Here is a 121441-nt window from a genome sequence, read left to right as displayed (position 1 = left end):
GGGCCCTTGTGCCCACAGCAAATTTCCCCGTCCCTCCCTCCTCCACTCCAGCGCCACTCCCCTCCCCATCCGCTCCGCCACCACAGTGCCTCCATCGTCGGGCTGCAACGCCGCGTCTCCTCCCCTCCTCCCGCGACGCCTTCTTTCACGAACCGCCACCGCAGCACCCTCCCCATGGCCTCTCCTCCCCGCGCCGGTTAGCTCCCATCACAGCGCGTCCCCTTCCGCCGACCGCCCCACGTCGGGCGCCTCCCAGCCCCTTCCACGAGCTGTTGTCACAGTGCCCTCCCTGCGGCCTCTCCTTCCCCTGCCGGACACCTCCCGTCGCGGCGCGTCCCATTCCGCCAGCCGCCGCCGCGGCGCCTCCCGTCGTGGCGCCTCCACCGCCGGGGCTGGGCCCTTCTCTCCGTGCCGCCACTGTGGCGCCCTAGCTCCCCGTGACGCCTCCCCTCCCCATGCCGCTCCACTGCCGGTTGGGCCCTCCTCTCCAGGCTGCCGACTGGGCCCTCCTCTCCGCGCGTGCTGCCTCCATCTAGTACACCATCACTTTTCTTTAATTTTCTGTTCTTTTCATTTTGTACTTTGTAGACCTGCGAATTGTGAAATTGGTAAATTTTGAAATTGTGCTTAGTGAATTGTGAAATTGTACTTAGTGAATTGTGAAATTGTGCTTAGTGCATTGTGAAATTGTACTTAGTGAAATTGATAAATTGTTAAATAGTGAATTTTTCCTTTTCTTTAATTTTTCTCATTGTGAATTGTGAAATTGTGAATGTCAATTCAATTTTAAATTTTGAAATGTGAATTCTCAATAGGGATGCATGCATGTGTACTGTGTGGAAAATTGTGAAATGGTACATTGTATATTGCATGAGAAATAGTAAATACAAACTCCATATGGAATTCTTTATATATTTATCACCTTTTAATTTATATGTAGAACTCGTAAATGGATTCCTTACCATTTATGGGGAGGGACGGCTGGAGAGGGGGGCGGAGCTTGAGCGTGAATTTTGGCAGCATAATGAGGTTACCTACGGTGCTACTGTGGGTAGCGCAACGGCCGGAGCAAGGCGACGGCATGCGGCAGCTGCGGGGTTGAGCGGCAGTGGCAGGCCCACGCAGAGCGGTAGGCAAAGCGGCGCTGTGGTGCGGGAAAGAAGGCTAAGGACGTCACGTCAACCTCGCCTTCAACCCGTCCCAGCTCTGGAGGATAGAGCGTAGTGGCGGGTGGAGGCGGCGAGCCCGGGTTCCTACTCCGGCAAGGGAAGGGAAGCGAGGTGGTGGTGCCATGTGGGAAGGCGCTAGGAGGAGGCTATTTATAGCCCTGGGAGGAGCTCGTGGTGTGGCTCGGGTCGGCGGATAAGGCCGGAGGTGAGCAGATAAGCTCGCCAATCATTAATGGTAGGCGGGTGAGCAATGCGCCGGCAGGGGCTCTGGCGCGGGTGTGCAGGGGGGGCAAGGGAGGTGTTTCGGGCGTGGTTGAGGAGCTGGGGTGACTTGTCATGATGAGGCAGCTCCAGGCGCTGCTCGAAGCAGTGAATAGAGGACGGGGTGAGGAGATCAGGGCGATGACCGTCGCGACCATGCCATGGCGTTGCGCGTGCAGGCACGAGCGGCTAGGGTTGGGAGGAAGGGGAGGGGGATTTTGACAGAGGGAGTGGGCGAGGTGTGGCCATGGCAATACAACACGCTCATCCTGGAACAGGGAAGTGGCCGGGGGAGGCGGATCCGGCGAGATCAGGTTCACTGGCGAGGGGGGATGGATGGCTGAGTGCGTGAGGGGGAGGGAGGATGACGACACTGGCATCACGGGCTGGCTAGGCCCACTAGGCTGTGCGGGAGGGTGGAGGTGGTGGTGGACAAGGCTGGTGGGAGGAGCGGGCCTAGTTTGGTCGGGCCAGGAGAAAGAAAGGGAGTTGGTGGCCCATTTATAAATAGGAGGGTTTAGTTATTTGTTTTGAAAGGTTTTGGATTTAGTTTGAATTCAAATTTGAGGATTGTTGTATGAGCTTTGAATCACAACTAAGACTCTAGAGCACACAATGCATAATGTGGGTGACGGGTCCATAGACTCGGGGTCCCCAACGAGACTACTTTCCCACGACACTTGGCCCAATAAAGGGCATAACAACAAACGTACACCTGGGCCGGCCTAGCTACGCGCATCCAAGCTGGGACCACAATCCGGCCGCCGACCGACCCCTTCAACCAGGAGGCCTGGTCGACGCCCCGACTAGAGGGAGCCAGCCGGGGGTGGGGTCACAGTCCGACCCCGACTGAGTACTCCCGACGGAGTGTTCCCGACTGAGGACTCCCAACAGAGTGCTCCCGACTGAGTGCTCCCGACCTAATCCCCCGATTGAGGACTCACTGTACCACTTGTGTTGATCTTCCCGACCGGGGACGCCCACCCGAAGTGGGCCCAGGGAGCAGGTGGGGCGGATAACAAGGCGGTGCTCGAGTCAGTCGGCCGTACGCGGAGCCGTACCACGCCACGCCTGCGCACGTCTGCACAGTGGCGCCATAAACCTACCCGCTATGGCGTAGTGGCCTGACAAGGAGAACAGGGGCCGAGGACGGAAGCCATACCGTATCCACCGACGTGGGATTCGACATGACTAGGCAGCACTCGTATACTCACTTTATTATCCTTCCCCGACCTGTAAGGACGGTCCCCTTTTGGGACGGACCCCCACTGCTTCTAGATAGGCACAAGAGACGTGCTCTTAGACACTCACACACACACTTAGCGCTAGCCTGAGCTCCTGCCACTCTCCTTCACTAAGACGAGAACAAGGCCAGGACTCAGGCGCCCTCCTCTTCTACTCCTCTTGTTTGTACCCCCACTGCAAACTTTGAGCACCTGGGCTCAGGAATAAAGTTGACCGACTGACCCCCGACTGGATGTAGGGCGTGTTGTCCGAACCAGTATACATCCCGTGTCATTGCGTGCTAGGCCATATCCGATCTAACGTATGGAAAAACTACAAATAGTTACTTGTCGGTCAGATTTCGCATCGACAGTGGGCATATGTTGAAATAAATTCTAATTATTAGGGGGGAAAGAAGAAAATTTTAACAAATTCTCATTTTTTAATGTTTTAAATTTTTGGAATGTTAAACCCGGGCAGGTGCCCAGGGTTGCCGGGCCCTGGGTCCGCCACTGCCTTAGCATGCACCGAGAAGAGCTCTTGTAATCCTGCACCGAGCGAGAACGGATAAAGTTTCTAGGAAGCACTTAGCATGACCGCTAAGGATTGTCACCATGGCTTATTTTCGCCAACACTCAGCGCTACCAGTTATCGTGACAACTTTGGGTTACGGTACATACATGTCATCAACAATGCATCATATGCTTCTTCTATGACTTCATTTCTTTTGGTTGATCAAGCTTCTACTGAATAACAGGCGGGTCATCGCCACCTATTTCCTCTTCATTAACCATGAATAAGACAAGTTATCATTAACCATGAATAAGAGAAGTTACATTGGAGTAACAAGAAAACAGTACTAGGGAAGGTGCCATTTCCAAACTAGAAATTCAAGCAAACGTGATCCAAATCCAATGAAATTTTTATTATAATTGTGCACTACACGGCAACTCTTCCCACAAAAAGTTTCTGCAAAAAGGTCAAGACTCCACCTTCAATTTCGCGGATTTAAACAAGAACAAGAAAAGAGAAATAAAAAAACTCAATTACAATGTGCTTTTGTAGGGGATTGGTTTGAAGTCACTCTTGATGTTCTCACTTGTGTCTAGGCACTTTGTTCCTTAACAAATTCAGTCATAATTCTAGATAAATTAAAAGAGATATCAAAATAAGTAGCGGCTTCGCCAACAGAGTACGCAAAAATACAAGACTTGAGCCGGCAATGTAAGCCTCAATGATATCGGATAAGTGTGTGGATGAAATTTGTTACGATTCAAATTTCGGAACTCATTTTCCTCTCATGCAATGTATTCTTTTCAAATTTGTTTGTAGCATGATGTTATTTAGGATAAATGCAACTGAATGAGATCCAATATGAATATATTTTTATTTCTTGAAAAATTCAAAACATCGAATATACTATTTTAACAATCTAGCTGAACCTGCTGAACATTCAACATATATTATCTCAACATTGTATTCAAAATATTGTAGATTATACTTTAAATATTGTATTAGGTTCTAAAACAATGTTTATTAAAGTTTTTGAAAATGCTGACCTATTTCAACAATTTTATGAATTTGTTGAGACAAAATTTTAAAATGGTTGAAATTGTTGAGTTGATTTTGATAGATTTAGGTTTTTTCCTAACCCTTTAAATGAACAAAACGAAAAAGGGAGTAAATTATCACAAGGATTACAATAAAAGTGAAAGAAAAATGAAGAACCGGCTAATATATGTGACATATGCACAGGATTTTTAACATAGACAATAAGAAAGTGCATGCAAAACTACCTGTTGTTTTCGGTCTGAAAAATTTTGCTACGGAAAAAAAAGGGAAAAACTGACTAAAAAGGACGTCAAATCAGTCATTGTTTCAGGTCCTGGACTTTTGGTAGCGGCAGGGAAAAAATTTCAGAAACAAACACAAAAGATCAGTGGATAGAATCAGACAACCGCTAGACAAAGAAGAAAGCACTGGTGAAAAAAAATTGAAAATATTGGGTCAAAGGGCCAAGGCCCGTATATCTAGCGGCGGAGACGAGCAGACCCCCAGAGCAGGGCTATTTTGAAGTCTTGCGCCCGCTGGAAGGAAATTTGTTGGAACTTGGAAGTGGCGTTCTCCTCTGTAAAGAACACATGAAAATTTAACACACGAAACATGCACACAATTTAACTAATTATTGCTAAAAGAACGGTAAAGTTTGACTTATTTCAAAACAACTGTGCGCCCTAGTACATTGTTAGACATATAATGGAAAAACAAAAAAAAAGTTAAAAATCTGAAAGTGAAGACAAAAATCCTAAAATCCTATATTGTTTAAGTCTTCACTTTCAGATTTTTACCTTTTTTTTGTTTTTCCGTTACTATTTCCGTTTTTGTTTTTTTGCTCTAAAATTCAGAGAAAACTAACGGGGAGCTTCCGTTTTCCCTTTCATCCCTAACGGTGAGATTATTTTTGACGCAAAGTGGAAGGATCACGGTGAGATTGTGGCGACGACGTCGTGCACTCCGTGCTGCGGCTGTCCACACACGCCAGAAGAGATACAAGTCCCTTGAAAGCTACACACCGTATAGCCACATCGTGGAACTCATAGCATCCAGAAGGAGCTAGCGTATAGTAGCGCAACTGTGGGTTCACACGTACGCCAATTGCTGATGCTTTGCCTCGCCCAAGCCCCAACCGGCCGAATGGCCGATATTGCACGTACGTTCCCTGCAGCTTCCGAGACGCAGCGTTCATAGCTGTTGCTGGGGTCGCCGTAGGTGCTCGTGTTTGATAAAATCGGCCTGATGGCGTATATGTATATACACCCGATGACTTTGAGCTATATATAGCGCCTGCCTCGGCGAGTCCCGTGCAGCCATTTATTCCTGCATCGTTTTCTAGCTCTAGTTCTCTAAAATTTCAACTTTGACACTATGTAAAAAGAAGATTCCCCATCACATCAAACTTGCGGTACATGTATGGAGTACTGAATGTAGACGAAATCAAAAGCTAATTGCACGTGTACTTTGCGAGACGAATCTTTTGAACCTAATTAGTCAATATTTGGACAATAATTCACAAATACAAACGAAATGCTACAGTATGCTACAGTACTAGCACAATGATTTTGAACAACCAAATCAGGCAACTAAATAAGATCTTAACCTCTATACTTGTGTGTTGAGCGCTCACAATGTCAGTAGTCGCGGGGGTCGCCGTGGTCGGGCTCGTGCTTGTCGGTCTGGTCGTCTCGATCGTCTGTGCGTGCCTGGACTTGACGTGCCTCAACTCTCAAGTGGTGGGCCAGCCTGACACTGTTTAAACAGTCCCAGGTGGGAGTATGGAACCAACAAAGCAAAAGTCCAGAAAGGCGCGTATACCACGACTCTCTGTTTAACATTCAACACGGCGAAGAACGTTTCGTGATGAAGCAAACGTAGAACTTTGTACGCGTACTCGGCGCACGTATACAACTTATTAAACGATCACAATAGTTGATTGGTCGCCAATTTTTACTTCGCATTTGATCGTTTCAGAGTGAGAATCGGCCTGATGGCGACTGGCGTTGGGTATGTATACGGGTATATATATGGTATACCTGATAGCTTTGAGCTATATGTGTATATAGCCCGGCACGGCGCGTCCCGTCCAGCCATCCTGCTGCATTCTCTATCTAGCCTCGACATTACTTGTGTTGAGAGTTCATAATAATGTCAGACAACACACCAGTGATCATCGTGGTTGTGGTCGTGGTTGTCGGTGCGTTCATCTCGATTATCCTTCGGATCCTATGTGGTGATTGCGGAGGCGGAGGTGGTGGAGGCCATCGCCATGGAGGCGGCGGCGGCCATGGCCTCAACGGTGGTGTTGGTGGTGGCGGCATGGATGATGGAATGATGGGAAGCGGCGACGGTGGCTTTGGAGGTGGTGGTGGATATGACGGCGGCGCCGGCGGTGGAGGCGGCTGTGACGGTGGTGGCGGCGGCGGCGGCGGCGCCACAAACTGCTAGAAAGAGGTCTCATGGACTACATATATGCTTGCAGCTCTGGTGTAGGAAATAGACGAATCAAGAGCACTTTTTCATAGCTTTGTAATATTAGCGTTGTTTAATCCTCTTTACATCAAGAGACCCTCTCTGTATGCATTTGGTGGTTGTTGTCAGGCTACCTTGTGTTATTAGATGATTGATGTAATTAGATTGGTGTAATGGAAAATATATAGTATAGTACTAGCCCTTATATAATATGGATTGATAACTGTTACATGGTTTAAGTGTTGTCGTATTAGTATTTAGGAGCAAGAATGCCATGCGACTAATTTTGTTCCATCAAGTGAACACCCGAGACCCTTATATTTATTTTCTTTCTTCCGGACGTTTCCTTGCGGTTTTTGCAAGGTATGGTAAGCTTTGTTCTTTTCGTCATCTTCTCTCCCGCGTCTCTTCCTCCGTGCTTCAGACGGTGTTTGATACCCCGTGCTAAACTTTAGTACCTATTGAATACTAATTAAGAGTATTAAATATAGTCTAATTACAAAACTAATTGCACAGATACAGTCTAATATTGCATCGGATGTTTGATACTAATTAAGAGTATTAAACATGGTCTAATTACAAAACTAATTGCACAGATACAGTCTAATTCGTGAGACAAATCTATTAAGCCTAATTAATCCATGATTTGACAATGTGGTGCTACAGTAACTATTTGCTAACGATGGATTAATTAGTCTTAATAGATTCGTATCGCGAATTAGACTCCATTTATACAATTAGTTTTGTAATTAGCTCATGTTTAGTTTTTCTAATTAGCATCCGAACATCCGACGTGACCTGCTAGAGTTTAGCACCTCGTATCCAAACACCCAGCAAAAGTGAACACAGGAGTAACCATGGTTGACCTTGGCCGCTAGTATAAGGTAACAGAGAGAGAGAGATGCACGTCCCTTCGGCAACACACCGTAGCCATCTTTGACCAATGACCATGTCAGAACTCGGTGGTGTCTGACAAGGTAAGCGGCCCGGAGAGGGCGCCTGTAGGCTTTAAAATTCAACACGGCGAAGCAAACCTGTACGGATAAGCTTAGGTTGCGTGGCAGCCGCTCGTAGTTCTGGTGTCCGGCCGAAGACGCCGACGGCGAGCCAATGCCTCGGGGGAAGGAAGACCTCTTGACTGAACTGGGCCGAAGCCCAGTTTGGCTCAACACACCCTGTCCTGGCCGCATGCTAGCATCGGTGCCTTCCTTCTTCCTCCTACTCTAGCCCACGATTTTTTGCCTCAATATGATGATTTTTTGTTAGTCTAGCATGATGCTACAGTCTGAACTCTGAATCTAGGAAAGCTACCTTTCAACTGCAGTAACCACTTTGCAGGAAGATCTGACTACTGTGCGCATTTTATACTTGTTCTTACTCATTTTATACTTGCTAACTGTAAGTCCAACTACCAGTTGAGTCAATTCAGCAAGGCTTTGACTTAAAATACAAATGATGCTATTACCACATCGGTGGCTGTACCAAGCAAGGGCGACAGATGAACAATAAGTTCCGCCATTTTTTATTGTCACATTTCAAATCATTACCAGATATAAAAAAAAATAAAAACATCGATCTCTGTTGTAAGATGAGGATAACAGAAGATGAGTACTCGTGTCAGCTACACTACAAGTCAATGATAACATGGTCAGGCAAAAAATTGCATAATGTGCTGCTGAAACTTATCTGTTTACTAAACCAACGGTAGCATGGGTAAGACTGTTACTGATAGATGCTTTGGTTGAATCAGCATTTCAGAGCAGCTCTTGCCATTTCCAACGCTCCCTCGTAGGTCTTGTTGCCCCCGATGAAACCACTCATATGGACAAACACACAGCCGGGAATGCCAGTTTCTGCAGACAGTTCATCGTCTCTCATGCCCCTCCACTTCTCTGGCAGAGCCTTTCGGCTCTCGAACCTGTCGGGAGCAACACCGACAGCTTGCACTCGCCAGCTCTGGCTCCTCTCATCCTGCAATTATGTGGCAAAAATCAAATGGCAATGGTATCAGAGTTCAAAGTCGCCATGCTACGAAGAAAAAGTAAATAACAAAACTGGAAACATTATTGCAAGTAGTTCAATTCTGTTCATGGGACAGGACCAAGGAATTACCTTGCTTGTAAGATTGACTATAAAGATATTATAAGATCAGAGAATACGAAATGTTGGGGGGAACAAGTGATGCCAATTATTACACTTAACAATCAGCAACCAGTAAAAATAAGTTACCAGAAACTTGCTTTTTCTCAGTGGCTGAGAAACAATCAGGTCATGGATAAATGTATCTGCTACTAATGGCATCGTAGGTGAACTAAGATGTGTCAAATTCATACTGAATTGTACTCTCAAAAGGGTAGGACTCCTCACCTGATACAGCACATACTTGGTCAGAGGATCAATCTTCAGCTCCTCTTCAAGCTCAAACAGATGAAGCTTCCACTGCCATTGTAGGATAAATGTTCACTCATTCAGGTTACATGTTCCATATGGCAGTCAATCAACTAAAGCAAATTCGGAGACATAATATGAGTATATGACTATATTTAATGGTTAATTACAATTGAGGAACGTAAGCCAGCCAATGTTTGAAGGTAGTACTTAAACCCATATATTTTTTCCTTATCTTGGGTGCAACAATTTTCCAGGTCCCTTTTAGATGCAACAAATAATATTGTAAACGTGAAAGATTGTAAAATAAAACAAGCAGACTGGTATAACATTTATGGCTTCCTTTAGTATCCAAAACGGAGGCCAAAAATTCAGTTGTGGATGTTGGTAAGATCCAGATTGATGTGACACAAAAAATGTCAAAATCTTACCGGGCAGAATCTATCCAAAACCATGATTTCTCCACTCGGGTCGACCTTTCCTCTTGATAACAAACACTCCAGGACAATAGATCTTGCAGGTAACCATGATTTAACATGAAAGCGAACACTCTGGCATTGAAGATGGATAATATTGTCATATGAAAAGAGGAGTGCCAGCAAAACACATAATCTGGCAAGAGAACCTTATGAAATGAATGAACATAACACAACATTACAGCATAAGGCATGAGTTGAAAGGTCAAATACCTCCATAAATTCACTTCCAGCTAGCATCATTGCCTGTTGAAATGCCGCATTCTCCTTCTCAGGTGACTGGTCTGGATCAGTCCAGTCCGGATTTAGACGCCCAACACGTGAAGACAAGTGTGTATTGTTCACATACTTTGGTGGTTGGTCTGTGTCATATTGATTGATTCCATTGTCAATTGCATCAAGTGCCTGTAACATGATCAACGTATTGGGCATCACTTCTTTAGCCATCGAAAATAAATGGTAAGAACTCACACATGGATGAGTAAAAAAGCATAACTATATGTGTCTCAAAAACTTGATGTCAGATGATACTTTAGGGATTGAAGCTTGTCAATTATAAACAAACAGCAACCAGCGAATAGTGACGTGTGGTTGTCGGGTCATCAACACTTCCTTTCAGATTAAAGAAGTGGATAAATCTTTCCTCTGAATAAGTCAAAAGAGTTTATTCTACAATGATGGGCTGATCAAAGTGGGACTTTCAACAACCCTATGTGCAGAAACAGACTCATATGCCATAAGTTTACATTGACGACCTGGCAAATTACAAAGTCCATAGTTTCCCAGCCAATGAGAAAACATCTATTAAATGCTGGTATTTCCTCAGTTCACAAGATCCAATCAAAATAATCAATGTAGAGGGGGGAACACTAACCTATAATTACTAGTGGCTGCTGTGATGTTTCTCAGTGGCCTATGACAAACATACGTTTTCAAATTGCAAGACAAAAAGTAGGAGTTGATTACAAGTACCATTTCCTTAAATAAACAAATTAAAAAGACAATCTAAGGGTTAACTTTGACATTTACTCACGATATACCAAAAAAAAGTATACTGAACTATGTTGGTCATGTAATCAGATTCACACCTCAACAAAGCTTTTATATATTGCAAGATACAAGCGGTGAACATCTTCATGGTCCTCATTAACCCCAAGCTCCTTAGCAATTATTTCCTTACCAAAATGCTGCAAAATCAGGGCAAAGTTTAAATAATAAGCATTCTACTTATACCAAAAATGGAGATAAAAATAAATACAAGAGTGCTAATAACAATCTTCAATGTGCAACTTGTAAGCCTCGATAACTTAGCACATTAGGGAAATGTTGTGCATACAAAATGATAGTCGTGCATCCCACCAAGGATCCACCTGATGCCTTATCATGCAGTTGAAAACCCTTTAACAGATAACTTCATAACAAAGATTTCACTTTGGAGGGTTATATTGTTACTGATTGCTCTGGAGCTGTTAGGAATGGAATTGTGAATTAGCGTTATCCATGGGAGTACCTTGTACACAAGTCCAGCACTGCTAAGTTTTGTGTTGAATCCATGTCCAAAAACCTCACTGAAGCCCTTCTGGTGATGATCATAGCAATGCCGGCTGGGATCATAGACACCACCGACATCAAGCACAGCATCCAGTGTATCAAGGATCTATTGCGAAGTTCAATAAGAAATGGAGGCGACAAGTAAGTGCAACTGCAAGGTACAACACAAAGTATTGCAGTTGTATACAAAAAACAACAGAACTTAAAGGTAATGAACAAATGCATCATGCACCATGTACACGAAGGCGATTCAACAGCATGTTAACCAAAGCAACACATTAAGCATTGATAGGTATGTTGAATTCATGTCTCAGATGCCCAGATGACTGGAGGTAGAAAGCGCGTTCACCAAATTTCTAAGGTTTCAATTCAGAACTTGCATAATGCAGCAGTGTGAAATCTAAGCAATTGCAAGGGTATCCCTGATGTATTGGGGAGAGAAGAACATCCCTGTCCATTATTCTCGGTATTAGACTATTATTAGTGCACGTGAACACACGAAATTTGGAAGTATCAACACTATTTAGCAACATAAATTCGTATCTTAGGGTACATAGAGTCGCTGAAGTCTACGAATCTCCACATACTAACCTATAAGCCCAGCACTCAGAGGCCCAGACAAAAGCAATCTTCACTTCTTCAGTCCCCACCAACCCAAAATCATTCAGGAATGCGCTAATCGAGTCGGTAGGAAAGCGAACAAAGGGACCTGGGCGTCGCGGGTGCGGACGACGTCGGCGCCGGCGAACTGGGAGGTGAGGCGGATGAGGAAGCAGCCGAGCGCCTCGTCGCAGTGGAAGCTGCCGTTGTGGGTCCCCACCCGCTTGCCGCTCCCCGCGCCGTCGCCGTCGGCGGCGGCGGCGGACGAGTAGACCCTCAGCCTCTTCGGTGAGGCGGCGGCCGGCGAGAGAGACGCCATGGTGGGGAACGGGCTCTGGATTTGGGATCGGCCGGTGGCAAGGAGAGGAGACGCGACGGCTCGCTGCGACAGCCTCCAGGCGGCGGCAAGCATAGGGTTTTGACTTTTGAGGGCGCAACGGGCAAGGCTTCGGTGCGCGGACGTGCGGGGAGCCCACCTGATTTTATAAATTTTATTTAGGTCCCGTTTGGTTCCTTCATTTTGAAGGAATTGGAATCTATTTAATGGAGTAAGCTAATTTATGTTGGAATGTGACATTCCACAACTTTCCAAAGTTTAGATATAAGCCTATCTTAAATTCATGGGGTGGGAGATGAAAATTGATTCTATAGATTATAGTTATTAGAATGGAATTCAATTCTTATAGCACGCTCTTGGACTCGCTTCTCTAGAGTAGAAGTGCAGCATATAAGTATCTCTCCCATATCAACAACTATAATATACAACTATATTTCACATACAATTATATTAGCTTAATTAATTTGTGTCTAAATTATGATTATTAGGATGGAATTCAATTCCAATGATTCAAACGGGGCCTTAGAGAAATAGTAGAGATGTAGAGCCGTAGAGGAGGCTGCCGCCTACCAGACGGCAATGGTTGTGGTCACGTAAAAGGCGTCGCGGGAGCGGCAGGGTGGAGCTGCCGTGGGAGCAGGCGGCGGGGAGCGGCTGGGGAAGGCGGCGCCGGGGCGGAGATGGTGGGTGGATGGGAGCGAGACGGCGGCGTGGATTCTGGCTTACTGAAGAGAAGTAAGGAGCTGACTTCCCCCTTTCAGATGCCGTTCATTCTCCATCTTATGGCTCCCCTCAGCTATTGTATTGCACAACAGTTGGCCCAGATGAAAGTTTTAGTAGCCCAAATAAGGACCCACATCGGCCGTCAGTGGAGCAGATTTTCGCGAGCCCACCACCCAAGCGGCCGCCCAGCCGCGCCGGCACCACTTAGGCTGCACACTGCCACTGACAGATAGGGCTGGCGCGGAGACTGCAGTGGAGAGGAGGCCTGCGGGCGGCTGGACTGGGCCGCTTCCTCGCTGCCGCCTCGCCCCACACTCCCTGGATCTCCGGCTAACTGAGAGGTGTTTGATACTATATATACTAGGGTTACATCGGATATTCGGACGCTAATTAGGAGGATTAAACATGAGCTAATTATAAAACTAACTGCAGAACCCCTATAGTAATTCATGAGATGAATATATTAAGCCTAATTAATCCATCATTAGTAAATAGTTACTGTAGCACCACATTGTCAAATCATGAACTAATTAGGCTTAATAGATTCGTCTCGCGAATTAAACTCTATCTATGTAATTAGTTTTTATAATTAGACTATATTTAATACTCCTAATTAGTATCAAACATTCGATGTGATAGGTACTAAAGTTTAGGAGTGGGTTGAAACAGGGTACGAGAGAAAAAGCCACCGCATGTCTTTGAACTTCCAGCAAAGTTCTTGAGGAAGAAAGCATTTGCCACAACTTTGTCGCACATGCGGACTTGCCAGCTCCAGGGACCCTAACCTACATGGCTACATCTCCCAGCTGTTCGCTCGAAATTGCCTTACGTTTGCCTTGCCGTTGCCGGCGTTTCATTTCACCTCCTCAAAAGCAACAAATACAGACGCCCGTTCCCATCTTCCACGTGACAGGATCAACGATCAGAGTTGTTATGGCGGCTGAGATGAGCTGTTACCTGTTATGTCATCACAATAGATCTCGACACTTTTAGATTCCATCCCGGATTATAGGTTTTGTCATTGATCAAGATTTTTATCTTCAAAAGGTAGTTTATGCTTCCACGGTAGGTACTTGAGTTGAAAAGGACGTGTTTTGCTTGATATGTTTCTGATGCATAGCTAGAGTGGACCGGACGATTAGATATTTCTGTACGGCGGAAGCGAGTGGACTGAGATATTTCTCATGCTACGTGTGGGTATGGCAGCTGCTCGTAGTTTAAATTTGTTATCCAACCGATCGGGCGATGACTTATTGATGCTATATGGCCCGTCCGGCCGTTCTCTACCTAGCTAGTCTAACTTGCGTGTTGATCGAGTGTTCACAATGGCAAGAGCTGTCGCCTCCGGTGTTGCGGCAGCCGCAGCTGGGGGCTTCGGGCCGCCGTGGCTCCTGATGCTCGGCGCGGCCCTGCTCTCCGTGTGGGCCATCACGCTGGCCGTCCTCCTCTGCGGTGACAGCTCGGATGGCAGACGCAGGCCGAGATACAACGCCGCCGCTGCTGGCGCTGCAGCAGGTGCAGCTAGCGGCGGCGCCGTCTGTGGCGCCAGCGGTGGCGGAGGTGGCTGCGGTGGTGGCGGTGGCGGTGGCGGTGGAGGAGGGGGCTGTGGTGGCGGCGGGGGCGGAGGCGGCGGTTGCTAGATTTGGTCGTTCATCGCCTCATCGGATGCTTCAGCCGCTTGCAGTTGCAGTTCAGGGAGCCTGCAAGTGCAGAGGGCTGCGCGGCTGGGCAGCTGCGTCATATATGGTAGGAATGCCCGTGTGTACCCTCTAAAATAATTATATGGTTATTCCCTATTCATGTTTCGTGATGCTATATCATTTTTCTTCTTCTCCTTTCCAAAATTCTGCATAAAGAAAATTAAAGAAGTAGATAAGCTATCACAAGGAGAAAAGTTCATAGATTTCATACTAGGTGCTATCACAAGAATATGGAGGTTCTGGATGTAATTGGATGTTGTGATCGTCAACTTTTTAATTCTTGAGTTATCTGCCATATTTCCTTAAAATCTTCGCACTAAAAAAAGTTTAACTTTGGTGTGCATAATTGAAATCGCAATTAATTTATTATCACAATGTATGTTGATCCAATCATCGAGCAATTTTAGTATTAGAGTGCTCCATAAAATTTGTATTTGGTCCTGTGCAAATCCTCAGCTCATTCTCCAGTTGTATAACCACTAAGTTAAAATATAAATTAGCAATTCTGATTAAATTAAGGAGCTTCAGCTAATAAGATTGTAGGAGGCTGTCTAGGTTGTTTTGCCATTATTTAATTTGTAATGTACGTAACATCAGGTTTAAACATAAAAAATTTTGGTATATAGATTCAGTAGGCACGCAACTTCAATTTTAACTTTCATGCATTAGCATGTTATTACAGACGTATTGAAACTTTTCAACTTATAAAAAAAGAAACTGTAAGGCTAAATAAACGCTTACCCTTGATTAGAATTTGCTGGACCACTTCTAAATTTAAAACTTTCACTGCGTGCAAATTCATCTAGCAATTACCGAATCAGCTTGAGCATACTCCGAGCCGCATAGTACCAACGAGCACTCCAGCCAGCACCACTGCATCAGTAATGTCAGGCGGATGCCAAGCACCGGTGATCGCCTGCGGTCAGCGTCGGCAACAGGTAGCAGGGTGGAGATGCCGCACTTTGCATCTGTGCTAGGTAGAATGCTACGACAACAGCTTATGCTTTGTTGCTGCATGGATAATATGTAAGATCGCAATGGACCGTTTTCGAGAAGGCCGGCGCTAGATCAGGGTGGCGCGCACAGGTGCAGCGGTGGGTAAGCACCCGTGCACGGCGAGATCGGAGTTTCATGTCACGCCACCGGTGCGGCATGGTGGGGAGCTTGAGAAACGAAGGAGATGGATCGAAACTGCTAGCCTGTTTGACTGGGCCGCAGCAAGAAGTTCATGCTCCTATCAAGATGGCGAGTTGAATACGAAAAATGCAGGATGGCGGTTTGATTATGAAAAATGCGAGATATTTTTGTTTGCAAATCGTCAAGAACTGACTGATTAACTCCTAGGACTATGGGTTGATTACGAAAAGTTGAGGGAACCCTGACGGTTGGAAGAAACAACCGCACTTTAATATTAGATATAGATATATAGATATATAGCTCGTATATACAACACGATGGTCCGCGCTAGCTATTTTTTTGTTAATGCTAATATTTGGATGTTTTATTTTAAAATAAATTGATATATACAGTTATGTTAGTCGTGTCATTGTAGCAGGCCAATATATTATCATTTTTTCTATTGTCATATTTTGTGGCATGTCTTTTTCAACACGAATTAAACAGGACGGAGATACGCTAATAGGAATATAGTTTTTTGTATCTACTGAAGCAACAAAGATTTCTACATTTTTCATAGGAATATAATTTATTTTTATATTTTAGATTGGCGACGTACATTTTTTATTGTGAAATTTTTTTGTTATGATGATAAATTACCTTTTATTATTTTTTTTGTCGATTAGTTTAAATAGTTTTGATTATTTGAACTTTTACATTATTTTTATATTATTTTTATTTAGAAATTCATTTGTTAACTAATTATATTCTAAATGGGTTGTTTATTTAAGGATTTTTATTACCAATATCGAGGGCTTTTGGAAAAGCATTTTCTCATTAGTTTTTAACATAGATTTAGTTATTTATTAGTTGTATTTTTTGTGGACTCTTCATTTCGCTTTAGTACGTCCCAAATCAAATAAAAATTAGCTTCTAATTTTCTTGTTTTAAATATTCCAAATTTATAAATATATCGATTAGTTGTATTCTATATGAACTCTTTAGATTAGTCTAGACTATTATATCATTATAAAATCCGATGGTCTATATTCTTTTTTTAATTAATGTGGGAATATTTCTAGACCCTCTTAAACGCGGTGGCTTCTTTTAACAAAAATGTAATAGGACAATGATGAATCCCTATCCAACTTGTTTGAGTGATCTAGGCGAGAGAATATGGACTCCAGGAGCCATTTTACTACAGGGACCTTGCGCCGAGAGCGGGGGTCCCATGGGACCACCTCTTTTGAGATTCGGCCATAGCAAGGATGGCACATCCGAGTTAAGTGAAAGGGTTTTTGACACAGTAGTTTAGACTGGTTCTTGTCGCAAAAGAGCGTAATACCCTATGTCCAGTGAGTTGTTACTTTACCCTGGTGTTTCTTTTTGGGGTCCAAAGAGAGTTATGCTCCCCTCCTTTTGTACCCGGGGAGGCTGTGTGCGGTTATAACCATCTTAGTGTGAACACAGCAAGCCGGTTGCCGCCACCCTGGAGTCCCTAGGCTGCCTTGGGACTCATGGTGCGTGAATCCTTGATCCTGCAATGTGTCGCCATGTAACACCCCATGCACATTGACATCTCTCTCGAGAGGACCCTCTCCAACTGTCAGCCATGTGGACATGCCTCACTGTACTACGTTGTCCCTAGGAGCTTGATAGGACAAGTAGTGAGGGGGACTTGCCATCATGGCCATACCGCTCCTCGCCTATCGTGCTGTCAGGTCGAGGGCCTAGCGATCCTTCCCTCAAACTGGTTGATTCTTATATTCCCCATAATCTTGATGTCTTGCATGGAAGGTGCATGTGATACACTTAGACCTGTCCATCCTGAGTCTAGTTGTCAATCATGTCACCCACGTCTCCAAAGAGCACATTTTCTTCGAGCCGAAGGCAACACCCGCACCCCACCCCCTACAATGTCGATCCCAGGCGACCGGGCTCCTGAGGTCGTTCCAAGAATGACATTTGAAGCCATCTGTGGGCCCTCTTACCTTCAGGAGCTATGCGGCGCGACACTCCATGGGGCCTCTAGGTGCGAGGACCCGTGACCTAACTGCTAGGTGGCTCCTTGTCGTGTCCCACGCTTCCACACGACATGGCGGTCTAAGTTTCTCCTTGAAATGTCTGTGTGCGGGGACCCTGGTTCCCTTGACCCTGACAACGGCCCCCGGCCCCTACTCCTGGCCGAGGATTCCGAAGTTCAAGTGTGGTGCCAACTACTTATTGAGGCGGACGCCACTTCGAACGCCACTCCGTTGTGCGTGCGGCCATCTCCCCCACGTCCCGTGGCACTACCAAAGAGGCACATCGCCAGCTTATAATTCCAAATTGACATAGAATGTTGTATTTTTATTTAGTCAAATTCATCATTCGGGGAATATTTTTTTATTACATTGTTTGTATCAATTAGTTTAAATGAATTTGATTATTTATCTTTTTATACCAAAATATTTTTTATTTTTGAAATTCAGATATTAATTAATTATATGCAAAACGGATTTTACTTAAGGATTCTGATTATCAAGGGCAATTGGAAAACCATTTGCTCATTGTTTTTTTAACATAGTTTTAGTTATTTATTATTCGTATTTTGGCATGGACGCTTTCTTTAGCTTTAATGGTTCCCGGACCATATAGAAATAAGCCTCTAATGTTTCTTATTTTTAGATATTTCAAATTTATATATAACGGTTAGTTGTACTCGACATGAACTCTTTGGATTATGTGGACTATTATATACTTATATCATCTCAAAATCCAACGGTATATATGTTTTTTGTTTTTGAATTAACGTGAAAACATGATGGCTTCTTTTAACACTACGATAATGATGAATCCCTGGGCAAATATTTTTCTGCTGAAAAATTTGTGCAACCATGTATCGATTGCCCTAATGTTCTATTTATATCAGAGTCAGTCACGACACATGACCGGCCTAACATTATTTTGTTCACAAACGACATGTGTTGATGACGTGAACTCCCCCCTTTTTTGCATGACTAGATACGGACGTGTTTTATGATGGCATCTTTTCTTTCTTTAGATCACTTTTTGCACTTAACCGAAATCATGTTTATGGAAAGATGGAGTCCGACTCCGGTAGGAATTAGTAGTAGGACTTTTTACGTTAAGGAAACAATGGAAACGATAATTATTTATGATATGAAAAAATTGACTTGTTATGATAAGAAATACCAACTTTTAATTTTATATGGATTCTTTACAATAATATAAACCGTTAGATTTACAAAAAATCCAACGGTGTATATTCTTCTCTTTTTTTTATTAACTTGGAAATTTCTAGATCTTTTCGACGAATATGGTGGCTTCTTTTAACACTATTGTATTAAGATAATAAATTATTAAAGAGCAGTCTGTGTGTGTTACGGGTGTGCTTATTGTTGTTGCTTGTTGCTGAGCTATCTGGTGCTATTAGCTTCACGTAATAATATGAACTGTATGTGAGTTCGATCATACTCCTATTATATCCATTCAATTGTCTTGTCCCGACAACTTTGATCTCATCGCTGTTCGTTGAACAGGTGTAAGCACTTAGGAGGTGTTTGGTTCGCGTTACATCGTAAACAGATTACGGGTCGTTAAGTGATATCCATACACCTGTTTGTTTTAACCTCCTCCGCAATCCGATTACCTGCAATCGGATATCGGGTAGCTTCCATCCGATTACACCCCTTCCTACCCGGTATTCCATCGATACCGCTCGTCCCCGAGACCACCGCGACCCTCTCTCTTTCTCCGTCGTCCGCATCTCGCGCAGCATGAAGGGCGCCGCCGCTGGCTCATCCTCCATCTCCTGAACGCGACGCCAGTGGCTGCTGCATCCCCTTGTCCCTTCCATCTCCCATCCTTGTCTCAAACCCTCTTCTCTTCTAACCCTAGATCAGTTCTTTTGCAAGGCAGTGGAGGAGAATGAGGAAAACTGAAGGATTTGAGCGCGCGCGGGGGTGGGGGGGGATCCGCAAGGGGAAGAGAAGGATCTACAGGGGAAGAGGAAGAGAAGGCCGGCAAAACGACCAGGAGGTCGGAGATACTCGCGCGCCTCATCTTGACACAGGTTGGTCGTGGCCTCCTTGATCTATCCTCTGCTTATTGTTTGATCCAATTCTTTTTGCCAATTGTGCCATTACTTGCTTGATATGAGATTTGGGTGAAGTGATTGAGATGGATCTGTGTATTGTACGGTAAGCATGTTGAATTTTGGGTCCATATCATGCATGTTGATCTCCACCTCGTTATTGTTTTGTTAGCATCTGATGCAACTCAAATTTGTAATGTCTGCCAGTGGGTAATATAGATTGAGAGGAGCAGGCATCGAGTGCCATCTTGTATTGTATTCTTACTGCTTACAACGCTTACTTTAATTTAGTCACTTTGTTATGTTTTACTATCCTGAGTCATTATTATGTTCAGCTTACGTATTACCTTTTACCAGTTTTCTCTCTTTTGTTTTTGAGTTGGTTTTGCCGGCCACTATAGTAATCTGGGCACTGCACTTGTAAGAGTAGCAGCTGAACTCGGACAAGTACATTAGAGAAAAACAATGTTTGTGAAGTAGAAAACATAGGAGGGCCAATAGGTTCTAGAATTAGGTTTAAATCTGTACTTATAACAAAGCCACAAATCAATTCTGTTCTTGAATTGGATATAAGTAGTAGATGTGTGTTGCTAGAATTTGTTATGCTTGTTGGCTGCATAAAAGAGAATTTTATTTTGGATGCCCTATTTGTTTACTTGCATTTTTTATCGTGTACAGCAATATGGCTCGCCTTCCTTTATCCACAAGAACTCGAAGAAGGAACATGACCCTTAGAAATATGATGATTTCCATTATTGTCATTTACTACTATATGTGGTCACTCCTTGCAATGGCATATAAAAGGAGATGTTTAAAAATTGAACAAAGGATAAAAAAAACATAGAGCAAAGGAATGTGCGGTTGAGCAACCTTATTGCAATCCAGCTTCGAATGGACAGGAGAACATCCTACACTTTGTGTGAAATGCTTAGTGATGTTGGCGGGATGAAAGCAACACGGAATATATCTCTAGAGGAGATAGTGGCTCAATTCCTATACACACTATCCCATCATTTGAAGAATTCAATAATAAAAGAATTTTTCTTTCGAAGTGGTGAGACAGTTAGTAGACAGCTCAACTTCTGTCTTGTAGCTGTTCTAAAGTTGCACCACTTGCTACTTAAGGCCCCTAAACCTATACCAGAGAATAGCACGGATGGTAAATGGAAATATTTTAAGGTAAATGACTTATCAAACAATTTTTATTTTCAAGAAAAAAAATCCTAATTAAAGAAGTAGTTTTGTGATATTCTTTTATTTGTTGTGTCTTCTGTTTCTAGAATTGTTTGGGAGCTTTAGATGGAACTCATATAAAGGTAACAGCTCCAACTAGGCTGAAAGGAAGATATAGGTCAAGAAAAGGAGATATTGTAACGAATGTTCTCGGTGTTTGTGCTCCTGACATGCAATTCATATATATATTACCAGGATGGGAGGGCTCAGCACGTGATGGTTGTGTGCTTCGAGATGCTATGTCAAGGCCAAATGGGTTGTGTGTTCTTCAAGGTTGTTACTACCTTGTTGATGCTGGTTATGCAAATGAAAATGGATTTCTAGCTCCATATCGAGGTCAAAGGTATCACTTGGGTGGTTGGACTGCACAAAATCCACCCCACAGTGCGGAGAAATATTTTAATATGAGGCATGCTAGAGCAAGAAATATCATTGAGAGGTGTTTTCGAAGGCTTAAGGGTCGGTGCGGAATTTTGAGGTTGCCATCATATTTTCCTATAAAGACTCAATGTCGAATAATAATGGCTTGTGCCCTTTTGCACAATTTAATTTTGCAAAGAATGTTTGTTGATCCAATGGAAATGGAGGAGGATGACTCATCAGGGGAATCATCAGGGGAAATTACAGAGGGGGAAATGAGTGAACCAGAATTTATTATGTGTGTGTTGACATCTAACGAGTGGACTAATTTTTGAGATGTTCTCGCTCAAGGGCTGTATAATAATTATAGGGCTTCTGTTTCTCATTGAGGTTTTCTTTTTAGTTTCTGTTTACTAAGTTTAAAGTTCATGTATAGTACTTGTAGATTTGTTTTACAATTCCTTCTAACATGTTATCATTTTGTGCAGCTATGGATTTATCTGAGAGCTCATCAACAACAATCTGTGGCAAGGGAAAGAATAAAAGGAAGTGGACTGTTGCCGAGGACGATGAATTGGTTAAAGCCATGTATGAGATATCTTTGGACCCAAGGTGGAAGGGTGAGGGAGGCTTTAAGAATGGATATTGTTCAGTGCTTGAGACTCATCTGGCTGAAAAGTTACCTAACTGTGGAATATCTGTTGTTCCCCACATTGAGTCAAGAGTAAGGCACTTTAGAACAAAGTTCGGGGCACTAGAGGTAATGCTTAACAAAAGTGGCTTCAACTAGGATGAGAATAGAAAGATGCTTCAGTGTGAAAAAATACAGTATGAAGCACATTGCATGGTATGTCTAAACTTTACTTCAGTGTAGGTATTTCATTTCAACTTGCAATGCAACATTCTATGTCGATTGCCAAGTGTGGGTTTCCATGATTTCTGATGATAATCACTGTAATTTATTAGTGCATTCCTTTGTAGTATCATTCTTTCCTTACACATATGGGTGTTTACTAGTGCATTCCTTTGCAGTATCATCATGAAGCGAAGGGCCTATATGGTGTTACTTTCTCTTATTATGATTCATTGGCTGCCATATATGGGAGTGACATAGCTATTGGTGAAGGCGCAGAAGGGCTTAGCGAAGCAGTTGGAAACATAGAGAAAGAACTTGTAGTTGAAGGTGGTAAACCATCAAGAGGAGGAGGAGGATAGGATGTCTAGAGAAACCCCAAGACGCTCTACTGACTCAGCTTCATCAAGCTTGAAGAGGCGGAAGACAGACAGGAAGGGAAAGGATCATGTATCTGCAACATCAAGTGATCCTGTTTTGGACATGTTACACGAAGTCCAAGGTGATCTAAAGGGTGTGGCTACGAATATGGGAAAAATGGCAGCAATGATGGAACGTGAGGTTGTTGTTCAAGAGAAAAATTCCAAAGAGGATCATTAGGAGAAGTTAAGAGAGAAGGCAACAGTAGAGCTGCGCAAGCTTGGGTTCACAGGGAGTGACAGGAGAAGTTAAGAGAGAAGGCAATAACAGAAATGCGCAAGCTTGGGTTCACAGGGAGCGAACAAGTCAAAGCTGCTAATGTGTTTGTGAGAATTCCAGACCAAATGAGCATGCTGTTAACGTTGGACGAGACACTGAGGAGAGAATTTATCCTAAACATGCTTGGTGGTATGTGACACTTTGCTATATTGTTTCAGCTGTTTATTTACTGCCATAATTCAAATGCTTGTTTTTTCACAAGAATTCAGCCAAGTTTACAGTTATATCATGCCAACATATTCTAGTATATGTAGCTATATGTACAAAAATATTCAATCAACATACTTTAACTTGTTGAACATTGTTGCCGAATCGATATACCATTATTTTCAGAAATATAACACCTCGTACCTTAACTTGTCATCTTTTTGTAAAGGAGGAGAGAAGAAGATAGAAGGGGGAACTACATCGGCAGTCAAGCGACAACGAATCTAAAGATCAAAAGGGTGCTGATCATGCTTGCTGTCTTCAGTTTGAACTGTCTCATTTTACTTATGTCTCCTTGACAAGTTTCCGTCTATCTTGAATGCTTTTTTTGGGATAAACTTGTGTTTGAGTTACCCTTATCTTGTATCCAAAGTTAAATATTTCAAAATAGTTAACCTTCTTATTTAGTAAAGCTAAAAAAGTACTGCTATGTGCGTACTGCAGCTACTACTATGTCGTTCTTGTAATTTTTCAGTATAGTATTGGTTGTTGACAATGCATCACTTACCATGAGGAGTATTTAAATTTGAAAACTACCCTGCGATACCTGAGCGGTGAACCAAACAGTTGTAACGTTATCCATTACCATTACCGCATCAAACCAAACAAAGGACGTAATCAGTGATTCCACCACAAAATCAGCTGTGATCTGATTACGTTTCCCTTTGCGTTACGAGCCCCAACCAAACACCTCCTTAGCTATAAGAAAACTCATCATGCCTTATCGGAAGCGACTTTTGATTGCTGCTCCGATGATCCTATCTACATTATCCCACCGCCCTTATCTTGACGTTAGTTTGCTAGCGGTGCCATGTCAATTCGGTGAGTTAAGCAGCATGCTCAAGGTACCAATGCCATTGACTACAACTGGGTTGGCAAAAATTATTTTCGGCATGGTCAAACTTTAGCCACCAACACATAGAGACCTACTAATTTTCAGAGCCGAAGTTCTGAACTAAATTAACAGGCCCCTGCTGCCGCTCACTCCACGAGCGTCAGAGGCGATCCATGGGAGGTACGGCCAGTGATAGAGCATCTCCAACAAACTATCCATTTCTTATTCTCCATTTGACTCTCCAGCCAGCTTATAAAAAGATTCATCTTCATAGTGAGTTGCTCATTCTAACAGACTATCCATTTTCAACTTTCCAAATCCCAATATCTGGTTTCCTCTCTAAAAATCTACCCTCTCCATCCACTCCAACAGCCTTCCCATTTCACACTACAACAGACTCCCCATTTTGCACTCTCCATTTTTGCAACGGGACTCACATTTGGCAAGCCAACCTCGCTTGCCAAGTTTGGAGAGTGTGGGGGAACATTTGGCAAGCAAGATAGGATAGACATTCAGATAGTAACTCTATTTAATCGTGATTTTCGATCAGACTTGCTAAATTTTAGCTTGGAGAAAGAGATGGCAAGCTGTTACAACTCTGCCCGCGCGTCGTAGCTCATCCCATCCCGCGACGAGCGAGATCTTGGCGACTCGCGAGCCCACCCCGACGGCTGCCCCCACACTGTGACACGAAACACCCGCTCAGGCTCAGCCACGTTGCACTGCATGACGCGTGGCGTGGCACGACGCCGACACGCCGACGCCGTGGATGCTGGCACACAGCTTCCAATTCAACGCTTCCATGTCCCCATGCCACTGCCAGGGTCGATGCGGAGACTGGACTCTGGAGAGGAGGCAACAGCACCCACCACCAATGTGCTGGTTGGTAGACCCGCATGCATGCCCGGGCCGCACCATGTGTGCTGCCGCACCACCATGTGTGGCTGAATCTGCAGCAAACTGAGAAAAACCCACCACATATCTCTCAACCTCCAGCAAACTGAAGAATAAAAGCATTTGCCACAACCACAATATGTTATTGTGCATGCCGGCTCCCTCCTCCAGGGGGACACTAGCTCCCAGCTGTTCACTTGGAGGCCTTTGGATTGCCTTGCCAGCGTTTCATTTTCACCTCCTGATAAGCAACAAATACAGATGCCCCTTTCCATCTTCCAATTTACAGAAGGAACATGTAAAGTCACAACCGGTCACGCAGTCCACCAATCGTGTGACCTTAGTTATTACATACTGCTACATGCATGTGGCTTAATTGTTACGTACTGTCAGATTTATAAGCTCGTCAGTCCACCAAGGGTTACCCAAGTGGTTGATTTGTAGGTGAGGGCGATTGCGAAAAACCAAGAACTCGAAGGTGATCACGAGAACACAAGAGATTCGAGGGTTTTAGACAGGTTCAGGCCTCCAGAGAGTAATACCCTATATTCTGTATATGTTGATTGTACTGCTAGTATGAGATGAGATTGGATTGCCCTCGGGAGGCTCCCTCAGGCGTCTTATATAGGCTGATGACCTAGGGTTACAAGTCGATTTGAATCTAATCTACTTGGTTCTTACATGGAAGGTAATCTGAGTCGGATTACAATACGTATCCCACAATATCCGAGCTGATTTGAATCGCCCGACCTCCTTGGCATGTACTCCAAGTATCTCTATGTCCTTGGCCTGCACGCCATAGTTGGGTGGGCCCACTTGTTAGGTCCGGCCAGTATCCTAGTCGGTAGGGACTCATAGGGTACCTATATCCCTCAAGCCCCGAGCGATGTGTAGGCGAACAGGAATTTGAGGTCATCACAACAAAGCCTGAAAATGAAGTCGGTTGAAGCTGCGATGGCGTCATGGTAATGGAGAGGTTGCGCAGTGCTCAAAAAAGAAGAAAATCCAAGCGAACGTAGAGCCAACGCGCACAGCGAAGTCGAGTGCCGAGTTGATGGATGTCGGGTATCTAACAAGTCGAAGCGAAGGATACATAGGGCGTCGCAAGATGCACTCCATAGGAGTAGCCCCCGAGCATTGAAGCGATTAGGATAATCGGTCCAATGGTCAAAGAGGAAAAAAGTTGAACCCTGAAGCAGATCCTAGTGCCCAAGCACAAGAATAGGCGCAGCTATGGAGGCCCGCCGACCAAAAGTACGTGCCCAGCTCCGTGAGGATAAGGGTTGGTGCAACAATGGAGACACGACAAAGATGCTTGTCCACAATTACTATGCCACCTGAGCAGCTGCAAGATTCCTGGTGGCCTTTATGGAGGTCAGGCCAAGCATCACGTGAAAAATTGAGCAACCTTATCTCATTGAGAGAATCTTGTCATGAACCCTCACGGACTCACTGTAGCACCTTGGTTGTAAACGAGCGACCAGGCTATAAATAGGCCAGCATTCAGCGCGAAGAGCCATGGCCCGAACAATAGAACTCGTAGGCTGGAAACTTATAGTCTTTGATAGGAATAGCACCCTCCTGGAAGCCCGATGCTAGAAGAATTCTCATCAGGAAAACTGGGATGCTCCTTCCTTTTACAGTCTCTTTGATGAAGCCAGGAGGTAACGATGCTAGAAGAATCCTCGTGATAAGGTTGTATCGTGAACCCCGACGAGCTTCTCGAAGAAACTGTGAATAGGGAGGTGCTCCTGTTATCTTTTTGTATTGTAGCGTCGTAGCCGGTATCCTGGGATATCAGCTATCTTAGAGGTGCCACATGCATTTGTAACATATATCGCCAGTAATCTTTCCAGAGAATATAGTTGTATCTGAATATATATGTATGCCCCTACATCTGAATATGAGGACTAACATAGCCGCGGAGGCACGCTAATAGAAATAGGACGTCCAACTCCCGAGTACGAGGTCTGGCGGAGCCGCAGAGGCACGCCGATTAGAAATAGGGCGTCCAGCCCCCAAGGACGAGGACTGATGGAGCCATGGAGGCACGCCGACCTGAAATAGGCGCTCTGCCCCTGAGATGAGAACTGGCGGAACCGTGAAGACACGCTGACCTGAAATAAGCGCCCAGCCTCCAAGAACGAGGATTGGCAGAGGCGCGGAGGTGCGCTGATCTGAAACTAGCACCCCGCCCCTGAGGATAAGGACTGGCAGAGTCGTGGAGGCACGCCAACCTGAAATAGGCATCCAGCCCCCAAGGACGAGGACTGGCGGAGCCGTAGAGGCGCGCTGACCTGAAATAGTCACCCAGCCCCTAAGGATGAGGACTGGCCAAGACGCAGAGGCGCACCGACCTGAAACTGGCGCCCAGCCCCCGAGGATGAGGACTGGCAGAGCCATGAAGGCACGCCGTTGAAAGCGTAACGAAAAACCCATGGATTCCATCCCGCGCATGCCGTGCTAATGGAAAACCCGCAGATTCCGCCCGGCGCATTACGCCGCAATAACGGAGGCTCGCAATTTCCATCCGTAAGTTACGCCGTCACGCCCATCAAAAGCGCAAGGGGTCACAGTGCCATTTCAGTCTTATCCGTAACACTCACAGCACCACCGCCACAGTCCGCTGAGCTCTTCGTCGTCGCGCTCGCGAATCCTAGGCTGCGCCACCACAAGTCCCATTCTGCTCGTACACATTCTGCCGCCACCGCATGTGCATCAAAACCCTAGCCACCATTAGATCTAAATCCGCCCGCTTGGAGATTGAAAAAATGGCGCAGGCGAACATCCTGGAGCCATCCACTGTCTGGATGAAGTTCGTGATGACTCAGGAGCGCATCCAGGCCCTCGTTGACCAGGGCCTTCTCAGGCCGCAAGCGCTGCTGGATTGGAAGCCCACCGCCGACCAAGATTTCCCGTCGGATGACAAGACGGAGACGGTGGTCTTCGCACCATTCTTCGATCGCGGGTTCGGGATCTCGTCTGGAGATTTCTTCCGGGGTCTTCTGTACTACTACCAGATCGAGTTGGTGCATCTGAATCCCAACTCCATTCTTGATATTGCTGTCTTTATCCATCTGTGCGAGGTGTATCTTGGAATCTCCATGCATTTCGATCTATGGCATTATCTATATCAACTAAAGATTGTGGCCACCAAGGGGAAACAACAACGAGTCATCGGGGGTTGTGGATTTTCACTGCAACCGAAGAAGGTACAAGAATATTTTGATCTGCAGCTGAAGGATTCCAACAAGGGTTGGCATAAAGAATGGTTCACCACTGCCAATCAGCAGCTCGAGCTACCATCCCATACAGGATACAGGCCAGTGGTCATGCCCGAGTGGTCGAATCAGCCGACCTCGGAGGAACAAGTCCAGGTGAATGAGCTGCTGGCGAAGATCGCCAACCTAAAATCATAGGGACTGACAGTCGGCACTATCAGCATTAACTTCAGCAAGAGACTGATGTAGCCAATCAAGCACCGAGTGCACCCGACATATGAATACTCTGGCTGGAGGACTCGACCTAGGAAGTCCGGCGCAAGGTGCCCAAGGAGGAAATCATCAATTGGGTATCCGAGTTCTTCGGGGGCGTTATCAGGAATAGGAACTACCCCAAAGCTTATTCGTTGAAGAGGCCGCCATCCAACCCGGTAAGATTGTCAACCGCATTGATTTGGCATAATGCATATCCTTGTGTGATGTTCCTGAATGCATCTGTGAATTGACCAGGATGATGTATTTATATTCTTTTCCCTGACGTCGATGCCTGGAGGAGTCGAGTAGCGGCGACCGTAGATCCGCCCGACTGACGAGCCCAACGTGCTGCCCGCCGACCTTCAGTGGGAGTCTGACTCCTCCATTGGGTCGAATGAGGGTACGATAGAAGAGGTCAGCCAGGCCGAAGGCTCTGAACTGATGGGGGCGTCAAACACAGCAAGCTATGCGCAAGTAGCGCGCCTCCAAAATGCAGAAGCCGAGCCACACCAAGACCGCCTGTGAAGAAGAAGAAGTCGGAGCTACAGAAGACCACCACAGCCGACGCAGCGCGTGTCAAGGAGGCATTGAAGGCACAGATCCGCGGTGGGTCCAGCCAAGATACGTCAGCGTCGCCACCACCATTGCGCCCCAAGTACCGAGTGATGAAGAAGAGCACCATGGAAGTGCATTGCATTTGTACTATCTATCTTGTGGATGTTGTTGCCGCCTGTCTCGACGGTTTTACCATTTGTACTCATGATGTAGGACTGTCATGCTGAGTGATGAGGCTGGTGCACAACTGACCAGTTGCTCGGCCCAGACCGAAGTGACGTGCAATTGCACCGTGGAACAACCGCCGCCTCCGAAGCTCGGAGTCGATAAAGAAGGCCATATCGGAGAAGCTGCATCAACTCCGGTGCCACAACAAGGTGAAGCGAGCTCCGGGGCTGTGGACATTACCATGGTTGACCCCGAGGTCGAGCAGGTGGCTGATGAGGGGGCTAGAGCCGAGCCTCAGCAGGGGGAACTGCCCAGGGATGATCTGCCGCTAGAGAGGTCCACTGAGGATGCTGACCTTGGTGTACTCCATGAAGAAGATTCTGACGCCGAGGATTTCTCCAATGCGGATTTAGCAGGGGACGCGGCGCAGGACAAGGAAGATCTTACTCGGTTGTGGCAAGCACCCTTGGACGTCGGCGAGCTAGTTTTTGCAAGTACACCACCCGACTTGTGTTTGAATTCTAGTTTATTTACAGAGCTCTGAATGTTGAAGTGTGAATAAGGTCTGGCCTCACGTGCTCAGAAGAGGACCAAAGCAACCCGGCGAGCCGAGCAGTATCACCAAGAGGTGGAGCGCCTCAAGGCCGAGCTCAAGAAGGCCAGGGAGGAGGCCGCCAACCAGCTCCTGTGAAAGGACTTGGACCATGCCATGGAGAAAGATGTGCTGACCGCGCACTTGGGAGGTATGTTGTGCCAACCTGTTCACTCAGTGTTGTGTTGGGATACGAGGTAGGCTACGCTAGCGCAAAACAAAAAAAATTCTACCGCGTAAACCAGGAATAACTGTTGTTATAGATCACGGGATTACCACTCAACGCACAAGTGCGGAAGTTATAGATACGCATCGGGGCAGTGTAGTCGAACACGTCGACGCAGTGTAGTCGAACATCTCGACATCGAGCAGCTCCTCAGCAGCTTGTCCACGTGCAGCGACTCCCTCCTCGTGCCGCGGCTCGTCGTCGGCTCGTCAGGTTCCTCGTCGGAGCTCTCGTGCAGTGGCTCGTCCAAGTGCTGCAGATGCAACACCTCCAAGGTATCCACATGTGCGGGGAGGAAGCGTCACAAGCCAGACTGCTAGGTCCACGAGTTGCAACAAGCCGAGGGCGTGGGAGGCGCGACTGCTGCTGGTGTGAAAGGGATCAAACCCTAGGGCGCCCTCACCCCTCAATATATAGGGGTTCCTAACGTTCCTCTGGATCCGAGGCCTATTAGTACTCCTAAACCTGGTCCAATTCATATCTCATATGAATTGGGCTTCCAGCTCTTTAAGTGTGTGACCCTATAGGTTCATATACGTATAGACATCTACTCGGCTAATAGTTAGTAGCAGCCTCTAGCAAGACATACTAACTCCTATACGCACACGAAGATTATATCAGACAAACCATCACAACATCACGTACATGCTATTCCCTTTGCCTCACGATATTCGGTCTAGCTCCAAGCCGACCACTCTTTCTCGATGCTGTGATTCGGAATCCCTTTCTAGGTTAACTCTTAACCTCACGTAGCATGGCCATGCATTTCCGGATCCGATCACTCAAGGGGCCTAGAGATATCTCTCTCAAATAGAGAGGGGCAAATTCCATCTTGATTGACCATGCCTCACAGCATGCTTCTTGATAAACCCGAAAACTACCTTTATAACTACCTAGTTACGGTGTAGTGTTTGATAGCCCCTACGTAAGACGATCCACATCTTGAGTACATGCGACAGTCTCAGGTCTAAGGAAAAAGCATACATGTTGTGTAAAGACAGAACTATGTAACTCGTGTTGGGTCAGTCCTAGCACATATCTCTACACGTGTCCACATTATTAGTTTGGCATCTCCATGTCCATGACTTGTGAAACATAGTCATCAACTAACACATATGCTAGTCTAATATTCATGTGTGACCTCACATGAACTCTGACTAGGGACAACTTTTAGAATAACCATACAAGTAAAGAGTTTCTCACACAATTCACATAATTGCAAATCAATTCAAGTAGCCTTTAATGGATATTCAAGGAACACAATATAAAACATGGATACAATTGAATATCATCATCTCTATGATTGCCTCTAGGGCATACCTCCAACATGTTGTCCTTGTAATCTTGATGCTGATGCAGATTTGTTTGGGCAAGCAGATGCCATGAGGAGGGAGTAGAGACTCCAGTGCTACCTCAAGGAGTGCGAGGACTCCAATGTACGCCTTCAGCGGGAGCACGATGGGGCGGTTAATCGTGAGTAAGCCGTGTCGTAGAAGCTGGCATATGAAGCCAACGCGCGCAAGGAAACCGAGCGCTGCTATGAGTAATCTTCAACATGACCAACATGTGATTGTAGGGCTGGAAGTAGAGCTGAGGGATCTGCGTAAGGCGGTTGGCTATGTGATGGACATGATCCAACCCAAGGTCCACCTAACCGCACCAACACCGCTGCTCGACCATCTAAAGGCACCAGGTCGGCTGAAGGCGCTGCTGAAGGACACTATGGCGGAAAGCACTACTGAAGGACACCGCACCAGGCTCTACTGGTGACACACTTCCCGCGGTTGACCTTAGAGCACGCTGCGACAGGAGTCACGGCCGACTTCAATGAGGACTTGCTTCCCGAGATGGTGGACCAGTACCAAGATGTGGCGGAGAACACTGTAAATGATTTGGACCTGTAGAGGGAAACCTTCAAGGTGTATCAATCTGTGTGATGAAACTTGTGATGTATTGAACTGAATCATATGCGGAGAAAAGTAGCTCCATCCTACCCTTGGTATATACGGCAGGACAGCGTGTAGCTAAGTCCTGCAGCCGCTAAGTGCCTAGCCTTGCCTGACCAACGTCCTGCTGAGACCGAATATCGAGCTTGTAGGAGGGGTGAACGCAAGGTTGTCTAGGTTTCGCTAGTTGGGATGCCAACCACACGAGTTAGTTGTATTGCCTTGAGAGGGGAGAACCCGGATACACAACCCCCGAGCTTGAGAGCAAGCAGTTGGTCAAACAGGTCGAACAGCCCCCGAGCGTTAGGAACAGCTCAGGAAAAAGGAACAGTAAGGCAGTAGGTACGCAAAGAACCATAGAGGTTTTATTTATTCAATATAAGGGGAAAATACAGTACATAGCTTTTTAGATCTAAGGGTAGAAACACTGTATATGCTCGATGTTCCACGGATTGGGGATGCCGGAGGTGTCCGCCCATTGTAATCGATAGGTGCCTAGCTGGATGACATCTTTGATGATGAAGGGGCCCTCCCAGGGGGTGGCTAGCTTGTGTATGTCCTTGGTAGATTGGACCAGCGAAGCACCAGGTCTCCAACGTTGAAGGATCGTTCCATGATGTTCCGATCGTGGTAGTGTCGTATCTACTGCTCGTGGCGCACATGCTAGATGAGGGCCGCCACGCGATGCTCTTCAAGGCTGTCGATGTCGACACACCCACTTTTTTCTACCTTGCCTTCCTTGTCATACTGGATGCGTGGGGCGCCAAAAGCCACGTCGGATGGTAGGATGGCCTTTGAGCCGTACACCATGAAGAAAGGGGTGTAGCTGGTAGCCCGGCTCTTTTATGTTCATAGACCCCAGATGACATGAGGTAGCTCGCGTAGCCACTTGGTGGCGTAATTGGATGCGTCGTAAAAGATGAGTGACTTGAGGGACTGGAGGACCATCCCATTCGCATGCTCGACTTGACCGTTGCAGCGCGGGTGCGCTACTGAGGAGTAGTACACATCGATGAGGTTGTCTTGGCAGAAATCCTAGAACTTAGAGCTTGTGAACTGCTTGCTAAGGTTGGTGATGATCCTGTTTGGCACTCCAAAGCGGTGTGTAATTTCCTCCACGAACTGAGCGGCTTTAGCTGACTCAATGTTGGTGACAGCCTTGACCTCAATCCACTTGGTGAATTTGTTAACTGCCATGAAGATGTGGGTGTAGCCGTCCGGAGCGGTCTTGAAGGGTCCAACCATATCTAGCCCCCAGCAAGCGAAGGGCCTGGATGGTAGGATAGTGCGTAGGGTTTAAGCTGGTAGATGTTGCTGTATGGAGAAGAATTGACACCCTTTGCACCTTTGAACGAGCTCCTTTGCATCGGCTACCGCCGTTGGCCAGTAGAAACTAGAGCGGAAGGTCTTGCTGACCAAAGTGCTCGAGGCAGTGTGGTTGCCGCATGTGCCCAAGTGGATCTCGTGCAGGAGGTTGAGGCTCTCGCTGCGTAGAATGCACTTCATCATGATGCCTGTGGATGCAGATTTCCTGTAGAGCTCCTTGCCGATGACGATGTAGTTTGCACTCCGCCGAGCTAGTTTTTCATGCTCTATCTTGTCCTCTGGCACCATCTGGTCGGTCATCAAGGCTATGAACGGGGCACGCTAGTCTTCTTCTGCCTCGATCATCATGATGTCAGTGGTGGCTGGGTCATCCGGAGCCTGTGCGCCAGTGTCGTTGACCTGGTCGGGGTCCAAAACCTTGATAGATGGTTTTCGAAGGTCTTGTATGAAAATGCCAGCTGGAACCTGCGCACGCTTTGAGCCGAGCTTGGACAGGACATCAGCGGCGACGTTGTGGTCCCTGGGGACATGGTGGAACTCAAGACCGTTGAAGTGGGCTTCAAGTTTGCGGATTTCCGTGCAGTAAGCGTCCATGGATTCCTTGGTGCAGTCCCAGTTCTTGTTGACTTGCTCGATGACAACCTTGGAGTCGCCATAAGCAAGGATGCGCTTGATTCTGAGGAAGACGGTGATGCGAAGGCCGTGGATGAGAGCTTCATACTCGGCACCATTGTTGGTGGCCTTGTAGTGGATCTGGAGCACGTACTTGAGCTGCTCGCCTTTGGGGGATATGAATAGGACCCAAGCGCCGGATCCTTCGAGGTTGAGGGCACCATCAAAGTACATAGTCCAGTGTTCAGGTCTCTCCAGGGAGGGCGGCTTCTAGATCTCCATCCACTCGGCCACGAAGTCAGCCGGGATCTGCGACTTGATCGCATGATGCAGGCAGAAATCGAGGTCGAACTCGCTGAGCTCCACAGACCACTTGACAACTCAACCTCCTTCCTAAGAAGAAGTTTCGCTATCCCGAGGTGGCTTGTCGGCAAAGACCATGAAAGTTTTGCGATCTGGCGTGGAAGAGTTGCTCTCATTGTCACTTCCATAGGGTTTTGGCGTCAGGACGATGCGGGGCACCTGGAATTCACCGCAGTCCAGAAACTGAGTGGGTTCGGGCTGGTCTCCAGATTAGATCTGTAAGCCTGGTCAAGTTTGGCGGAGTACACGGCAGCTGACTTCCGCAGACCAAAGGGAGCGCGGGACAGACCCTGCGCCGACCTTTTTGAGCGTAGCATCACCTCAGACAGATCTATGCACTCAGCAATAGTGTTGCTGATGCGATCTAGCCTCGCAATCAGGTTGGAGGGCATGGATGGGCGGGCAACAGCAAGTAGATCTAGAACCCTCTCGGAGAGATAGAGATAGAGAGAGAGAGAGAGAGAGAGAGAGAGAGAGAGAGATTGCCAACCTACTAGGCAAGCGGCATGATGATCCTCGGGTGGAGGTTTTGCTCTGCTGGAGTAGATCCAACAGATGTTGAGCTGGTGATGGGCGCCAAGTCGACGAAAGCCGCCGAGTCGATGGAAGCTGCCAAGTCGACGGAAGAAGCGGTCGGATTGGAATTCGCCGGCATGGTCCCGAAACGAATCTGGATCGGGTTGGCGAGGTAGTCCTTCATGCTCTAGAGAAAAACAATGCCGGGACAGGATGCCATTGAGGTCGCTAGGAGGATCTCACAATCACCCCTACCTGGCGCGCCAACTCTCGAATTTATAAGCCCGGTAGTCCAAAGGGGGTTACCCAAGTGGTTGATTTGTAGGTGAGGGCGATTGCGAAACTAAGAACTCGAAGGTGATCGCGAGAATACAAGGGACACGAGGGTTTTAGACAGGTTCGGGCCTTCAGAGAGTAATTCCCTATGTCCTGTATCCGTGGATTGTATTCCTGGTATGAGATGAGATTGGATTGCCCTCGGGAGGCTCCCTCGGTCACCCTATATAGGTTGACGACCTAGGGTTACAAATCGGTTTGAATCTAATCTACTTGGTAGTTACATGGAAGGTAATCTGAGTCGGAGTACAATACGTATCCTGCAATATCCGGGCTGATTTGAATCGCCCGGCCTCCTTGGCATGTACTCCAAGTATATTCATGTCCTTGGCCCGCACGTCCTAGTCGGGCGGGGCCACTTGTTAGGTCCGACAAGGGTACTGGTATCCTGGTTAGTAGGGACCCATGGTGTACCCATATCCCTCACATACTGTTACATGCATGCGGTTGGAAACCGAAATAAGAAGACCATATGAGTGGAGCCATTTTAAAATAAAACGAGCAAATCATGAGTTGGCAGAGTTGTCTTTTTCGCATGAGGTCATCACTGACATCAGCGTGGGAAATTGGTTGTATTTTCTTTAAATGAGCATAATTCTTCCATCAAGTGTCCGTTTTCAAATCCATTTATAGCATTATGTTCGTTACGACGAGATCTACAAAACTAGACCCATATTAAATATGTTTTGAGGTCGTTTTATGCAAGTGTCAACTTATGTTATATACATAGCAGCAACTTATATACAAACTATTTAGCAATGTAGCAACTTATGTTATACATAGTAGTAACTTGTATTGTATGTCTGGTAGAACTGAATTATTGTCCACATGTTAATATTGATTTATATAGCGAACATGATAACTTACATGTGATAACTTATATATTATATTAATTATAACTCACACATAGTCAACGTAACAGTTTCTTTGGAGTTCATTTATTCATCTATACAGACAAATGAGACAACTTAAATAGATACCTCAAAAAATGTAGCAATTTATATATATGTAATATGTTGATAGATTTATACATAAGCTGCTACACACTTCATGCATAACTAGCTATTATGCATTCAACTTAAGTTACTAGAATATAAAAATATATTATAACATACCTATCGTGGATCTAGTTTTATAGACATCATCAAAACGAACGCAATGGTGCAAACGGAATTGAAAACGGACACTTGATAAAAAAAGTTAAAAGAGGAAAGGAAAATAAAAGTTACGTGAGAGTCGCAGCAGTACAGCAGCCCGCGCGCGGCGCGCGCTAGCTTTTTCCTAACAGAATCAACGATCACATAACTGTTATGGAAACCGAGACAAGTTGCATTGCGATTCCAGGTTCAGATATCATATCAGCATTTTGTAGAGCAAGACATGTTCTAGGAGGAAGCATCAATTACAGAGTACAGCAACAATTACATCGACAGCTCGATACCATAGGTGGTTTCGAAAATTTGCAACATACAAGATGAATGGAGTACATCCTAGAGTCAAGCAGTTCAACAAGTAAAACAACTTGGGGGGCTCCTGGAGCGAGCATACAGTCTATAAGCGGAAACATTCCAGCCAAGCATTCTCATGCCTAGAGTAGCTCCTCGTCTTTCGCTTTCTTTTGCAACATCGGCCCAGATGCACTCTTTCAGTTCAGGTATCAAAAAAAAAGAAAAGGAAAAAATCTAGAAGAATTCAAACTCTAGGTAATTATCTGGCCCCTTTGGATTGGCGACAGGTGCGACCTTTCCATTTGTCGACGGCACTTGCTTCGGGCGGCAGTCAAGCTCCACAGGCTTCGGAATGTCCGGAGGGCTCGCACATCTTATGAGCGCCCAGTTCACGCCCTCGAAGAAAGGGTGCTGCTTTATCTCAGTAGCACCTCGCTTATATCCAAGTCGGTGCTGCGGGTCCTTGACCAGCAATCCCCTTATCATGTCCCTTGCAGAGAAGCTCACTATTGGGGACTCTGGGAACCTCAAGGGCTGGCCAACGACGTTGAAGAGCGTAGCCCGATTGCCTGAACCCTTGAAAGGGGTCTTGCCAAACAGCAGCTCGTACAAGAATATACCAAACGTCCACCAATCCACCGCGCTTCCATGGCCCTCCCCTTTTATTATTTCTGGGGCCAAGTACTCATGGGTGCCAACAAAGGACATGGAACGGGCATCAGTTGGCTCAGCGATGAGCTCTGGGAATAGGTTCTCTTGGTTTGGAGCATCAGGCTTTGACTTATCCTTCTTGGACTTAGATTTGGACTTGGATTTCCTGAAGAACCGAGGGCCAAAGCAAGTAGTTGGAGCAACACACGAGGGCTGAATGCAGGATGGTTCGATGCAAGCAGGCTGGGCACAGTATGCTGCATTGTTCCTCTGAAGTGCATCTAGGCCTGGATTTGCAGACTTGATCACTGTTAGGCTTACTGAACAGCGAAGAGAGAGGTCAAAGTCCGACAGCATGATGTGGCCATCTTCCCGAACAAGGACATTTTCTGGTTTAAGATCACGGTATATAATCCCAAGCATATGCAGGTATTCCAACGCAAGGAGCACCTCTGCTACATAGAACCTGAAACATCAAGATATCCAATCAGTGCCAAGAAAGTTGAACAACTCATTTTAATGAAGACTGATAAATAGCACAGTTTCATATATAGGTCAGAATTTCAACATTAGCACCTAAGCAATTCAAGATTCATGCTATCCAATAAAAGATTTTGAGTGTCTAAATTAATGTAGAATTGTACCTACATGGGAATGCAACATGAAACGTTCGAAGGGGCATACAAAAGTATGCACTGTCTTGATCGACAACAATAAACAGGTTACGCGTTAGCATATGAAAATGCATAAACATGTCATATGCACCTGATTATGCAAGTACAAACAAATTATTCCACACAAAATGAAGTTTGAATAAAATTGCAATGCAAAAATACTGAACTGCAGATAAGAAGCATCACGCAACTCCTAGTAAACAAAGCTAACCAACAAATTACATAAGGTGTTGAACTTATCGTTAGCAGAAGCACATACTTTGCTGCTTGCTCTGAAAAATATTTTCCAGGTTGCCTCTGGCGAAGAGTGTGAAGGTCCCCTCCAGGACAGAACTCCATAACCAAGCATGAAAACTTATCTGTCTCAAAGTGAGTATACAGGGTTGGTAGAAATGGATGATCCAGGGATTGCAGGATCTCCCGCTCAGTCTGAGCTCGAAGCAGCTTCTTCCGACTTGCCAAAGAAGTCTTATCCATGACCTTCATTGCAAAGTAGCTCCGTGTACCACTCAATTCAGAGAGATACACGCTACCAATATCACCAGAACCCAGCTTCTTAAGCAGTCTAAAATGATTCAAACCAAGAACATTATCCCTGGACTTCACCACATGGATTGCCTCCCACCTTGAATCATTCCCCTTGTGCGGCTTTGTGGTGGCACTGCTCATGCTGCTGCAGGAGCTCTCATCACTAATGTCACTGCCTGTGCTCGCACGGCACATGCTACTCTTCCCACTCTCAGTGAAATCAGCCCGTGTACTCATCGTCGCACTACCACTGGTCTTCCTCAAACTACTTGTCCCATCACTCACTTTAGCAGAAGCGAAGCCCTCACTCGTGCTGCTCTTCTGAGACGTTTTCTTTTCCTTATTCCCATTGATATCCAAGTTCTCCACTTTCAACTCCCCAGAATCCCCATCTAGGACGGGCGACACATCACCAGAGACACCCGAAGAATCCTTGTCCATCAGAGACGCTGAAGACTCTTCCTGCTGGTGAGATGGCAGTACCTTCTCTTTCATCACCTCAGCTCCGGGTTCTTGTCTGTCGTCTTTCCCTGACTCCTTCGCCTTTGCCGCTTGCCCAGCCATGCTTGGGGAGACGGATTCACAAGACAGGAACCGGGCAGGAGCGATTGATCAGAAACACCGAAGTGCAGAATCTAACAGGCAGGTCAACACAAGCCCTCCACCTTCTCCAAACGTTCAGCAGCGTGGCAGCGCAGCGCCCAACTCCTGATCTGAAAATCAATTTGCCCCATTAGCACCAGAGTCATCGAGGTATATAAAGCTATGCAAGAAATCCAGAAGACAGAGGGAGCAATCGAACATAAACGGAAGAAATCAACAAGAATACTAATCCGCAAAGGAACAGTACAAGCAGGAACGACGCATAGCAAACACACAGCAGATTCCTACGAATAAAGAGAAGAGAAACCTTTTCGGGATCCATGGCCAGGAAATCACCTTGCAGGTTCCCCCACACGCTACGGCCTCGCGCCGGACAACAGATCCAGCGCCCCATAACGCCGCATCAACACTCCCCAAAAGGCCAAGCACTAGAACGAGGGCTCAAAAATCACAAGCCCCCACCCCGCATTCCCCCACAAAAATAGGGATGGGAGTGGGCCAGCGCCAGAGAGATTAGCAACAAAAGGGAAATTTTTTTAGATATCCCCCAAAGCGACTAAAGCAGGAACAGCACGGGCATTGCAACCTGGAACAGCTGCAAGCTCACAAGGCGCACAACTCGCTGCTCCCCCTTTTCTCCCCCGGAAAAGAAGAGGCAGGTATGATGGCGCACACCGGAATCATATGAGGCGGCAAGGCAACAGCACAGCACATCCGCGCATGTGGTGTGCTCCTCCCGCGTCCGCGTCAGGACATGGGGGCACTAACTCCGGTGGCCAGTGAATGCGGCAGCGGGAGATTTATAAAGACGCGGGGGAGGAGGAAGGAGGTGGATTGGATCTGGAAAGTGATGGGGATGCATTAAAGCAACAGATCAGGAATGGACATCCCCACCTGGGGAAAATGACACCTACATCAATCAGTCAGCCAGCCGGCGAGCGGGAGAAGAGAGGTACCTCTGCTAGGACCAAGAAGCGGCCATGGCGCCGCCACCCGCCGGTGAGAGGTGGGAGATGGCGGCTCCTGTAGGATGCTCACATGGCCGAGCCATGGCGACGGCAAGAGGCAGAGCCTAGCTGCATACTTGGTGTGGGCGGCGGGAGACGGGGACTGAGCGAGCACTCCAGTGATTGGTGTGGGGGCTTGGGGATTCAGGATGCGGAGTGCAAGGAGACAAAGGGGTGCGCGAGGGTGGGACGGGTCAAAGGCAAAGGTTGGTGGTGAAAAGATGGGCTTTTTGGGTGGATCAACAAAGCGGTTACTCACTAATCCTAATCTAATGGCGATGCGCTTGGGGAACCGCCGGGCGGAGGAGGAGCGTGCAGGGCGTGGGTGGGTCTCGCGTCGCCCGAGACTCGCAGCCGGCGGACCAGCAAGGCAACAACCCCCAGGGCTGTGCTGGGTGAGAGTCTGACAGGTGGGGCTCGACCCTGGCAGTATAGGTCCATCCCTGCTTGAAAGTTGAAACATGAGAATGCTTGCTTGTTTCAGTGAGAATTGAATTATTGGTAACCGAATTATTTTCTACCAAGAACCTGTAGTAGTTCACACATCCTCAACATAGAAGAAAAAATTATCCAAAGTATCTACTTAATTTTGTCTCTGAGAACAACTGCAGCTAAAGATTTCACATGCATAAACCTTTATGAGAACAACTGCAGCTAAAGATTTCACATGCATAAACCTTTATCATAAAGAAATGTCTATCGGTTATGGATGTGTTTGGATGGAGGGATGGAGTAGGATTATCCCTCTTTTTTGGATGGGATGATCCTACCTGATGTTTGGTTGGAGGGACGGGGACGTCCTTGGTTTCGTGTTTGGTTGGTTGGAGGGACGGGCGAGAGACGAGATGGATGGCGTTTTCATGCCGTTAACTGTGGGTCCCAATTGTCATTCACTCAAAAGAGGATGGGCCCACTGTCAGCTGCCCCAAAACTCCGACGTGCTCCGCCCCTCCCGCCACGGCCTGCACTGGCCTCGGCAGCTCCGCCCCCCAATGCCTCGGCCTGCTCCGCCGCCTAGCTTCACGCGCGCCTGCCTCCCCAAGCCCCGTCGCCGTCGGCCGCCTCCCCAGGCCCCGCCGCCAGGGCTCGCCACCGCCCCGTCCACGCACTCCCCTTGCTCCGCCGCTGCCCCGTCCACGCGCCGCCAGCGGCCTTGCCTATCCGCCACCCCATCCCCGTGCACGGCCACCCCTTCCTCGTGCCAGTGCGCAAGACGGCGTTAGCGCCGTTCGCGTGGGACGAATCGTTCCGACCATTTTCTAGGGATGGATCCATCCCACTTTTTTAGGAATATTCTACTTTGATGTCGTTCTCGTCCCACCGTCCCTCCAACCAAACATATGCAAAACTGGGACCGTCCCATCCCGTCCCTCCATCCAAACACACACTAAATTTACTGTTGCAGAGTGAAATTCGTGTGTTGTTTTGCCAGGTGCCGAGTAGCAATACGCTGCAGGTAATCACACAACTAGCTGGTCTGCAGTGCATGGCCGGCAGTTTCGGTGACGGAGGGATAAACAACGGTCCCACCACCATTAGAGCAACTCCTGGAGCTTCTCTAAAAATTTTTCCTGGGCTCTTCAAAAGTTTTCTTTCTCCAAAAATATATCATCCCACGTCATCACGATGCAGGGGCGACGAGCGTGTCGGACTCGCTGTGCAGGTAGAACATCCGACTGCAGACGACGCCGGAGCACGCTAGCTCGATGTCCGCCGCGCGCGCTTCTACGGCTCGGCCAACGGCGGCTGGCTCGTCCTCGCGCTCGACTTGTGCCATGGGTACGCGCTCTACAACGTTACCTCCGACCAGCGCATCCTGCTCCCGACGAGCTTCACGACACCATGGGATAAGGACGTCCCGCTGGTCGTGGACGCCGCCACGTTCTCCGCCCCGCCGTCCGGCCCCAACTAGTACATGGTCGCCGTGCTCGTCGGCAACCACTCCAGGGTGGGAGTCACTAGGGAGCCGAACATGACGACGGTGGTGCAGCATGTCGCGCCCTACGCAGATGCTGAGCGCGGGAGGGACTCTAGTGCGATGGCGGTGTTTCGACCATCGGGGTTGGGCAAGGTCAGGGCGTTCAGGACGCGCAGCGCCGTCTCGGCGGCCCCCATGCTGATGCCGCCGCGACGAGTGGGCGCGCCCGGAGCACTGCGTGTCCGTCCATGATGCTGATGGGGAGAAGCTCGTGGAAAAAAAAAACCTCGCCAGGAAGGAGTGCGGTGGGCGATTGGGGGAAGAGCAGGCGCACGCAAATATGCGGGGCGGCAACGAACGGATACGAGACAACGGATTTTTGCAGGAAGGTTTGGGCAGCCATTCTAAATAAGATTTTAGGATAATTTTAAGGGAGTTTCTCGAGTTTCTCTTAGCACTCGCTAATCTCGAACGCCCAAAAGCGGCCTTGGAATTACGCCTCGAAATATCGAGCGGAGCGATCAAACTTATCGCCCTTGATTTGGCCGTTCGGCTAATCTCGGTGCGGCTGCGCCGGTCTTGAGCTGGGCTAGCAGCAAAGCTAGAACCACGAGACCGAAATCATAGCCGCTGTGATCGAGGCTCTTTCTTCTCATCAGGCTCACAATGTAGTAATACAGTTATGCCTCCTTTGCAACGCGAGATATTTTTCCTGTGAAAATGTACGAGATTCATTTGATTCGTGCGTGTAAAATTCCTGATTCACCGTCTCCTTCGTCACACTTTGACATGAGACATACAGTTAGGTAGGCATAGGAAGCATTGCATATGATTCAGTTGCAGCTGCAGCCAGACATCAGAGATGAACAATAATCCGAGGACTCCATCAACGTCCTCCATACCTCCATCGCTGTCGTCCGTCCTTGCGAGCATGGCAGCCCGATCATGGCGCCCCCGGGCAGACAGCAACCTGAAACCTGCCAATCGGCCAGCACTACGGCGACACTCCAGGACACATGCCATCCCTTTTCCTCCGCCTTTCCCCCCGGCCGGTCTCCCTCCCTACCGCTGTAGCCTGCCGCCTAATCCCTTTCCGGCTACAAATTAATTCCTCCTCGACGTGGTCCATGCATGATTGGATGGATGGATGGATAGAATAGATACATATATACATCTATGTAGCAGCATGTCTCGTGGAATCTTTCGAGTGTTAGGTCAGTCCAGTGCTAACAGGTTATGCTGTGCAGAGCACTTGACCGTTCCCCCGGCCGATCGCCGGTCAGATTACTGTGCGGATTGCTGGAGCAATGTGCCAGTGTGCCTAGGCACGTAGCAGCGGCTGTAGCCAAGGGGCGTCCCCGGCGTCCGGCGAGACGGGTGGGTCGGCATAGACAAATGGCGAGGAACTTGTTTAGTGGCGATGGCAACAAAGCCTACGTTTGGAGCCATGAGCAGCGGCTGGCGATGGCAACAAAGCTTACGTTTGGAGCCACGAGCAGCGGCTGTAGCCAAGGGGCGTCCCCGGCGTCTGGCGAGACGGGTGGGTCGGCATAGACAAATGGTGAGGAACTTGTTTAATGGCGATGGCAACAAAGCCTACGTTTGGAGCCATGAGCAGCGGCACATGGAGCCCCTCATGGCCAAAAGCTCCGCACCCCATTAAACTATGGCGCACTGTTTTGAAACTCTGGAACTCGGCATGTGCATCTACAGTAGCGTGGCACACAAACAGATTCTGTTTTTATTTTGGTGTTCATTACCTGGAGTTTTGATCGCGGTGGAGAAACTCATCGAGCCGGTGGCCGTGCAGAGTGGCAGCATGGTCGTCGTGTTCTTTGGCAAGCAAGATGATGCGGAGCCTGTGATGGTGCTGGATGAACGGCGTCACGCCGACGGCCGGACGGGGTGAGGTGACAACGGTCATCTGCCGGAGGGGGATTATTTTGCTCCGAGAAAGCGACGGGCAATGGGCTAGGGCGACTGAAGTGAGGTGATGATGGTGATTGTGCAGGTGTAAAAGACGCTCAAAGACAAAAACGACAGCCTTTACCGGCCACCTGCAGGTAAAGCCGTAAAGGGGGTAAGGTAAAGACAGACGATTAGCGAAAGATAATAAAGATGATAAAGAAGTTTATCTTCCACGCGTAACACGCATCAGCAAAAAGAAAGAAAGAAAAAAGAACATGCAGTGAGAGAGAGAGAGGAGCAGTTCGCACGGATGGATCCAAATCCAATTCAGGGAGGCAGGAAGGGAGAGCAAATTCAGGCGGTTTCAGGAGCCGGGACGGCGGGCGATCAGGTCGGTGCCACGCCATGGGTTCCCTGGCTTCGGAGGCGCAGGCGGCAACCCCGGACTGGTGACCGACGGACACGACACCCTGCCGGCGACACGGGTGTTCGGCGGTGACATGTCTCCGCTGTCGCTGCCCCCCACCCTTCCGATCTCGCCCGGACCCCGGTTGGGTTCACGTCGACCCTTTTTCCAGTTGCACGCGCTGATACGCATCACATGCTGTCGATCTGCAGCTGGTGGCAGTGTGGCAAACGTTTGCAGCTCAGGTTGACAGGTTTTCCTTGGTGACGCTGGAGCAGGCCAGCAGGGAGATGGGAGGTATGCAGGATATGAAGACCAAAGCTTGCCCCGGCAAAGGGCGATCTGCCGGTCGATCTCAATCTCACTCGGAAAAGCACTTTCGTTCGTTCGCTCGTAAAGCCAGATCGTTTTAGTTGTCAAAAAGTGTGTCCAAAAGCATAAGCCTAACACCAGTATTAGTGCCTAATTTGGGTAGGTTTGGGAATTCCTGATATCGCTCATGCTTAGTCAAAAATGAACGCCTGGATCTAGTTCTTTTTTAGTTGTTATTTTTTAAAATATATTTTTTTAGAGATATATTTTTTTAGAGATAGGTTATTCATTTTAGAAAGAAACTTTTGAGCGAGTGATTTTAAAAGTAGTGAAAAGAAAATGGAAGGAAGCTAAAGAAAGAGGCCCAGGTACACAAATTGAATATTAAATGGGCCGAGATCCCGGGCCCAGGCCACTATAGTTCAAGGCTTCAAAGCATAGCCCATTTGGTTCGCTCGAAGAGATAGCATAGCCCATTTGATGTCCATTTCCTTCCCTCGAGTCGCCGGCGGGCGTGGAGGCGGCGGCGGCGGCGATGCTGCGGTCGGCGCTACGGCGGGGAGGGGCGGCCGCGCGGCAGGTCGCGTGGGAGGGGGGAGGCTCGCCTAGGGACCTCCTCCGGCAGCGAGTGGCGGAGCGGGAGCGCGCGAGGCGGCGACGGCGCGACCCGGGGCGCGACGAGTTCTTCGTGCCGACGCCGGAGTCGCTGGCGTGGCTCGACTCGGTCTCCCTCCCCATGGTGCTCACCGCAGCAGCCGTCGCCCTCTTCACCAAGCTCCTCATGATGGTACCCCTCCGTGTCCCAGGCCTTGTAGCTGTACCTGGTTTCTCCTAGCTAGGGTTGTTTTCTGTTGCAATTGCAAGTACTTTGTATTTCCTTGAATGCTTTAACATTATGCGAATAGTTGGGTCAATGCGCTAGTATGCATGATGGACCATGGCATGCAGTGTAGAATCTTCAGATTGTTAGATTTGGGCATGTAGATACATTACTGTAGGAACTTGAGAAATTTGTAATTGCTTGTTCTTACAATGATCGTGTTAAGCTACTGCAAATGAATAGTCTCCAGGTGAGGAATTGCAGGATATTTCTAGTTGTCTATTGTTTTCCTAGTGTATGAAATGTTATCCTCTCGGGCTGTGTAGATTTGTGTTATTCCAAGTATGATTTTGTGATATTGAATCTGTTTGACATATCATTCGAATTCAGCTTTTCTACCCTTTTCCATGGATGAATTCTACAAGTTTCCTTTATACTTCCTCCGTTCCAAAATATAGGTTTGTTTAGTTTTTGTCCTAAGTCAAACTTCTCTAACTTTGGCCAAATTTGTAGAATAATGCACCAACATCTGCATACATCAAATTAGTTTCATTAACTCCACCATGAAATATGTCTTGATAATGCTTTTATTTGGCATTGTAGATGTTAATATATTTTTCTATAAACTTGGTCAAGTTATAAACTTTTGACTTAGGACAAAACTAAAACAACCTAAATTTTGGAACAGGGGGTATAGTTTTTATAATTTCACATTCCTTGCTAGTATCTGCATAATGTTTCATGACAAGATGTGTACATCCTTCTTGTGTAAACTAAATCATCAAGATTCAAGACTGTTGCTTTAAGTCAGGGTTAAAATTCTTAACTACTGGCTACTTCAAAGCCTGTATGCCATCATAGAAGCATTTGAATTCGATGGTGTTCTTGTAGCTGTTTGCTGGGGCATTAAAATGTTATAAATCTTATTTGGTGTTTTGTGGGCAGGAACATGAAGCTACAGATCAAGAAAGGAGAGAGCGCAAGATAAATAATAGCCACCCTGATCAAGGAAAAGTAAGGATGCTGAGTCGTGAAGAATGGGAAGAGGTCCAAGAAGTCAGGCCAAGGACGCCTTTTGAATCAAAATTAGCTCGTCCACATGCCCGTATAAGAACTGGGGAACCAATGCGACTGGTTAGTACACATATTTCCTATCAGCAGTTTCCGAAATGAAGTTCTGCAATGCTAACTTGTTTCATAGTCTATGTCATTCTCTATCTGTGATGTGTGCTAGTACTATTTTATCCACCGTTTTGCTCAGTGCTGAAAATTGATGGTTTATTGGTCCATAGTAGATTGTACATGTTTATTACTTCTTGCCATAAATACTTCCCAACGTCTAGATATTCATGGGGTCCTCGTATATTGTTAACTTGTACTACCTAACATCAACATGACACCAGTCAATTTCATTTTTTTAAACTAGTTGAGGAAGAAATTTGCTAATTAATAAAACCAGGTGGACGAATTTCCCATCTCTGCTTGTGTGTTGTTTTATGTTTTGAACCACCTCTCGCTGATAGCTTGTCTAATTACTTATCTTTGTATCCCTGACCTGTAGGAGGATGTCAAGGATTGGGCTACCGATGTAATAACAGATGCTTTTACCAGAGTAGAAGAAAGTACCAAGCAAAAATGATTCAGAAAACAGTCAGTTCATATGATGTCAAAGGTTCACGGGGTTTTTCAAAAAATCACTTACTGTAAATGATAACCTTTCTCATGCATTATTGTAGCCATGTTGACATGTTGTAGAATAATATTTTCTGCACTACAGAAAACTACATGAATATGGATCTGAACCAATTGTCCTTGAGCTGTTCGTGAATCGTGACTTCTCTATTGGCCTGAAGCCTGAACAACATTGATTACAATTTGTTGCCATTTTCCATATGATCACTTCTAACTTCAGATCACCACGTAACTTGAGTTCTTTTTTGAATAATTTCAAAAGGAAGCTCGGTGCCTGCTCATTTTTGCTCAGTACTATATCTTTTTCTCTCAAAAAAGACGGCAAAGAGCTTTGCCGCAAAATGCTATTAGAAAGAAAGTGAGATACACCACTAGCCCAGAGGGGTGCCACGAAAACAAACGCAAAAATTGTGTATATGGTTTCCGGCTCACACATAGAAGATTGTGTTATACTTCGCTAAAATACTTCATTCTGAATCCAAAATTATTGTGCACGTTCAGAAATTGGAATAGCTATAAATTCTGGTTTGATATCTTTCTGAGTTATTCACGGGTGAAGCTACCTTTCCCCAAATATGTTTTTAAACTAAGCTAAGATAGAGGCTGCCTGGTGAATGGTGATTAACATTAAGCAGTGGCACATTAAACAGCTTTGATGCCGAATCGAAGATGAATAGAGAACCTTTTCTCAACATCCAACAAGAAGCAAGAAAAAAATATTTTTCATGTATGCTGCTGTTGTGAATTCTGAACAGAGAGTTGTCCAGCTCGAGACTGCAAAGCATACACTCCCATGACAGAACTTTCATGGCCATAAACTTAAGTTGAAGGAAGGCGTGTGCATGTGTATCTGAGAAAAAAAAAATTAAGCAAGCAAGTGTGCTTCAGTTACCAGTATGGTCAAGAACGAATGCGGTGCCGATGAGCGCGGCGAGGGCAAAGCAGAAAGCACTGCGCCGTGCACGCCTTGACCGCATTCTGCAACTGTAGCCGCCGCCTCCTCTTCCAGGCTTTGCCTTCCGCGGAGGGTCCTCCTTTCCTTGTGCTCAACGACGTCTTGCCGCTCCGCCTTCCGCAGCACTGCCAAGATCGCTATCGAGCAACAGCAGTATGGCGGCCACGGTGGAGACGGAAGGCGCGGATATCGCCAGCGAGATCGCCGCCGTGTGCGTGTGCGGACCGCGGGGAAGAAATCCCAAAGATTGTTGGGCCTTCTTGGGCGTGGGCTGTAACGACCACCCCCTTCCTCCTAATATGGTGGGCTAATTTGGGTTCTATACTACAAGATACATGAGGTCTTATGGGCCAGACCGTGGCACCAGCGCACGATAAAATTATCACGTCTTCGTCTCAAACAAAGAAGAAAGACGGCGGCCATGGCGATTGGCGGATTTAGCTAATAACCGAGCGTTTTCACTTGGCATCCATTTTGCTCTCGATCGAGTGGACCAGTTGCGTCGTCGATGCGAGGAGGCAAATATCCGCCACTCTTCCCATTGTCCCCCGGTCGTCCTCCGTTGAACATCAGAGTTGCCGTCTTGTAGAAACTGGCTACATACCTTGCTCGTTACATACACCACCTATCTTAGGCCTTGTTGTTCATCAGCATTCAGCCTCAAGTGATAGAGGGAACTCCGATCGAGAAGGACTTGGTCCATTGTTCAGTCAGAGTTCCGTGCTGGGTTTGCCGTTACCTGAATGCCGATCGGCTTAGAGAAGCCAGGTCTACTTGTACAAATCGCGGCGGCGGACGCCAGGGCGCACGGACTATGACGGTGAGACAATGACAGTGCGTATTGTAGTGGTCGGATTATTCATGGTGATCGAGATGACGTTGCGAATCTAGCTACCTACAAATGGAAACTGTTCTAGACCCTCCTAGTCCTAGCATAGGACATGCATGCGTATATATGGTGGACAACGTTCATGATCACAGTCCTTGGGTCATACGACATTATTATTATTGAGATCGACATGATCATCCTTTTGGATTGCGCCACATTCATACGCCTTCACGTCATGATCCAACAACGACATTGGGAACATTCATAGCCTTAGTTTTCTGTGAAGAATCATCTTTCTTTCACCTTGGCCACTAGCTTAGTTTCTCTCGACGCTAGCTATCTCGTCGCAACGCGACATTGGACAAGACAGAACGCGACGTAGTTGGAGAGCTAGTAGCTCCCGAGACGGCAGTGAGGCTGCGAGATTCTGACGGCGACGTGTGACTGCGATCAATTGGCTCTTAGGGCGGCGGTCGTAGTGCGTAAATATGGACAACGCCCATGATATCTATCATTGGGTTGCGGCGGGTGGACCAGGACTACCCAATCAGCGAGCTGCAGCAGAGTCGGCGTCCTGACTTCCTGACCTGGTGGCTGCGGCGAGAGGGAGAGAGAGTGAAAGGCTACCAGGCACGAGCACGACCTGCAACTCCAGGTCGACCACCGTTTGAGATGGAGAGGCTGTTCGCCACGGAGAAGCTCGGGGGCAGGTCGCTGTACCGGTTCCAAGCCGTCACGGTGCTCGTGGGGATATGCCTGGTGCTCTGCTACAGGGCGACGCACTTCCCGGCGGCCGGGTCCGGCGCCGGCAGGGTGGCGTGGCTGGGGATGCTGGCGGCGGAGCTGTGGTTCGGCTTCTACTGGGTCATCACGCAGTCCGTGCGGTGGCGCCCCGTCCGACGACGAACCTTCAAGGACAGGCTCGCCGCCAGGTCTGTCCTCTGCCGCGACAGGAAGCTTTGAGAAGTATGGCTTAAGCCCTTAACTCATGTACCATGGCGATGTCATCTGGAGCAGGTATGGAGAACAGCTACCCAGCGTGGACATCTTCATCTGCACTGCAGATCCGCAGTCGGAGCCGCCAAGCCTCGTCGTCGCCACAGTCCTGTCGCTCATGGCATACAATTACCCACCTGAGAAACTGAACGTTTACCTCTCAGACGACGGGGGCTCAATTCTCACTTTCTATGCTCTATGGGAGGCCTCCGCGTTCGCTAAGCGTTGGCTTCCATTCTGCAAGAGACACAACATTGAGCCACGGTCACCGGCCGCTTACTTTGCAGAGTTAGAGGAGCCTCGTGATCCGAGCATCTCGAAAGAGTGGTCGTTCATCAAGGTATGCATATTCGTCGAACATTGTTAGACGAAACACCTGTAGACAGATGACTGATATTCTTATGGGCAGGGCCTGTATGACGAGATGACAGAGCGAATTGATTCAGCTGTTCGGTCAGATAACGTTCCTGAAGAAATCAGAGTAAATCATAAAGGATTTTCTGAATGGAGTACAGGAATTACCTCGAAAAATCACCAACCAATTGTTCAGGTAGCTTTCATATCCTCCAAGAGTTGGTGAAAGTGTGTTTTTTATTCCACAATGCTGGAGTGCAGAAATTCACAATGTTTGAGACTCCAAGTTCTGAATTCTTTGCTAGGTTCTGATAGATGGGAAAGACAGAGATGCAGTTGACGAGGAAGGAAATGTACTACCTACACTGGTTTACATGGCACGAGAGAAGAGGCCTCAGTACCACCATAACTTCAAAGCTGGGGCAATGAACGCTTTGGTACACTCACTAATCTTTATCAGACCATCACCTCTAAACAAACTTAACCAACATGTCGTAAAATCCATACTTCATATTAGAGTAAATATTCGTTTCTTACACTTAGAGTAAATATACCGTAGCAAAGCCCACAACAATTCTCATAAACATATGTACTCGCATTAGCATAGTTCTAGCTAAATGCAAAATATCATCCATGAAAAATACAAATAATGGTATAACCGCAATGGATATTTCAAATATGACAGCTTTCCAATCGAAATGCAGATAAGGGTGTCATCGGTGATAAGCAACGGCCCTATCATCTTGAATGTGGACTGTGATATGTATTCCAACAACAGCGATGCAATCAGAGATGCGATGTGCTTCTTCCTTGATGAAGAAATGGGTCACAAGATCGCATTCGTGCAGCATCCTCAGAACTATAACAATATGACCAAGAATAACATATATGGCAACTCATTCACTGTTCTCAGTCATGTCAGTAATATCAGCTGTAACTTCAATATTGTTCTCTCATAGCAGTATATGCAATCATCATACATGCAATGGCCCTAACATTGCTACTGAATCTGCAGGTGGAGCTAAGAGGTTTCGACGGTGTGGATGGACCTCTCTATATTGGCACTGGATGCTTCCACAGAAGGGAGAGCTTATGTGGTAGGAGGTTCACCAATGACTATAAGGAAGACTGGGACAGAGGAATTAATAAGGAAAAAAGAGAACTGTCCATAAATAAGATTGAAGAGAAAGCAAAGTTGCTAACAACATGCACTTACGAACATAACACACAGTGGGGAAATGAGATTGGGGTCAAGTATGGTTTCCCAGCGGAAGATGTCATCACTGGGTTGACAATACATTGCAGAGGATGGAAGTCAGTCTGCAACAATCCAACAAGAGCAGCATTTGTTGGTGTAGGTCCAACAACACATGCACAGACAATGCTGCAACACAAGAGATGGAGTGAGGGCAATCTATCAATTTTTCTTTCGAAGTACTGCCCCTTCATCTTTGGAAACGGAAAGATCAGTTTACAACATCAAATGGCCTACTCAGTCTATGGTTTGTGGGCAATGAACTCACTCCCTACACTATATTATGTTATCATCCCTTCACTGGGCCTTCTCAAAGGCATCCGCCTCTTCCCTGAGGTATGCTAAATGATAAGTATTAATTAAATTTCAAATGACTGAATTGAAACTAACATGATGCTCTTATTCCATCTAGATTACGAGTCCATGGATCATGCCTTACATATATGTCTCAGTTGTGAAAAATATTTACAGCGCATATGAGGCATTATTATATGGAGATACATTGAGAGGATGGTGGAATGGACAAAGGATGTGGATGATTAGAAGAATAACATCATACCTCTATGGCACTATTGACACCATCAGGAAGTTGTTAGGACTGTCAAAGATGCGGTTTGAAGTTTCACCAAAGGTAAGTGATGAAGATGAATCGAAAAGGTACGAGCAAGAAATTATGGAATTTGGAACATGGTCGACAGTTTATGTAATCATTGCAACCGTGGCATTACTCAACCTTGTGTGCCTGGTGGGATGGCTATGTCAAATCTTGACAAGTGGCGGCCGGAATATGCCGTTGAATGGATTTTGCCTCCAGGTCGTTCTATGCGGGCTGCTAGTGATCATCAATATCCCAATCTATGAAGCAATGTTCCTTAGGAAGGACAGAGGGAGAATACCATTCTCAGTCACGCTAGCTTCCGTTGGCGTTGTGATGTTTGCCCTCTCTCTGTACCATTATTTTGAGGTCTAAATAAAAAGGCACAAGGAAATAATAGACGTTTATGTATAATCAGAAAACTTAATATCTCTTATATTATATGAAACGAATGCACGTCGATAAAAAGAATTCTTGTATTTTAGCAATTCTTTCATCTGTCCAAAACATACTCGAATAGAGGTCTCACATGTGTGTGCGATGTGCAGGGCTAGACACCGATGCTGCTCGGCTAGTTACCGAAATGAGTGAAAAGGCTGGCTCAGCTTGGCGCATTAGTATCTCAAGTCAATTTGTTAGGCTCGCGAGCCAGATGGTAATTTGAAATTACCATCTCAACATATATGAAATGTAAAAAAATAGTAATTATAAAGTCTAAACTCTAAAATCTATTATGCATGGAACACCTCGGCTAGCTCAGCTCGGTTTAGCTTTGATAGCTCGACTCACTATGTTAGGCCTTTAGCCTTCTAGCTTGTTTGGCTCGTGATCTGGCTCGAGCCAACTCGTTAACAAAATGAGAAAAACAACTGCTCGGCTCGTTAAAAAAAAAAATCCACCGAGCCAGCTCGTGAGCTTCTAGCTCGGTGTCTAGCCTTAGCGATGTGTGTGGCTCAGCACCGAAATGGTGCCTCTAGTATGATGAAGTTTCATTCTAATTTTTTTTTTTAGAGAAAGGCCAGCAACGTGATAAAATCTGTTATTCGCTATACATGCATGTGTCTATGGTACGTATGGCAATACTCATCTATCTATATCCAAGTAACTAGCTAGAGAAATATTTGAGCAACAGAGACATGAAAATATGGGAGCCTTTTCGTCACCAAGACGTCCCCTATTACTCCTCTTCTTTCCAGAGGAAGATACAAGGGCACAAGAACAACGCACGCCGAGCGTGTGTCAGCCACCAAGAACCACAAGCACTAGAATGCCGCTAGATAGCCTTATCACTACCGCAGGGCCCGACATGGTCCTGCAATCTTTCACCTTCCATGGACACAATCACGACATAGACTGGAAGAACGATGGACAGCGAGGCAGGTGATCTGATATATGGCACGTTTTGAGAATAACTGAGGCTGTGGACAATGTTTTGGCAGCCACGGGATTGATTTGGCCTGGCCCCAAAATAATAGATGAGTTAGCTCTCATGGTGATCATAGGCGATTGTGATCATAGGCAATCCATGCAATTGGTTGTACGGAGACCAACAGTCCACCACCAGCAATTGATTTTTGGCTTATGTGAAGTCCACGAAAGTGACTGTCAAGGCGACAAATCACAACAGGATACTAGATGAGTTGCAATTGCGACAAATCACAACAGGAGACCACCCCGGTTGCTAATGTCCCTCTAGTTCGGAATGAACCGTCAGCCTTTGATTACCAAGATATTTTCTATCATCATCATAGTTAGAAAGGATTAAAGGATACGGCCGATGACGGAAACCTCCCGTGGAAAGGGTCCGGCGATGGCGACGCTCTCGTCGCGACGCGACACACACTGAAGAAGCCAGAAGGCAGTTTGCACCCGATGCTGACTCTTTTAACGGAAGTGTGTGTCGTCTCTTGTAACGGCGACCTGCGGATCGGCTGTAGCTACATATATTTGGACAACGCACATGGTGCTGTGTATCCTTGGACCTGGGTGCTTGTCTATTATTGGAGCAGCAGGGTAATCGTCGTAGACAGAGACAAAAACCCGGGACGACGGGTCCATTCGCAGATCAGGGCGATCGAAATCAAACGCGTGCGTAACGGTTCCAGCTGGAAAACTGAACATTTATCTTGGTTGGTTTTTAATCCGGTACTAACATGAGTATTAGTATCGAGTCTAACGGCTAGTTTCTCTGAAGCCCCCCGTGATCCCCTTTAATACCGGTTGGGAGCTCCAACCGGTACTAAAGGTTACCCATTAGTACCAGGTGAAACCTCCACCTGTGCCTGAGGGCACATTAGTATCGGGTGAAGGCTCCACCCAGTATTAACCTCCGATCCCAGCACCCACCCTCGTGCGCCTCCTTATCCGCTCCCCCTCCCTTCTCCCTCCTCCCTCTCTCACCCTCGGCCCGCCAACCTTCTCCCTCCCTCTCTCCCTCCCCCGCCGGCCTTCTCCCTCTCTCCCTCCTCTCCTACCGGCCCTCCCTCTCCCCTTCCTCTCTCCCTCCCCAGCCGGCCTTGTCCCTCCCTCCCTCCTCTCCTACCAGTCCTCCCTCTCTTCCTCCCCCGCCGGCCTTCTCCCTTCCTCCCTCCTCTTCTACCGGCCTCCCTCTCTTACTATCGACCCCTAGCTACCACCCTCCGCCCCTTTGCTGCCCCTCCCCTTCCCCCTCTGCTCACCCCTCACTGCTAGTGGAGAGCAGCGGCAGGGCGAGGTGCAGTGGTAGTGACGGAGGATGCGAACGGCGGGCTTAGGCTGCGGGCTACAGCTGCGATGGCGGGCTCGGCAGTGTGGCGGCCTCGGCGGGTGGTGGCGTGGCCTCGGCTTCCTCTCCCCCGATACGCCTCCCCCCGGTGCGGTCGGGGCTTCGGTGGGGTGCGGCCGGCTGGATCCGGCAGGGTCGCGAATGTCGGCTGCCGGTGGGGGTGGCGGTGGCCAGATCCAGTGAGGTGCGACCGGCGGGGCGCGGGGGAGGATCTGCCGGCGCCGACGAGCACGGTGGCGGGGCAGCCGGGCGTGGTCGGCGGGATGCAGCTCGCCCCACGGCGGCGGGGTGTGGCTTGGGCGGCGGGGTGTGGCTTGGGCGGTCGGGCCGGCGGGGTGCGGCTCGGGCTCGAGCAGGGTGCGGCTTGGGCCGGTTGGATTTTTTTTATTTTTAATACCCTTTTAGTACCGGTTATTTGATCCGGTACTAAAGGTCCTCATAATACCGAAGTAGCAATACCAGTTGTACAACCGGTACTAAAGACCGGTACTAAAGGAAGCTAGTAATCGGTATTGAAGGTATTTTTCCAGCAGTGAGTCGATAGATGTGGAGTAGTGTAGACCTCAAGAACGTGTACCCCCGATCTTGATTGACGGCACCCGTGACGCCGTCGGAGGAGCTGACGTGCACCCTGACACAGAAGAGGGGAAGCCATCACTGGCTGAAATTAAAAAAGATCCGTGTACCGGTCGGCCTCCAATCAGTGAGCTCATTACCAGGCAGGCACGACCCGCAACTCCGGCGGCTAGCCGCTCGCACACGCACCTGCCGCCTGATCAACCGGAGGCGCAACGAGGCCGAGACCATCACGTCGAACGCAGCCCACCATCACCAGTGGCTACAGCGATCACGGGGCCATGCTGCGTTTCCTGAGACTCGATCAGACACAAGGCTGCCACACGAGGTAGCGTCGCTCTGTATGTCCGTGGTGTGGCAGCAAGATGCAGATGCTGGATCTTTACCTGGACACACTAGTGTCTATGCATGGCTCTCTGCCCACACCGTGGTACACACACCCACCACCAGAAAATGGCCATCGTAGACGCCAGAGCTTACTGCCTCACAAGGGTCATGTTTAGTTATCCCAAATTCCCAACTTTAGCACTATGTAAAAAGAAAATTCCCCATCACATCAAACTTGCGGTACATGCATGGAATACTAAATGTAGACGAAATTAAAAACTAATTACACAGTTTTGTTGTACTTTGCGAGACGAATCTTTTAAGCCTAATTAGTCAATGTTTGGATAATAATTCACAAATACAAACGAAATGCTACAGTTGCACATTTATGGCAAAATACCAATTTTACTACTTCCAAATTGGGAACTAAACAAGTCACAGGTCACACTGCATCTCATGACGCTCGCCAGACGATGACTGCCACATCCAATAGCGTCGCGCCTTAATGTGTGGCAGCTACGTAGACATAGAGTAATGCCATGGTTAAGTTGGATCTCTCACTGTGCCGTCGATCTGCAGCAGCCATGGGTCGCTACTGGCTACCTTGTCAGTGTCAGCAGCAATATGATACACCATCAGAAAATTAGAGGCCCACGCGCGCCGTCGCTCCACCGGCGCTAATGTTATATTCGCCGCGCCGGTGCTCTCCCTCCACCCGTTGTCCCATACATACTACATGCCACACTCCGAGTAGCTACTCCACATCGGGGAGGAGATGGAGAGGCTGTTCGCCACCGAGAAGCTCGGGGGCAGGGCGCTGTACAAGCTCCACGCCACAACCCTGTTCGTGGGGATATGCCTGGTGCTCTGCTACAGGGCCACGCACGTCCCGGCGGCCGGCAGGGCGGCGTGGCTGGGGATGCTGGCGGCGGAGCTGTGGTTCGGCTTCTACTGGGTCATCACGCAGTCCGCGCGGTGGTGCCCCAGCCGCCGCTGCGCCTTCAAGGACAGGCTCGCTGCCAGGTCTTTCAGTCCTGCCACATATTTATATATTCCACGTACTTCTTGTATCTGCTAGTTATTATTACTATTTGTTTTGATTTTTTCAGATACATAATAATTTTTATTATATATGTATCTAGATATAATACATATTTAGTTGCATAACAAAAGCTATGTATTTTATAAAAGCCAAAACGAACAATACATGTTCCTAATCTGCCGTTTGTGTTAACGAAGCATAGTAGCTCAGTGAAAAGCTAGTTACAAGTAGAAGCAGCTGGCCGGTAACCCCGCCCCTAAGACCATGCTAACCTTGCGTCAGTGTTTAAAATCGCCAGCTTAAGCGGCACAACTCTAAAACAGTTAATAGTGGTTCTAAATAGGATTATAGTGACTAAATTGTGCATTATCATCCTGCCTGAAACACCTATAGCGATAGCTATATGTAGTGGGAAATTTAAAACCTTATCTTGCGTAAGTGAGAATTACTAGTAGCTTGTCATTGAACAATTAATTAGTTTGTACTCCCTCCGTTCCAAATTGTAGGTCGTTTTGGCATTTCTAGGTGCATAATTTTTGCTATGCATCTAGATATAGTCTATGTTTAGATGCATAATATCTATGAATTTAGAAAAGCTAAAACGACCTACAATTTGAAACGAAGGGAGTATAGTGTAAGCACAACTAACATGGATGGAGTAATTCAAGTTTTTTCCTAAATTAAATTTTTTAAAATTAACTAAGTTTATAGAGAAGAGTATTGACTTTTGTGACACCAAACATGTATACTAGAAAAATATAATCATAACAAATCTATGGTACTAATTTGATATAATAATATTTGTACAATTTTTATATAAACTTTATCAAACTTAAGATTGTTTAATTTAAGATAAAACGAGAACTGTTTTTTTAGGACAAAGTACCTTTGAAACCTACTTTAGTGTGGCGAAGACCACATACCAGTGAACCACAAGCACCACGACCGGACCAAGACACGAGAGAACAGATAGGGCGATTGATGACATATACATTAGATTTGGGTCCATTTTCTTTAAAGAAGGAAATCGGTTCGGCACTTCTGCTGCATCATACCTGACCCACTGCATGCCAACCCAACCAAGCACGGGACCATAGCCTAAAATTATAGTCTGAAACGAACTATTTCGAATCATGTTTATTTGTTGTGCTCATGCCATCTTTGAGATGTAAACATGGCATCTATGGCAAACATTAACGTAGATAGCATGTCATTTGGAGCAGGTACGGGGAGCGGCTACCCTGCGTGGACATCTTCGTCTGCACTGCAGATCCGCAGTCGGAGCCACCAAGCCTCGTCATGGCCACAGTCCTCTCACTCATGGCGTACAATTACCCACCTGAGAAACTGAACGTGTACCTCTCCGACGACGGTGGATCCATTCTCACTTTCTATGCTCTGTGGGAGACCTCCGCCTTCGCAAAGCACTGGCTTCCATTCTGCAGGAGATACAAAATCGAGCCAAGGTCACCTGCCGCTTACTTTGCCCAGTCAGATAAGCCTAGTGATCCGAGAGCTTTAGAAGAATGGTCGTTCGTCAAGGTATGCGTATTATATTTCAGACATTGTTAGTTAAAACAGCTGTGAACATATTCCCTATTGCAATTGATGTTCTTTTGTGCAGGGCCTGTACGAAGAAATGACGGAGCGAATCGATTCTGCTGTTAGGTCAGGCAAAGTTCCTGAACAAATCAGAGTAAATCATAAAGGATTTTCTGAATGGAATACAGGGGCAAACTCAAAAGACCACCAGCCAATTGTTCAGGTAGCTTTCCCATCTCCCAAACTGGACAAATGATTTTTCATAATTTTTTGTTGAAGAATTTAAGAGATATTGATATTCCAGAGAGCTAAATTTGCTCATTTGCCAGATTCTGATAGATGGGAAAGACAGAGATGCAGTTGATAATGAAGGAAATGTACTGCCTACACTGGTTTACATGGCACGTGAGAAGAGGCCTCAGTACCACCATAACTTCAAAGCTGGGGCAATGAATGCTCTGGTACACTCTAACCTTTATCAGTCCATCATCTGTAACTTTACAAATATACGTAAACTCTGCAGTTCACATTAGCTTATTTGCTAGCAGCAAGCTTGTTGAAATAAATTGTTATTTCCATAATCACAACGTTTCTTGTTATTTCCATAATCACAAAGTTTCTAGTTATGACAAGAGTAGCCAAAAGGTCAGGCAGGACATGCTATCATTACTTTACTTCAGAGAAAATCATAACACGGAGTTCACCTCTAGCCTTTTGTGGTAATAGATGTAAAAAGTACACTTCAAATCCGCTGTAGCTGCAAATATATGGCTATATGAGATAACCTATTCACGGCTGCCAGAGACCACTAAGAGTGTTATGGACTGCAGAGTCTGAAAATTCTCATAAACAAACTCAGCATCAGTTATTAGTATCAGGCCAATTAAATACACATTGCACTCCATGAAAGAAAAATTGCTTAACCACAATGCATATTGCTAAGTTCCCAGCTTTCCATTTTAAATGCAGATAAGGGTATCATCGGTGATAAGCAACAGCCCTATAATTATGAATGTGGATTGTGATATGTATTCAAACAACAGCGATTCAATCAGAGAGGCACTGTGCTTCTTCCTGGATGAAGAAACGGGTCACAAGATAGCATTTGTGCAGTACCCTCAGAACTATAACAATATGACCAAGAATAACATATATGGCAACTCACTCAATGTCATCAATAAGGTCAGTAATTTCATATGTAACTTAAATACCCTTCTCACATAGCAGCATATGCAATCATCATACATGCAATGGACCTAACATCACTACTGAATCTTAAGGTGGAGATGGGTGGTATGGACACTTGGGGTGGCCCATTGTATATTGGCACTGGATGCTTCCATAGAAGAGAGGCCCTATGCGGCAGGACCTTCACCAAAGACTACAAGGAAGACTGGGACCGAGGAATTAAGACACAACAGGGCATAGACCTGACTGAAGAGAAAGCAAAGTCGTTAGCAACCTGCACTTATGAACTTAACACACAGTGGGGAAATGAGATTGGATTGAAATATGGTTGCCCAGTGGAAGATGTTATCACCGGACTGGCAATACATTGTAGAGGATGGAATTCGGTCTACAATGATCCCCCAAGAGCAGCATTTGTCGGTGTAGCCCCTACAACAATGGCTCAGACAATACTTCAGCACAAGCGATGGAGCGAGGGTAATTTTTCGATTTTTCTTTCAAAATACTGCCCCTTCTTATTTGGACATGGAAAAACTAGGTTGCCACATCAAATGGGCTACTCCATCTATGGTTTGTGGGCACCCAACTCGCTACCTACTTTGTACTATGTTGTCATCCCTTCACTAGGCCTTCTCAAGGGCACCCCCTTGTTCCCTGAGGTATGTAGTATGTTACATGACAAGTCTTACTTCAGTTTCGTATGATTTGCATTGAAACTAACATGATTCCTTTATTTTGTTTAGATTATGAGTCCATGGATCACACCTTTCATATATGTCTCTGTTGTGGAGAATATTTACAGCCTGTATGAGGCATTAACATCTGGAGACACATTGAAAGGATGGTGGAATGGACAGAGAATGTGGATGGTTAAAAGAATAACCTCGTATCTTTATGGCGTCATTGACAACATCAGGAAGTTGTTAGGACTGTCAAAGATGGGTTTTGTAGTTTCACCAAAGGTAAGTGATGAAGATGAGTCAAAAAGGTACGAGCAAGAAATCATGGAATTTGGAACGTCTTCACCAGAATATGTGATCATTGCAACCATTGCATTACTCAACCTCGTGTGCCTGGTGGGAGGGCTATGTCGAATCTTGACAAGTGGCCAGAATATGCAGTTGAATGGATTTTTCCTCCAGGTCGTTCTATGCGGGTTGCTTGTGATCATTAATATCCCAATCTATGAAGCAATGTTCCTCAGGAAGGACAGAGGGAGAATACCATTCTCAGTCACACTAGCTTCTCTTGGCTTTGTGATGCTGGCCCTCTTTGTACCAATATTTTGATGTCCTAAAAAGGGCACAGTGAATAACAAATACTTTGTATGTTCTAATCATAAATTATCTACCTTATTGTACCTTAATATCTCTTATACGATACTAAAAAAAATATATGGTGAAAAAAGGATCCTTTGTATTCTAGCATTGCTTTCAGCTGTCCCATGTAAAAATGCACTAGAATAGAAATAGACTGGATATTTCATTTTCTTATTGTTTAAAAAATGAGTCCATGTTAAATTTTCCTATTGTTTTCTATTTTTGACTAATTACATTTCAATTGTGTGGAAAGAAATAGACTGGATATTCATTAAACTTGCTTCCTTGCATGTAATTATTGATTTTTTTTCTATTACCGATTTTGAGAAAGAAACAATATATCAAAAAAGGAAATGAATGTGCAAGTGGTGAAAATGGAGAGACAAGGGCTAGTAATTGCAGATAAGATCAATAATCAAGTGGTGGATCTGTGGATGAATCAGACAGTGGACGTCCACAACTTCACCATCGTTTTCGGCTGCTAAAGGTGACAGGGCATCAGGAACCAGTGATTCTTTCCATGGAAAGAGGCAGCTGATGACGCCCAACGCAAGGCGACAACAAAGAAGCCGGAAGGTAGTAAACATGCATCTGTACCCCGTGACTAGTTGCCTAGCTCCTGTGAGGTTGCTGCGATTCTAACCTGACCCGTGGATTGGTCCTTGGTGCTAGCAACTGCATCTGGATGACACACACAATGACACAACCTACTACAGGAGATATGCCTGGTGCTCTACTACAGGGCAACACACGTCCCGGGAGCCGGCTCCGGGGCCGGCAGGGCGGCGTGGCTGGGGATGCTGGTGGCGGAGCTGTGGTTTGGCTTCTACTGGGTCATCACGCAGTCTGTGCAGTGGTGCCCCGTCCGATGACGAACCTTCAAGGACAGGACTCGTCGCCAGGTTTCTGTCCATCCCGCTATTCACACACCCATGCACCATTAACCGTTTGTACTTTCTGAAAGGATTTCATCAACCTGCTACCAGCATATAACCGTTGCCTGGCACCAATCAACTTGTAGATTTAAAACCCCTTTGATGACATACGCATCAGCTTGGGTCATCCATGAATCCGACTGGATTTAAAACGACATATATCCTACGTACTGATGGCTGAATGGGCAAGACCTGGATTCTAATATTTGATTAGCAGGTATCCCCAGCTGTGGGTAACAAAATAACCACAGACGACAAAGTTGTAGCACAGGAACAGACGGGACAAAACTAGCTTAATTCGTAGTGGGAATGATCGATCTCTTTTCAGATTATCTTTTTGCCGCATGAAAAGTAATAAGTGATTATACTCTATGTAGTGAGAGCTTTAACATACCTACCTCGTTATCTTGGAGCAGATTTGGAGAACAGTTACCTTGTGTGGACATCTTCGTATGCACTGCAGATCCACAAACAGAGCCACCAAGTCTCGTCATCTCCACGGTCCTATCAGTCATGGCGTATAATTACCCAGCTGAGAAATTAAGCATGTATCTCTCAGATGATGGATGCTCGATTCTCACTTTCTATGCTCTATGGGAGGCTTCCGTGTTCGCAGAGCATTGGCTACCATTCTGCAAGAGATGTAACATTGAGCCTAGGTCACCAGCTGCTTACTTCTCAGAGTCAGATAATTCTAACGATTTGTACATCTCAAAAGAATGTTCATTCATCAAGGTAATAAGCAGTGCACCAGTTGAGATAGCGATACAGGCATACAGCACGTAAGGGCATGTCACATGTGGCCTATTATTCAAATTAAATATTTGATTGACATGGTAACTGATACTTTGAACAGAGCCTGTATGAGGAAATGATTGAGCAAATTGCTTCAGCTGTCATGTCAGGCGAAATTCCAGGAGAAATAAAAGCAAAACATAAAGGATTTTCTGAATGGAATTTAGAAATAACCTCCAAAAATCACCAGCCAATTGTTCAGGTAGCTTTCCTGTTCTCCAAATTGGAGCATGACTTTCATGATTCTGGAGTGAAGATAATATAATATTTGAGATTCCAAACTTTAAAGTTACTTCTTTGCTAGATTCTTATAAACGTGAAAGATATAAATGCAGCTGACAGTGAAGAAAATGTGCTACCAACACTGGTATACATGGCACGTGAGAAGAGGCCTCAATACCTCCACAACTTCAAAGCTGGGGCAATGAATGCTCTGGTCCACTCACTAACCTTGCCTTGCATCGTTATCAGCTAATTTTAACAGATTTACCTTTAAACTTCCGACTTTACATGATAGTATGCACCCATTTTCTTCTATGTACTGGCAAGAACCCACTAGTTGAATCAAATTCTGCTTTCATAATCATGAAATTTCTGACATGCTATCGTTTTGTTTAGAAAAGAATGGGATGCAATTGACAAAAGGCATGAATTTTGCTTAATTAGGTACACCTTCACCGCTTGTCTACACCGTACATAGTGCATGGGTCTATGTGACATAAAATTAAAATTTTGAAATTTGAATAAAGATAAAGTGTACCACGTTTGGGAACATTACCAATGCAAACATGAGCAATGTAGAATAATACTTGCATCAGCAGTATGTCATAGAATTCTCCAAGTGCTTGAAAGTTTAACAAATTTTAGAACCTCCACTATTCAGTCCTTTGTAGAACTCTATAGTTCAAATCTGTTGGTTTTACTTAGATGCAAGTAACATATTCATAACTGGGAGATATCACTAGGGAGTGGTAGGGGGTCTGACAATTAACATAAAAAACTCGCATTAGAACCATGATGGCTAAAAATAAATATAATGTATTGTATACTCCATGAAAGACTACAATGCCTTTTAACAATGAAAATTTCAAAAATATATCATTGTTTATTGAAATTCAGATAAGGGTTTCATCAGCGATAAGCAACAGCCCTATAGTCATGAATGTGGATTGTGATATGGTATTCCAACAACTGTGATTCAATCAGAGATGCATTATGCTTCTTCCTTGATGAAGAAATGGGTCACAAGATTGGATTTGTGCAGTACCCTCAGAACTATTATAACTAGAAACTGCAGCACGGACATTGCCACGCCTACCTGGATGGCCTGTGTATTTTGGTCATTTTAGCCCTTCTGTTTTGTAGTAATGGTTAATATACATGGTAAAACAGTACTGTTTAGCTAAACAACGCATATGCAGTAAGTCCATATTTTCCACCATGTTCAAGATCATGAACCAAAAGGCAATCGGTACAAAACTGAAAATCGTCATCTAATTAAAAAATTGGGTCCTTTCTAGTCTGTACCATGATGGCTGATACGCAAAGAAACAAATTCAGAGGCAATGGACCATCCAAATAACGGAACCAGGATCAGACATACATAATAAACATACCTATTTGAACCAAGATTTCAGGATCTCTAATCAAATGTGTTTTTAAGGTCAATTAGAGTAATGGAGGAAATAAATGGCTCATCCTTTATTCCACTGTAGCTAAATTCTATGTGCTTATCAAAATTCAGAATACAGTAAAAGTTTCAGATTGTGACAAAGAGTTAAAACGAAAACTGGTAGTAGAACCTATCAAACATATAAATAAGGTCTTTTTTCTTGTTTTTTGTATAACAGCAGGAACTGTGATGAGTTGAGTGGTCAACTGTGATGAGTCTGAAACTGGACATGAAACCGGCCTTCTGAATAGAAAGAAAGTAGGGATTTCTTACCTCTTTTTATCTTGGTGCACATGGAGGCTTTTTGTCAGTAGGTCGCAGCCAACACAGATGCCTACAGTAGAACACTGTCAGCACGTTATAAATAGCAGAGGAGGCATTCGTTAATACGCCTAAAAGAAACAACTACAGGGTCCAAGGAGGTGCTACTTTGCTGACAATGTCCATAAGTGGAGAAGCACTAGTACCGGCAAAATGAATTAGAGCTTAGGGAGAATACAACTTAGTAGACAGAAAGAGGTATTATCAGCTGACACCGTCTTTGGGGGGGTCTGCATGGCTTCTGCCCTGATGGAGCAACGAGAGCTCCGAACTGCTGCTCGTCTGTTACAGAAATTAAGTTTTTGTATCTGTAGAACCTTTGCTGAAACAATTTGGGGCGTCCTGTATCTGTAGTGTGCTGAGAAATCTGACCTTGAGTCCTGTTGCAATGCATACGGACAGGGGCGTTCATGCCCTAGAATTCTAAAATCTGATTTACAATATTTGGAACCATTGGCAACTCTACATTGGGTTTGGTAAAGATGCTAGCTTAGCTTGGCTGACTGTTTCACCAAATCTGGTTATTTATTTTTCTTTTAAATGTAGAGATCTCACTAACATTCATATTTCATTCTTCTTATTTATGTCATAACAGATGCAAATTGCCTTCTTCTTTGAAGATCTATATTGTCTTTTGTCACGAATTTGTTTTATGGGAAGGAAAATTGAAATAGCTCTTGAGAAACATTCAGTAAAAAGGTTGTTTGTGTGCAAGTTCTCACCTATCATAAACAAAGTACATTTGCATGAGAAACGATAATTACTGATATGTAACTTATGTAGAGAAGGATAGTTTCAGTTATTTTTCATTGGCCCACTCCTGAGAAGGAGGACATTGAATTCAAATGAATAAATAGATATAAATACAAAAATAAAACCCATCCTTTGGAATCAAAATAAAACACAGAAATCTACATATGAATTTAAGTATGCTTTATGAACTGAAAAACTACCAACTACCCCAATATCCCAATGTTTTCTAAATAACTTGGGAGCTCAGGATCTGCATAGTGTTATCAACAAATCAAGGTGGTGTCATTTTTGTCTTCCATTTTGAATTGATAAAAGATCCAATTCCATCTCAAGAAAAAAAAAGAGAAAAAGACAAACCAATTACCTAGTTATGCATTGTAGTAAATAATCTGCATTTTTTTGGTAAACTGTTGCCCTAACATACTGCTCTAAACATATACCTGACGGATGCTATGCCTTTGTCCAAAGAAAATTCAGTCTAGCATCCCACAAACGCAAACGGTAGCATATATCAAAGCCTGCAAACCAATATTTTGTCCTATTTCAAATTTCCAAATTTTAAATGATCTCAATGTAATGCAATCCTCATAGAAGCATTTCCTATAAGAGGCATTTCAACAAACAGTTGGAGGTTAGTGTACAATGAAGAAAGCCAATGTAAGTATGCAACCAAGACACATGCCTGATGCCTCTTTCTATTGCTTCAGCAGAGATTTCCATCCATCAGACGACTACTTGTCAGTCTAATTCTTGCAAAACTTTTAGGCTCCGTTTGGATGTAGATATTGGAGGGCTTGGTATTGAATTGGGGACAATACCAAATCAGCCTAGGCATTGAAATGGATCCAATACCAAAGCAGCTGTTTGGATGTAGATGAAATTGGCAGATGGAATTCAACCGGAGCCGAATACCAATTCGTGTTTGGATGTCCTTAACATCAAATTAGAAATTCACTTCTCATCCTCATGCGCTGGATGTCTCATCTTCTTCGCCCGCACAGAGGCGGAGCTTGGGGCCGGACTGGAGGGAGGCCACGGTGGAGCAGCGCTCGTCTTGCGCGCGGAGAGAACGGCGCTCGACTCAGCGGGGGATATCCACGCGCCGCTCTCGGTGGAAGAGGGGGATGAGGAGGGTGGCACGACGGTGGAGGGGAGAAGACGGCACGGCGGCGGAGGGGAGGGGAGAAGACGGCGCGGCGGTGGAGAGGGGGAGAACGGCGTGCGGCTCGGCTGGGGAAGGAAGGAGGAGAACGGCGCGGCGGCGGAGGGGAGGAGGAGAGCGGCGAGCGGCGCGGCGGCGGAGGGGGAGAAGGGAGCGGCGGAGGACGGGAAAAAGGGAGCGGAGGCCAGAGGGGAGGAGAGCGGCAGCTCGACGAGGGAGGAGAGGAGGAGAGCGGCGCCGCGGTGGAGGGGAAGAAGGGAGCGGCGGAGGAGGGGAAGAAGGTTGCGGGGGCCGGAGGGGAGGAAGGTAGCGGGTGTTGCGCGAGGGAGACGAATGCCTCTGAGGTGCGGATGTCAGTATTGGAGCTCAGAATTGAGAAGTGGATACGACGAATGATGTTGTTTGGATGTCCGTAGAATTGACGATTGAAATTGAGAATCAATATCATGAAATCCGAGCCTCACCCCTCCGGATAAATTGGCTCGCTTATTCTATCAGTCACCCAACCTCCACCACTGTACAGCATCGCCGCCGAAACTCCACCCCCGACCTCCATCGCCGGAACTCCACCGTCGGAGATTCACCGTCAATATTCTCCCTCGTCTGCGGTCCCCTTCTCTTCCTCACGCCCATGGCCGCCTCCCCTTCTTCGTCATAGCCGTGTCCCATCCTCTTCTTCCTTGCAACCGGCGTCCCCTCCATCTCTTTCTCGTGAACTGCGATCGCGCCCCCTCCTCTTCCTCACGACTGCAGCCTCCTCGTCCTCTTCCTCACAACCGGGGTCCCCTACTCCCCTCGTGCACCACTCGTCGAAGTAGCGGCTGGCTGCGTCGGTGCGAAGACTCAGGCGATCCCCTTCCTCCTCAGTGTCAGGGCAAAGCTACGACCGGCCCATGAAGGTTGCGCGCGCGGGGGGTGGGGCTAGGGAGGTGCGGCCGACGGCTAGGAGCTTGGGACCCGCCCAGGTCAGATGCGCGTGCGGGCCGCTCGTTGAAGCAGCGGCCGACGGTGATGGTACGGAGGCTCGCCCCACATGTTTGCTCCCCTTTCTGCTCAGCTGGATGGAGAAAGGAGAAGATACAGTTCCAAATTCACCGCATACACATCCAAATATGAATTGGTATTTGTCACCTCATTCGATCCTAAGTGGCAATTTCATCTACATCCAAACAACAATTTGGTATTGTAACCAATTTCCAACACCAGTCTATTTTGGTATTGAACCTGATTCAATACCAAGACCTCCAATATCTACATCCAAACAGACCTTCAATGAATACATGGAAGGGGTTGGAATTGCACGCAGGAGACATAGAGTAGGCTGAATAATATGGGAGAGAGTTTCCGATACCAATTCCTAAACATTCAAACAACAATACCAATTCCAAATTCCAGGCTTCGATATCTACATTTGGAGCAAATGTACCTCAAAAAAACTTTTAGGCTAATAAAATTAAGATGCACTTACATCTTGCTATGTCTTGTAGCTTGCCGGTGAAACTTTTTTTTTTATAGGGCCTGTTCGCTTCAGCTTATAAGACGGCTGAAAAGCTGAAACGGCTGATTTGTTGTGAGAGGAAAATACTGTTTGGTGGCTGATAAGCCGGCTGAATAAGCTGAAGCGAACAGGCCGATACTCCATAAGCAAACACCACAGCCAGAGGAAATCGTAGCTGGATCTCACGGATTGACAGTAGCGCGTGTTGAATCCCGTCCCGTGAACGCAGCCGGCAGACCCAGACGCCAGAACGTTGCGCCACTCGGGGCACAACTCTATTCTCGACGACGAGCGCCACGCGCGGTCCCCATCCCTCATGGCCGTGCATGCCGCCAGGCGCCTCGCGAGTCGTCGCGACCTTGGCCGCGCACGCCATCAGCCGCCCGACCGTTCCTCACCGCGCGCTGGCCCTTGGCTGTATACACTCTCACCGACGCAGCCTCCTCGCGCCGCACCACAACCTTAGGCCGCGGCCTTGCATGAGGAACTGCGCACCGAATTCGCGCGGCACGCGGCTCAAGAAGCTCCTACGCTGCAGGCAAAACAAAGCTCCACAATAGCTTCACAAAATTCCCCGTCAAATGCATCCAACTCCACAAACTTTAGCTAAAAAATGTGAAGCTAGAGATTAGATCTCCAGGAGGTACTCGAAAACAAATAACAGTTTCAGACTTCCTTGTTAGAGGTTATTTACCCGTTGCCACTGTTACACAACTTACCCTTTCTTTCTATTTTTGCCGAGCCTCACACGCACCTCATCTTCCTCACGCCGCCCCCGGCCTCCCGCGCGCCATCGCGCCGCCCCCGTTCGCCATGGCCGCGTCGCCACACCGCCCATGCCCCCTGCGGGGCTGCGCCGCCCCGGTCCCCTGCAGCGCCATGGCCGGCCCGCGCCGCCCCCGCCCGCCATGGCCGCGTCGCCGCACCGCCCCTGCCCCCTGCGGGGCCGCGCCGCCCCAGCCGGCCGCGGCACCGCCACCCCCGCCCGTCGGGCCATGGCCTTCGGGGCGATTGGAGTCCGGCCCCAGATCGATGGAGATCGGGCGCCTCCTGGGCTCCTGGCGGAGATCGGGCGCCTCCTGGGCTCCTAGCCAACGGCCTCCTCCCCGGCGACCGCTCCGGCCCGGCCAACGAACTAGTCGCGACCGACGACTCCGATGTGCTTCTCGTGCCGCGGCCTCGGCCTCCTGAGAAGCGTCTCCGCGGGGGTCGTCTACATCTGCAACCCGTCCACGGGCCAGGTCGCCTCGCTCCCCGACGGCACGGCGACGACGACGGGCGACTGGATCGACCACGACTACGCGTGCTTCGGCCTCGGCTACGACACGCGCGCCGGCCGCCACAAGGCGGTGCACATCTACTACCACGGCGGCGGCGGTGTCGGGTGCGAGGTCTACGATGTCGGCGGCGCGGCCTCCACGGGCTACTGGAGGCCGGCGGCGAGCGGCGCGAAGCCGCCCTGCTTTGTCGTCACCGGCGTGCTCGACACGGCTGGCGTCTTTGCGCAGGGCCCTGGCTCACCGCCGCTGCCAAGGCGCCGGCGTACGACGAGTGGCCCCCCAGAGCGGACTCCGTCTTGTCCTTCTCTCCCGAAAATGATAAACAAAGAATAGTCAAAGATTTTTCTTATCTCCACCATATATTCTGCAGCGTGCAGCTCCTGATTTCACATGTCTTCTTGGCCCCGTTTAGTTGCCTGATTTTGGACAACCAAAATCATTATGCCAGCACTGTAGTATACTGTAGCATTTCGTCTGTATTTGTAAATTATTGTCCAAACATTGGCTAATTAGGCTCAAAAGATTCATCTCACAAATTACAACAAAATTGTGCAATTAGTTTTTGATTTCATCTACATTTAGTACTCCATGCATGTACCGCAAGTTTGATGTGATGGGGAATCTTCTTTTTGCATAGTACCAAAGTTGGGATTTTAGAGAACTAAACAAGGCCTTTGTTTTGGAAAGAAGAGGGGAGTGTCATGCGGGTCCCACTCACGAGAGAGGAGAGGTGAGAAGTAAAAGGAGACTGAAATGGATCCATGTGGAAGGGTATAATAGATTTTTCACAATAAGATATCTTATTTTTGGAGCTGGATTTGTACTTCTTGCCAAACGTGTGAACTGAAGTGGGGTTGGTGGAGTGAAGTTAAAAAATTTGGAGTGGAGTGCTGACACCATAAAGCTTTGTGCGGCACTCCGCTTTTGCCAGCGGTCAACGAACGTAACGTCGGTATGAAGTTCCACGCAGGCTGCTGGAGCAGCGCGTATAGCGGCGTGGTGGAGTCGTTCGGCCTGTTCGGCTGAACTTATAAGCCGGCTGAAAAGTTGAAACAACTGATTTGTTATGAGAGAAAAATACTATTTGATGGCTGATAAGCTGAAGCGAACAGGCTGGATAGTCCCTCACGGTCTCACCGCACGCTGCTGGGAGTCAATGACCGCAAGGAAGAAGCACGCCGAGCGTCACTGTGCTACGCGTCGTCTATCCCACGGGTGCTTCACGCGGAGCTTGGAGAGACCGAGTTTTTTTTCATTTTAGCCCTTTTCGCGAAAATTTTTCACAAATAGGTCCCTTGCGAAACCAATTCCAAAAATAGACCCTTAGCATGGCTGGCGCCAAGGTATAGGTCCCCCCACCGCGCCTCCGACGTGGCGCCGGCCCCCTGACATGGCGCCGAGGCTCGGCGCCAAGATCTATGGCGCCAAGGCTTGGCGCCAGCAAGCCTGGCGCCAAGCCTCCCTACATATACCGCCAACCTTCTTCCTGCCCGAGAGTTCCTCCTCATTCTTCTCCACTCTCTCGGGTTTTTACTCTCCCTACTTCGCCCTAGACTACGAATCGACATTGTAGCTTAGGAAACTTTCATTTGATCCGTGGATCCTGACGAGCAAGGTATCCTCTCTCCCTCGTACCTTTTTTCACATCGATTCGCTATATATTTATTGCATTTTTGAACTTAGGGTTTCATGCAAATGTAGGATGCCGAGGCGTGGAAAAGCTAAGAAACTAAGGTAACCTCAGCGCACGTAGTTATGTTATAAGCTCATTGTTGTGGATTAAATGAAAAAACCTTAATTGTAGGTTTATTGTTAAGTGCGTTTGATTCATAGAAAGAAATAAACTAAATTGTAGTTATGGCACCAAGATGACCGGAAATGCGTTCGATCTATTGCCTCTGCCTAGTGGTGTTCCAGTGCCGATGTGCTTTTGCGGCGGTCCTTGCAAGGTAGCCAAGTCCGATGAACATGCCACGTATAGGCAGAGGTATTGGATGTGTTCAAACTTTGCGTTTGAACCTACACTTCGTCAGCACCGCATTAACATGTTGGTAAGGAATTGTTGTTGTCTTATAATTATTGTCCATAATTTTTTGTTTTATAACAATTGCATTTGTTGTAGACCCCTCCACCGCTATGTGATTTTGAGCAGTGGATCGACACTGAGATCAATCCTGAAGACAAGGAGTTTTTGGAGTATATGATGCGTTGGGATTCAGAGAGGAAGGAGGTGTACGAGAAGAGGCTCATAGAGGAGGCTGCGGAAAAGGAGCACAAGGAAGAGGAGGAAAGGAGGCGGGTTGCTGCGAACAGGGAGGAGAGAGAGAAGAAGCTTGAGCGGGCACGCCGAGCGAAAGCATCGGTTGAGGAGAATCCCGATGCCTTAAGGAAGGGAAAGTGGCCTCGTTGCACTCAGTAGTCATATTTAGGTTCTAGTTCTATGGTTTATTTATGAACAATATTTTCTACTGTGAGACTTTTATTATGTTGTCATGTAATAATGCACTTTAAGTATGGACACGCAATTTGTAGACGACCTATGTTTATTTTGCGATGTAATGCACTTCGAAGTCGTAGTCTAGTGAAATTTCCGCAGAAAATAAAAAGGGTACTTGTTAGCGAAATTTCGGCAGAATTTTCCCTACTTTTTGATGCAATCCATACAAAATTACGAGATGAATAGTGAACATAAATACAAACATACAAGCATAGAAGCATATGACACAAGCATATGACACATTCATAATAGAATCCACAATAGTTCAGAATGAAAGTCCATATATACAAATAGTCCATATAATACAAAGTTCGCAATAAGAACCGTCACTGCCTCCTAGTCTTACCCTTACCCTTGTGACCAAGGGCGTCAGTGCCTGGAGTGTAAGGAGAACGTAGGCGACGTAGTCTAGTGCCTACAACCTGTGTAGGCTGAGTCAAGGGAGCCTCCTGGAGCTGAGACGAGCCAAGCTCCTCGGCCCTCTGCTCATCGTCATCGTCATCGTCGTCCTCATCCTCGGATGCAATTGCTTTCGAACCTGAGGGGCCTTAGCTAGACATATCGACGCCTCCTTCGCGTAGGGATGGAACGTGCACATCTCGCGTCGTGGCAGTCCTGCAACCACAACGAGCAACGGCACGGTGAAGCTGATTTGACAGTCGTTGCAGTAGTAAAAACTAGTTACACGAAAGAAGAATGTAACGTATTAATAAAGTATTAGAAAGAATAATTTGAGACTTACCTCTAGGAAGCTCCGTGTCTCGGGGTCCGTAACTCTAGGACGGAAATGCTCTAAATCTCTAACCGAGCTTTGGAGGGTACGACCCTGCAACAAATGACTAAGTCACTAAAGCAATAAATGATTAAGTCATTAGCTTACTTACACACTAAGTCACTAAATGACTAAATGATTAAGTCAGATGGTCACTAAGTCCTTATCTAACTAACAAAATCTCTAAGTAACTTAACATAGAACATAGAAAAGTGAAGCAATTGTCTTACCATCCTATCCAGGATTGGTCCTGCCTCCACCTGCCTTCCAGCACGAGTACTCTGATCGTACACCGTGTCTTCATCGTCGGATGAGTGGATGTCGGCGTAGTCATCTTCCGTCCACGCTGCCCTCAGCCTGTGACGCGTCGCACCTTGGTACCAAGTCTGGTATTGCCTGTACTCACTGTTTGTGTGCGGCTCGTCGTTCTCATCCACGTTGTCCTCGAACTGGTCCCATTCCTGAATGTACACCTGGTGGAACGCGGCCCACTCAGAGACCTTCCGTTTCTTCTTACGATCCACGCTGCACGTCACGTTACATGTTACTGCTAGCCAAAATTTAGTTAATACTATTGAAATAATTCAAATAGGAAAAGACTTACGTGTGTAACTCCACACTAGTCGAGGTCGTCGGTGTTGGCCAAATCTGCCTCATCCCAAATTGACGTGCTACTCGATCTGGCAGGTGGTACTGGACAGCATAGAAGCATATGAGAGGGCACAACATCCTGTAAAGATCATCGTCCAACGCACACATGAAGCTAAGGGTAAAAAGAAGTGTGTCCTCTCCTTCGTAAGGCTGCCAATTTAACTGCAAAATGTCAAAACAAGATGTTAGTTGTTACACCAAAAGATTACAAAACATGTCAAAAAAATTTTGACTTACACTATGAGCCGTGAGCGCGTCTATCTCGTTGATGTAATCCAGGTACACGCGGTCCAACCTCGTATGGCTAACCTTAACCTGACCCCAAAGATATGCCCATGTTGGCTGCCGTCTCGGTATCTCACCTGGGAACCACGGTCGACGCGGCATAATCTCGGGATGACCAACAGGAAGACGGGCCCACATCCATAACTGCAATAGGTAGACACATCCACCAACTGACGCGGAGCCCGAAGTCCGACGGCACGCCTCGCACAGCTGCCGGTATAGAAAGCACATCACAGCTGATCCCCAACTATAAAGACCCGCCTGCAGTCAGTGAGGCAGTGGATCCACATCCAAGACGCAGTGTCACATGTAGCGTCTGGGAAAAGAACGTAGGCAAACAAGTGCAGTATCCACGCCCTGCAGTACTGCCCAACTATCTCCGCATCCGCGTCCTGGGGGCACTGGCCGAAGTGTTCCCGCAGCTAGGAGATTAGCACTCCAGATGTGCGAGTCCCCTGCTCCTCAACCTCTCGCCCAAGGAAGGCTGCCACTCGTGCTCTCCAACCCTCTGAGACGCACGGTCCAGTCACTGCATCGCCTCGAATCGACAGACCTAGCATCTTCTGACAGTTCTGTAGGGTCACTGTCATCTCTCCGAACGACAGGTGAAAGCTGTGAGTCTCGGGTCGCCACCTATATTTTGCAGAATTATTATTTGTTAACATGTAAGGACATAATAAATTGAATATGAACAGAGGTAATAGTACCTGTCAACCAACGCAGTTATAGCTGCTGAGTTGAACTTGGGCATCCCACGACGAACCTGATACGAGATGACATCTAGGCCCGCCATCTGTAGCAAAGGAGTGTAGCGGTCGTCGTACAACAGCGCCAAAAACCCATCATGGGCTCTAGAATGAAGGAGCGGAAGGACCTGCATGCAAACAAACCGAGTCAGACATCTCTTAGGAAACAAGACGTGGACGCTTGCAATGCTTGAATCATGAATTGTAGATTATTACCTGCCCTGCCACTATGAGACGACCTCGGTGGGTCTGGTCGTACGCCTGGTCTAGTAGGTGGAAGTGCGCCATCCTACAAATAGGCAAAAACAAATAAGATTAGTAAACAATGAATCATGAAGTTAGAGATGTACAAACATAATCTGCATGAATAAAACACATATGAAGTAACGAAAAGAGCTATTAGTCGCACCTCACTAATCTGCCAACGGCAAGTGCGTGAATTATGGCCCAATCTACCACACTTGCCGCACTCGTTTTGTTCTGGATCAGCAAGAAATGGTGTTGCTCTACCACGCCTCGTTCTTCCGGATACCTGATCCATAGTCATGTTATGTCTCGTCCGCTTCCTTGTTCCACGTTTGTTCCAACGGTAAGCTGGATCCGCAACATATTTTGACCCATCATATGGAGGCCACTCTCTAGGATCCCGGAAAGGCACGAAGCGGGGGCTCCATGTCCGCACAAGGGTGTCTACGCTGAACTCATGAGGTATCATGCTCTCGATATCAAAATTGCGATGCCTAGCTCCTGCCACCAAATGAGAACATACGAAGTGGTACTGCTTTGGCCTACCACAAGTGCACTTGAAATCTCGGAGGACTACCACATGTATCCTCAACTCTCGAATCTCGCCGTCGGACGTTGTCCCACCCCTATGCTTGACCTGATAAGTCCCTGTGCCGAGATCAAAACATTGCACCTCATGTGTGGAAGCCCTTTCATTTGCAATGCTGAGATGTCTCTTTGGTTTTTCAGCCCATCTCTCCCCAGCAATCTGCAACGCTTCTGCTTTTGCGTGTCTTTCATTGAACCACGCAACAAGCCTGTAGAAGTTGAATTCAACGATTGCGTTCACAGGCATACCACGTATCCCCAATAACAACTTATTGAATGACTCGGCCATGTTACTGCACTGAAACTCGTACCTCCAACCACCGACGTCGTGAGATCTAGTCCAATTATCCAAATCTCTCATCAAACCAGCGAGCCATTGTCTACCTTCTACATTTGTTGCGGTCCTGACCTGCTCCAATTTGCGCTGAAAGTAATAATCCTCAAGCTGACGAGCAGCAACTTGAAACAGATCAAAATTATCCTCCACACCATCCTTCTGAAGTAGGTTCTCCGCAAGGAGCCGAGTGCACCAACGATGATGCAAAGGTGCATAGCCCTGTATCTGCTCTTGCACAGCATGAAGTATGCCCTGATGCCTATGACACCAACCTCCCTGTCAGGACCAACCACATGTATCCGGACTAGTCTTAAGAACCATCCCCAACTGTCATTGTTCTCCCTCTCAACCAATGCAAATGCCAAAGGAACCAGCATATTGTTTGCGTCACAAGATATGGCTATAAGAAGTGTGCCCCTGTATTTGCCAATCAAAAACATACCATCAATAGAGAAAACAGGACGACAGTGCCTAAAGGCTTCCACAGACTGAGGGAAGCACCAGAACGCACGCCCGAATATCTGCCTCCCATCCTTCCAAGCATTTGGCTTTGGGATGTACTCATAATGCATGCCTGGATTCACGGCTTTTATTGCATTAAAAAGCACTGGCAGCTGCTCGTACCCAGACTCCCAATCCCCATATATCATCTTCCACGCTCGCTGCTTAGCCCTCCAAACTTTACCATAGGTTATCACATAACCTCCATAAATCTCCTCAACAGTTCTGATAATTGTTCTCACTTTCATGTTGGGTTGTTCCTTCAATATTCCCATCAACCGCTTCGCAATGAGGGTAGATGTTAGCTGCGGATGTCTCACTGTAAGCTCATGGTCAGCACAATTGTGTGGACCGACAACTTTTGTGATCTTCTACTTCCCGGTGATATTTTGCTTCCTTGCACAAACCCTCCATGGGCACCGTTCCTTGTCACACACAACTGTGTAACGGCGCTCCGCATATGAATGCAACACTTTGTACGGTCTCTTCCGTATCACCGCAAAAGCTTGCAACCACCTCTTCAATACGGGAAGGTCCTTAAATACCCTTCCCTCCTCAATAACCATACTAGGACTAGCTTCAGGAGCTTCTAGGAGCTCATCATCACGTCCTTCTGCAAATGCCTGATCGGAAAGAGTAAGATCGCTAAACTCGTGAACTATCGGATCACGACATCCAGGGAAGATACGCCTGAACATCTCAATATCACTCTCTGTCATCTCTCCAACAAGACGATCATCATCAGAATCAAGATCCACTCCTATCTCGTATGCATCTTCATCATTCAAAATTTCAACACTATTGGAGCTACGCAATCCATCTCCACATTGCACTTGCGCATCAACTAGAGGCGCATCCACATTTTCTGGAATATCTCCAGCGCCATCGAGTACAAATATGAGTAAAGAATAAATTGATGGAACGAATAGGATTACCTCTCAACAACAGAAACTGGTAAGACACTTACTCGGATCATTCTGAGTGAAAAGGAACTCATTAGGAGAGTCCACCACATCATCAACAATTCGACAACCATGTCCAACTACTTCATTAGGGGCAGATTCAGCATCGGGAATAACAGGTTCTGGGACGGGAGAATCGAAGTGTGCCCGTTGACCCATTGGTCGGGAAAACCGACGAGGATTTGGATCAACTCCCACCCGACGAACAACCACTTCAACACTTGGGGGAATGACCATTCATAACTGTCTCACATATTTTTCCCACTAGCCTGCACACCGAATTGGGACCATCTTCCTTTGAATGTTGAGAGGGGAACCTAGGTGAAGTATGCCCTCGACTGTGATTTCATCATCTTCATGACAATATAACTCCTCCCGAGCCCTTGCAAGCAACTCACTAAACGAGGGTTTCTCATCAAATATGACAACCTTGCACTGCATGGTAACAAACTTAACACATCCATATTCATCCCTTTCCACGGTGCCTCCGTGATATATGCTCACTATGTTCTCCATCTAGTATAGCAATATAACGATGCCTAATTCATTTAGTCCATAATAAATCAAACATTCTAAGTACAAGATCTCTGGTATGAAATGAGATAGTATCAATTGCCTACTAACTACTAAATACAACTAACTAACTATGTCATACAACTAACTAACTATGTCACCTAATATGTACCTATGTACTTAACTATACAACTACTTAACTAAATAACTAGTTTACTATGTAACTAACTATACATCTAACTACGTAAAGAAAATTGGACATGCATCTAGTTAAATAGTGTCATGAGTATCCTCTAATCTTTCTATCATTGCAATTCATAAAGATAAACTTTCATACCTAACAATTCTACCTAACTAATCTAATTTACGTATCTAACAATTTCATCTACCAATTCTACCTACCTATCTAAATTCTACCTAACAATCTAATTCTAATTTATCTATCTAACTATTTTATCTAGTTAACTATAACTCTTCTTAGAGTTTTACCTCACTGATGAACACCGGCGGCAAGGCGTGGGGGCGGGCACCGAGCGGGGGTCAGACGACCTTCGGCCGTGGAGGGCGCGGGCGACGGGCCGTGGGCCACCGGCGGGGGCGGCCGCGGGCGTCCGGGCTGAGGGGCGGGCGGCCTCCGGACAATGGCGAGCGCGGGGCGGCCGCGGGCAGGGGCCTCCGGCGGGCGGCCACCGGACGGGGGGGCGCGGCCGCGGGGGCCCGCGCGGGGGGCGCCGGCCGGGGCGACTCCGGCCGCCGGGCGGCCTTCGCCGGCGCGGGGCCTTTGGGCGGGCGGCCACCGGGGGGGAGGCCGCGGGGGGCCGTCGGCCGGGCGCGGGCGCGGGGCCTTCGGGCGGGCGGCCATCGGACGGGGGGCGTGGCCGCGGGGGCCTGCGCGGCGGGCGCCGGTCGGGCGCGGGGCCTTCGGGCGGGCGGGCGCCGGGCGGGGGTGGCCGGCCTCCGACGGCGGCGGCGGACTCCGAGGCGGCGGCGACAGCGGCGGTGGTCTTTGGGCGGGCGGCCACCGGACGGGGGGCGGCGGCAGCGCGATTTTGAAATGACAAGAATGCAAACAGACGTGCAAAAGGGAAAGGAATCCCGGGTGCTGTGTTAAGAGGGCTTGGCGGCCAGGGGAGGCTGGCGCCAAGCCTCGGGCGCCACGTCAGGGGGCCGGCGCCACGTCGGAGGCGCGGTGGGGGGACCTTGGCGCCAGCCAAGACGTTATACCTTGACGCCAGTCATCCTGGCGCCAAGATAAGGGTCCATTTTCGGAATTGGTTTCGCCAGGAGTCTATTTGTGAAAAAATTTTGCGAAAAGGGCCAAAATAAAAAAAAAATCGGCCTGGAGAGACAGCGCACCGTCCAGAACACTCCAGACCATCCGATGGTGGCCCTTGTAAATCCAACGGTAGAGAGACCACACGAGAAGAAGACGAACGGACCACACGTCATGATGACGTGGAGCAACGAGCTGAGAAAAATACTGCCAGATTTCGTTATTTAGAGATCTGACGAAGAATAACATATACGACAATTTGCTCCTGATCCATGTCATCAAACAGGTCAGCAACATCGAGTGTAACTTTAATACTGCTCACACATAGAAGGATATGCAATCATTATATAAGCCATGACATTAATATAGCAAATGAATCTGAATGAACTGAGTGGTTTGGATAGTCTGGGTGGCCCTCTCTATGTCGGCACTGGATGCTTCCATAGAAGGGAGATCCTATGTGGCAGGAGGTTCACCAAATACAAGGAAGACTGGGATAGAGGAATCACACAAAAGACGCAACTGTGCATAGATCAGATTGAAGAGAAAGCAAAGTCATTAGCAACCTGCACGTATGAACATAACACACAATGGGGAAATGAGATCGGATTGAAATATGGTTGCTCGATGGAAGATGTCCTCACTGGATTGGCAATACATTGTAGAGGATGGGAGTCAGTCCTCATGAGTCCACAAAGATCAGCATTTATAGATGTAGGTCCAACAACACTTGCTCAGACAATGCTGCAACACAAGAGATGGAGCGAGGATATTTTCTTAATGTTTCTTTCAAAGTACTGCCCCTTCTTATTTGGACATGGAAAAATCAGGTTACAGCATCAAATGGGCTACTCGATATATGGTTTGTGGGCACCCAACTCACTCCCTACACTATATTATGTTATCATCCCTTCACTTGGCCTTCTCAAGGGCACTCCCCTATTTCCAGAGGTAATGCCACATGATAAGCTTCACTTTAGCTCCATATGATAGTAGTGAAACTAACCTGATTGCTCTTATATCATTCAGATTATGAGTCTGTGGATCGCACCATTTATATATGTCTCATCAGTGAAGGATATGTACAGCCTATGAGGCATTATTATATGGAGAAACGTTGAGAGGATGGTGGAATGGACAGAGGATGTGGATAATTAAAAGAACAACCTCATACAGCTACGGTGTCATTGACACCATCAGGAATTTATTAGGACTGTCGAAGATGGGGTTTGCAATTACATCAAAGGTCAGTGATAAGGATGAATCACAAAGGTACGAGCAAGATATCATGGAATTTGGATCCTTTTCACCAGAATATGTGATCATTGCAACCACCGCACTGCTCAACCTTGTGTGCTTGGTGGCAGGGCTAAGTCAAATCATGGCAGGTGGCGGGAATATGCTGTTGAATGGATTTTTCCTCCAGGTCATTCTATGTGGGGTGCTAGTGATCATCAATATCCCAATCTATGAAGTAATGTTCCTCAGGAAGGACGGAGGGAGAATACCTTTCTCAGTCACACTAGCCTCCATTGGCTTTGTGATTTTGGCCCTCTTGGTGCCAATAATTTGAGGTCATAGAAGAGGCACTGGTGAATTTCTTAGAGATCAACCGAATATACTACATAAAAAGCACATGACGCAAAAGGTATTCGTATAATTGTATTCTGGCAATTCTTTGAATATCTATAACGAAAAACTCAAACCGTACTAGAACAGCACTGCCTTATGTGTTATGTTTGGGGCATTATGTGTGCGTTTTTTAGCGAAAATAGTAGGGGAGGTCAAACCATTCTGTTAGTTGTTTTGCCAAGTTCAAAGAAAACATAGATAAATTTATTTTGTTCATGTATTGAGCAAAGCATAAAATAAATTAATGACAAACATAAGATAGATCAAAAGAAAGACTAACCAGTCTTGTAGACAGTACAAAATGTCAAAGTACATCAAGGGCAGAAGTCCCAGCGTCATCTCGAAAGTTTCAACCCAGAAAATGGCCTAGCAGCTGCCATAGATGTTTGCCAACTGGGCACTCAGATGTGTGTGAATGAGAGTATGTGATATGTATGGATCAACAGAAGTGCCTCCAACAGGATAAAAGATCACTAATCATCGATGGCATGCTCCCCATAAAATTCTTCAGATCCTCAAACAAAAAGATTAGCCCTGCTTGCTAAATTTTTGGACAATCTTTTAAAAAAGGAGAGAACATAAAAATGATAGTTGGGGTGAACATAATCAGATATGAACAACAGTGTGTGACACGTAGCTCACAAACAGTTTACAGGAGGTTGTGCAGCATCTGCTGTGACAAGCAAGATATAATGTGTAAAAGATCTGCAAAAGCACATGGCAATTCTTCAAGTGTCTCATTCATCAATTGCATCCCTCATGTAAAAAATTTGGTGCCTGCCTACATGGTACATTTGATTATTTGTTGAATAAAATCTCCTTTCACTTGAAACTGCAGCAAGGCCAGGCCAACTATCTCGTTAATATTCACTGTTACTGATAATAACGTTTTATCCACAGTAGTGATCGTCTTGTCTAGTAGTGCGTATAGATAATGTGCACTACAATAGTTTTTTGAGAATGCAATACTTAACTAAATGTATGTACGTTAGGCTACATCTGGAAAATTCTTGTCGTTGCAAACTCTAACATTTGCAGCATTGGACAAAAGCATCGAAGTCATCCTACATTTGGATCTAACTAGATAGACATGTGCAGGTGCAGACCATTCAGGCAAGTGTAGTTACAGGTACCGTAGCTTGCAACATACATTATTATGGTACTCATCATCAAAATGGACTTCGTCAGGGCAGCTTCACAATTCTTGTTCATGATGAAGCTAATCTGGATGCTGTACAAGAAGCAATATCACCTGAATTTGACCATGTTTCTTTTCTTGAAGTAAAAGCACCATACTTCTTAATGCAGACTGTAAGAGGAAAGCAAAATTTCAAGAATATGTGAGATAAGGATATTGGAGGAGTGATCCAATGCACTTTAACATTTGGGCAACTAGCAGGATGGCCCATGCAAATAGCGCGGCTAGCTAGATTTTTTAATACTAACATTTGAGCTCTTTTTTACTTGAAAAAATCATTTAACTAATGTTGTGTTGTTGTTTCATTACTGTTGCTTTATCCAAATTGCCTTTACCAAGACATAATCTTTTTAAAAATCATATTTATGGCATCAAACATGAATTTTAAATAAAATGGAATATCTTATTCAAAAATATAGTTTTTTGTGTTTATTGAAACTAATATATATTTTTTGTCTTGTGACGTGAATTTCTGCTGGAGAGTTTTAGGGACTGATTGGTTTGAAACCAAACCTTGCCACACTCTGCCACGCCTAAGGTTGTCGAGTTTGACCAAGTCAGCAGCTATTTGGTTGTAGCCACAAACCATGGCAGGACTCCTTTTCTACCAGCTCGGTCGCGCATACCTGTGATTAAAAAAGTGTGGCAAGGTTCTCCTGTGCAAGCCAAAAGTTGGCAAACAATTTTATGAACTGATTAACTGTAGTAAAGTTTGGCAAGAAATTGTGACAAACATTGACAATCTTAATATATCAACCGAAGAGGCTCATAGTTATGGTGACATATTATATATATTCTTAGATTTTAAGAAGAAGATATGGGTGAGGTAGAAGTTTTTATGTCTGTTGCTGGCCCACTCAGCTGAATTGTTCCAACTAATATAATGTTTCGTTACTATTGATGAATTGTTGTCATGCTCTGTCTGCTATACATGGACCACCACCCAATACTTTTTGTTGGCACAGCCACAGATTGGACACAGTTTGTAGTTAGAATTGGAAATTGGCGTGGCAACTTTGAAACTAAAGGGGTAAGAACAGGTCTAATGTGTAAAGAGAGTTTGGAATTCGAAGCATCTTTAAACCCATCCCCCTTTCCTTGCTCTTTCTGTAAAATTAGTCAATATTGCATCTTACCATTCCATCATCATCATCTGCATACCAGCCACAAAAAGCTAAGTTTCCTTTGTCAAGATAGATGGTTTTGCCCTTCACACCATCGATGAACCACCTAGGATGCCTGCAGCTGCTAGAGAACCTCGACCCTCCTTTGCCACGCCTGTGGTCTTGCCCTCATGGACCTTACGATGTAAAGCTCCTAGGTTAAAGCATGGAATTAATCCGAAACCTTATGACGATTCCATTATTTCCATATATATGAAATAAAGTTGTACTCTAATTGATGACGGTTCTATTATTTCTATGTGTATAAAAAGAGTTGTACTTCTATATTATTGCCATCCATATGTAACAAATCATTTTCAGAGGACCTTGATATTGGTGACTGTTTAAAAACTATTTTGTTAAATTTAATCTAAATAAGTCCATAACTTTCAAGGAAAGTTTTAATAAATATCAGCCATGCCTTGATATGTTATATTTCCCTACCAAATATTTAAGTGATATCATTTCAGGTTGTACAAATCAACCATGTCACGAAATACGCTACCGCCAGGTTCCCCTCCACGATGCCGCTGCCCTGGTACTCCTCTCTCCCTTTCAGCGGTCAGCAGCCACAGGACTGGGAACCCGTTCTCTTTGTAGATTTAGTTTCCAATGGGTCGTAACTTCTTCTAGAGTCTAGTTCCCTAGTGGCATCGGCAAGATGGTGACCGTGATGGCTCATCGGAATAAGGTTTCTCCGCCCTCTCCCTACCTCAATGATGTCTGATTTGGCACCATGACATTCTAGTGTGGGTAGATTCTTCTAAATCTATAGATTCACTTCAGATCTTGGCAGCTGGTGTGTCAATCAAAGGATGCATTGGTAGTTTTTTTTATGCGATGACTTCGGCCTCTTCTTTCAATTTGTTTTGCGGCAAGGTCCGATTTCTCTAACCATTTGTTATGGTGGTGAAGGGTTGCAAGTGGTTATTGTGGTATTGAAAGCGTTGCGAGGTGAGAGCGTTTGCAAGTATCCCTTCCCCTTACTTCATTTTAAATGTATTTTTCAAATTCTGATGGGCTGCGAACAATTAAAAGAAGAGATGACCAAAAAGTAGTTTGGTGTAATTTACTTTTTTTGGAGGCTGTTTTGTGTCAGATGTCCTTTGATACTCTGTCCTATTAGAAATATTTGTCAATGTTTATTTTTTTTCTCGCAATGTTTAACTATTCGTCTTATTCAAAAGTTTGTTGCAAATATATGAAAAGATAAGTCAGACTCAAAATATCTTTGATGATAGAGTAAGGCCCTATTTGTTTGAGCTTCCTGGCAGCTTCGCAGCATGAAAAGCCAGAAGTTTAAACAAACACTGAACTTCTCGTGCAGCTTCCGAAAAGCTGGAAGCCCAGAAAAGCTGAGTTTATATGAAAAACTGGAAAGATTGAGCTTTCCATAGCTTTTGAGCTCACAAAGCTAAACACATCTTCTAGAAGCTGATGTTGGCTTTTTAGAACCAAAAAGCCAGCAGCAGCTTTTCAGAAAAGCTCAAAAACTGCAGCTCAAACAAATAGGCCCTAAGTCACAAACAAAATAAATGATACATATTTTTTTGAATAAGATGAATGGTCAGATGTTGTGACCAAATTTCAACAGTGACAAATATTTTGATGCGGAGGTACTACCACCTATTGTTTTTCTTAATAAGTATCATATATGACTCTTTTGATTGTCGTTCTCCGGAAAAAGCTATGCATATAATGCTTTAGTGCACAACATGTGTATATGTCCAATGAAATAGTCTATATCATATTAAATTGGTATACAGATATATAAACATCTCGTTGTTTAACTTACTTTATTTTTTTACCTAATCCAGAATAGAACCTAGCTTACATATACACATAAGCAAACTCATCAAAATTTGCTATTTGCCCTTATGGGCAGCTGCTCCATAGATCTTTTCCCCTCCCCTGTCTATCTTTTTGTCTCATTGGCGCATCCCACTTTAGTTTACTTGGGGCATAGAGGTCATTTACACAATTGATTAGAAGAGAGGTGTAAGATGAGCAAACCTAGGTTGGGTTGCCAGTGTAGTTCGTTGGACGTAGATTTGCTTCTTGGCAAGCATTGAAGTTGGCCATCGCTGGAGTGTGTTTGCGTGGAGATGTTGATGTATTCCGAAGGGTAAGCTAGCTAGAGGTTTGACCAAAACGTTGGTTATTCCTTATTGTGCATCCACTCAAGTCTCATTTTCTGTTCCTTTCATATGTTTCAGATACGTATAAATAAAAGCATGGACTTGTATTTGTCACGGACTCATACCCTTGTTTCCAATCACGGAATCAGTTTCTAATTTCCTTGTTGTTTTAATTCTGAATTTATATATTTATTAGGTGTATTTAATATGGACTCTTTAGGTTGATCTAAACTGTTGGATCATTATAAAATCCTACGGTGCATATTTTCTTCTTCTTCTTTAATAATGGACTCTTTGGAATAATCTGAGCCGTTAGATCATCATAAAATCCAACGGTGTGTATTCTTTTCTTTTTTCCAATTAAGTAGAATAATATGAACCGTTAGATCTTCATAAAATCCGAAGGTGCAAATTCTTCTCTTTTTCTGATTAACATGGTAATTTCTAGGCCCTCTCGGCGAACGTGGTAGATTCTTTTAACACTATTGTATTAAGATAATAGATACATGCGGTTCCTGGTTCAACTTGATCTCACCTAGTTGTGGCCTTGTGGCACTCCTAGAATCTTAGTCCATTGACCGGACAAGACGAGCAGCAAATGCCCCATCCATAGAGTGCTTAGTTGGATTTGAGGAATAGAAACCTTCATCTGTGACAAATTCTGTAGGAACATATCCACAAACAGAGTGTATGGCAAATTCCTACAGCATATCATAAACTAATTAATATGCAGGTGTAAAGAAATATTATCAAAGTACGATTCTTATTGGGTTATAAAAGAGTACAAAACATTGCATTGTCAAGGTTGCAGACATAAATCATGATGCAGGAATTTCAGTTGCAGAAAAAAGAATGGTACAGCAAGTTTAAATGTGAATGTTTTTGTGTGAGTACTACATGTGCACAAAGAGCTATAACAGTTTATAGACCTGAAATAGTAGTGCTAGAGTGTAGTAGGAATGGTTGGTTATGGAGACCTTCCAGTTACTGGACAAGGATCTTCAAGGGATAAAAGGAATTCAGAAGTTTCTTGTGCTACTGCTACTCTGAGTGGAAAAATTATGTGCACGGTTAACAATACCTACAGTCTCCAAATAGTAAGGTCATACATATTTTTTCATATTTCGAGTTGAATATCGATTTTATAACTTCAACCGAAAAATACATGCTGGTTGATATGAACAAGTACCGGGTGCCTCTGGACAAAAGCAGTAATCCTCTTTTCGTTTTCTTCACAGTCAATCGAACATGTACTGTATATTAGTATACCACCAGGCTTTACCAATCTGCCAGCAAAACCATTGTTACTTGTAAACAACCTCAGCTGCTGTTCAGACAAATATTCTTTCACAATGTTGCAGTGCAAGGAATCTCACGTTGATGCCGAATCAAGAAGCTCGTCTTGTAAACACATCAACTCTTCCAAATCTTCAAACTGTCTATTCCAACGCAAGTCTGCCCTCTTAGGGACATTGAAAAATTATAACAGAATAGCTTGTCATTTTAGATTCAGATTAGCTCAACTGAAAACTGGAAGGGTGAAATTTTGGAGGTGAACTTGATGAAGAAATGTACCTTGGAAAGGACTCCCAGACCAGAGCACGGAGCATCCAACAATACTTTGTCATATTTAGCAGTGGTTTCCTTCTGAAATATATTTCCATGTAGGCAAAATTCTTTATCATACATGTGGACAAATCATTAACCATAATAGTCACTAGTCATATTTCTTAAATATTTCCATTGGCCAAGCGTTATAAGGAAATTTCTCCTTTTCCAACTTTTTCTGTTCTGGATTAACAACAGCGAACTTTCATGGGAACTTACAGTATGTAGTCGAAGATCAGCATGGATGTCAGTGATCATATCATCGAGACTGTGCAACTTTGCTGCTTCCATAAGTATTCTCAAGCGACCTTTGTTTACATCTAGAGCCCATATCTTCCCTGTATCAGAGCACACTATTATGATGATTCTCCAAGCTACTATCCATTCGAGACATGGAACTCGATCCACATGAAATTAAAGAATGTGTTGGTAAAATACTAAATCCCGAACTGATTTTTGTGAGATCTACATACTTGTTGATATTAAATACAAGCATTCACAAATATTAGTTTTAAGTGAAGTAATCCTTAACTAGCCATCAAATGCTCCACTGGAACTGCATGGATATGAAGTTTACATACGACGAATAAATTTAGCCTGGCAACTACTGGCACATGGATCTCAATTACCATATGCCTGAAGATGTATAATCAAGCTATTAGCAGTAAGAAATGGAAAGTGATTCATTCGAACATTCGCTCACATATTTTTCATAGTAATCATAAACATGATAACAAAACAAAGTATAAATGATATGGCATTAAAGTACCATATGATAGTAGCAAAACAAGTTTATTAAAGTCTGCATGCTTTAGCGCCAATTGACCATTGAACCCCACTCTCCTTTCCATTTTCTTACCTTGTCCTGACAATCGTGATGCCATGAACAGTGTCTTTCCGCCAGGTGCAGCACAGCAATCAATAATGGTTTCTCCAGGTTGTGGATCGACCACAGAAACTACAAGACCTGCAATAGGTCCTTCATGACTCAGCACAGGCTATCAATAACTTCCTCAAATGAAAATTACTATCACTCTCAACTAAATGGCAGTGATAAGAAAAATTGAATAGCTTCGTACAGACATGAGCAATTATTTGCTAAAGGCATCATTTAATGCAGTAATCTCATTTTAGAAAACTAAGGTACAGGCTTAGTGATCAAGAAATAGCTACAAGAACTTGCCTGCACTCTCGTCTTGCACAGCACACATGCCATTTTTTAGTAATCCAGCTTGTAAGACTGCCTATTTAGGGAAGAAATTGTCTTATCCAATTATGAAACATAACAAGAGGCATAAAAAAAGATAAACAAAAAGTAGATAACTTTATTCAATGAAAAAGGAAAACAGTGGATTTCGTGATGGAGAAATGATGATTTTGTGATGGATAAATGATAAAATGGTGCTTCCTCAACAGTGAACCCATACAAGGACTCCAAAGGTTGCTTCTTTGAATGTCAGCAAACTTGCATCATACACAACAACTTATCCAACATGAAATACATGGTAAGCTATAGTGATCCACAGTTATAACAATCAAAGTAATATCTAAAGCAATTCGGAAGCATGGAATTGCTAATACATCTTAAGTATTTAAGGTTTATTTCGTAAAGGTTCTTTCTCTTCTAACTTATCAGCTAGGCTCTGAAATGGCACTCACATAAGTATATGCAGACTAGGGAACAGCGGAGATCAATAGATCATGTTATTTTAACAAACAACGCATAAAAGTTATTCATCTTCCTTACCTGCATCCCTTCCCGAATGCGGACAAATTCATCCATAATTGACTCTTCATAATGAACCTACAAAAAAAAAATCATCCATCAGATTAACTTGCAAAATTGTCATAGAATTGACACTAACATGGATATGATACAAAGAGGTAGACTAACTAGCTTCATGATTGATATTCTCCCATGTGAATTGAAATGGCTTAGGAAAAAGCCATCCATGAAGCGCAAAATGTAAATGCTATACTCAATCAGTTATTTCTTGGCCCTGAGAAATTATATTCAAACTCATAAGCAATGGAACAAGAAGTAACAAGATTAATGAAAGCACCTGTAAACTTTCCAATTGTTTTACAAGGTCAGCCCTTGTATATCCTTTTGATGTGTTCACCCTATGAAGAAAGTGTATAAAATCAGTCAACAAGGCACAGATGCATGAAACAGAGCAGATGGATTGCAGTACAGAATAACATTGGCTAAAACCTTAGACTGAAACGGGGATCACTGTTATTCCAATTCATCAATCTTAGAGCTTCGTCTTTTCCATGAAATCGTATCCATCTTCTCACCATCCACTGCAGAGCAGAACACATATTATAGTTTAAAATTCTAACTGCTCATGATCTTGTATGTATTGCTTTCCTGCAAAGATTTTTAGCCAGAAGGAACAGGTATGCTAAACACCCCATAGCTACACTACTCCAAGTAATAGAGATATTGGTCAATAAAAAGAATTAGTTCAGGTCGTAACTTCAGAAACGTGAGTATATTTATTGTAGAGAGGAGAAAACAGCAAAACAGATATAAAAGATGATAGCTATTTCTTAGAAGTAGAGCAAACTTACAACAGGATGAGAATAAATTATGGAAAGAGCACGAGCTTGGGCACGATCATCACCTTCTATCTTTGGAAGAGGAAGAGAGTTTGTCTCCTGAATTATGAAGAAAACAAACAATATGTTGCAACACCATCCTATTGATCAGGCTCATTAGATCAAGTCTATTGTCCATACCTTTAGCACTACAAGTTTACGCAGGATTGCATTCACCATGTTCCCAGCACCAGGCCTTAAAGCTACTTTAGCAAGACTTACATTCTAAAATTTGGATTTGCAGGACAGATTGTCAGGTCAATTTTTTAAACAGTGATAAACATATATACAATTGTCCACTTAACATTAATATTAGTAGTATAGTGACAAATATATAATATGTATCCAAAATAAAGGACACAGGTTGAAAACCAGTCAACAAGGATTAGTCAAACGTTAATTGATTTCAGAATACTGAAACATGAACACCATAATCTTTTTTTAGTTATGTTGAACATACTACATGTGACCACAAGAAGCCAGACAACTTCAAAAGATTCCTTTCATCACTGTATCCATGAACAAATAGATATTGCTTACTAGGAAAAGTGAATCAACTAAAGTTGGCATTTGACATTTAAGTGGGTGCACAAAAGGATGTGGACAATCAGCCAATCGCATGTAGCTATCACCATATAACAACAGCATTAGCAATAAATTCAATGTTATGGAATAAATATGATAAGAACAAAGTGATGCACTGTTAGCTCAATGTCACATTTGTGCTGTGGAACTTACATGGAACAGATTGTAAAGCTCTTTGACTGAAAAAGAATTACTACTAACGATGTGATTAAACAACAGTACAAGCTACACGAAGGGCTAACTTAATTTCAGATCATGGAAAATGTTAAAAAGAAAAGAAAGAAAAATCAAGATACCTCATCCACGGCAGCATAAGCTGGTACATCAAGCTTGAGAATTTCAAAAAAGCCAATTCGCAATATCTGTCCCAAAGCGCTAATATTTAAGGTTTTGCGAGTGTGGAGTAACTACTACAATGAGTATTCAATCAAAGAATAAGAGACTAAGAGAAACCTGCAGAAGCAGTGGCTCCATCTCCCTGAACACCTTCTCCTCGCTACATAGCGACATGATAAGATAATCAAGGTAACGCTTCCAACGCACAGTTCCAGCAACTATGACAGTAACCTAACAATGCAAGCATAAGAGAGAAGTAGAAGCTTTGAACCCATTTGTACAGGCATATACAAGCCTTCAAACATTGTTAAGAGCCATTCACACAACATGTTTATCATCACAGTATCACACCCTATGCATGCAAGTAGAAACAAGTAAAGATGCCAAAAAGAACTGGTAGCTGTTTAGCTATATGTTCATCAAATATTAAAGGGATATATGGTTGCCAGACTACAAGGCTGTGTTGTGGTAGTAGTGGTAGATAAAAATATTTCAAGTTTCCCAGCAATCCTGAAAGTGTAATCCTTTTGGAATAAATTAAAATCAGTCAACAACAACACAACTTCAATATGTCCAATAACTTTGATCGACCTTATAGTGTATGCCTTTTGAACAAACAGAAATGTGTAAATATAGTCACCGATTCAACATGCGCAATATGTAACTTGTACCAGTCTTATATCCCTGTCCTCCAAATACCGTGTGCTGAAACCTAGCGTCCTCTCAACATATCCCATCTCATTATCTCCAGAATCATTTGCTTTATCATTCAAAAGGTCAACAAATGCCTTCCCCTTCTCAATTCTTAGCAACCTCACCGCTGCAACTGATTTGGTGACACATGAATGATTAAACAAAACCCCAATAAAATTTTATCATCTGTTAAATTGTTATGAGAAAACTACATGTGAATAACAAAATTTGAGAACTGCGTCAGTAACTTTTTACCCGCTCTGTGATGAGAGACCTCCAAATTAACAAGTGGATCCTTACCCCTCCCTAAGAGAAAAAAAACATACATTTAAACTGCAAAAGTGAGCAATTAAGCTATAGCTATTCATATAGCACTCTTTACCTGCTCTTTTAGTAGAAACTGCAGGGCCAAGCTTTGGAACTCTAGTTATTCCTAAAAAACAATTAGAAGATTTGGATTAGTAGTTAGAATAACACAGCAATTTAAGTGTGCTAAGTCCTTTTATGAGCACAGGTAATATCCTTTCTGAGAACAAGCTGTTTCCCTGCAAGTCGATAGAACAACATGCCTCCAAACACTATGAAAAAAAGAAAAATTTGACCAGGCACTGGTGCTCGAGGATTTTAGCAAGAATTAGCAAGGTCTTGCTCTAGCAGTACCAGAAAGACACTCTTAACTCCAGCAACACGAACTCCTTGGTTCAATAGTGGGACAAACCATATGATGCCATTTTCAAGTTTTAAATGATATGATAACAAGTAGCAGGAAATGATATGAGAATTGAGAACATGTAGCAGGTAAACAACCTTACAGTTACCACATGAGAAGTCTAAAGGCAGCCAAACTCAACAGTCAGCAACAAAGGTAGCAAGCTATAAGAAAATTCTAACAATCTACAAGCATTCAATATTATGGAACAAACATTTTAAAATAATTGACAGAAACATTCCAGGTGCATCAGTATTCAGTAGACACGGGAAAGTAATTGCAATATTGCAACATTCAAAATCGGTGCACATTACATTGGATAAGCATTCGCTAGAATTGTGGTCCTCATTTTTTTTTAGTACCTTCAGATATGTATGACTGCCTAATTGGTAAATCATCCAATCAAACATGTATCATCGGCACGACCATGGTGATCGTCAGCTATTTACCTGGTCGGCGAGGTGCAGCCTCGGTACTGCCGTGCTTCCTCACCGCACTCCTCCCTTCCAATAAAAGGAGAAAATCTTAGGCGGATTGAAATAAACAAGCCGGACGGTCGAAATTAGTAACCAACCAAAAACAAGCAGCAAGTCGGCCTCCCCCCTTACCTGCTCCTGGCGGAGACATCTCAGGGCTACGCCTCGAAACCCTGCTCCTCCCTTTCAAAAATCCAGACAAAAAAACGCCCCAATGGTCAAGCAACACGAGCGCTCGTAGTTGAACCAAACAACCGACAAATTCGCGGGAATTCGAATTACCACCTGCACCGGGGCTCATGCGGGCGGCACCGGAATCCGCGGCGAGGAGGACAGGGAGGCGTGCGGAAGCGCGCGGGCGGAACAGCGAGACGGCGGGCGCTACCCCCTCCATTTGGTGGGGTTTTGGCCTTTCGGGAGTTGGCGCGGCTGGACTCTGGGGAGGAGGCAACGAGCGGAGGACGACGAGGGGTTAACGAAAGAGTCGAAGATGATATAGAAATGGAATGATGAGATAATACGAAGGTTGATTCGGGCCGGTCTTCTCTTCATAGAGGCCCATACGCCACGAGTCCTTCACTAAGGCCTGTTCAAAAAGGCCCATCAATGAGTTGGTTGTCTTTCAGGGGTGCCAAGAGGCTGGATGGATGTAAAATTGCATATCCAACCCGTGACCTCTCTAAAAAAAAAGTAAATTATTTGTTGCCAAAAACATTCACTCGATTTTCTCGATGGTTAGATGCAAATCCCTTGATCCAACGTGACGCCTAGCTCGGTTTCACCTCTCATCGACGCTCCTCGCAAGTCAAAATAGTCTAACGGTACAGAATAACACGGTCGAACAACTTCAAGAGTCTAAAAAAATCTTTCCCAAAACTATCTATTGACAATTTTTGTAAAAATTTATTCCAAACTCATATCATTCCACAGCAGATCATAATAATAAACTCTTCAATACTTCAAAACTGATCACGTCAGCATGTGGACTCCTCCCCTCTGTTGCGGCTCCAGTAGCTTGAGCTCCGACCGGCTCGCGGCCGTCTCCGAGCTCGCCGCGTCGTACGCCGCGTTGCTCATCCAGCAAACAATCCGAACAAGTAGCTGGGACTGGGAGTGATACCGCAGCGCGAGCTGCAAACCAGGTACGGTGGCCATGACAAACCAGGTACGGTGGCCATGACGGCCCTCGTGCTAAGCGTCGTCATCCTCGCCCTTAGCTGCGCCACGGCGGCCGCTCAATCCCAGAGTTGTGGCGAGCAGGGCGGCGGCATGCTGTGCCCTCGCAACCTCTGCTCCAGCAAGTCGGGGTACTGCGGCCTCGGCGGCGACTACTGCGGCCAAGGCTGCCAGAGTGGCGCCTGCAGCCCGCTCGGCGCTGCGGCAAGCAAGCCGGCGGCGCAGCCTTGCCCGGCAACTTCTGCTGCAGCCACGATGGGTACTGCAGCATTGGTGCTATCCACTGCGGCAGGGACTGCAAGACCGGAACCTGCGGCCGAGCCTGGATAGCGTGCGGCCGCAACCGGCCTTTGCGCCGGCGACCTCTGCTGCGGCCGCGATGTTTACTGCAGCATCGACCCCCGCCGGCTGCCAGAACAGCCCGACGACGAAGTGGGCGCCGGAAATTCCGAGCACGAGTAGTTCGAGGGTGATTGGGGAAGTACCGGACTCGCGCATATACACGGAGCGACGGAGGTGTTTTTCGCGTCGTCGTATTTTTACGGGAACGATGGAGGATCTGTTGGGGTAAGTTTTTTCCTGTGACAAGTGCTCCATGGATAGCTCACGCAGGCATGGACTGACGGATATATCACACAGATCCTTATTGGACTCGATAACAACATGACCCCATGGAATCCTAGTCGGGTCGGATTGAAAACAACACATAAAACACCAACCTGACTAATTGAACAAACCAACTAGGACCCACTGAAATTGACCCTCAACTAATTTTAAAATAGCATTCTGCTCTGGCCTTCTTCCTTCCATCTTCTCATGCATCGTCCCACTCCTGCTCCAGCGAAATTTCTGCGTTGCTCTGCAAGCTGTTCTTCAACGTGATGTACCCGTTCTGGATCATCCACTGCATGCTCCAATGGTTGGTTATTCACGTTCTTGAGCATCCAATATGCCCACCCAAAGGTAGCTCGCCGGTAGACGTCCTGCTGCACCTGCGCAAACCTCTGGTAATCCCTTTTGCTGCTCGCACCTCTCGCACGTTCCACTCGGCCACCCACTCCCCTCTAAAATTGTAAATCACATCACATAAAAATCGCACGAGGAAGAAGAGAAGGAAAAACTAGGCTGTTCCCTGTTCGTGACCAAAAAAAAGGGCACTGCCAAGACGAGCTTGCGTACCCACGAACGTAAGAGGGCGCCCTGACGGCGGCGAGGTCGGAGGAGCGGTTCTTCCTGACGAAGTCGATGTTCTGGTCCACGGTGAGGTGGTCGAACGCGCCGCTGAACAGGTTGTAGTAGTGCACGTCGAGGACGGCGCGGGCGAAGCGGCCGGCGAACCCGAGGAGCTCGGACTCGTCGGCGGCGAGCCTCGCCGGCATGATCACGTAGGCCGTCGGCGCGTGCCGCCGCACGGCGTTGACTCGGACTCTTCGCTTACCTGGTTATGTTGGTCAGTTCGGAATTTTCATCAATAGGTTATATATGTAATATGTTCAGTTTTAATATGAGAGAGATAAAAAAGAGTTTATTATTAGAGATTTTGTGATCCTGCAGTGATCACTGACCTTGATGCGAGGAAGTCTATGTTTTCATCGTTGGTGCCCCACTCTTGCGAGCCGTCTCTGGTGGCACTGTGCTCGTAAGGGTTTGGGACCCCGGCGCAGCATGCAAGTCCACAATAACGCCCAAGTTGTACTTCCTATTTATGGACACAACACAATTTAAGGAGCAAAAATGATATTGTTTCGTTGATATAAGTTTCTTGTTCAGTCCATCAGTTGAGATATGGAGAGACAAATGATATACTCTGCCCAGCGGAATGCATTATCCAAGGCCCGGAGGGATCCTCCAACGAAAGGACGTGGAGGGTATGGGTCACTGGCAATCCATCACCCAACTGGGATCCTCACCGCGTCCAGTCCGCTTGATGCGATGAAACTGAAGTCGCTCTCAGTTATGAATGTGCGCCAGTGATCCTGCAAAAAACAAACAAGGAAGTTCAAAACTGACCTGAGACCATGTCATAGCAAAACAAAACAAACAAAGAGCACGCTGATTTCTTACCCTGAGCACCTGTCTCGCCTTTCTTATGCCATAGCCATTAAACAACTGATACTCCCCTTGTAAGCCGGCGACATTATTTGTCACAAAAACTGATGGGTCATCGTCACCCCAGTCTGTGTCCTCGCCGTGGTCGGCTGTCACCAATTCCATGGTCTCTGCCTGACGTCATAGGAAAAAAAACAATGTTATATTGTCAAAGCACACGAACCTATATAATTTGAAAAAACTAGATAGCTTCAAAGGAACGTGATAGGGATAATTTATATTCTGTTTTCATGTATGTATGTTTGTTTCCCTCGTAGATTATATAAACTAGATTATGGTCCAAGGGTAATAAGATAAAAGACCATCATAGATCACTCTAGGACCACAAATAATCTGAAATAAGTTGTAGTCCGAAGTGGTGCACATCACCCATAATCCAACTTATATAATCTAGGTGGATTATAACCTTACTGTTCAAATACTCTTCTTTTTTGAACGTTACATGTGCTTCTTTGAATGTTAAAAGCAATTGCAATTCTGACATCACTCTAGGCCATTATCCAAGAAAAGTACGCATGCTGGAAACTTGCTGCCAGCCTTGCCGGCCTTGCACGTGCAGGCATGCCAACATGCCATTGCATAGCGTCAGTTACCTGCAAGAAGAGCCCGTTTGGCGCCCTGATGCGCACCCGGCTCTTGTCGCCGTCCCGGCGCACGAGTTGGAACGTCTCCGACGGCCCCGGCTTGGTGGCCGTCGCGACGACTCTGCCGGCGCTGTCGACGCCCACGAACTGGTTGCCGAACACGCGGAAGTTGAACGTCGTCTCATTGATCCTCCATTGCTGCATGGATCGAAATTAAGGGGGAAAAAACGTGAGTACGTACAAGTGTGGTTTAGTGAGGATGAGAAACTTTTGGCTAACAGCGCGGATGCACATTTGCGGCCCATCAACTAATAATACATATAGTAGTAAACTAGTAATTAGTAATTAACCTTGAAGGTCTCCCAGCCGGACGGCTGCTCCCGGTCGGCGAGGATGGCGGCGCCGCTGCCCTGGTCGGCGACGAGGTACCTGTTCTGGGCCACGGACTTGAACTGGAGCTGGGTACCATCCTACATGTACAAATTAAGGGGCACGTTCAACAGGATGCAGCAGCAGTTACGTTAACACACTGTGGTAGCAGGGCTTCACGATGCCATTAATGTTACAGTTTACACAGGTAGTAGCTAGGTAGAACTTGTTCTATTACGTACAAGAGGTCGTTGTTGTTGGGGATGCCATCGAAGAGGGAGGGCTTGATCCAGCCCTCCGGCGCCAGCAGCGTCCTCTTAGCGTCAGCGGATTGAAGGAGGAGGAGGAGCCACGAGGAGCAGAGAAGGATGAGAAGCTGGATCAAGTCTCATGGTGGATGGTGCCATGGTGGTGAGTGTGCTGACTACTGGTCGATCAGATGACCACAAATTAAGCTGACCAATCAGCTCGCTGCTGCGGAGCGCCGGAGCCTGGCCATGCATAACCCACTATATATAGATCGAGATGCTGAGCCTGGCTATAAGGACCATTACGTATTATGTATACCATTATACCAAGCACCGTGCTTTGCTGGCCGGCGAATCCTTTTCGCGCTGGGTAGGGATCATGCTGAGTAAGACCGGAATAATGCAGGCACTGTTCTGAAATACGTGGGGTAGTACGTATTTCGAAAAGGACCGGGAGGATTCGAGATGCACCTACTGTCGTGGCCCGTGGAACAGTGTAAATGGCTCATCCGGGCTCTCCGGCACTAGAGCAAAAGCGGGAGGGTTCCGGAGAGCGAATAATCATATCGTGCAGGTGCTCGGCGGCGAGCCGGCGAGCCCTCCCAACGCCGGTGGATTGTGTGCCCCGCCTCCTGCCGGAAATGGCGGCAGCAGCAGCACAGGGTCACAGCCTGAAAAGTGCATCGACTGTTCATCAACAGTCCATCCTGCACGCAAAATCTCCCAGGTGTCCATATGTCTAGAACACTCCCAGGAGTATTTCTGACTTTTTTCTTCTTTCAAAAATTTCTGACTTTTTGCTGCTCCCCACGCGCCGCCCTCGGCTCGTGGTGAGCGCTCGTTGATGACGCCGCGCTAGTGCCGGCAGACGAGGCGGAGCCACCGGCGCGGGCACGGCGGGACGCGCAGCAGGATCTCCAGGAGGACGTCGGCATTGAGCCCGCCATGTCCGGCGCGAGCGTGGGAATGAGATGAGGAGGGCGCGACAGAGAGGAAGGAGGGAGGAAGAAACACACTAGCATGTGCCTTGGACACGTATGATTGGTGATGTGTACTGTATTTCGGTTGGGGTGGTTTCGTATCCGGTTTCAGAAGCACGAGGAGGCAGAACGGATGGTTTTTGAGTTGTGGGAGGAAACGCGGACTCGACCCATTGTCCAGGGAGGTAAATAGGATTTTTTTTAAAAAAAATGGAAACTATCCGGCCGGCCTCTCAATCAATCCATTCAACTTGCCACTCACGGCAACTGGCCCGTCTAGCCTACTTCGGATCGGGCTCGTCCAGGTCCAAAACAGCCTATCCTGCTCGATCCGATACTCTGATCAATCCATCCACCGCCAACCTTCCGCCATCTCCGCTTCTCCTCCTCGATCCGGTCCCAAGAGATCGGTCGCCAAGACGACGCCATCCGCGCCGCCGCCGCCGCCGCGTGAGGGTGCTGATCCGTCGTCCACCAACTCAAAGTCCGCCAGCACCCACGCGCCGCGACATCGGCCTCACCCTTCGCTGCGCCCCAATGTCATCTCTCCCTCCACGCCGCAGCCGCCGCCCCGCTCCGCCCCCTCCTCCGCGGGGTCCGCAAGCCCATCCACCCTCGGCGCTGGCGAGCACCTGAGACCTGGCAGTGAGGTCGGCGTCCGCACGAGGACCACGACGCTGAAGACCGGGGAGGTTCTCGTGTTCTGGTTCAGAGCGACGATCGTGTCGCCCACACACGGAGGCTACGAGGTCGTATACGACGGCAACTGGCCGCCGGGTGACCCCTACGGCACCGTCCATGTCCCGCGCCGACACGTCAGGACGATCAAGCCCTCGCCGTCGCCGACGAAGATTCCGCCGCCGTCCCTGCCTCCGTCCAGCGCCCCCAGCTCGTCCGCCTCCGACACCACCGCCACCGTGGCCGCCGCGCGGAAGGGGATGTGGCCAGTGCCGAGGCCGACTACGGGTGGGAAGAGCCTACGCCTTATCCGCAGCCTCTGGTCGGAGATCAAGCGCCAGGCCCAGGCTGCCTCGCCAGGATACTAGCTGCTGCTCGATTCCGCTGGATCCGATGCGTTGCTTGTTCGTTCATGAACAGTCTATGTTTTTTGTTTGATAGTTCATGAATTGTCTCGAGTCTCAAGCGATCATGTGTTATTGGGTAGAACGAAATTTTCAGCGTGGCTTGTGTAAATCCTTTTAACTTCTGATGATTTATACGTTTGTTCCAATGATTATTTGTAAAAAACGTTCTTGCTCACATCATTAACCAGTTAATTTGTTTGAACGCTTCTTATGTTCGTCTTGCTTCCCTATCATCTAAAAAATGCGATTCGGCAGCTGGAGGTCCTGGTAGGGATTTGTAGGTGATCTGCTGGGCATTCTTGATCTAGTATTCGTCAATACTTTTACGGGATTACTGACCTGTACGTTAATATCTCCATTTTTGCTTATGCTTATTTTTGATGAAATAAGTCAAGCGTCGTGCTGTTGCTGCAGTCAGGAACCAGTCGTTTTTCTCAGTTTGCTGAAAGAAACTGAAATCATTCAATAAGGCCTCGTTCGATTGCCCAGCAACCGTTCCTGTCCAGGAACCGTTCAGGGGCAGGATTGAGTGGATCCCCTTCCTTCACTCAATCCTGGTCTGCTTTAAATCCTCTTCAGTAACCATTCCAATCCTACAAAAATGTTGTTCGGCTAGATAGGAACCATTCCAATCACAGATTCAGTATTCAAACTAATTTAACCGTCAAAACAAATGAGATTTAACCGTCAAAACAGATGAGATTCAACCGTCAAAACTAATCACAGATACACGAATCGAATCGAATCCAACCATGGTGCTACCCTACCTGGCCTTCCACGAATCGAATAGAATCAAATTGAATCGAATGAAATCGGAGAACACAAACCAACAAACAAGAACCGACGGATCGAAGCGTGGCAAGAACTCAAGAACCCTAGCACACCGATGGCAAGAATCAAATCGAGCCTGTAGCCCAGGAGAACCCAAGCTAAGGAAGAGAAGAGGGGAAGGAAGAGGAGGGCTTCGGCTTACCGGCGAGTAGGCAGCGGAGAGGATCGGCGTCGGATAGTAGGCATTCGCCGTCGCCTCATGCGCCGCGGCTCCGAGCCGGAGGGTCAGACTAGTGGCTGCGTTCCGGGCCGTGGAGAGGGTGGAAAGTTAGTTCCGGGCCAGTTTACATTCCGGGCCGGACCAAAACGAACGGTGATTTCATCATGGACCTGATTTTGAAACGGGCCGCTCCAAACCACCCGGAATGAGCCTCGGAACGGCCCGTTCCGAGGAAACCGAACGGGGTCTAAGTCGTTTCTGTAAAAATTTCTGCTATTTGATCAAATACTTCAGCCCTTCGCCTAGAGAAAGAGTGGGTCATTGCTGAATTCTTGCAAGGCACGAAACCCCAACCAACAAAAACGCTCCTTAGAAAAAGGAAAATAAAGATGTTACCACTTTTATCTCTCGTTAACTCTCATGTGTATCACTAAGGTTGTGTTTGTTTTAGTTTGGAATTTTTGTTTACAGGTTAACACGAGCTTCCACATAGGATTTTAGCAACCTATAGGCCAGATTGTTACGGATCATTACAATGTGCAAGCTGCTTTTTCATAATCAATAAGCTGAAACAAACATGACCTAGATTTAAATTAGAGGTTCTTAAAGTCATATAACTGCTGCTGTGCTGCACCCGACTTCTCCTCCCATTGCCACCATTTTCCCTTTTTGTTTAGGATGACTTGCTTCCACGAATGTGCAACACTGGGTAGTCACTGTTCGTGCAAGTCGCATCCCACCAAATGTTTTATCCTTTGTACTTGCCTCTCCCAGTCTCCCTCCTGAATTTTGAAAGGGTAGTAACTGATGAACAGGGCATCCATTTCTTAGCGTCTCTCTATCTCATTGTTTTCATATCACGCTGCACACCCACAAGGCCACAAGCGAACAACAGCACAGCTCAGCTAAGCGCTTCAGTTACTACTTACTCTCAGACTTAATACCAAACCACATTGCGTCACACTTGTTCCAGTGAACCTGAGCACGTCACATTGCACTGGCCAGGGCCAGGTTGCCGTGGTCACGAGCCACACGGGGCAGAGGCGCAGCCGCGTGGTGGCGATGGCGGCGTCTTCCTCCTCGCAGCGGGGAGGCGGTGAGCTCATCCTGGCGGCACCCCACGGCCGGCCAATCACCGCCTACGACGCGCTCACGGGCGACGTTCTGGCCGAGTTCCCGGCCGCCAACACGCCGCGGCACGGCCTCGCTGTCGCCACGGGTCCCGGCGGCACGGCGTTCGTCGCGGCGTCCCACGTCTGCCCGGCCACGGGCGCCGGCTCGATCCGCCTGCTCCAGTGGTGGTCCCCGGCGCCCGCGCGCGAGCTGCCGGTCCCCGAGCTCGTGGCGGCGCTCGTGGCGGCGCCATACGGCACCCACCTCCTGGCCGGTGGCGTGTCCGGGTGCGTGCACGCGATCGCGCTCCCGTCCGGCGGCGTCGCCAGCTCCTTCCGCGCCCACGGCGGCGGCGCCGTCTCCTGCCTCGCCCTCAGCGACGACGGCTCGCTCCTCGTGTCCGGCGGCGACGACGGCGGGGTGGCCGTGTTCCCGCTCATCCGCGTCCTCGACGCCGACGACGCGAGCGTCGCCTCCGCCGCCGACAACGTTGACCACGCCATCTACCGCGTGGCCGCGTACGTCGCGCCCGTGACCAGCGTTGTGTGCGGGCGCGGCGGGTGCAACGCCGTCGTCGCGTCGGCCTCCGCGGACGGCACGTGCAAGGTCTGGAGGCTGGCGGACGGCGCCCACCTCCGGACCCTCGCGCTCCCGTGCACCGCACTCTCCCTCGCGCTAGACCCCACCAGCTCCAACCTCTACGCCGGCGGCTCAGAAGGCCGCGTCCACGTCGCATCCCTCAACTCCCCGTGCACGAAGGCCGTGACGACGGCCACAGCATCACACTCGAGCGAAGGCAGCACGAACGCCGCGGCGCTGGTCGCGGTTGCCCTGGCCAACGGGTGCAGGAACCTGGTGTCGTGCTCGGAGGACGGCGAGGTGAGGGTGTGGGACCTGACCCCCGGGCTGTTCCTCGCCAACGCGTTCTGGGTCAGTGGCGCGGTCAGCGGCGCGCTGGTGGTCAGGAGGGTGCCCGGCGAGCTGGCCAGGGGCGGCGGCGAGCGGTTCAGGCTCCACGACGGGATGGCGTGGACGAGGGCCCGCGAGCTGGCGGACATGGGCCAGCTGCTGCGCGCGGAGGAGGAGGAGATGACGACGTCCGTGGAGCCGATCGAGATGAACGCCGGCGTCTACAGGAGGTGCCTCCGGCTGCTGCTCCGGGAGACCACGGTCGTGGCCAACGGCGGCCGCCGTGATGGCGCCAAAGACGGCAGTGATGTCAGTGGCTGATCGTGGAAGAAGATTCGATCGGGTCACCTAAAAGCAAGTCTGTAATTGAACTTGATGCCTTTAAATTTGCTACTAAACGTTTATTGCGGCTCTGGTTATCAGGAACAAAGTTTCAGCAGTGTTCCGTCTCATAATCTATGCATCAGAACAAAATTTATGCCGACCGTATGCAAGAGAAATCAAAAAACAATTCAGAGCTCTTCCTACAGCTTGGTCGTCGCTGTCTCACTGCAACAGTTCCTACATGCCCGCTGCTGATCCATGCATCAACTGATGATGCAATGCAAGACCTGCATCACCCGCATCACACACGCTCAGCAAGCACGGGCACGCCCGAGGCGTGCACCCTGATCCCCCTACAGCGCCTCCCAGCTAGCTCTCCTGCGGACCGTGACCGAACCACGGCCGCGTGCGGCGCGCGTGAACGATGCTGGCTGCGTGCACGCTAGCCTAGCTGCGCCGCGAGCGCGACGTGCACGAGCGCCCCCGCAGCGGCTGCGGCTGCAGGCAGGCCATCGCGCGGCGCGGCGGATTAACTCGAGCCGGAGTTAACGCGCGCGCCTGCTCTGCTCCTCCTCTATTCATCGCCGTCCCCGAAATGGGCACTGGCCGCGGCGCGGCCGCAGGGCCACGTCCTCGGCGCCCGACCCCCGAGTAAACACGCCTCCCACGTTCTACGCCGCAGCGGCAGCAGCAGCAGCGCCCCCGTGCCTCACCGGCCCGGCGCGCGGCGCTCTTATTTGAGTCGCAGACGCTTCGCAGGCACAGCCACCTCGCTTACAGCTACAGACCTCGCACGCGCGCAAGCCATGGCCGGGAGGCGAGAGCACCGGATCGGAGTCTTGCTCTGCGGCCATCACGCTCCGTTCGTTCTCCTCCTCGCCGTCACCAAGCTAAGCAACTCCTCCATCCATCTGCACCTTTCCGATTCGGGCGTGGCTATCTGCTATTCTGCTGGTTGATACCATCGCACGATGGCTTCGCCGAGACTGATGGCGTCTCTGGTTGCTTGGTCGGTGTGCAGGGTTCGCGGCAAGGGGGGAGGGCGACCGCCCGGGCATGGAGGACGGTGGAGTGGGACGGACCTCTAGGGAGATGACAGAAGAGAGAGAGCACAACCCAGCACCAGCGAGCAGAAAGCCTCGCTTCTGCGAGGGCCGTGTGCTCTCTGCTCTCACTGTCATCGCCGTCCGGCCACTCCAACAACAACTGTGAACCATGATCCGATCCCTCTGCGGCCATGCAACTAGCTTCTGCTCGCGGGTTAGTCTAGTCCCAACGCATGGCGTTCTGTGGTCATGTGCACTAACCACTTGCGCGTGCAGGTGGCGCCGGAGGGCAAGCTCGACGTGCGAGACCGGCGAGGAGCGGCATGCACGGTGAGGGGCGTGGACGCTTGCGCGCGAACTGGCGGATGGCCATTCTCGAGGCCAATGGCTTCCTCGTCGTCGACCTGCTCGCCACAGCGACCGCGACACGCACCCGACCGTCACCGCCGCACGGGAAGCCATGGCCGCCTCATCGCGGGGCGCCAGTTGCGTGCGCTGCGTTCCCAGGCCGCGCGAGCACGAACACCACGCATATAATTAGCTTCTGGGGGAATACAATTCTTTGACTACAATGTTCTCGTGACACATGGGTGTTCCCTACTGTTACTCATTCCTCGTTCTTTTTCCGTCCAGATAGAGAGTATCCAGTCCCGTTATATTCAGTTCAGTGTAAGAAAGCTTTGCTTCCTTGATCCAAACCGATTTATTAACATTCCAAGACGGCATCTCTTTGCGTAAAAAGCAGAGATATTTTTCTTTTGATGCCTAAAATCACTTCTTGGAATTACATGCTAGAGTCTGGACATAATGTACACAAGCAGCTTTTGCTGCTACCATGCTGCTCCTTTGAGCACAGTGCCATTAGACAGGAATGCTACTCTTATCAACGAGCAGTTCATCTCCTAGCTTGCACAAAGAATAATGCAACCGAAGCAAAGTCTTTGCGAACAAATCAAAACTATGCACAACAACGATCGTTGCCGCAATTGCCTGATAATACAAGAATGTTCTTCTACATAGTTGAAACGAGAGAATGGTGTGATCAGCTTATAGACATGCTACTGACAGAAGTGAAGCCAAATGGTGATGCTGAAGAAAGATGGCAGCATATAACCAACAGTTCGTCAAATGGGAACTCATCTGGGACCCCTTCTTTTGAAAAAAAAAACTCATCTGAAACTACGTTGCGGAATGTGGACTGGACAAACTGCAAAGGAAACAACAATATAAGTGGTAGAAATTTCCAGAACAAAGTTAATTGAAAAGGATATTGATGAATGGGAGATTACTTTCAGATAGGTTAGAGGAGCATTTTCGTGCAAAGATTTCTCTATGGTCCAAAGCGTAATTGGATAGTAAGATTTTTTCCAATTTCTCCCCCCTGCAAATCAGAGACAAAGACCATGTCATTAGCAGCCTTAAGGGAAAATGACAAGCAGATTCAAGTGAGCAAAGCAGTAAAGAGATGCCTCCATTTTCTCAGTTACATCAGAGTGATGATCAATTTGTTTATGCAAAGAGAATCATCCCATGGCTGGCAAGCGCAATTTTATGCAAACTTTGCAAGAATGGCAAAAAGGAAGCTGTCGCTCCTGAGCTTTGCCGTGCCACATCAGGCATCACATCAACATAACATATTTAAGAACAGCTGCTAGGTTAATAAGAAATTCCGTGTTTGTAAGGTAGACACATACCGAGCCCATGACGGAATCAATTTCCTTCTCCGTCTTGATTCTTCTTTTAGTTCAAAATCATCATCCTCATCATCAGAATCTTTATATGGAGTCATCAAATAAGGCTACAAAAGTTCAACAACCCACAGAGCAGAGAATTTGTAATTAGAACCTTCATTGACACTGAAGTGAAATAGCAGTATGAAATGAATCAAAATAGCCAAGCTTGGCAATCTACATCAATTTCGCCATCCGAAAATTATGCTGCAATATCTACATTCCAGCAATTTGCACAGTTTCTAAGACTTAGGGCCTCAAATAAAAAAATGTTTAGTGAGACATCTTCCAAAGACTTGTTTTAATATGTTATAAGCAATCTGTTGAATTTGAAGTGATTAGTCTAAAAAACCTACATGTTTCATGGATACTTACACAGGCAAGTATCTCCCCAAGATGAAGTTACGTAAAGACTACAAACATACCTCTTCAAGACTCTTTGGGATATTTTCCTGAGATTGAGATCCAAAACTTCCAGGCCTCTCATCAGCCACCACAACCTTTTCATTGTTACCTTTTGTGGCCTTATCTCCAAGACTTGCCATATCATCAGGTTTAACTTGGCCTTTCACTGATTCAGCCAAATTCTTCTGCAACTCCTTGTTATCCTGCAATGATTAAGATACTTTATAACAACTATATATCTAAGGAACACTTGCATACAAATCAAGCATATAGCTGTTACTCACAGAAGCTTTTGGATGAGCATCTTTCTCACTGTTGGCGTGCCTTTTTTCCATAGGCTGCTTCTGTTGTTTTCGAGCTTCCTCAATGCATTTCCTTTTTCTCTCCTTTTCCCTCCTTTCCTCCTCATCCCTCTGCCTCTTTCTAGTTGCTACATCAACATCTCTTTTCTTTTTCTGTTCCTCTTCATGTTTTTGCTTTAATTCTTTCTCTTGCTTCAGTTTCTCACGCTCTAGTTTTGTGGCTGCTTTGCGCATTTCACGCTCATTTCGTTTCTTTTCTTCAAGACGTTTTGCAGCTTCCGCTGCCTCAAGTGCCTTCACCCTAACATCTTTTTTCACTACAAGACAGAGCCATTTGTAGAGGCCTTTTGTGAGCACCACTCAAACAAATACTTGTACCTCAAAGGATCAGTTGCACAATATATTTAGCATACTAATCAGATATTAAATAGTGCAAGTAAACAAATAAGACTTACCACATGCTGCTGCAGGTTGCACCTTTTGTTTTACAAGAGGTATAAAAGATGCCACATTAGCAACAATATTGCTAGGCTTAGAGCGTTTGCCAGTATTTGCTTCACTCATGTGCCTTGCTTCTGTCTTGCTTAATCTGTCACGGAAAGAACGAGACATTTTCCCTCCTTTCTTTACTAAAGAAGCATAACTTTCTTTAGCTTTCTTGTTATCACCATCATTCCTGAGACCTGGTTGATGATTGAGTTCACTGCTGCAAGTTTCTGTGGTGAAGTTTGTGTCACTTGTATCCATGATACCTATGGAACAAGAAGCAGAATTCCCAGTGTTTTGACATAATCTAGTGATATCCTGAAGTACTTTTCTGCCAGATTGCCTCTGGGTACCTACAGATCCAGGTAATATGTCTTGGTACTCATTTTCTTCTGCAATGTCACTGTCTTCATCAATTCGGAAGCACGAAAGCTCAGGAATTGAACCCATATGCTCAGAAACAGATCCACTTGTTCCTGAAAGTTTCCCCAGACTATACTTTTCAACTGCAGGGGTCAATGGATTTTCACTACTCTCCTGTTTGTCTCTAGCATTTGAAGAATATGAGGCTACAACATCAGAAGTAAAAAATGAACCATTGTGTCCCAATCCACATGAGCCAAATATGTCTGTTATTCTTCCATCGACACTATCATTGTGTTGTCTCTCATCATCATCGAATGAACAGTTTGCAGCTTTCCCTGACATAGTTGCCAATAGCTGACGCATGCCACTCAGAGTATTCGTCTTATACTTCTCGGAGATATCAGAACTAAAAGTAGCAAATTCTCTGGTATCACAAAGGGAATCAAATGGCCTTTCTTTGGTAGTTGGACTGTCTGGAACAGAAAAATCAAAGCACTCGAATTGTGGCATTGTATCATTACAGTCCAAAGCTTCATTATCCTTTTGTCTTGGTATAGTGGAAGCAGACAGCAAACATCCAGTTAGGTCTTCACTTCTAAGTTTCCTATCAACTTCTATGCCAGAGCCATAACTTAATTTCTCATGAAACAATGCAATTGGAGCAGATGCCTGTTTACCATGTTGTTCCGATGCACAACCCGGAAATATATTTGTTGAATCAGTCCTGGAATAATTTTCTGGATTTATTATCACACTCTGAGACAATATTTCATCCATCCGAAGAGCCATTTGCTTATGCTCTACACTGGAATTAGAAACACTTAGGCCCTCACCTTGTAAGTAAGGATTTTCCTGTCAACAAAGAAGAAAAGCTGTCAATGCTCTGGAATTCACTCACACACAGAAAACAGTAAGCTAGATTTCAGACTGAACACTGCAAAACTCTACCAGCTAAAAATGTAACAAATGGAATTCAGCTACCCAACAAGTCTAACAATATCTTTAAGAATCAGCCATGAACACAGTTTTCAAAAAGAATCAGCCATGAACCAAATTTCCACTTAATAATCCAATTCTCTAAACTTGTACTTGGAAATCCGAAGTATAGTCTTTTAGATTGATATTTTCACAATTTCAGAATAGAAGAATTGGAGCACTAACTGAACACATACCTCTCGTATGCAGTGTTCCATGTTATCAAGCGACATAATACAGCTGCTAGGCAAAGGAGAAGTTGCAACATCCAAAATATTTTGTAACTGTACTTGATAATTTTGGAGGTCCATTTCTTCAACTGCAATCTTGCTCCTGATACCACAACCAACATGAGGTGATAAAGCCTTCGCACTAGAAGAGTTACAGAGGGCAACCTCAGATAGGCTGGACTTATTTCTTAATTTGGGAGAAGAATTCCTATTTTGTTGAACATCACTTGCAACTGACATCTTGCAGTTCATTATATCATTCTTTGTCTCAGACTTGAGAGACATGAACTCACTGAATCCTGAACTCCTTAAGAAGTAACGACCTGAAGGTTGTGATTTCCCCGAGAAATTTTCTGCAGTTACCATATGAGTGCCAATGGCATCTTGGTGGTTCGAAGAAGATGGCTTTGTGTCATAAGAACTGGGAAGCGCAATGTCCTGGCGTTTTATTCGTTTTCTCTTGGATGGTGTACCCCCATTTATCTGAACATCATCTGCAACTGACTTCTTCTGAGCAGTTCTTGTGTCCTCCTGGTGGTTATTGCTCTTCTCACGTGATTCTGAAGTACTTGCAGACTTCCTTTTCTCAATATTCTCGGCTGTGCATGAATTAGCATTCATCTGCAAATCATCCTCAGCATGAGGGGTCTCTTGTTCTTTTCCTGAAAGATTGCAAGTTTTGTAAGAATATATCAGTGTCATTTGCTATAAAACAGGAGGATAATGATCTACAAGGAGCAATCATGATACCTTGATGCAGGCTTTCATTGCATTTTTCCAACAAAACCACACTGTTCCTTTCTGTTCCATGCATCTCTCCGGTTCTTTGAGATGAATTACTGGGCATAACTTTCAGAACCACAGACTCGTGCTTTCCGTTATCAGCAGAACCACCATACGCTCTGCTGATATGAGCATCATCACCCAACTTTCCTGAATAACAGCTGACCAAGTTAGATACTGAGTTTGCTTTGAGCATCTCATTTTCCATGTCCAGAGGAGGATGGCCTAATGGAGTTTCTGCATCTGGAATACTCCCATTAAGTTCCAAAGATGATCTGACCGATAAATATGGTTTCTGAGATAACTCATTATCTGCAGACTTAAAGTTACTCACAGCAGTACAACCATTGGAATGTTTGTCATTGCTTTGCGTTCTATAAGGCAAGAGGCTTGATTGACAAACATCATTGGAAGTAAAATTTTGAGGTGGAAGCAGCTCTAGGCTTAAAGCAGATCTCCCTTGGGAGCATCGGTTGTTTCTGTCATTTATCGGCAAATTTGAAAGATGTTCATGCCCATCCTCCCCTAAAAGACTGTTTGGTGATGTTCCTGATGATGCATGAGCCCCAAACCTTGAGTCAGCTAGCTGGGTAGGTAGCTGCAAAGATCTACTGTTATTTATTGGCAAATCTGAAAGATGTTCATGCCCATCCTCCCCTAAAAGACTGCTTGGTGATGTTCCTGATGATGCTTGAGCCCCAAACCTTGAGTCAGCTAGCTGGGTAGGTAGCTGCAAAGGTCCACTGTATGGAGATGATACATGACAATTGGAACTCTGCAGTTTTTCAGTATCCTCAATAACCTGCAATATATCATTTTCAAGCAGAGGGTTGACCACAGAACAAGGCCTTTGAGAACAATTGGTTTTATCACTATTTGATGTATCAATTTCAAGTGGTCGGCTGACCCTGGGACATGCTCTTCCCAAAGAATTGGTTTCAGGGACATGCTCGGTATCCTCCTGAAGCAATGGTTGATCAATAGAATCCGGTCCTTCAGCAGGGCACGTCAGAGATGGTTTCTTGGTTGGAGAATGCACACCAGTTAGATCAGGATGGACACATTCTAAGGCATATTTGAGATGCTGCTCCACTGGTGCACCGTCAGGGTTCAAATCTCCCAGCCTAACCTGATCAAGGAATAACCTACCCATAGAATGAGGTCCCTGAGAACTGGTAGAAGATGCATCTTCACTTGAAGGAATTCTACCAGCAATATCAAGATGCTCACTTTTAGCATCAGAATCCTGTTGCTGGCCCATTTGTTCACTGGTAGGATTCATACAAACTGATTCAATGCCATCAAATTGAAGTTTCTTTGGCTCAACCAACATGTGAGTTTCAGGAATTCGGTCGCACACACTATCTGCAACGCTTGGCTTAGAGAGATCTGGAAGTGGCACACTCAATGAATCTCTAACAGAAGATTTGTTACTGACCCTGATGTCGCTATCGGAAGAGACAACTTTGCTCTCTACAATCTGTTGCGGGAAACCATCTGATTGAACTCCTTGATTTTCGAGATTGTCTACACACTTCAAGAAGTCAATTGGCTTCCCCTGAATAGCACAAAAACCACTACCCTGACCTGGAACTGATGATGTTGTTTCAGCATTGTCGGCAACATCATCACATGGTATGGATGATGATGATGCACTAGCTCCATTTGACCCCAAAGTTCCAAGGTTAGACTTATGCATACCATCATGGCTTCCACTCTTTGCAGCCTGATCCTTTCCATGTAGGCGATCTTTAATATGCCTTTGCCTTGACCTGGAACGCTGAATCCTTGAAAACATTTTGGCAGCAGTACAAGTCTCAGAAATGTCCTGGTTAAGTGAAGTCTGATCTTGCTGCTCCTCTTCATGTTGGCTAGTACAATTGGTGTCTGGGTAAGCACACCCATTTGGAACCTCCGAATTTCTGGACAAAGTGCTAGGAACAGCTTGAGGCAGGAAGACACTCCTATTGACTGCTGGTGTTGTAATGTGTCTTCCAGTGAGAAAAATCGGTTTGCCATTCAGCTCTACACATAAATGGAGTACTTCAGTATATGAATAAAAAAGAAAGATAATGACAGCGCACAGAAGGATATCATGAAACAATATTCACAGCAAAATGGTTAGATATGACATATGAACATCCAACTACTATATATGTACTTGTGCAACCTTTAGGTAGTCCAACATTTCAAAAAGGATGGGTAGAATATAATTGTATTTTATTTCTTTTAGTAGCAAATTATATTGCTTAACCATTGAAATTTCAGTATACTGGCAACAACAAACTATGGCATGTATAAAGCTATGGTATCGTTCTGTTATAGTCATGACAGCAGGAAACATTCTGTAAAACCAAGCAATCACCAACCACAGTGCTTCTCTTAGGCAATTTCTCCGATTTAACAAATAAGGAGTTAGCCAAATCAATCCTCCACAAAATATTAGCGTTAGAAACAAATTCTAGTTAGCTACAACCTGCTGTAGGGCAATCTAAGCTCAAATCACCACTAACCATCAGCCCTGCCAATCCAAATACGCAATCCCTGTCCGAATCGAAATCAGCCCCAATCGGCCAACCCAATCCACCCCGCTCCGCTCACGAACGACCTGAATCTAACGCCGACGCGGGGAGACAAAGGGAGAAGGAGGAGGGGCGCACCTTGGGGCAGGGTGGCGGAGGGGAGGAGCCATTCCGGGGGCCTGTGGCCGGCGGCGAGGAGGCTGCAGGCGAGGGTCTGGGAGTAGGAGTCGACCTGCTGCTGCAACTGAGCGGCCAGCCATTCCCCGCGCTCGAAGGCCTGCATGAACAGGTGCTCCATGGCTGGCCGGCCCGGCTCTCGCGGAGGTCGCTGCGTGGCCGCCTAGGGTTTGGGCATGGAGGTGGAGAGGAACGGCTAGTTGCCGTGGCGTGGAGACGGTGGCGGAGGTCTCGAAAATTTTGAATCGGGCAGGAGGGGGGGAACGGGAAGACGAGATCTGGGGGGGCGGTGAGATCACCGCCCAGCGGAGGAGAGGCGATTACCGCTTCTGGGCGGGGTCAGTGATCCGACGGCCTTGGGGGCTCCTAAATAGCTTGAGTCAATTCTCTTTAGTCCCCGTTTGGGTCCAAGGAATTGGAATCTATTTAATGGAGTAGGCTAATTTATGTTGGAATGTGGCATTCCACAACTTTCCAAAGTTTAGATATAAACCTATCTTAAATTCATGGGGTGGGAGATGGAAATTGATTCTATAGATTATGGTTATTAGATGGAATTCAATTCTTATAGCACGCTCTTAGACTCGCTTCTCTATAGTAGAAGTGCAGCATACAAGTATCTCTCCCATATCACCAACTATAATATACAACTATATTCCACGTACAATTATATTAGCTTAATTAATTTATGTCTAAATTATGATTATTAGGATGGAATTCAATTCCATCGAAACAAACGGGGCCTAGAATTTTTGATGAGTTCTTTGTATATCATAAAATTTTTCAATTCGCTTGGTGCCATTGAATCTATGTTTTATTCCCTTATATGGCGTTTGGACAGTATCTTGGATTGGGAAACGGAAATGGCTTGGGTTGCAGTGGGAAAGGGATAGGGTTATGAGATATATCTCCTTATCCTAGTTTGTTTTTTTGGTTGGGTTTATTTGTGGGACCCACATGGGAATAGAAAAAATACTGAACCTTATCTTCTCGGCACTCCTTCTGTCCATCTGCTCATCCAGAGCTTGAGAGCCACAAGCCCACCTGCCTGACGCACACGCAGGTGCCATGCGGAGCGAGCGGCGACTCCGGCAGTTCGCGGGGAAGCTGAAATGGCTGATTTGTTATGAGAAAAAAATATTGTTTGGTGGCTGATAAACCACCTGAATAAGCTGAAGCGAACAGGTCGAGATGGCGCTTGGTTGGGTGTCAAAACTAGGCATCCAAAATTTTACCCCCAATTGATTTGATGGCATATCAGGGCATTTGCAAATCACAACTGCCAAATGCCCTGATTTTAGTTTGGCATACCTCGGTGCCAACCAATCAGGCCCGAAGTCACACAGGGGCAGGTAGAGATTTGGAACATGGTGGAACAAGAACCATCAGCATCGTTCTTCTGATCGAAATGGTGATTACTGGACGAATTAAGAACAGAATAATATCAAGGCATCCTCGATCTTTCATGGACATCTTTGCTTTGATCCTCGTCGTTTGAAGCGAACCTGTCCTTGTTTGAGGTAAGCTCGATTGTGTCACAAAATAACAGGTGCATAAGGTCTGCAGTCTGCACTAAGAACTTCCCAACTCCTAAGAAACTGAAAAAAGAAATCATTGCTTGGTGGGGGCGTTTGTTTCTTTAGGAGCTCCTAAAATTTCTGTCACATCAAATATTTAGATACTAATTAGGAGTATTAAACATAGATTAATTACAAAATTAATGGCACAGATGGAGGCTAATTGGCGAGACGAATCTATTAAGCCTAATTAGTCCATGATTTGATAACGTGATGTTACAGTAAACATGTGTTAATGATGGATTAATTAAGTTTAATAGATTCGTCTCGCGAATTAGCCTCCATCCGTGTAATTAGTTTTATAATTATCTCATGTTCAGTCCTCTTAATTAGCATCCGAATATTGGATGTGACATGAATTTTAGTTCGGACTAAAGATCCAAACACCCCAAAGTCTTGTCTTGGATAGCTGCTTTTCTTGACTTTGGTTAGATTTCGGCAGATGTCTCCAATAAAGTACATGACCAGCGCACATGTACTTGGTATTCGACTTGATGATTTGTATGTACTGACGGTCTTTGAATAAAGTAGAGGGAAATTAGGACTCAGGCCCTGTTTGTTTCCCACCTCCTAAAATTTTAGCTCCTAAAAAGTTTTAGTCAGTTTTTAATCCATGATCTAAAGGATGTTTGGTTCCACCTCCTAAAACTGATTAAAAGCAATAAATGTTGTAGTAAAATGACTATAGTACCCTCCCCCAATGCCCCTGCTCCTTCTCTGCCCACCCCTCCTCTCCTCTTCTTCCCTACACACACGCACCCACCCCTCCCCTCCCGGCCCTAAGCCCTCTCGCTGGCCCCGGCGGCGGCAGCCGGCACCCTCCTCCCGCCTGCACCGCCCCCTCCCCTCCTTTCGTCGACGCCCCTCCCCTCTCTCCTTCCCTCGACCGCCACCCCCTCCCCTCCAATCCCGGTCGCCGCGCCCCTCCCCTCCTCTTCTTCCCCGGCACGGCCGCCCCCCTCCCGATCCTCCCTCTCCCGGATCCGGCGGGGGAGCGCCCAGTCAACGGTTCTTGGTCGCGGAAGCCGGCGTCGATGGCGGATCGAGCGGCGACCGGTTAGCGGAGCAGCCGGCGCCGAGGAGGATGGGAGCGCCACGGCCGACCCGTGCGGCGGTGCAAGGGAGCGGGGGCGGCGGATCCGGCGGGGGATGGCACGGCCGCCGGTGAGAGGCCGCGGGCACCGGCGTGGAGGAGGGAGGGAGCGGCGGCAGGGTCGGGGAGGGTGCGGTCGGGAGGAGGGTGCGGGGCAGAGGCAATAAAGGAGGGGTAGTGGGAGTCCAGCACTGGTTTTAGGAGGTTTTAGGGGTTTTGAGCCTCCTAAAACTTTTTAGTCACTTTTTAGGAGGAGTGTTTGGCTCTTCAGTCACATTTTAGTCACTTTTTAGGAGTTAAAAAATTTTAGGAGGGTGGAAACAAACAGGACCTCAGAAGTCTACGATCTTTTTTGTCAAGTACTTTGATTGTGATGTTGAAAGACGATGTCTTTATGGAGACGAATTTGTGATGCGTAGAACAAAACGACGCAAGGATCAGGTGGGGGCTAACTTATTAGGGTACATTTATATTTTCCAACCACTCGTAAGAGCACTTTCAAAGGTTGGTGGAGGATAAATCATAGATTCAATGGCACCGAGAGAATTTTGAAAAATTCTATGGCATATAAAGAACTCATCAAATTTTTGTGACAATGAGGAAATTGACTTATCTAGTTTTCGTAAGCTATATAGAAGATATAGCTTCTGGCTCATCCGACAGACCATCTCATTCCTCCTCCTCTTCCTCCAGCCAACCACCACCTCCGCCCCCCTCCTCCACCACCCCGGCCAGCGGCGGGCACGTCGCCCGCCCACCGTTCACCGTCGACCCCTCGACCCCGTCCTTCCTAATCCCACGCCCGCCTAGCGACGCTCCCACGACGTTCACCTCCATCGCCGTCGGACCTTCCGCTGCCCCGACTCTCTTTGTGGCCATTGGAGCTCTCTGTAACCTCGAAAGCCTAACCCCGCCGACCTCAACCACCACCCCGGCCGGTGGCGACCTCCCGCCACCTGCTCCCACTACCTCCCGCCTGCTTCACTGGATTTGCATTCCTTGACGGCACGGGGAGATTGAGCGGCAGCACGAGAAGAGAGGAGGAGAGGAAGATGAGGGTGATCGGATGGCACGTAGCACGAGAAGAGAGGAGGAGAGGAAGATGAGGGTGATCGGATGGCACGTAGATCGCACATGAATCTTGAAGCAATTGAAGCTACTATATGCTCGGCCGTGTGCCCGTGTCAGTGCCGCGCCCCGCGCGTGGGAATGACTGGTGGTCCCCCCCACCTGCCCACAGAATGGGACCCGCCTGCCAGTGGCGAGACCCCACGATAGGGAAACTTTTCGTCTTTCCGCCGCCCTCCCCCGCGGCCCGCGGCCCCCGCCACCGCCGCCCTCCCCACCAATCCACCATTGCTGGTTGCTGCCCACGGAGCCCGCCGTCCTCAACCTGCTCTCTCACTTGGTCGCTCGAATCTGGGTCTAGCCATGGAGCCCGCCGGGGTCGCGGAGCGCCTCCACAACAAGACGATCCTCATCACGGGCGCCACCGGATTCATAGCAAAACGTAGCGGCGAAATCCTTATGCTTTTTAGTGCGTTTGGGGAGTCCAGTGAATGGATCTTGATGCTTTGTTGCGTTATGAGATGCAGTCCTTGTGGAGAAGGTCCTGCGGCTGCAGCCCCCGGTGAAGAGGCTGTACCTCCTGGTGCGCGCCGGCGACCAGGCTTCTGCAACGGAGCGGGTCCGCTCCGAGGTCGCCTTCTTCTCCGCCCTGCTTTTTGCGAATATCTCATACGGTCGTTTTTGAGGTATTTGAGTGATTGATTTGATTTTGATCCAGTTCATCTTTGTTTCCTTGGTCTTGTTGCCTGCAATATCAGATTATGCAACTTCAGATATTTCGACCTTTGCGAGAGAAGTACCAAAAGCATTTCAGTTCATGGTTCTGGGACAAGGTTTACCCTGTGGCGGGAGATGTCTCGTTGAAGAATTTGGGTATAGGAGATGTCGCGCTTGCTGAAGATATATTGAAACAAACAGACATCATCGTTCATATGGCCGCGACAGTTAACTTCAGAGAAAGGTGAGAAAGTTGTGCTGTAATTGTTCTTTTTTTAATCAGATAAAAAAGGGGTTAGTCTATGATGCTCACGTTGTTGCCCCTGATCATAAGTGCAGATACGACACTGCTTTGGCAATAAACACTATGGGTGTAAAGCATATTATCGAAATCGCATCACAATGTGCAAAGCTAGAACTACTACTCCTCGTGTCAACTGGTGAGACCTGAAATTGGCATCAGCTCACTTCTATCCAACAAAAAGGAATTTTTTCTTGAATGAGAGAACCGTTTCCCAATTCCAGCTTATGTCAATGGAAAGGAATCAGGGATCATGCTGGAGAAGCCATTTCACCAGTACAGGAGCTATGATGGCCAATCAGATTTAGATATTTCAGAAGAAATGGCATTGACAGAGGCGAAGCTGAAAGAACTAGTTTGCAGGAATGCTTCAGAAGATACTATAAGACGCACCATGAAGAAGATTGGCACACAAAGGTTTTGCATCTGAACTTGATTCATTACCTGCACAATTTAGTCTTGATAGTTTCACTTTAATACATGATACATCATCAGGAATGATGTTCTGAAATTTCTACATGATGGCTAAACAGGGCTCAGAAGTTTGGATGGATGAGTACCTATGTTTTCACAAAGGCAATGGGTGAGATGCTAGCATATGAACAGAGATTGCGGCTACCAATTGCCATAATCCGTCCAACATCCACGACGAGCACATGGAAAGAGCCTTTTCCTGGATGGATAGAAGGAATCAAGTCAGTTTCAGCAGTATACTGAACCATTCATCCTCACTTGATTGCTTCAATAACTTACATTCAATTATCATCAGCAACTCACTTTGAAATATGGTGTGAAATTGGTGCAGAACAATTGACACGTGGATTACAAATTATGGTAAGGGGATTCTGAAGGTTCTTCCTGCAGATGTCACTACTGTCATAGACATTGTACGATACATTCTTCTTGTGTTTAGCATAAAGAATTGATTTGTAGTGGAAACTACAGATAATTTGTTCTAATAAGTGCAAGTCACTACAGATAAGTATCATTTTTGTGGATGGCTTGCAGGTGCCTGCGGACACTGTGGTCAATGGAATGCTTTGCGTTATCAGTTACCACCCTCGAGGTCAATCGGGCTTGATCTATCACATTGGTTCTTCAATGCGCAACCCACTCAAGATAGGCGAGCTGATACATATAATGTTCAGATACTTCTCAGAGAAACCATTTGTCGGTGCAGGGGGAGAGGGAATCAAGGTGAAGCAGCTGATTGTGCCAGCAACAATGGCCAGCTTCTATAAGCACATGGACATACACTACAAGGTGCCAATGCAGGTTGGTTTATAATTAAATATGGACTAAATGCACCAGCGGTCCTAAACTTACTGAATGGTTAATCTACATATTTCCCTAAACTTGTTCCAGGGTGTTACCTATTTCCCTGAACTGTTAATTTACATATCTAGGTCCTAAACTTACTGAATGGTTCACTCAAAGTCAAAAATCATCATTGTTGATCCTCCTAAATGGCATCCATGTCACCTAGGTTTTCAACCATCATTCGTCATATTTTTGTTGGGCCCCACACGACAACCGATGAAAAAATAAAAGATCCATCACAACCCACATGCCATCCCCTAATAAATATAACTGCATTGAATTTTGTGTCTATTTTCTCACAAAGCGTGTCATTATTTTCGGTTGCAGGATACGGCAGGCCGTGGGTTGTCTACCACTGACGAGCTTGACAGATACAACCATCTCAAGAGAGAGTACAATTTCACAGTGGCCCTTGCAGAAGTGTTCCGGCCAGGCACATTCTTCAAGAGGAGGTAAGGTAGAGGTAGCTCCAGGAAGGATACTATGAACCATTTCTTATCAAGAGTTGTTCCCATTTTGCACCTTTGCTTGCAGGTTTGATGATTCCAACATGCAGAGGCTTATCGCGATGATGAACAAAAGAGACAGAGAACTGATCCCCTGTGATACCAAGTTCATCAATTGGGAGAAATACCTTATGGAAACTCACATCCCCGGTGTCATGGGATATGAATCCAGGGAAGCAGCAAGGGCTAGGCTTTAGGAGACTACAGATTCAGAAGGTCAGTGTCAAAGAACTAAAGCTTCTCTGAAAGTCCCACAGAACTCCCATTTGATATTAATGCTGCGTGCAGAAGTCACCATACTAGAACTCCATTTGTCAGGAATCAGCTGTATTAGTGTACAAAAGGCACCATGGTACAATAATTTTGGGTAGCCTTTGAACCATTGGATCGAAAAACACACAGGCTCAGGATGCAGATTGCAGAATGCACTGATTGAGAACGATAATCTGACGCCAGTCCTAATCTACAACAACTAATACCATGACTTTTTCTTAATGCTGCAACCGATACTCAATCAGTCAGAGTAGACACATAATCAATTGGATCACATTTAAGCCAGCACCCCAACCAAAGTGATCGACACCCCTTATTCTGATAGTTTGGGATTAAAACTATTCTGTCAAGCTGAGTTTATAACAAATGTAGTGATATATTATGCGCACCATGCTTACCGTGGTACTATATCATATATTAATGTGTGTGGTCACTTTACAGATAAGCGTCTCGTTGATGGAAACTAATAAAGTATGTTCAGGGCATGCCACAAAGCATCTGGCGCGTGGGATCAACGATTACGGGAGATGATATTCCGCAAGATCCTTCATTGCATGTTGAAAGGAGAAACGCCAAAATGGTACAACAGGGGTGGCTACTTAAATACTCGACTCATGGACAATGGCGCTGTATAAAATCTCCCTCGTTTCTGTACGCATGCATGTAGTGATGGAGAAAGCTGGCATGGATCAAGCTCTCACATGGCATGCACTCTCTGCGAAAAGTTTGAGTGCATCGAGTTCTGTTGGTCATCTCTTGGACCAGATGAATGTATAGTCCATACGACTCGAGTTCGTATACATCATACCAGCGTCAATAGATAGTTATAGTCTTATAGGTACTGCTTTAATCTTCCTTGAAATATGAACTGTTTTGCACGAACATAATCAGCTGTTATTCTGAGAGGAAGGGGACGTTGTCCACTGGGAAGCATGCCGTAGATCGCCATACGGTACTCACAGCATGAGCATGAAAACATAGCAGCTTCGATCTCAAAACGTATGCATGTTTTCAACAATCAAATGTCCAATTTCTTTCATATGAGAAATCAGCCAGCAGTGAACCGGAGGCTGGATGTACAATTCCACTTACGACCCAAGCGTCAGAGTGACATTTTTCCACAGACAGAGTGACAGAACTTCTCACGTCTGCGTCACCACAACCAAAGAAAAACGCAAGAGAACACACATGCAGGATGAAATGAAAAGGCATCGCGTTCGTGTACATCTTAACCATCAGGCCAACGCGTCAACGTACGGAACACGGGACGGGGAGGAGTCGGGGACGGTGCGTGCTCCACTGCTTCTGTCCTAGGGGCGCGCGTCGGGCGCCGGGTCGGCCGGCAGGCCGCTGGCCGGGGAGGGGTCGGGGTCGGCCCCGACCGCCCTGGCGAACTCCTTGGCGCTGGCGCCCTTGGACCCGGCGCCGGCGAACTCCTTGGCGCCCGTGACGGACTCCGCCCCGACCCCGTGCGCCGAGGCCAGCGGCGCCACCGCGGCGGCGGCCAGCAGGAGGACCGCAAGGGTGAGCGCGCGAGACATGGTGGACGTGGGCTTGGGTAGCTTGAATGATGGGCTGTGGCAGAGGAGGCACGGGAGGAAGCAGAGGGCTATACGTACGCGGGGGAGCAAGAGAAGCGGAGGCGCGCGCACGCCGCGGTTGGTGGTCGCGCGCGAGGCGATTTGTTTGGCGATCCGATGGGTGAGTGCCCGAGTGGACATGTGCCGGGTGCTAGTTGGGCATGGGCGAGGCGCTGCTAAATTGGCAAATCGCTTGGCCGTATTTCTCGCTGGCTGAAGGATTAAGCATTACATGCGCTCTGTGGTCTATATTGAGCTTTGGAGTGGCAAATGAGATGCTGAACTGTTGAGTATTATTCTCGGTTTCCCCCTGAATCCCCATGGGAATGTATACACTGCGTTCATGTGAAATTCTTCATTTCATCAGATAGTAAAATTAATGAAAGTTGTCACTAAAAAGCATCTCTTCTGTTGTTTGTGAGGTAAACATACAGTTTTATTCAGAGGAACGCGCTGGATGTAATGGATTTTGAGTAGTTGTCATTTTGCATTTGGTTCAATGGATATCGGAATAAAATTTTGAAAGGATAAAAACTTTTCTCTCTTTCGGGATTCCATTTTAGCTCCTACGAAACCCGATTATATTGTATTTATATTTCATAAGTGAGTTGGAACTTGGAAGCCTAGATCGATGTATCACTATTTGTGGACTATTATTGCCTCGGTTTGTGAAGAACCATGTCTAGTATCAAATGTATATGTTGCAGAACAATTTTCTTCCATCTGCATGTTCTCCATTTTCTAAAAAACTTTTGGTGATCTAGAAATAATGATGTTGCCGAATGTAGGAAGCGCAAATAGAAGTCCATTCATGGTAAGGCGGGATAGTGTAGGAAGCGGCGAAGCGCACATCACTATCTCAGTATTTATTCCCTGTATCGCCTACGGCCTTGGTTTCATGTCCACCCTCAAGCTTAAGGTTACCCTTGAGAGTGCCACGCTCATCCTTGCATGTTTCCTTTTGTTTTACTTATATAACATTGCACGTGCCATTAGGAAAATAGAGAGCGGATCTAGGTCCTAGAGTCGCATCATTGTTCAACGCTGCATTTTTCAGTTATCTCCCTCATTGAAATTCTTGCTTTTGTGAATGATAGCTCAAGAAAACAGTCCTCTGATCTCCCTGAAGTCCTCGCTATCTCATGATTGCAAAGTTGGCGAAAACAATGTCGAAACAATTTCTGAATCAAATGTTGCAGAGTACACGAAGTGCACGCCATATCAGTTGCTCAGAAACACATAAATGATCGAACAGTAGAATGGCATATGATTCATTCTTGGTGAGTCATTGATAACCAAACGATGTAATCGTTACGCACTAAGAACATACAAGCATCGAAATTTAAACTGTGAAGAGAAAGAAAGAATCGTTTAGAAACAAATCCGGCGACTGATCTCAACTCCCTCCCCTGCCCTGTTCCAAATCAACCGGATCATTGGCTCCGACCGCGAACCACGTACTTCGCCTCAGTTCGAACCGTCGTCGGAGTCGTCGGAGAGGCCGTCGATGCCCTCGGGGCCGGGTGCGGCCGCCGGCCCGCTGGGGCCATCGGCAGCCGGTGCGTCGGCGGCGGGGGCGTCCGCGGCCGGCGCGTCGGCGGACTTCGTTGCCTGGGCCAGTGGCGCCACGGCCATGGCCACGAAGAGAAGCGCGGCGAGGGCGAAGGCGACGCTAGCGCGAGCCATGGGTGCCTCTCTCGATCGGGTTGCTGGTGGCGATCTGGCTTATGCGAGCGGCGAGGTGGGCGCTGGTGTCGCTGCGTTTGCTGTGGTGCGGGGACGGAGGTGGTGGCGAGGCCGGGTTTATATTGCTGGCGGAGGCGGGCTATTTTTGGGCGGGGCTGCCCGTGGCCGAACAATTGTTTGCCGCGCTAGGCCTTGAGCCGTGGCGCCTCCGCGACCGGCGCCGCGCGGTTGTAGCCGTTGGACGAATGGACGAGGTTCTTCCAGTGTTGTCGGAACTCTCTCTGTTTTTTTTTTCGAAAATCGTCCCGGGGGTTTTCAGGTGACGACAAAGTTAACGTTTGTTGGAATTATTTTTGCGTAGGCTGATAGATTTTGCCAATTACCGTGCAAGGAAGGGTATTGCTACAATTAACTTATATGGTTAACTTACATGGTATTGCTACCATTGTTACCCTACGCGCATACTCTCTCATTTGTTAAATATTCGAACGTAATACTTATATAGATATATACTTATTATTTTTCATCCAAGTATCATAGACTTTAGTTAGTAATTACTCTATAATATTTTCATCTATATTTATAATATTTTTTTCGCTTTGCATCGCAGGTATGCACTTAAATTTGCTTAATGAACGGGCTATATTTTTAACGTGAAAATCTATATTCTCATCACTTCCTCTATTACTTATAAATGATGACATACATCACACATATATATATATATACACATATACCGTAATTATTGTTTTCTATACCCATAATGTAAGAAATGGATAATTTAGAATAAGATATTAGTATACATTGGGGTATACTTTTAATGTAGGTGATTTGGATTCAAATTTAGTGTTACCTCTTGTTATATTTAATAATGTCATGTGTAGGTGATTTAGATGCAAATTTAAGTG

At 46.5% G+C, this 121441-nt stretch overlaps 14 protein-coding genes, 2 long non-coding RNA genes and 3 pseudogenes across 27 annotated transcripts; 11 read left to right on the top strand and 8 right to left on the bottom strand.

Annotated features, from left to right (window-relative positions):
* Window positions 1–8179: 8179 nt before the first annotated feature.
* Window positions 8180–12140, bottom strand: LOC101773726 (UPF0160 protein C694.04c). The gene is made up of 7 exons (XM_004957072.3): window positions 11805–12140; window positions 11055–11201; window positions 10633–10731; window positions 9758–9949; window positions 9500–9619; window positions 9048–9119; window positions 8180–8651 (listed from the first exon to the last, which is right to left on the bottom strand). The coding sequence occupies exons 1-7, from the start codon at window positions 12105–12107 to the stop codon at window positions 8427–8429; spliced, it is 1158 nt and encodes a 385-aa protein (XP_004957129.1). The 5' UTR covers window positions 12108–12140; the 3' UTR covers window positions 8180–8426.
* Window positions 12141–13977: 1837 nt separating this feature from the next.
* Window positions 13978–14752, top strand: LOC101773314 (ctenidin-1-like). The gene has a single exon (XM_004957071.3). It carries the CDS (start codon window positions 14081–14083, stop codon window positions 14393–14395), a length of 315 nt encoding a protein of 104 aa, XP_004957128.1. The 5' UTR covers window positions 13978–14080; the 3' UTR covers window positions 14396–14752.
* LOC101754824 lies at window positions 14407–23522 on the top strand (annotated as a pseudogene).
* A 12669-nt stretch (window positions 23523–36191) lies between these two features.
* Window positions 36192–40000, bottom strand: LOC101772085 (serine/threonine-protein kinase D6PK). Of its 4 annotated transcripts, none has more exons than XM_004957069.3 (3): window positions 39725–40000; window positions 37897–38878; window positions 36547–37429 (listed from the first exon to the last, which is right to left on the bottom strand). In XM_004957069.3, the coding sequence occupies exons 2-3, from the start codon at window positions 38727–38729 to the stop codon at window positions 36547–36549; spliced, it is 1716 nt and encodes a 571-aa protein (XP_004957126.1). In that variant the 5' UTR covers window positions 38730–38878; window positions 39725–40000. The 4 variants fall into 4 exon arrangements, with proteins under 4 accessions (XP_012699538.1, XP_004957126.1, XP_004957125.1 ...); XM_004957068.4 differs by lacking the exon at window positions 39725–40000 and adding an exon at window positions 39076–39348; XM_004957067.4 differs by lacking the exon at window positions 39725–40000 and adding an exon at window positions 39105–39348.
* Window positions 40001–44792: 4792 nt separating this feature from the next.
* LOC101771679 lies at window positions 44793–47013 on the top strand. Its single transcript, XM_004957066.4, has 3 exons — window positions 44793–45106; window positions 46085–46273; window positions 46701–47013. The coding sequence occupies exons 1-3, from the start codon at window positions 44855–44857 to the stop codon at window positions 46776–46778; spliced, it is 519 nt and encodes a 172-aa protein (XP_004957123.1). The 5' UTR covers window positions 44793–44854; the 3' UTR covers window positions 46779–47013.
* Window positions 47014–49143: 2130 nt separating this feature from the next.
* On the top strand, window positions 49144–52294 carry LOC101771021 (cellulose synthase-like protein E6). The gene is made up of 7 exons (XM_004957064.2): window positions 49144–49547; window positions 49633–49951; window positions 50021–50161; window positions 50271–50402; window positions 50670–50882; window positions 50981–51556; window positions 51633–52294. The coding sequence occupies exons 1-7, from the start codon at window positions 49288–49290 to the stop codon at window positions 52188–52190; spliced, it is 2199 nt and encodes a 732-aa protein (XP_004957121.1). The 5' UTR covers window positions 49144–49287; the 3' UTR covers window positions 52191–52294.
* A 3891-nt stretch (window positions 52295–56185) lies between these two features.
* LOC101768462 (cellulose synthase-like protein E6) lies at window positions 56186–60678 on the top strand. The gene is made up of 7 exons (XM_004957060.2): window positions 56186–56505; window positions 57748–58066; window positions 58149–58289; window positions 58396–58527; window positions 59036–59248; window positions 59347–59913; window positions 59998–60678. The coding sequence occupies exons 1-7, from the start codon at window positions 56258–56260 to the stop codon at window positions 60541–60543; spliced, it is 2166 nt and encodes a 721-aa protein (XP_004957117.1). The 5' UTR covers window positions 56186–56257; the 3' UTR covers window positions 60544–60678.
* Window positions 60679–61013: 335 nt separating this feature from the next.
* LOC101769414 (cellulose synthase-like protein E1) lies at window positions 61014–62348 on the top strand. The gene is made up of 3 exons (XM_022824044.1): window positions 61014–61149; window positions 61246–61475; window positions 61925–62348. The coding sequence occupies exons 1-3, from the start codon at window positions 61111–61113 to the stop codon at window positions 62292–62294; spliced, it is 639 nt and encodes a 212-aa protein (XP_022679779.1). The 5' UTR covers window positions 61014–61110; the 3' UTR covers window positions 62295–62348.
* LOC105913887 lies at window positions 62004–67398 on the bottom strand. Of its 2 annotated transcripts, XR_002676301.1 has the most exons (4): window positions 65490–67394; window positions 64249–64676; window positions 62478–62548; window positions 62004–62140 (listed from the first exon to the last, which is right to left on the bottom strand). It is a non-coding gene; the product is annotated as an uncharacterized LOC105913887 (long non-coding RNA). The 2 variants fall into 2 exon arrangements; XR_002676300.1 differs by having other exon boundaries at window positions 64249–67398.
* A 4310-nt stretch (window positions 67399–71708) lies between these two features.
* LOC105913888 (serine/threonine-protein phosphatase 7 long form homolog) lies at window positions 71709–75424 on the bottom strand. Its single transcript, XM_022824043.1, has 8 exons — window positions 74350–75424; window positions 74157–74229; window positions 73902–74068; window positions 73147–73827; window positions 72863–73071; window positions 72489–72783; window positions 72229–72312; window positions 71709–72101 (listed from the first exon to the last, which is right to left on the bottom strand). Exons 4-8 carry the CDS (start codon window positions 73423–73425, stop codon window positions 72039–72041), a joined length of 930 nt encoding a protein of 309 aa, XP_022679778.1. The 5' UTR covers window positions 73426–73827; window positions 73902–74068; window positions 74157–74229; window positions 74350–75424; the 3' UTR covers window positions 71709–72038.
* A 3289-nt stretch (window positions 75425–78713) lies between these two features.
* Window positions 78714–80005, top strand: LOC111255677 (annotated as a pseudogene).
* Window positions 80006–80716: 711 nt separating this feature from the next.
* LOC101769818 (probable ribosomal RNA small subunit methyltransferase B) lies at window positions 80717–91984 on the bottom strand. 7 transcript variants are annotated; one of them, XR_001163374.3, is made up of 23 exons: window positions 91788–91984; window positions 91635–91685; window positions 91476–91529; window positions 90700–90750; window positions 90573–90623; window positions 90296–90450; window positions 89742–89855; window positions 89585–89650; window positions 88845–88928; window positions 88677–88763; window positions 88315–88406; window positions 88163–88223; window positions 87847–87903; window positions 87283–87343; window positions 86959–87066; window positions 86319–86437; window positions 86067–86138; window positions 85868–85953; window positions 85681–85777; window positions 85027–85192; window positions 82327–82507; window positions 81704–81846; window positions 80717–81301 (listed from the first exon to the last, which is right to left on the bottom strand). XR_001163374.3 is itself a non-coding variant. In XM_004957062.2 (21 exons), exons 1-20 carry the CDS (start codon window positions 91894–91896, stop codon window positions 85058–85060), a joined length of 1710 nt encoding a protein of 569 aa, XP_004957119.1. In that variant the 5' UTR covers window positions 91897–91984; the 3' UTR covers window positions 80798–81301; window positions 85027–85057. The 7 variants fall into 7 exon arrangements, 1 of the variants encoding a protein (XP_004957119.1); XR_001163375.3 differs by having other exon boundaries at window positions 81704–81816; XR_214697.4 differs by having other exon boundaries at window positions 82327–82490.
* A 694-nt stretch (window positions 91985–92678) lies between these two features.
* Window positions 92679–93008, top strand: LOC101754421 (agglutinin isolectin 2). The gene has a single exon (XM_004959485.1). The coding sequence runs from the start codon at window positions 92679–92681 to the stop codon at window positions 93006–93008; it is 330 nt and encodes a 109-aa protein (XP_004959542.1).
* A 353-nt stretch (window positions 93009–93361) lies between these two features.
* LOC101754028 lies at window positions 93362–96935 on the bottom strand (annotated as a pseudogene).
* Window positions 96936–100106: 3171 nt separating this feature from the next.
* LOC101753610 (protein ROOT INITIATION DEFECTIVE 3) lies at window positions 100107–101387 on the top strand. Its single transcript, XM_004959484.1, has one exon. The coding sequence runs from the start codon at window positions 100107–100109 to the stop codon at window positions 101385–101387; it is 1281 nt and encodes a 426-aa protein (XP_004959541.1).
* Window positions 101388–101764: 377 nt separating this feature from the next.
* LOC111256429 lies at window positions 101765–103209 on the top strand. The gene is made up of 2 exons (XR_002676487.1): window positions 101765–102650; window positions 102713–103209. It is a non-coding gene; the product is annotated as an uncharacterized LOC111256429 (long non-coding RNA).
* Window positions 103172–110732, bottom strand: LOC101768060. The gene is made up of 9 exons (XM_004957059.4): window positions 110374–110732; window positions 107681–109738; window positions 106898–107592; window positions 105329–106577; window positions 104856–105190; window positions 104592–104774; window positions 104131–104234; window positions 103726–103817; window positions 103172–103643 (listed from the first exon to the last, which is right to left on the bottom strand). The coding sequence occupies exons 1-9, from the start codon at window positions 110531–110533 to the stop codon at window positions 103606–103608; spliced, it is 4914 nt and encodes a 1637-aa protein (XP_004957116.2). The 5' UTR covers window positions 110534–110732; the 3' UTR covers window positions 103172–103605.
* A 3662-nt stretch (window positions 110733–114394) lies between these two features.
* On the top strand, window positions 114395–118151 carry LOC101767661 (fatty acyl-CoA reductase 1). 2 transcript variants are annotated; one of them, XM_022824508.1, is made up of 11 exons: window positions 114395–114592; window positions 114678–114781; window positions 114909–115111; window positions 115207–115307; window positions 115393–115585; window positions 115702–115863; window positions 115974–116055; window positions 116177–116443; window positions 116816–116940; window positions 117023–117210; window positions 117749–118151. In XM_022824508.1, exons 1-10 carry the CDS (start codon window positions 114514–114516, stop codon window positions 117189–117191), a joined length of 1485 nt encoding a protein of 494 aa, XP_022680243.1. In that variant the 5' UTR covers window positions 114395–114513; the 3' UTR covers window positions 117192–117210; window positions 117749–118151. The 2 variants fall into 2 exon arrangements, with proteins under 2 accessions (XP_022680243.1, XP_022680242.1); XM_022824507.1 differs by having other exon boundaries at window positions 117709–118151.
* Window positions 118152–118275: 124 nt separating this feature from the next.
* LOC101767265 lies at window positions 118276–119285 on the bottom strand. Its single transcript, XM_004957057.3, has one exon. The coding sequence runs from the start codon at window positions 118986–118988 to the stop codon at window positions 118578–118580; it is 411 nt and encodes a 136-aa protein (XP_004957114.1). The 5' UTR covers window positions 118989–119285; the 3' UTR covers window positions 118276–118577.
* Between the last annotated feature and the right edge of the window lie 2156 nt (window positions 119286–121441).

Source organism: Setaria italica, chromosome II, assembly GCF_000263155.2.
Source record: "Setaria italica strain Yugu1 chromosome II, Setaria_italica_v2.0, whole genome shotgun sequence".
In the NCBI taxonomy this organism is placed as follows: domain Eukaryota; kingdom Viridiplantae; phylum Streptophyta; class Magnoliopsida; order Poales; family Poaceae; genus Setaria; species Setaria italica.
Note: the sequence above shows the minus strand (reverse complement) of the source record. Positions and strands in the feature narration are given on the sequence as shown.

Excerpts from the sequence above, each read along its gene's own strand:
- LOC101767265 (XM_004957057.3), bottom strand. The coding sequence starts at position 118,988 with ATGTCCACTCGGGCACTCACCCATCGGATCGCCAAACAAATCGCCTCG.
- LOC101771021 (XM_004957064.2), top strand. The coding sequence starts at position 49,288 with ATGGAGAGGCTGTTCGCCACGGAGAAGCTCGGGGGCAGGTCGCTGTAC. Across the intron at positions 50,883-50,980 it reads CATTCACTGTTCTCAGTCAT|GTGGAGCTAAGAGGTTTCGA; the intron begins GTCAGTAATATC and ends CTGAATCTGCAG. Across the intron at positions 51,557-51,632 it reads GCATCCGCCTCTTCCCTGAG|ATTACGAGTCCATGGATCAT; the intron begins GTATGCTAAATG and ends TATTCCATCTAG.
- LOC101768060 (XM_004957059.4), bottom strand. The coding sequence starts at position 110,533 with ATGGAGCACCTGTTCATGCAGGCCTTCGAGCGCGGGGAATGGCTGGCC. Across the intron at positions 106,578-106,897 it reads TGGAACACTGCATACGAGAG|GAAAATCCTTACTTACAAGG; the intron begins GTATGTGTTCAG and ends CTTTGTTGACAG. Across the intron at positions 104,775-104,855 it reads ATGCTCATCCAAAAGCTTCT|GATAACAAGGAGTTGCAGAA; the intron begins GTGAGTAACAGC and ends TAATCATTGCAG.
- LOC105913888 (XM_022824043.1), bottom strand. The coding sequence starts at position 73,425 with ATGTGCTTTCTATACCGGCAGCTGTGCGAGGCGTGCCGTCGGACTTCG. Across the intron at positions 72,313-72,488 it reads GACCAATCCTGGATAGGATG|GGTCGTACCCTCCAAAGCTC; the intron begins GTAAGACAATTG and ends CATTTGTTGCAG. Across the intron at positions 72,102-72,228 it reads AGACACGGAGCTTCCTAGAG|GACTGCCACGACGCGAGATG; the intron begins GTAAGTCTCAAA and ends TTGTGGTTGCAG.
- LOC101773726 (XM_004957072.3), bottom strand. The coding sequence starts at position 12,107 with ATGCTTGCCGCCGCCTGGAGGCTGTCGCAGCGAGCCGTCGCGTCTCCT. Across the intron at positions 9,620-9,757 it reads CTGGAAGTGAATTTATGGAG|AGTGTTCGCTTTCATGTTAA; the intron begins GTATTTGACCTT and ends CTTCAATGCCAG. Across the intron at positions 8,652-9,047 it reads CCAAGTATGTGCTGTATCAG|GATGAGAGGAGCCAGAGCTG; the intron begins GTGAGGAGTCCT and ends ACATAATTGCAG.
- LOC101773314 (XM_004957071.3), top strand. The coding sequence starts at position 14,081 with ATGGCAAGAGCTGTCGCCTCCGGTGTTGCGGCAGCCGCAGCTGGGGGC.
- LOC101753610 (XM_004959484.1), top strand. The coding sequence starts at position 100,107 with ATGGCGGCGTCTTCCTCCTCGCAGCGGGGAGGCGGTGAGCTCATCCTG.
- LOC101771679 (XM_004957066.4), top strand. The coding sequence starts at position 44,855 with ATGCTGCGGTCGGCGCTACGGCGGGGAGGGGCGGCCGCGCGGCAGGTC. Across the intron at positions 45,107-46,084 it reads TCACCAAGCTCCTCATGATG|GAACATGAAGCTACAGATCA; the intron begins GTACCCCTCCGT and ends TTTTGTGGGCAG. Across the intron at positions 46,274-46,700 it reads CTGGGGAACCAATGCGACTG|GAGGATGTCAAGGATTGGGC; the intron begins GTTAGTACACAT and ends CCTGACCTGTAG.
- LOC101772085 (XM_004957069.3), bottom strand. The coding sequence starts at position 38,729 with ATGGCTGGGCAAGCGGCAAAGGCGAAGGAGTCAGGGAAAGACGACAGA. Across the intron at positions 37,430-37,896 it reads TTTTCAGAGCAAGCAGCAAA|GTTCTATGTAGCAGAGGTGC; the intron begins GTATGTGCTTCT and ends TTGATGTTTCAG.
- LOC101754421 (XM_004959485.1), top strand. The coding sequence starts at position 92,679 with ATGACGGCCCTCGTGCTAAGCGTCGTCATCCTCGCCCTTAGCTGCGCC.
- LOC101767661 (XM_022824508.1), top strand. The coding sequence starts at position 114,514 with ATGGAGCCCGCCGGGGTCGCGGAGCGCCTCCACAACAAGACGATCCTC. Across the intron at positions 114,782-114,908 it reads CGGAGCGGGTCCGCTCCGAG|ATTATGCAACTTCAGATATT; the intron begins GTCGCCTTCTTC and ends CTGCAATATCAG. Across the intron at positions 115,586-115,701 it reads AAGAAGATTGGCACACAAAG|GGCTCAGAAGTTTGGATGGA; the intron begins GTTTTGCATCTG and ends ATGGCTAAACAG.
- LOC101769818 (XM_004957062.2), bottom strand. The coding sequence starts at position 91,896 with ATGGAGGGGGTAGCGCCCGCCGTCTCGCTGTTCCGCCCGCGCGCTTCC. Across the intron at positions 88,929-89,584 it reads CTTATGCTGCCGTGGATGAG|AATGTAAGTCTTGCTAAAGT; the intron begins GTATCTTGATTT and ends TCCAAATTTTAG. Across the intron at positions 88,224-88,314 it reads GATCCCCGTTTCAGTCTAAG|GGTGAACACATCAAAAGGAT; the intron begins GTTTTAGCCAAT and ends CTTTCTTCATAG.
- LOC101768462 (XM_004957060.2), top strand. The coding sequence starts at position 56,258 with ATGGAGAGGCTGTTCGCCACCGAGAAGCTCGGGGGCAGGGCGCTGTAC. Across the intron at positions 56,506-57,747 it reads AAGGACAGGCTCGCTGCCAG|GTACGGGGAGCGGCTACCCT; the intron begins GTCTTTCAGTCC and ends CATTTGGAGCAG. Across the intron at positions 58,067-58,148 it reads AAGAATGGTCGTTCGTCAAG|GGCCTGTACGAAGAAATGAC; the intron begins GTATGCGTATTA and ends TCTTTTGTGCAG.
- LOC101769414 (XM_022824044.1), top strand. The coding sequence starts at position 61,111 with ATGACGCCCAACGCAAGGCGACAACAAAGAAGCCGGAAG. Across the intron at positions 61,150-61,245 it reads GACAACAAAGAAGCCGGAAG|CAACTGCATCTGGATGACAC; the intron begins GTAGTAAACATG and ends CCTTGGTGCTAG. Across the intron at positions 61,476-61,924 it reads AGGACAGGACTCGTCGCCAG|ATTTGGAGAACAGTTACCTT; the intron begins GTTTCTGTCCAT and ends ATCTTGGAGCAG.